The sequence below is a fragment of the Nicotiana tomentosiformis genome, chromosome 5 (genome assembly GCF_000390325.3).
Source record: "Nicotiana tomentosiformis chromosome 5, ASM39032v3, whole genome shotgun sequence".
NCBI classification, from domain to species: domain Eukaryota; kingdom Viridiplantae; phylum Streptophyta; class Magnoliopsida; order Solanales; family Solanaceae; genus Nicotiana; species Nicotiana tomentosiformis.
Window position 1 is genome coordinate 11,297,866 of NC_090816.1, and position 144,179 is coordinate 11,442,044.

General features: G+C 38.0%; 6 protein-coding genes and 2 non-coding genes across 11 annotated transcripts in view; 3 read left to right on the forward strand and 5 right to left on the reverse strand.

The window, feature by feature from the left end:
* Nucleotides 1-37,737: 37,737 nt before the first annotated feature.
* LOC104121223 (putative protein phosphatase 2C 53) lies at nt 37,738-40,865 on the forward strand. Its single transcript, XM_009633164.4, has 4 exons — nt 37,738-38,254; nt 39,125-39,463; nt 39,773-39,952; nt 40,279-40,865. Exons 1-4 carry the CDS (start codon nt 37,793-37,795, stop codon nt 40,441-40,443), a joined length of 1,146 nt encoding a protein of 381 aa, XP_009631459.1. The 5' UTR covers nt 37,738-37,792; the 3' UTR covers nt 40,444-40,865.
* Nucleotides 40,866-53,086: 12,221 nt separating this feature from the next.
* TRNAL-CAA (transfer RNA leucine (anticodon CAA)) lies at nt 53,087-53,170 on the reverse strand. Its single transcript has one exon. It is a non-coding gene; the product is annotated as a tRNA-Leu (tRNA).
* Nucleotides 53,171-53,786: 616 nt separating this feature from the next.
* LOC104121222 (clathrin heavy chain 1) lies at nt 53,787-68,099 on the forward strand. The gene is made up of 30 exons (XM_009633163.4): nt 53,787-53,995; nt 56,945-57,149; nt 57,690-57,778; nt 57,894-57,972; nt 58,135-58,262; nt 58,849-58,947; nt 59,045-59,153; nt 59,281-59,360; nt 59,444-59,671; nt 59,792-59,857; nt 60,259-60,375; nt 60,519-60,716; nt 60,842-60,958; nt 61,100-61,159; nt 61,462-61,548; nt 61,667-61,750; nt 61,826-61,960; nt 62,044-62,106; nt 62,185-62,289; nt 62,421-62,533; nt 62,616-62,868; nt 62,953-63,089; nt 63,170-63,448; nt 63,525-64,527; nt 64,648-65,133; nt 65,241-65,411; nt 65,497-65,682; nt 66,594-66,716; nt 67,190-67,300; nt 67,475-68,099. The coding sequence occupies exons 1-30, from the start codon at nt 53,951-53,953 to the stop codon at nt 67,625-67,627; spliced, it is 5,109 nt and encodes a 1,702-aa protein (XP_009631458.1). The 5' UTR covers nt 53,787-53,950; the 3' UTR covers nt 67,628-68,099.
* A 1,102-nt stretch (nt 68,100-69,201) lies between these two features.
* On the reverse strand, nt 69,202-69,858 carry LOC138891924 (secreted RxLR effector protein 161-like). Its single transcript, XM_070175612.1, has one exon. The coding sequence runs from the start codon at nt 69,856-69,858 to the stop codon at nt 69,202-69,204; it is 657 nt and encodes a 218-aa protein (XP_070031713.1).
* A 5,141-nt stretch (nt 69,859-74,999) lies between these two features.
* LOC104121221 (non-classical arabinogalactan protein 30-like) lies at nt 75,000-75,497 on the reverse strand. The gene has a single exon (XM_009633162.4). The coding sequence runs from the start codon at nt 75,495-75,497 to the stop codon at nt 75,000-75,002; it is 498 nt and encodes a 165-aa protein (XP_009631457.1).
* Nucleotides 75,498-88,285: 12,788 nt separating this feature from the next.
* LOC104121220 (probable methyltransferase PMT23) lies at nt 88,286-93,448 on the reverse strand. The gene is made up of 8 exons (XM_009633160.4): nt 92,898-93,448; nt 91,588-91,737; nt 90,508-90,778; nt 90,325-90,435; nt 89,813-89,987; nt 89,457-89,711; nt 89,175-89,369; nt 88,286-88,790 (listed from the first exon to the last, which is right to left on the reverse strand). The coding sequence occupies exons 1-8, from the start codon at nt 93,345-93,347 to the stop codon at nt 88,589-88,591; spliced, it is 1,809 nt and encodes a 602-aa protein (XP_009631455.1). The 5' UTR covers nt 93,348-93,448; the 3' UTR covers nt 88,286-88,588.
* A 9,675-nt stretch (nt 93,449-103,123) lies between these two features.
* On the reverse strand, nt 103,124-103,196 carry TRNAK-CUU (transfer RNA lysine (anticodon CUU)). Its single transcript has one exon. It is a non-coding gene; the product is annotated as a tRNA-Lys (tRNA).
* A 39,160-nt stretch (nt 103,197-142,356) lies between these two features.
* LOC104085666 (probable apyrase 7) overlaps nt 142,357-144,179 on the forward strand; it is a 6,421-nt gene continuing 4,598 nt past the window's right edge. For 2 of the 4 annotated variants that reach the window (XM_009589758.4, XM_009589760.4), the window contains exon 1: nt 142,372-142,617. The gene's annotated coding sequence lies outside the window, so the exon portion shown is untranslated. Of the gene's footprint in view, nt 142,618-144,179 lie in introns of all 4 variants that reach the window. The other 2 variants (XM_009589759.4, XM_070201991.1) reach the window with 2 other exon arrangements.

Sequence of the window (144,179 nt, forward strand, 5' to 3'; positions counted from 1 at the left end):
TCGCAGATGCGCGTGTGACCGCAAAAGTGAGTCCGTAGAAGCGGGAATGTAACTGCAAAAGCGGAGGAAGGCCATCCTTGACAGGAACCGCATATGCGGTAGATTCTCTGCAAAAGCATAACCGCAAATGTGGTTAAGTGTCCGCAGGAGCAAAAGCACTGGACAGACTACAAAATAGAGAGGTTCCAATTTTGTCATTTTGGACCTTTCAAACACGGGTTGAGGCGAGTTTTGAGCGAGAATTCACGGGAAAACTTAAAGTAAGTCACTTGTGATCATTTTTACTCAATAATATTGAATTATCATTGAGTATTCTGACTATATTACGTGTTTTTGAGGTGTAATTCGAGATATTGGACTTAGGGATTTGAAAATATGATTTGAGATTTGGAGGTCGAGTTGATATCGTAATTTGATAAATTTGGTATGGTTGGACTCGTGGTTGAATGGGCGTTCATATTTTGGAACTTTTGTTGGGTTCCGATATATGGGACCCACTAACGATTTTTGAGTTGAATTTCAGATTTTGTTGGAAAATTAGTATTTTTATATGAAATTAATTCCTATAATTTGTGTTGACTGTATCAAATTAATTGTGACTAGATTCCAGGAATTTGGAGGTCGATTCGCGAGGCAAAGGTATATTGGAATAAAGAATTATACGGTTTGAGATAAGTAACACTTCTAAACTTGGTTCTGAGGGTATGAATCTCTAAATTACGTGTTATGTGAATTATTGGAGGTGACGTACATGCTAGGTGACGGACGTGTGGGCATACACCATAGAAATTGTGACTTAAATAAATCCTGTGGAGTTGTATAATTAAAGAATCATGTAATTATCCACATATCCTCCACGTGTTACAAGAAATTGAGTTGAGACTCATGTTGAAGATCATGTTTAGGCTACGTGCCGATATTTTGGGACCCACATGGTCGTGTTGCTGTTGAATTTTGTTTGAATTATAATTTTTGTACTCAGTCACATCCATCATTTGCATATAATATCTCAGTCTCTGTTGTCATTCATTGATACATCATATCATCATGTCGGGTTGATTTTCATGTCATTGAGAGGGAGAGACTGGAGATTTTGAGTGATATTTATGGGATCGGGTTGCACGTCGCAACATGTTTTACTTATTTATGCCTCGATCTGGCTATTATAGCGCTTGGGCTAAAAGAGCCCCTCCGGAGTATGCACTCCCCACAGTGAGCGCGATTGATTTTATATTGAGGGATGGATCTTCCCTGGACATGGATATTGCCCGAATCATTTATATTTAGGGGTGGATCTTCCCCTGGGCATAGATCTTGTCCGAGTCATTTATATTGAGTGATGGATCTTCTATGGACATGGATCTTGTTCGAATTATTTATATTTGGGGATGGATCTTCCCCTGGGCTGGATTGGCCTTATACAGTACTAAGTGACTGAGTGTCACTTGATGTATATATATATGGGATGGATCTTCCCTGGGCTGGATTAGCCATATACAGTACTGAGTGATTGAGTATTTTGAGATTGTGAGTGCACGAGGTTTTCCACAGAGGTGTATCACATACAGCATGTGCATTGTCATGAAGATACATAGGTGTCATATTCCTCACATCATTCAGAATTGATCTATTTTATTTGTACCGAGTTTAACTGTGAACTTGAAAGCATGCCTATGTTTTCTGTTGTTATTTCTATATTGGACTATACTTGTTGAGCTCGTCACTACTTTTAGCCCAAAGGTTAGTCTTGTTACTTATTGAGTACATGGGGTCAGTTGTACTCATACTATACTCTGCACTTCGTGTGCAGATCCAAGTACGTCTGGATACGGAGGCTGCTAGATTTCGGAGTATTATCTATTGAAGACTATCGAGGTAGTTGCTTGGCATCCGCGGACCTAGTCTCTCTTTCCTTTCAGTTGTTTGTACTGTTATATATTTTCAGACAGTGTTTTATCAGTCAGACTATGTTATCATTTAGATGCTCATGTACTCAGTGACACCGGATTTTGGGAGTGTATTTATATCAGTATTTGTGGGATTTTTTATTAAATTTAAATGTTATATTTTTAAACTTAAAAGAAATTATGATTTATTGAAGTTGTCGGCTTGCCTAGTATTGAGATAGGCGTCATCACGACATGTGGATTTTGGGTCGTGACAGTATTCTAAATAATTTGTCACGAAGTCTACTTAATTAATATTTTATCATCCACTCGACTTAAACAACTTGAAGACTTCCGTCCCATTTGATGCCAAAGTATTACCTCTCTAAAGACATACTTATAACTATTATTGTCGCAAGTATAGAACCAGATATCCCATTTTTTGGAATCCACCTTCCGTTGCTTAAGAAGGTTCATTCCCATCTCTCATATTTGCACTACGAAAGTAACCCTAAATCAACCTAACATAATTGTGTATCTCATAAACAAGATTGCCCCAAGACCATAAAAGGTAACAACTCCCTTGCAGTTTAGCACCTTCCCCTCTCCCACGCTCATACTAGAAATGAAGAAGCTAAATGGTCCCTTCTCCCATGGAAACTAAACATTTGGAGTGTAAAACAACATAAAGAGAACCATGAATGAGAATAGATCATACTAAAGAGACCCTAACAACAAGACTCACATGCATACCGGCTGACTTAAAAGTTAATACGTATATTGTTTCTCCAAATTTTAGTTGATTTTGCACATTTTTATCAAAAATCTTTGTATACGGGTAAAACCGAGCTCGATATTCGATCGAGCTTCCGAACTCCTTGATTAGGCCAGGGCCGAAATATCTGTGAACGGGTGAAGTCGAGCTCAAAGATCGATCTGACGACTAACACCACTAACCAAGATCGGCACATGGTAATTATGATCGAACCTAAAGCACTATCAAAATTAGCCATCAAAACCATCAGATTTTCCCTCGAGTTTGCCAAAGGCATGACCGGCCATGTTTCTAACAGTCTCGAAGAAGGCTTTGCCAACTCATCTGACAGGGGTCCGTAATTCTCGCCATTAACTAATCATTATGGAGAAAATCACGGAACGACTCAAAAAGGGAACCAACGTTCAGCAAATCAAGTACTTTTGCCTTTTATAGAATAATAAAATAATATCTCAAAAGGTAGATCTCCCCTAATATATAAGAGGGACTTGATAATTCATAAGAGACATTGTAACTTATATCAAAAGGCTATATACTATTTTTGTTTACTATCTTTGTCATAGTTCGTTGCATCGCAACATCAAAAAATATTATCAATTATATTATTTCTAGCTCGGGGAAGATTAATCTCACAAGGCTAGGATTGCTCAAACTTGCGTGGTTTGCATTTACCTTTTTATCTTTTATTTTCGTAACTGATCTGATTTATCACTCTATATCAAATCATATCACTTATTCTTAAAATCACGTACAAATTCAATTGTTATCTGATTTTTAGCCAACGGTGGGGCTAAGAATAATAGTGGTTATTTGATACAAATCTCCATAACACACACTACTTTACGCTTGATATTTGAAGTGTTTTTTGATTTCAGGCCAAAAATGTCAAACTCTTAATTAGCATCCCTACATATCGATAACGAGTCCGGTCATCAGGGTGAGAATAACAATGTGGCGCCCGGTAATGTAGGGCCACCTATTGGTCCCGTTGGGATTTCGATCGCAGATCCGATTGATGTCAATTCACATGTGGCCATCGACGCAAACCTGCCTATCGACCCCGATAAATAGTGTCCGTGGTGGGACCCGATCGGCAGTTCGAAACACACTAAACAATGAAGAATAAGGAATTAGCCTACAAATGATCTTCTAAATGCTGCAAGCTCAACATGTGGCGATAGCTCAGTTGCAGAGCCAAAGCCAAGCGCCGAGCAGGGTTGAACCTAATCCTTCCCCTGAAGTCACCCGCAAAAATGAACTGGTCATAGTAAGGACAAATAAGCAAGAATCAGGTACTAACCCCGAGATTATAAAGATGTTCGATGAGCTGACAAAACAGATAGAACTAGGGGAGAAGAAAATCGAAGCGAACAACAAAAATATGGAAACCTACAATTCCAGGGTAGATCAAATCCCAGGATCACCTTCGATACTGAAAGGACTGGATTCTAGGAAGTTCGTGCAGAAACCTTTTCCTCCAAGTGCGGCTCCGAAGCCAATCCCCAAGAAGTTCCGTATGCCCGAAATATCTAAGTATAACGGAAAGACCGATCCAAATGAGCATGAAAAATCTTACACATGCGCCATCAAAGGGAACGACTTGGAAGACGACGAGATCGAGTCGATTCTACTGAAAAAATTTGGGGAGACCCTGTCAAAAGGAGCTATGACATGGTATCACAACTTACCTCCTAATTATATTGATTCATTTGCTATGCTTGCAGACTCCTTCGTGAAAGCACATGTTGGTGCCATCAAGGTTGAAACCAGGAAATCGGGCCTTTTCAAAGTTAAACAGAAGGATAACGAGATGCTCAGAGAATTCGTGTCCCTTTTCCAAATGGAACAAATGGATCTGCCGCCAGTCGCTGATGATTGGGTTGTTCAAGCTTTCACTCAGGGAATCAATATTCGAAGCTCGGTGGCTTCACACCAACTGAAGTAGAATCTGATAAAATACCCTGTCGTTACCTGGGCCGATGTACATAACCGGTATCAATCAAAAATCAGAGTCAAAGATGACCAACTCGGGCCCCTCTCGGAGTCTGTATATCCTGTAAGAACCCTCGACAGAGTCGATAGAGACATCGATCGTGAACCAAGATCAAACAAGGATCTATATCTACCATATAATGGAGACCGGAGGAGCAGTGGGTCCAGGCGGAACCTCATAATAAACAAAAGGAGAAATGATCATGGTCGAAGCAACTAGGGGCTCATGACGAAAAACAACTTCGACAGGTCCATCGGGCCTAAAGAAGCGCCGAGGTTATCGGAATACAACTGTAATGCCAATGCTGCCGCCATCGTATCAGCTATCGGGTGCATCAATGATACCAAATGGCCTCAACCTCTACAATCCGATCCAGCTCAAAGGGACCCCAACCAGATGTGCAAATATCATGGCACTCACGGTCATAGAACAGAAGATTTCCGACACTTGAGAGAGGAAGTAACCCGTTTATTCAACAATGGTCAGCTTCGAGAATTCTTGAGCGGCCGAGCCAACTACTATAGGAACAGGGATTGTAACAAACAGAGAGAATAAGAAGATACTGAACCTCAACACGTCATAAATATGATCATCGGTGGAGTCGATATCCCGCAAGGGCCGATAATGAAACGCACCAAAGTATCCATTACTAGGGAGAAACGAACTCGAGACTACGTACCAGAAGCAAATTTATCTTTCAGCGACGAGGATACGGAAGGGATCATACGCCTCACAATGATGCACTGGTAATATATGTACTCATAAATAAAACTCGAATTAAATGTGTGTTGATTGATCCAGGTAGCTCAGCCAACATCATTCGGTCGAGGGTCGTGGAACAGCTCGGTCTACAAGACAAAATCATGCCTGCAGTCCGAATTCTAAATGGATTCAACATGGCATGTGAAACCGCTAAGGGGGAGATAACGCTACTGGTCAATATCACCAGAACCATACGAGAAGCCACGTTTTATGTGATCGAAGGAGACATGAGGTACAACGCCTTTCTTAGAAGGCCATGGATCCACGACATGAGGACAGCGCCCTCAACTCTTCACCAAGTGTTAAAATTCCCAACTCTGGAAGGGATTAAGACAATATATGGGGAACAACCGACTGCAAAAGATATGTTTGCAGTCGAAGAATTGGTTCCAATATCAATACTCGCAACATCAAAGGAACCAAATTTGGATGCAAACCAAGAGGCCAAATAGCAGTTACCGACACCGGCCATGCCCCAATCAGATAAGAAGGGGACTTATGAAGACGACGATTATGGGGTTCCCCAATCTTTTATAATCCCTGATGACTCTGACACAACCAAATAGGCGGTTGAAGAGCTGGAACAAGTTATATTGGCCGAGCATCTACCCGATAGGAAGGTATACCTGGGTACGGGGTTAACTCCCAAGCTCAGGAAAAAACTTAGTCAATTTCTTGTAACTAATATAGATTGTTTCGCTTGGTCTCACTTGATATGATAGGGATCCCACCAGAGATAATCACTCACAAACTAAGCCTAGACCCGAAAATCAATCCGGTCAAACAGAAGAGGAGGCCCCAGTCCGAGGTCAAACATGTTTTCATCAAGGACGAGGTATCTAAACGCCTTAAAATAGGGTCCATTCGGGAGGTAAAATACCCCAATTGGTTAGCAAACATAGTGGTAGTCCCTAAAAAGGGAATAAACTAAGAATGTGTGTAGATTAAAAATATTTGAATAAAGCATGCCCCAAAGACTCTTTTCCTTTGTCCAACATCGACTGTATGATCGATGCCATGGCCGGCCACTAAATCCCTAGTTTGGATGCCTATTCCGGGTACAACCAAACACGGATAGACCCAAGCGATAAAAAAAACCTTCTTCATCACTACATAGGACACATACTGTTATTACGTGATGCCGTTTGGATTAAAAAATGCGGTGCCACATACCAACGCTTAGTAAATCGGATTTTCGAAGAACAAATAGGTAAATTGATAAAGGTTTACATTAACGATATATTGGTTAAGTCCATGCATGTAACGACCCGGCTTGTCGTTCCTAGAGTTGTAGTCCCGTTTTCCCCATTTCTTCTTATTTATGTGTTGTTCAGTTGTGTTAAGTTGTATCGAGTTGGTAGGTTTGGGTTCGGAGTAGTTTTGGAGTGAAATGAGACACTTAGTCTCTTAGTTAGAAAGCTAAGTTAGAAAAGTCAACAGGAAGTTGACTTATGAGTAAACGAGTACGGACTTGAATTTTTATGATTCGGTTAGCTTCGTTGAGTGAGTTTAGACTTAGGAGTGTGTACGGAATGTAATTTGGAGGTTCGTGGTAAAATTAGGCTTGAATTGGCAAAGGTTAGAAATTTGGCGATTTTGGTCTACAATGGAAAATTAGGTATCGGGGTCGGAATGGAATTCTGGAAGTTGGAGTAGGTTCGTAGTGTCATTTGTGACGTGTGTGCAAAATTTGAGTTAATTCCGAGTTGATTTGATATGTTTCGGCGCGAGTTTTTGGAAGTCGAAAGTTTGAAAGTTCATTTAGTTTGATTTGAGGCGCGTTTCATCGTTTAAATGTTGTTATGCATGATTCGAGGCCTTGAGTTGGTCTGTGTTATATTATGGGACTTGTTAGTATGTTCGTACGGGGTCCCGAGGAGCTCGGGTAAGTTTCGGATAGGTTTGGGCTACGTTGCGCTCGTTTTTCTTATGTTTCGACGTCGTTTCTTCAAGCATAAATGGTACCACATTAAGCAAATGAGCTCCGCTTTCTGTTTTGATTGAAGTATTAGAGCTGTATCGTAATTACGGAGCCATAGAAAAAAGAATCGTCGAATTTGGGCATCGTATGAGTAATTTATGGTCATTTTACAAAAACAATTGGGTTCTGTTCATTCGGTCATATTTTGAGTGGAAGAGCTCGGATTGGGGCGATTTTGGAGGCGATTTTCACCATAGGGATTGGGGTAAGTGTTCTCTACTCAGTTTTGGTTATATTTCATGAATCCATCTTCGTTTTTGGGAGTTGATTGATGATTTCAAAGTGAAATTGAGGGAGTTAGGGCTTGAGTTTTAGAGAGTTTTAGGTAGGGATTTGAGGGACCAAACGGAGTCCGATTTTGATAAATTTTATATGGTTAGACTCGGGGGAGGACGAGAGTTTTGATTCTTCCATTGTTGACTTGGTTCTGAGACGTGGTCTCGGGGGGCGGGTTTTGGCCGGTTTCGGATTTTTGGCATATTTTATAGTTTTTATTGTGGAATTCGATTCGTTAGCCTATGTTGATGGTATTAATCTGATTATGGTTAGATTTGGAGCTTTTGGAGACCGAGTCCAGAGACGAGGGCATCTCGGAGTAGGACTTTATGCTATTAAGGTAAGTAACAGTTTTAACTCTGGCTTTGAGGGTATAAACCCGGAGAATTTGATATCGTCTGACTGTTTGGAGGTGATACCCACGCTAGGTGACGGGCGTGTGGGTGTATACCTCAAGGGATTAAGACTTGATCCGTCCTGTTAGGCCTCATGGACATCATCTGTGTTTACGTAGTTACTTGTTGTTGAACTTGTCTGCATTCATGTTAGAGATCATGCTTAGGCTTTATTAATGCTCACATTATTTGTACTCAGTCATAGAAATTATTGTACATGTTTACCTCAGTCTCTATTATTTGCTAATATGCTGTGATACTTGATGTGGGTTGTGTTTCCTTATTTGTTGATGATGGTGAGGCTAGTGAGATACATTATTGAGTGAGGCTGAGGGCCTGGTTGTGAGGATATTAATACCATAGCGCGTGAGTTATCCGCGTAGCACGTGATTTGACCGTGCGAGTCCAGGTATTGATACCATAGCGCGTGAGTTATCCGCGTAGCGCGTGAGTTGACCGTGTGGATCCAGGTATTGATATGATGGCACGTGAGTTGTCCCTGCTTAGCGTTTGGGCTTTGGGAGCCCCTCCGGAATCTGTACACACCCCCAGTGAGCGCAGAGTGTTGAGCGTTGAGTGCTGAGTGCGAGTGCTGAGTGATGGAGTGACATTGCTGTGAAGTTGCATTTACTTTTGATGTTGCTGCATTTACCTGTTAATTTTTCTTGTAGTCTTACTGATTTATGAAATTACCTGTCTACTCATGTTTGCACTTAGTTGTGGAAATAATAATTGGATTATTCTGCTTAGCTCGTCACTACTGCTCAGTTCCTTAGTTATTTCTGTTACTACTGAGTCGGTTGTACTCATACTACACCCTGCACTTTATGTGCATATCCAGGTGAGTTAGAAGGCGGCGATCGTTGAGTTTAGGCTGGCTATCTTTGGAAACTGCAAGGTAGTTGTTAGCATCCATAGGACCTTGTTACTCCTCTTGTCATTTCTTCTTTTGGACAGTTAGACAGCCTATACATCTTAGTTCATAGTTTTAGATGCTCATGACTTAGTGACACCCCGATGTTTGGGACTCGTTTCCATATTTTCTATATTATATTTAGAGTTGATTTAGTTTATGAGAAATTCAAATGTTAGTATTGTTTTATTAAATTCTTATAATCGATTTAGTAGTAATATTTTGTGAAATAGGCTTGCCTTGTAACGCGATAGGCATCATCACGACTATGGTTAGATTTTGGGTCGTGACACTGCAAACAGATGACCATTTAAAACATTTACAGGAAACCTTCAACATATTGAAGAAATACAATATGAAGCTGAACATGGAAAAATGTGCGTTCGGAGTTAGATCGGGTAAATTCCTCGGGTTCATGGTATCCAACCAAGGAATCGTGATCAACCCCGACAAGATCAAAGCAATAGAAGGTATCACAATCATGGACAACGTAAAGGCCGTGCAGAGGTTAACCGGACGCATAACCGCCCTGAGGCGATTTATTTCAAGGTCGTCTGATAAGGGCCATCGATTCTTCGCTCTGTTAAGGAAAAAGAAAAATTTCTCATGGACCCCAGAATGCCAACGTGCTTTGGAAGAACTCAAAAGATACTTATCGATCCCCCCGCTTATTCACACACCAAAGATAGATAAATGATTATACTTGTACCTGGCGGTATCGAAAATAGCGGTAAGTGGAGTTCTAGTTCGGGGGGAGCAAGGTACACAATTTACAATTTACAATGTTAGTATAACCTTAGGTGAGGCCGAAACTAGGTACCCTCACCTAAAAAACTGGCGCTCGTTTTGGTAAGCGCCTCTAGAAAGCTAAAACCGTACTTCCAATGTCACCCCATATGTGTCATAACTACTTACCCTTTGAGGAACGTTATGCAAAAACCCGAACTTTCGGGCCGATTTGCCAAATGGGTTGTAGAAGTAAGTGGACACGATATAGAGTACCGACCTCGGACCGCCATCAAGTCTCATGTTTTGGCAGACTTTATAGCTGACTTTTTGCCGGCACTAATACCCTAGGTCGAAAAAAAGTTATTAATTAACTCGGGGACTTCCTTAGGAATATGGACCCTCTTTACGAATGGCGCCTCAAACGCAAAAGGGTTCGGGCTTGGCATTCTACTAAAACCGCGAACAGGTAATATAATTAGGCAATCTATTAAGACTGTGAAATTGACTAACAACGAGGCCGGATATGAGGCCATGATTGCAGGCCTTGAACTAGCCAAGAGCTTGGGGCTAGAGGTGATCGAAGCCAAGAGCAACTCCCTCCTTGTGATAAACCAAGTTAATGGGACATTCGAGGTTAGAGAAAAACAAATGCAGAGATACTTGGACAAGTTACAGTTGACATTGCATCGGATCAAAGAATGTACTTTGCAACATGTGCCTCGGGATCAAAACAACGAGGTTGACGCCCTCGCTAACTTGAGATCGTCGATCGAAGACAACGAGATCAACTCGGGAGAAGTCGTACAGCTTATGGGATCGGTAGTTGAAGAGGGCCACGCCGAGATTAACTTGACAAGCCTAACTTAGGACTGGAGTAATAAGTACGTGGAATACCTCAGGACCGGAAAACTACCTTCGAACCCAAAAGAATCGAGAGACATGCGTACGAAGGCAGCCCGATTTAGCGTGTCCAAAGACGGAACCCTGTTCAGAAGGACGTTCGATGGACCACTTGCAATATGTCTAGGGCTGGGGGATACTGAGTACGTTCTGAGGGAAATCCACAAAGGTACTTGTGGAAATCATTTGGGCGCCGAATCACTGGTTCAAAAAATAATCAGAGTCGGTTACTATTGCATCGATATGGAAAAATATGCAAAGGAGTTCGTTCGAAATGTGATGAATGTCAAAGGCACGCTCTGATGATCCATCGACTTGGGGAGCCGCTACTTTCGGTTTTTTCACCATGGCCTTTCATGAAATGGGGGATGGACATCGTCGACCCCCTCCCTCGAGCGCCCGATAAGGCTTAGTTTATTTTATTTATGACTGACTATTTCTCTAAATGGTTGGAAGCACAGGCATATGAGAAGGTCAGGTAAAAAGAAGTCATCGATTTTATTTGGGACCACATCATATGTCGGTTCGGAATATTGGCCGAGATCGTGTGCGACAATGGGAAATAATTTATTGGCGGCAAAGTAAGTAAGTTTCTCGAAGACCATAAGATCAAAGGATCTTATCCACTCCCTATCACCCTAGTGGGAATGGACAAGCTGAATCTACCAACAAAACCATACTCCAAAGCTTTAAAAAGAGGTTAACCGACGCAAAAGGAAAATGGAAGGAAATGCTACCTGAGGTCCTATGGGCGTACCGTACGACCACGAAGTCCAGTACCGGGGCCACCCCATTTTCTTTGGTTTATGGCACTGAAGCTTTGATACCAATCGAGATCGGAGAACCAAGCATCAGACTCCGATATGCAACGAAGGAATCAAACGACGAAGCTTTGAGTACGAACCTGGAACTATTAGATGAAAGGCGACAAGTCGCCCTTGTCCAGTTGGCCGCACAAAAATAGCGGATCGAGAGATATTATAATCGAAGGGCCAACCTTTGATATTTCAATATTGGGGACTTGGTACTAAGAAAGGTCACACTAAGCACCTGAGACCCGAACGAAGGAAAATTGGGTCGAATTGGGAAGGACCGTACCGAGTTATCGAGATCACCGGGAAAGGATCCTACAAGCTCGGAACAATGAGCGACGAGCAATTACCAAACAACTCGAATATAACTCACTTAAAGCGATATTACTCTTAAGGTGTGATCCCATTCTTTCTTTTATTTACGATTAAAACTAACACTTACAGGTAACCAACAAAGGATGATTCGAGACCCTGGGTCTGAAAGCGCGTGTTGCACTTTTTTTCCCTTGAACCGACTTTTTCCCAAATGGGTTTTCCGGCAAGGTTTTTAACGAGGCAACAAGTAATCGTGCTAACTTATAATCGAATGACGGTTACAAACCGGTGACAATGATCACAACAACGTTCAAGGCCTCTCTTTGGTCAAACTCGAACACTGGGGACAATAGCCTCGGATATCGGATTTAACAAGGCATTTCGACTTCGTGATTGAAGGGACTCGATCAACAGGATTTATTGTAAGGGCCAAACGGTCAAATGAATTGTGCCCGCTCAAATCACTCGAGCCCTGGCACAAAACATGTATACATGTACAACAATTTTATACACAAGAATAAAAAAAGAAGACTTCTTTGCATATAAACATCTCCTCCTCAAAAAACGTTTCATGCATTTCTCAAGGAATATGTGTGTCACTTTATCTTTGTTAGTGTCGTCTGCCTATAATGATATGAATTTCCTACACCTGATCCCCTAAAGATATCGAGCCCAAGGGCTACCTTAATCCGAGTTCGAACATTCACTTCACTAGAGGAGTGTATGCAATTCCCGAATTAAAAGGCTAAGGCCATTCCAAGTTAATAAAACTCGAGGGCATGAAGCTTATTAGGCATTTCCCGAATTAAAAGGCTAAGGCCGTTCCGAGTTAACAAAATCCGAGGTTGCAAAAGCTTACGAAAACCTAAACAAAATTCACTCTCGGTGAGTCATATCCTAAAAAATATGAGTATTCGGGGAGAGTTCCCGGACATACCAGATCCTACGATGCTCTAGAGATAATAAAATCAAAGGCAAAGCCTGTTCGAACATGACTATTTAATGCTAAGGCATTTCAATCTTTGCAAAAATGTAAAGTGAAAAGCAAAGGAAGAACTCAAGAAATTATCAAAAATAGAGAATTTATATTTATGAAGTGTTGTATTAACAAAGGCCGAGCAACCTCGACACAAAATACTAATTACAAAAAGAAACAAAATCAAACAGAGGTCGCCTGATCTTGGCCGGAGCCCGCCTCGTCATCTGGATTCCTGGGGTCTTCTCCATCCTCGGATCCGCTTGATTCCTCAGAATCCTCCTCCTCGAGATAAGCCAGCTTCCTGGCCTCGGCTTCGAGCACTTTTGCATCCTTGATCTCAACCGATAAGTCAAACCCTCGAGCGTGAATTTCCTCTAGGGCCTGCCTTCGAGATTGCCACTTCGTATGCTCGGCTATATTTTTTGATTGGTCTTAAGCAGCTTCGGTATCAGCCTTGTACTGGGCCACCATTTCAGCGGCTTCAGACTTGGCCACGACAATCTTCGACTTGTCCATTTTGAGCTCCTTAACCATATTATCTCGATCTGAGACGGGCGAACCGAGCCGAGATTGAAGCTCATCAACCCTTTTTGTCTGAATCTCGGCCCTTTCTTTTGCCGCTCTTAGCTGAATTTTGACCGAAGATAGATGTGCCCAAAAATCCTCTTTTTCCAAGGCCAAGCGATCCATTTTTGCCTCTCTATTCATCGGTCTCGACTTTAATTATGTCCATTTAAGCTCGAAGCTGAGCAATCCGATCGAGTTTTTTGCTGGACCTACGGATTTTGACCATCAGTCACCAAATCAAATTCATCATCACTTACTTCAAAAACTTTTACCTGCTTGACCAAGTCAGCATGATCCTTCCGGTCCACTTCCAGCTCGGCACGGAGGTTCTTAGTCTCCCCTTCGAGCTGCTCACTAAGAAGTTTAAAGGCGTCTCTCTTCTTGGTAAGCTCTCGAACTTCGGCTTTGAGTTGCTTCAGGTTATCCCGGTACCTCAAAAAAGCCTCGTGATGAATCACTGAATCCTATGAGCAAGAAGGGAAACACTAAAACATCTGCGAAATAATCTAAGTATAAGCAAAAAATTCACTTGGAAAACGAGAAGTTACTCGATTCAGGACTGTTGTGCTTCATTAAAAGGGCAGGCTGAGTCCACCTCATTCATCTTAAGCTTGATCATCCTCGGTCACCAAGCATCGAAGATAGCTACCTACCCCTACGGGGGAGGAGAGAACCCGGGCATCCTCCGAAAGTGAAAAAATAATGGTGCGCTTCCGATCAGGATATGCACTCGGAGCAGGGAATTAATCAACCAATTTCGGGCTGAAGGAAGGCCCGCTTGCTTCTGAGGGAGAGCTCTTCCTGGTATCTCTAGATCGCCAAAATCAATGGCGTCCTCCGTAGCCGTCGAATCCACATCGTCAAAAAAACCACGGAAAGGATCATTCAATCTATGGACCCCCTCGAGGGGGCGTTCTTTTGCAACCTAGGCCTTGTTAAACATCGACTCTATGAACGAGGGTAAGTTGATAATCTCTATCGGGCCGAGTGCTTCCTGTAGGGCTTTGCCAAAATCTCGGGGAGCCTCAACTCCTGCCTCTACCTCGATCTCCCTGACGTGATGAAATTCGGCCTCGCCTCTCCCCGGTTCGGAGGCCCCTTGCCCTTCGATCTACGACGCCATACTGTCCACAAGATCAAAAGCCTTACCTTCCCCCTAGGATTCATCCCTCAGTCGATGGAGTGAATCCGGGGACAATGCTCGACCACTGGTGCTTCCCTTGGGTTTACGAGCCAATCTTTTCTTTGGCCTTTTCTTCTCAGGGTCCGGGAAACTCAGAGCCTTTTTCCTTTTCTTCTCTTTATCCTGCTTTAGAGTAGGGGGATCGGCGTATATATCGTCATCGGCTGATGGGGCCCTCATTTCGACATCTTTTGGTAAACCTGCAAAAAAGAAAGTAAAACGATTTAAAGATCGATGATGTGAAAGTAAGATCAAATATAACTTAGTAGAAAAATTCTCACCATGGTTACGGGCCCCCCATCAGCCCTTCGAGAGCTCACGCCATAAGCGCTCGAAATAAGGTCTCTATGTCACAATGCCCTCGACCCACTGCTTGAGTCGAGGAACGACATCCGACATCAGGGCAACAACTGCATCATCACATAACATCAATAAGAAGGGAGGAAAAAGAAAAGTAATAAAAGAAATCTTGAAGGCAAAATTACACTTACGTTTCATAATCCATTTCTCAGAAAATGGCATATCCGCAGCCGGGATTAAGTCCGAGGTCCTCACTCAAACAAATCGGCCCAACCAGTCCCGGTCCCGATCCTCGTCGATGCTCGAGAATAAGGCCTTAGTGGCTCGACGAGCAAACTTGATTAATCCCCCTCGGTAAAGTCGAGGACTATAGAGGCGAATGAGGTGGTCGAGGGTAAATGGACACCCCTTGAGCTTGCGCACAAAGAAATGAAGCAGAATGACGATCCTCCAAAATGAAAGATGGATTTTTCCGAGCGTCATCTCATACCTTTTGCAAAAACTACGATAACTGGGTCTAAAGGACCCAGCGTGAAAGTGTAAGTGTAAACACTTAAAAAAACTCCATGTAGGTGGTGATCGATTCCTCGGGGGTAGGGACCACTACGAGTTTATCTTCCCAGTTGTAGTCCTTTTTTAACTTTATCGAGGATGTCAGTTGTAATAGTATATATGTACCTCGAGACCGGATCGCACCGACCCAGTACCAAGGAGGTTTGCTCGATCTTGAAGTCGACCCCGGTTGGGTTCCGGTGTTGGTTCCTCAGTAGCAGTAGATGAAACATTTTCCGATGGCTTCGAGGAAGAAAGGGTTTCTTTTTTAGGAACAGATTTTGAAGTCTTTGTCATTTCTTCTAAATAGAGGAGAGAAGAAGATGTTAGTAAAGGAGGAGTTGTAACTAGCAAGTAACTTATGAAGAAATTTCAAAAATCTCACAGGAAGGAAGTTCTTAAGTTTAAAATCAGAAAACCAGAAGGCGAGGATGATGAAATTCTCTTAAGAACGCAAAAGCAAGAGTTGGAATGGAAAAGGTTCTAATGAATGGGTTGAAGGGTATTTATAGTGTTCCCAAACGTCGGTTCACATCACGACGGTTCATATCCCAAGATGGCCGACCATTGACTGACACACATTTAATGCCTTGAAGATTGGACCGACGGGATGTTTCCACTATTCTTATCACTTACGTCATGAATTCATCATCGTGTTTTATCGAAGTAAGAATCAAAAGCTCGAATCATTTCCCATCATTTGCTCTCCGAAAAATAAGGGGATTTTGACGTCATATTTTTGTCACTTGCATCATGATATATCGAAGTGAGAATCTGAGGCTCATATCGTTTCTCGTCATCTACTCTCCGAAAAACGAGGGGACTATCTGTATATGGGTAAAATCGAGCTCGATATTCGATCGAGCTTCCGAACTCCTTGATTAGACCAGGGCCGAAATATCTGTGATCGGGTGAGGTCGAGCTCAAAGATTGATCTGACGACTAACACCACTAACCAAGATCGGCACATGGTAATTATGATCGAACCCAAAGCACTATCAAAATTAGTCACCGAGACCATCAAATTTGCCCTCGAGTTTGCCGAAGGCGTGACCGGTCATGTTTCTAACGGTCTCGAAGAAGGCTTTGCCAACTCATCCGACAGGGGTCCGTAATTCTCGCCATTAACCAATCATTGTGGCGTAAATTATGGAACGACTCAAAAAGGGAACCAACGGTCAACAAATCAAGGACTTTTTCCTTTTATAGAACAATAAAATAATATCTTAAAAGGTAGATCCCCCATAATATATAAGGGAAACTTGATAATTCATAAGAGACATTGTAACTTATATCAAAAGGCTATATATTCTATCTTTGTCATAGTTCGTTGCACTGCAACATCAATAACATTATCAATTATATTATTTCTAGCTCGGGGAAGATTAATCTCAAAGGCTAGGATTGCTCAAACGTGCGTGGTTTACATTTACCTTTTTATCTTTTATTTCCGTAACTGATCCGATTTATCACTCTATATCAAATCATATCACGTATCCTTAAAATCACGTACAAATTCAATTGTTATCCGATTTTCGATTTTTAGGGTAAACAATCTTTATGTGAGACAATCTTCCTTCGTTTCATCTCTATTTTTTTCTTTTCTTTTTTAATCGAAAAACAAAATATATACCCGCTCATTCAGAAAACCCTAACTTTAAATCCAAGTCAGACTCCTTGTTCGTGTCTCCAATTACCAGCATATTCTAACCATGAACATACTTCCCACCCCTTCACCGCCATTCAAGAGCTAAGCAAAGGCGAACGTAAAGCAGCGAGCAAATTCATCTGAACTCGATACTTTCAACATAAAACATACATCTATGCACAAAAATTTATTAAATTGCTATAAATGATAAATTTAAACTCATAATTTTAAGCTTACAACGAGTTCAATATTTAAAAACTTAAAAAATTTAGTACATAAAGTTTAAATTCAGAATTTGGCTACGGAGCTAAGTATGTACAGCGTGCCGAGAAATGACCATACAGACTCCTGTATTTTTCAAGCTCCGTCATAGCTAAAAGCCTAAAACACATGATAACATTCAACTCGAGAGCCACATAAACATACCAGACGTAAAAAAACAAGAAGTTGTTATGACATATATCCACTCAACCCCAAACCGTAAACTGAAACTATTAGCTACACATTCTTCGTACACTACAAACGAAACAAGCTAGAACAACACCTCTTTACATATTAACCTAAGTTAGAAGACTAGCACTGAAATATTAGTATCATCATCAACTTCAAGTTCAGGTTTTGGTTTTGTACATGGACTCGTCAATTGGGATGCCTTCCTCCTGAGCGCGCTCTCCACCTGAGGCGCCGCTTGAGCTGAAGCCTCCCTTGCGTCCCATCTCTTGGTACCCTTCCTCCCCAATCTGCTCCTTCCTCGTTTGTACATTATAACACTAGGTTCCACACTTGGTGATAAACGAAGTCTTTTCTCGGTCCTCCGGGTTCATTTGAATTTGATTGTACCCGAAATAGGCATCGAGAAAAGTAAGGATCTCGTGGTCGGTCGTGGCATCGATCATGCGATCGATGTTAGGTAGTGGAAAAGAATATTTGGGGCACGCCTTGTTTAAATTCTTGTAATATACACACATTCTAACTTTGTTCCCTTTTTTAGGGACTACAACTACATTGGCTAACCATTCGGGATATTTCACTTTCCGGATGGACCCTATTTTGAGAAGTTTAGTTACCTCGTTCTTTATTAATGCGTGTTTTACCTCGGACTGGGTCTTCTTTTTTACTTCACCGGTTTGAACCTAGGGTCCAAGCTTAGCCGATGCGTCGTTATATCCGGTGGGATCCCTGTTATGTCTAAATGGGACCAAGCAAAATAATCCATGTTATCAACAAGAAATTGAATTAGCTTTTTCTGAGTTCGGAGGTTAATCCTGATCCCAGGTATACCTTTCGTTCGGGCAGATATTTGACTAGTACAACTTGCTCTAGTTCTTCAATCGTTGATTGGGTAGCGTCGGAATCATCGAGGACCACGAAAGATCGAGGGATCCCTTACTCATCATCTTCGTCAATCTTCTGATCTTCTAGTTGGGTCGAAGCTGACGTCTGTGATTGCTATCTGGCATCTCGTTTCCCTTTTGAGTCTGACCCTTTTGTTGATGAATGTGAGGATATCAGAATTGCTTCTTCGACGGCAAACATTTCTCTTGCAGCCGGTTGTTCTCCGTACACTGTTTTGACTCCCTCCGATGTTGGGAATTTAAGAACTTGGTGAGGGTCAAAGATACAGCTCTCATTTTGTGGATCCATGGCCTTCCAAAAAGGGCGTTGTACCTCATGTCGCCTTCGATTACATGGAAATTTGTTTCCTGGATGGTCTCGGCCACGTTTATCAGTAGAATTATCTCGCCTTTGTTGGTTTCACATGCCATGTTGAATCCGTTTAGAACCATGGTTGCGGGTACGACCTGGTCCTGTAGACCGAGTTGTTCTACAACCTTCGATCTAATAATGATGGCCGAGCTATCTGGATCAATTAACACACGCTTAACTTTAGTTTTATTCATAAGTACGGATATTATCAGTGCATCGTTGTGAGGTTGCATGATTACTTTTGCATCTTTATCATCAAAGGACAAGGTTCCTATGGGTGCGTAATCATGAGTTCGAGGTCGCTTTTCTCGTATAACCGATGTCTTAGTGCGTTTAAAAACCGGCCCTTAAGAGGTATCGATGCCACCGATGATCATGTGGATGATGTGTTGTGGTTATTCTTGTTCGTTTTGTTTACCGAAATCCCTATTTTTGAAATGATTTTTGGCCATGTCGCTTAAAAATTCTCGAAGGTGCCCTTTATTGAATAACCGGGTTACCTCCTTTCTTAGTTGCCTGCAATCTTCCATTCTTTGGCCATGGGTGCCATGATATTCGCACATTTGATTAGGGTTCCTCTAAGCAGGATCGGTCTGCATGGGTCGAGGCCATTTAGTGTCTTTGATGTCTCCGATAGCCGATACGATGGCGGATGCATTGATGCTGAAGTTATACTCCGATAATCGTGGTGCTTCCTTAAGGCCGATAGACCTGTCGAACCCATTTCTGTTCATCAGACCCCGAGACCCTTGACCTCGATCACTCATTTTATTGCCTTGTCCGGGGTTACGTCTCGATTCATTGATCCTGTGGTTTCTACCATATGGTCGGTATCGGTCCCTGATCGGAACTTGTTCTCGATTGATGTCCCTTCTAGCAGCGGGTTCAGAACCCAACTGATCGTCTTCGACTCTAATTTTTGACTGGTACCGATTATGCACGTCGGCCCAAGTAATAGCTGGGTACTCGATCAGGTTATGCTTCAACCGTCGTGAAGCCGTTGAACTTCGTTCGTTCAAACCTTGAGTGAAAGCCTGAATAACCCAATCGTCTGTGACTGGTGGCAGATCCATTCGTTCCATTTGAAAACGAGATACGAACTCCCTTAGCATCTCGTTATTCTTTTATCTTACCTTGAGCATGTATGACTTCCTGGTCTCAACCTTTATGGCCCCGGTGTGTGCTTTTACGAAGGAATCTGCAAGCATAGCAAATGAATCTATATAATTAGATGGTAAATTATGATACCATATCATTGCTCTCTTTGACAAGGTTTCATCGAATTTCTTCAATAATACGGATTCGATTTCATCGTCCTCCAGGTCGTTTCCTTTAATGGCACATGTGTAAGAGGTGACATGTTCGTTGGGGACGGTAGTTCCGTTATATTTAGGAATCTCGGGCATGCGGAATTTCTTTGGGATCGATTTAGGAGCTGCGCTTGGGGGGAAGGGCTTTTGTACGAATTTTTTGGAATCTAAGTGCTTCAATATCGGTGGTGCCCCTGGGATCTGATCAACCATGGAGTTATATGTTTTCACCTTTTGTCGTTTGCTTCGATCCTCCTTTCTTCTGATTCTATTCGTTTGGTCAGTTCTTCGAACATCTTAGCAATTTCGAGATTAGTCCCCGACTCTTGCTCATTTGACTTTACTATAGTTGGTTCCGTTATGTGGGTGATTTCTCAGGATAGACTGGGCTCCGACCTGCTCGGTATCTGGGTTTGACTTTGCAACTAAGCTATCGCTGCCTGTTGAGCTTGCAACATTTCGAAAATCATATGCAAGCTGACACCGTTTTCCTCGACGTTATGGGTATCTCGAGCTGTAGATCGAGTGCCACCATGAATGCTATTTTCAGGTTCAGAATGTAGGTTTACCTCAATTGACACATGCAAATTAACGTCTAATGGTACTTCGACTCGAGCTCCAACGGCGTCGACAAGCGGCATTCCTGCCTTGGGAGTCAAGTTGTTGTTCTCACCTTGAAGGTCAGCTTCGTTGTCGATATGTAAGGCCATTTAATTTGAGAGGTCGTCGTTGCTAATCCGAAATCAAAGGTACTTCCCAAAATAAGCGTAAAATGGTGTGTTTTTGCAGATTCGTATCAAATAATCATTATTATCCTTATCCCCACGGTGCCCCACGGTGGGCGCCAAACTGTTTATCCGAAAAATAAATAGAGTTAAATTTATACGTAGTTCTAAGGGCATGTGGTATAACTTGACACAAATCGTAAGAATGAATAAAAATATTGATTTATTAAAGATGTGAATTAATCCATGATATATGGTATTGTTGCAGTTGCAATGGCATGGGAATGCTGGATCTGTTTTGATAAATGGAACAGAGTATCCTCTACAGCAAGCTCACTGGCACTCTCCTTCAGAGCATACTGTTAACGGCAGAAAGTAGGAGAATATATTCCTTTATTTTTCTGTCCCTCTACTTTGTCAGCTTTACGCGTAATTCCTAATTTATTAATATAATGTTATATATTTTGGGACAGGTATGCCATGGAAATGCATATGGTTCACTTAAACGAAAATGCGACAAATAAGATAGCTGTGATTGGAGTCCTTTACAAGTTTGGCAAACCCGACAAATTTCTCTCCAAGGTAAACCTCGTCTCTATATATAATACTCCACATTTTAGTTTCATATTTTAGTTTGACCGAGAACGAAGTTTACCGTTTTAAACTAAAGATATATATAGTGAACCAAAATATTTTGAATCTTACCTTCTTAAACGTGTCATCAGTATGTTAGAAGAAAAATGATATATTTTTGGAACAGATTGAAAATAAAGAAGGTAAAGACACATAAATTGCAACATAGAGTATGTCTTAAGATAGATATTTGTATAAGTCCATACTCTTAAGTGACAAAGATGTAGTGAATGCATAGATATTCAACATTATCAGTTTTAAATTCCGATTCTCCTTGTTGTGCTTACTCATCACAGGAAATTCTTTAGATTTTGGTAAAAGACAGATTTTCTCCTCTGATTGAGCCCCTCTATTACTGATCAGAACTAGTTGAAAATGATATTTAAACAACTTATTGAATGAAAGCAGAAACGGAGGGAGGAAAGCAGTTTTCGCAGGGTTAACATATCTAAACTTGTCGATGGTTGACATTGGATATATGTTTTACTTCAAGTGGAAGAATAAATTAAACTTATTAACTCTTTCTTGTAACCACTAATCAAATTATTCAGGAAGTTAAGAGAGGAAATCCGTTCTTGGATTCTTGCATGGTTAATCAAATTATTCAGGAAGTTAAGAGAGGAAATCAGTTCTTGGATTCTTGCATGGTTAATATATCTAAACTAGTCAATGTTAACATTGGATATTTTTACTCAAGTGGAAGAGTAGATTAAACATACCAAATCTTTCACGCAACTACTAATCAAATTATTTAAACATAAACGTACCTACTCTTTCTTGCATGCAGTTATCAAATTTTTTAACCTAACCCCAATTTAACTTCTCACTTTTTGAAAGCTGAAAGTGTGCTATTTTCTAACGCAAGTGGTACCATTAATTTTGTTGGCAGTTGATAAGAAATATATCATCTATGATTGACAAAAAGGACGAAGTGAAAAATGCGGGCATGATTAATCCCAGAGAAATGAAGATTGGTAGCAGAAAATGGAACACTGTCTCTCCTTCCCTTGCCCTCCGGTCTAGTTCTGCTCTTTCCTGCTCCGTTGCCATTTCTTCTCCCCCCCCCCCGGTTCTATGATCTTTGGCTGTTCATTTATAGAGGGACCTTGAGAAAGGATTATTATGTATATCCAAATTGACACGTGGATATTGAGAGAATTTGCAGTTAACACATCAGCAGTTGGAATGACACGTGGATGTAAGGTGACAATTTGCTTCCACGTTGTCACATAGAAACTTAGCAAAATCATAGATTTTTGTCATCGGACCTCAAAAATCTTACTTTAGAACTCAATAACATAAAAATGACTAGATTCTCGATCCTAATAACATTAAATTCCTGACTCCGCCTCGATAGTTGGAAACACAATTGTGATATAAGAAAGGCAAAGGACGAGAAAAAGGAGGTTATGGTTAATGTTAACAAGAAGAGATCTAAAAAAAGAAAAAGAAAAGCTGAATATATAGACAAATGTGCTGAGTGTAATAATCAACACATATATCAAAATCATGGTGAAATTTTTTTCTCCAAATTGTGAAATCTTTTACTTAAAGAAAAACAGAAACAAAAAAATTGAAAAGGACAGAAAAAAAATATATACCCCACAGCAAATTCAACATAACATTGAGTAGGAGCAATAGATTAGTACTCAGTTCAGCATGGTCATATTGGACAAATTACATAATAGCGAGTCAAGACACGTTAATATAAAACTATAGGAACACTATGTAAGCTCTAGTGATGAGAATCTTAGACTGAAATTATAATTAATAATACTGGCTTGAAATTTTTCCAAATAATAAAGTCTAGGTTGAAGCCACAAATCACATGGTAGGTTTAAATTTATTTCTATCGATATATAAAATGCTCAGACGATGTAGAAACCAGCACGTCCCTGTTCTTCCCAATTAAACTTAATAAGATTAATAAACTTCAATTTATATAAACTTTGGTCAACCATATTGCACATGTATATATCTTACACTTAATCACAGTTGTAATGCCTTCGTCCTTAACAACCATGTGAATTTAGAAATCTCTACCAAATTATCACGTTACTTCTCCTTCTTTTCGTTTCTCTTTTTTTTTTTTTCCCACCGTCTTAGTTTACTCTGAAAATAAACAATTTTTGAGCTCCTTAGGCATAATTAAAGGCATTGTAATATTACTTCTTTCTCAAATTAGATATATAATATCTTTAGAATGGAATGGTAATTCAGGGGGAAAACCATTAAGTATACGTACTTGTATTGAAGTTATTAGTTGTAGAAGTGTTCAAAATAATTATTGAAAAGTATAAATGTTTACCCGAAAAATCGAAAAACGTTGAATTTAAGTGTGGTTCTGAAGATACGTAAATTCCTTATGATACAAAAATGACAATACCAGTATTTTGCTATAAAATGGGAATAATCAATGGGAAGGCTCAATGAGCAACATGAACTCTTAATGTATCTTGGGGAGCCTGAGTCTATTGCAGTCTATGCCCTCTTTATATAATAGAGGGTCACTACTTTATCTATAACAACATAATAAAATAATGCATATAGTGGAGGACCCATGATGGTTTGTCTCTTCCTTGATTCCTGCCAAGATTCTCTCCCATGGTGCGGTTATGATGGCTTTTGTCGGCGGGCTCGGCACTGGCTCGAGCTTGGTGTTAGGTCGAACCCTCGGTCTTGGTCCGAGCCCGTTCTGCCTTGGGCATCGATATTCGGGGCCTGTGTCGGTCGGAGTTGCCTCGTAATTCGATTCGGATACGGGCTCGATAATGATACGGAGTTTTGCCGTCGATCGGTCTTATAGCTCGAAACTCGACATCCTTACTCCGGAATTCGTCCGAGCTCGATATGTGGATACCCTTCGATCGAGACGTCGTTGTTTTGACCGTACACAGATAGTCCCCTCGTTTCTCGGAAAGGATGTGGCGAGAAGCGATATGATTTCTCTACGGCTCGATCAAATTCATGTCGACGTACCTATCGACCCCGATCATGATGTATGCGATAACCGTCCCATCGGTTCGGTATTACCGAGGCTTTTAATGTGTGTCAGACGGTGGTCGACCACCGCTAATACCGAATCGTCATGCCTTAGCCTATAAATAATCTTTCCAAACAACTTTTACCACTTCTCTTCTTCCAAATTCTCTTATTTATCCTCTCTATTTCGCGGCTTCAGGGCCGCTTATACCAGAGTTTTGGTGTTGTCCCTTCTTTCACCTTCCTTCGCATTCTTTCCTAACATATCAATGGCGAAAACTTCCAAAATCGTACCTCGGAAGGAGAAAGCTTCATCCTCACGGCCGTTTGATGATAAGGCACCGACGGAGTCGTCCGTTTATGACTATGTTCCTGGCCCGTGTATCTTGAAGACCGATTTTAGGGTGGAGAATCCTTCGTCTGTTCCGGGTCGATGTGAGCATGTATCGATGTATATGTGCTCTATAACGGAGGATCATCTCGAGGCCGTCAGAAAAGATTGCAACTGGGGTCCCGAGGTTGTGTTGCAAATTCCATCCTCCGACGAGAGCGTCACTACTTATGTGGAGGGGTTTTTAAGTGTTTATACTTATCCCTTCACATTGGGACCCGTTGACCCGGTGATTATCGATTTTTGCAAAAGATACCAAGTCACTCTTGGCCAAATTCATCCCTCTTTATGGCGTATAGTGATCTTTTTGCGCTTCTTTTCTATCAAAGCCGGGGGTGGATTTTTCTCTGAACCACCTCATACGACTGTACCGGCCTCAGATTTTCTGAGGACTAATTAGACCTCATCGTCGAGCATCGAAGGCCTTGATGTCGAGCATCGATGAAGGCAAAGATTGAGGTTGGATGGATCGATATATTCGAGTGAGGACCGGTGATATTATTCCGGAGAAGAAGATGTCGTTCCTTGAAGAATGGAATTTTGATCGTAAGTGATTCTTGTTTTATCTTTCATGTCTTTTTTCAGATTTTTTTCTGATGCCCTTCCCTGATGTTCAGCTGCCCCTAGGATGTCACAAGTCGTGCTTGACCTTGAGGACTGGGTTCGGAAGTTAGCCTCGAGCTCCTCTTATACCGAATGCGCTTGGCGTGATTTGGCCAAAGGCAGATGGGAAGCCAAGAGTCATGGTGAGGTTTGCTACCTATTTTCTTCGAAGTGTTCTGCGCGTTCTTTTTGTTACCGGTTTTCTTCGTGCAGGCGTAACCAGGGATGCCGCTCTGAGACCTTTGAGCGGTGAAGAAGGAAACAAGTCCCTGGCTCTTAAACAGGGGAAAGATAAGAAGCGAAGAGCTTCCTCTCGGTCAGAGGACCCGAAACCCAAAACTCGAAGGGTGAGGAAATAAGCAATCGCCCTTTCGATGGACTCGGTCCAACGACTGAGAGAAGAAGGAGAAGAAGATAGCTTTTCGGCTTTGGTAATTCGATCTACAGAGGCCATCGAGGTTGCTAGAGCTCCCGAGCCGATGGCGGCTGTGCCTGTCGGGGTTGGTTCCGAAGACCTGAGTCTCGACCGAAGTGCTCCGAATGATTTGTTCGGGGCTATGACAATGGGTCATTCGCCTTCTCTTCCATCTTTTTCCGAGGAGGTGTTAAAGGAAGCTCGAGAGTTGAAGACTCCCGATATCGGTGCTGGCTCTGGTGCAGGGGATCCTTTTAGGGATTATTTTACTGGGGTCGACGATGGTTCCGATATCGGTGATGTTTCTCTTTTATTAGAAGAGGCTCAGCGTTTCATTACTCGGGTAATGATTCTTCCACACCTGATTTCTTTGTTCTTTTCCATATTTGACTCATGTTTCTTACTGTGCAGGCTATTAATAGGTTTCGAGTCAATCTTAGCCAGTGTGAGACCGAGCTCCGGAAGGTCTCAGGTGAGAGAGATGCCCTGCGGCTTCTTTGCGGCCAAAAGGACGAGGCTATAAAGGATCTCCAAGTGGATTTGGCTAAGGTCCGTGAAGAAGGGGTCGAGCTCGATAAACAGGTGAGCCTCTTTCTGTTAAAGTATGGGTCTGCCTCGACTGTGGAAGTTAATCCTTCATTGTCTCAGTTGTAGCAAAAGATAGAAAAGATCGGGTTGCTTCGAGAAGAAGTCGATCAAATCCATGTTGAATGCAATCGCTGGAAGGAGACCATCGATCACCTCGCAGCGGAAAAAGAAACCATCTTAACACAATTATTATCGACCGACGTTCAACTTCGAAGTGTCAAGCAAAAGGGGTTGGTTCAAGCTAAGAAGATCGATGAGCTTGAAACACGACTTGCTGAGGCTAAGGCGGAGGTTGAGTCGTCGAGAATCTTGGCGGATAAGTCCATTGCCATATATCGGGCTGATGCCGAAGCTGCTCAGATGGAGGCCTGGGAAGCGGCAAAGACTGCCGATGCTCGAGCTCATTGGGTTGCCGAACTTTCCAAGTGTAGGTCTTGGAGGGAGACCCTCGAGGAGATACACGCTCGAGGTTTTCGACCTTACCGATGAGATAAAAACGGCAAAAGAACTCGAAGCGGAAGCTGAAGCCTTGGCTTCTGATGATGATGATGATGATGATGGTAGCAAAAGCGGATCCGAGGATGGGGAAGAGCTCAACTAAGAAGCTTAGTTTCTAGTTCTTCATGTTTGTAATTTAATTGTGTAGGCAATTTTGTACACATACATATATATATAACAAGGAAATTTTAACCCTATAGTCTATGATCGATCAAATTTGTAGCCCCTAGGTTTGCTTGTTGAGTTGATGATTCAAACTCTGAAGGAATGTACTCCGCAGGTGTAGTGTAACGGTTGAGTTAATGTAAACTCAGAATAAAATTAGCTTATCAGCCATCGAGTGAATGTTTTTAAACTTGAAATAAAGGTAGCCCGTGGGCTTAATAGTCGAGTGAGTGTTTCGAACTCGAGATAAAGGTAGCCCGTAGGCTTAATGGTCGAGTCAATGTATCAAACTCGAGATAATGTGGCCCGTGGGCTTAATAGTCGAGTGTGTGTTTCGGACTCAAAATAAAGGTAGCCCGTAGGCTTAATGGTCGAGTGAATGTATCGAACTCGAGATAAAGGTAGCTCGTAGGCTTAATGGTCGAGTGAATGTATCGAACTCGAGATAGTGTAGCCTGTGGGCTTAATAGTCGAGTGAGTGTGTCAAACTCGAGATAAAGGTATCCCGTAGGCTTAATGGTCGAGTGAATGTATCGAACTCGAGATAATGTAGCCCGTAGGCTTAATAGTCGAGTGAATCTTAATTCTGGCTGCACAATAAATCTCAAGTCATTGTATATGTGTTCATATTTTGCGCCTATGTTTGGGCCAATCTACATGAGCATGGTTCGTTTTGACCATTTTGGCTCTTATAATATTTCCTCTTGGAACCCTATTATTGTGAAATGACTTTTCATGTATCTGAATTTGATGTATTTGAGGCCCTGATGCCCCCCCGGTATTCGAAGTCGATTGGATAGAGGCCTCGGATACTGTTTAAAAGTGCACCACGATCGATGGCTGCCTCATTAAAAACCTTGCCGAAAAACCCATTTGGGATGAAAACCGGTCTAAGGAAAAAGGAGTGCAACACGTGCTTTTAAGCGAAAGATCCATCTCAGCTTTGTGGTGTGGGTTCAAAAGCTCTGGATGGTTTAGCGATCGACTCCACATAGCAACATTTAGCTTTTATCCGGACTTTCTGCAGGAGTTAGTTAAATGAATATTGGAAGTTCATACCTTAGCAGTAGTACCGTTTTAGATGTGATACATTCCAACTGCTTGATAGTTGTTTGCCGTTTATGATGCCGAGCCTGTATGATCCTTTTCCGACGCCTTCGAGCACCTGATATGGTCCCTCCCAATTCGGTCCTAATTTTCCTTCGTTTGGATTCCGGGTATTGATGGTGACTTTCCTCAATACTAAGTCCCCGGATTTGAAATGGCGAAGCTTAGTTCTTCGATTATAATACCTTTCGATTCGTTGCTTTTGGGCGGCCAATTAGATGAGGGCAGCTTCTCGTCCTTCGTCCGATAATTCAAGGCTGGTGTTCATGGCCTCGTTATTTGATTTTTCCGTCATGAATCGAAATCTGGGACTAGGTTCACCGACTTCGACCGATATTAATGCTTCGGAACCATACACTAAGGAGAATGGGGTTGCCCCCGTGCTGGATTTTGACGTTGTCCGGTATGCCCAAAGGACTTCGGGCAGGATTTCTCTCCATTTTCCCTTGGCGTCGTTCAACCTCTTCTTTGGGTTTTGAAGAATAGTCTTGTTCGTTGATTCGGCCTGTCCGTTCCCACTGGGGTGGTATGGCGTTGATAGTATCCTTTTTATTTTGTGATCTTCGAAGAATTTTGTGACTTTGCTGCCAATAAATTGCTTCCCATTATCATATACTATTTCAGTGGGTATCCCGAATTGGCATATGATATGATCCCAAATAAAGTCTATAACTTTCTTCTCTCTTATTTTCTCGAACGCCTGCACTTCAACCCATTTAGAAAAATAGTCAGTCATAAATAAAATGAATTTGGCTTTACCTGGAGTCGATGGCAGAGGGCCGACGATGTCCATTCCCCATTTCATGAACGGCCATGGGGATAGGACCAAGTGAAGCTGCTCTCTGGGTTGATGGATCATTGGCGCAAACCTTTGACATTTATCACATTTACAAACAAATTCTTTCGCATCTTTGCTCGTATTAATCCAATAGTATCCTGCTCTGATCATTTTTCGAACTAATGTGTCGGCGCCGGAGTGATTCCCACAAGTGCCCTCGTGTACTTCCCGGAGGATGTAATTGGTATCTCCCGGACCTAATCATACTGCCATTAGTCCATCGTAGGTCCTTCGATATAGTGTTCCGTTAGTGGCCAACGTAAATCGAGCAGCTTTTGTTCGTAGGGTCCTGGAATCTTTACGGTCTGACGGGAGCTTTCCATTTTTTAAGTATTCAATATACTTGTTTCTCCAATCCCAGGTTAAGATAGTAGAATTTACTTTGGCGTGCCCATCTTCGATTACCGATTTTGAAAGTTGAACGACAGTCCCCGAGCTCAACTCATCTACCTCGACCGACGATCCCAAATTCGCAAGAGCATCGGCCTCATTATTATGTTCTCGTGGAATATGCCGTAGAGTCCATTGTTTGAAATGGTGCAAAGTGATAAGCAGTCTGTCCAAATACCTTTGCATTCTACTTTCTCGGACTTCGAAGGTTTTGTTTACTTGACTCACCACTAGTAAAGAGTCACAATACGCCTCGATGACTTCTGCTCCCAAGTTTCTAGCTAGTTCGAGACCTGCAATCATGGCTTCATATTCAGCCTCGTTGTTAATTAACCTGATAGTTTTAATAGCTTTCCTAATAATGTTGCCCGTGAGGGGTTTCAAAACTATGCCTAGCCCGGACCCCTTTACGTTCGAATCCCCGTCTGTAAAAAGTGTCCATACCCCTGACGATATACTTGATTTCAGAAGGAGTTCTATTTCGATTTCGGGTACGAGGGTTGGCGCGAATTCGGCCATAAAGTCTGCTAAAATTTGAGACTTGATGTCCGTACGGGGTTGATATTCGATATCGTACCCGCTGAGTTCGATGGCCCATTTGGTCAATCGGCCTGACAATTCGGGCCTATGTAAAATATGACAGAATGGATAGGTTGTTAATACGCTTATGGGGTGACATTGAAAGTACGGCCTTAACTTTCTGGAGGCGCTTACTAGCGCAAGTGCCAATTTCTCTAAGTGCGGATACCTAGTTTCAGCTTCTCCTAAGGTCCGACTTACGTAATAAACAAGAAATTACGTACCTTGCTCCTTTCGAACTAAGACACTGCTAACGGCGACTTCCGATACCGCCAAGTATAAGTATAGTTTTTTGCCTGTTTTTGGAGTGTGAAGCAGTGGTGGGCTCGATAGATATCGTTTTAATTCCTGCAACGCTTGCTGGCATTCTGGTGTCCAGGCGAAGTCGTTCTTCTTTTTAAGTAGGGAGAAAAATTTGTGACTTCGATCTGATGATTTTGAAATGAACCGGCCTAAGGTTGCAATTCTTCCCGTTAACCTTTGTACAGCTTTCACGATGTCCACGATGGTAATATCTTTGATGGCCTTGATTTTGTTGGGGTTAATCTTGATTCCCCGATTTGACACCATGAAATCAAGGAACTTGCCCGAACTGACCCCTTAAAGCACATTTCTCGAGGTTGAGCTTCATGTTGTATTTCCTCAGAATCTCGAACGTTTCCTGCAAATGGGTCAAATGGTCCTCTGCACGCAGGGATTTAACTAGCATGTCATCAATATAGACTTCCATTGATTTACCTATTTGTTCCTCGAACATTTTATTTACTAGGCGTTGATAAGTAGCTCCTGCATTTTTTAGTCCGAAGGGCATTACGTTGTAGCAATATGTTCCATATTGGGTCATAAATGAAGTCTTTTCCCGATCGTCCGGGTCCATCTGAATTTGATTATACCCGGAATAGGCGTCGAGAAAAGTGAGGATCTCGTGGCCAGCCGTGGCATCGATCATGCGATCGATGTTGGGCAGTGGAAAGGAATCTTTGGGGCATGCCTTGTTCAAATCTTTATATTCCACACACATTCTAAGTTTGTCCCCCTTTTTAGGCACTACAACCACATTGGCTAACCATTCGGGGTATTTTACCTCCCGAATGGACCCTATTTTGAGAAGTTTGGTTACCTCATCCTTTATGAATGCGTGCTTCCCTCGGACTGAGGTCTTCTTTTTTGCTTCACCGGTCTGAACCTAGGGTCCAAGCTTAGCTGGTGCGTCGTTATGTCCGACGGGATCCCTGTTATATCTAGATAGGACCATGCAAAATAGTCGATGTTATCAATAAGAAATCGAATAAGTTTCTTCCTGAGTTCGGGGCTCAAACCCGTCCCCAGGTATACCTTTCACTCGGGCCAGCGTTCGATCGGTATGATTTGCTCCAGTTCCTCAATCGTTGATTTGGTGGCATCGGAATCATCGGGGGTTACGAAGGATCGAGGGATCCATCGATCATCATCTTCTTCAATGTTCCGCTTACCTGATTGGGTCGAAGCCAATGTCTGTGATTGCTATTTGGCATTCTGTTCTTCGATTGTATCTCCTTCTGAACCCGTTCCTTTTATCGGTGAAGATGAAGATATTGATTTTGTTTCCTCGACGGCGAACATTTTCTTTGCGGACGGTTGCTCTTCGTACACTATTTTGACACCTCCCGATGTAGGGAATTTGAGGACCTGGTGTAGGGTCGAAGGTACAGCTCTTATGTTGTGGATCCATGGCCTTCCAAAAAAGGCGTTATATCTCATATCGCCTTCGATCACGTGAAACTTTGTTTCCTGGATGGTTCCGGCTACGTTTATCGGTAGGGTTATCTCGCCTTTGGTGGTTTCACATGCCATATTGAATCCGTTTAGAACCAGAGTTGCGGGTAAGACCTGGTTCTGCAGGCCGAGCTGTTCTATGACCCTCGATCTGATGATATTGGCCGAGCTACCTGGATCAATTAACACACGCTTAATTTTAGTTTTATTCATGAGTACGGATATTACCAGTACATCGTTATGGGGTTGGATGATTCCCTCTGCATCTTCATCATTGAAAGACAAAGTCCATATGGTTGTGTAATCTTGAGTTCGAGATAGCTTTTTCCTCACAATCGATGTTTTAGTGCGTTTAAGCACTGGTCCCTGAGGGGTATCGACGCCGCCGACGATCATGTGAATGACATGTTGCGGTTCTTCTAGCTCGTTTTGCTTGCCGAAGTCCTTGTTCTTGAACTGATTCTTCTCCCTATCACTTAGAAATTCTAGAAGGTGCCTTCTGTTAAATAAGCGGGCTACTTCCTCTCTTAATTGCCTGCAATCTTCCGTTCTGTGGCCATGGGTGCCATGATATTCGCACATTTGATTGGGATTCCTTTGGGCAGGATCAGTCTGCATGGGTCGAGGCCACCTGGTGTCTTTGATGCGTCCGATGGCCGATACGATGGCGGATGTATCGATGCTGAAGTTATATTCCTATAATCGAGGAACTTTTATAGGATCGACATATTTATCAAAGCCTCTCTTACTCATAAGTCCCCGAGAATTTTGCCCCCGATCAGTCCTTCGGTTGTTCCGAATCGTATCACGTGTTGAACCGTTATCCATCCGATCTGTGACGTATGGTTGGTATCGGTCTCTGTTCAATCTTTGTTCTTTGTTGATTTCCCTCTGATTTTTAGTGGCAGTGCGGTTCTGATGCGCGGGTCCGTACGAGGCTCCCAATTGATCATCTTCGACCCTGATTTTTGATTGTTACTGGTTGTGTACATCTGCCCAGGTTATTGTTGGGTACTCGATCAAATTTTATTTCAGCCGACGTGATGTTGTCGAACTTAACCCATTCAACCCTTGAGTGAAAACTTGTACGGCCCAATCGTCTGTGACCGGCGGCAAATCCATACGTTCCATTTGGAATCGGGATACGAATTCCCTCAGCATTTCGTTACCCCTCTGTTTTACTTTGAAGAGGTCTGATTTCCTTGTTGCGACCTTTACGGCACCAGCATGTGCTTTCATGAACGAATCTGCTAACATGGCAAAAGAATCAATGGAATTTGGCGACAAATTGTGGTACCAGATCATTGCTCCCTTTGCGAGGGTTTCTCCGAATATTTTCAACAACACGGATTCGATTTCACTGTCCTCCAAATCGTTGCCTTTGATGGCACATGTGTAGGAGGTGACATGTTCGTTAGGATCGGTTGTACCATTATATTTGGGAATTTCGGGCATACGAAATTTTTTGGAGATTGGTTTTGGGGCCGCGCTCGAGGGAAAAGGTTTTTGTATGAATTTTTTCGAATCAAGCCCTTTTATCATCGGCGGAGCACCCGGGATTTGATCGACCCTAGCATTATATGTTTCCATTTTTTTGTCGTTGGCTTCGACTCATTTCATGAGTTCCTCGAGTAATTTAGCAATTTCAGGGGTGACTTCTCGAAGAGGTGGATTGAAGTTCGGCCAGCTTTGCATATGAGTTTGGCTCTGTAACTGAGCTATCGCTACTTGTTGGGCTTGTAGCATTTCGAAAATCATACGCAAGCTGACCCCGATTTCCCCCGTGTTATGGGTGTCTTGGGCTGTGGGTCGAGCACCGCCCTGAACGCTTCTTTTCGATTCAGAACATTGATTCGCTTCTAGAGCTATTTGTGAATTGATATCCAATGGTACTTCGGCTCGAATTTCGAGTTCTTCGATCGGAGCCTCGTTGCCGTTGTCAGGTAGCCTTCCGGCCCCGGGCGTCAAGTTATTGGTTTCATCTTGAAGGCCGGCTTCGAGGTCGATAGGTAGAGCCATTGCTGATTTGAGGTTGTAAGCTGGAGTGTACTATAGATTTATATCAAACAATCACTGTTACCCTTAGCCCCACTGTGGGCGCCAAATTATTTACCCGAAAAATCGAAAAACGTTGAATTTAGGTGTGGTTCTAAGGATACGTAAATTCCTTATGATACAAAAATGACAATACCAGTATTTTGCTATAAAATGGGAATAATCAATGGGAAGGCTCAATGAGCAACATGAACTCTTAATGTATCTTGGGGAGCCTGAGTCTATTGCAGTCTATGCCCTCTTTATATAATAGAGGGTCACTACCTTATCTATAACAACATAATAAAATAATGCATATAGTGGAGGACCCATGATGGTTTGTCTCTTCCTTGATTCCTGCCAAGATTCTCTCCCTTGGTGCGGTTATGATGGCTTTAGTCGGCGGGCTCGGCACTGGCTCGAGCTTGGTGTTAGATCGAACAACCCGGTCTTGGTCCGAGCCCGTTCTGCCTTGGGCATCGATATTCGGGGCCTGTGTCGGTCGGAGTTGCCTCGTAATTCGATTCGGATACGGGCTCGATAATGAAACCGAGTTTTGCCGTCGATCGGTCTTATAGCTCGAAACTCGATGTCCTTACTCCGAAATTCGTCCGAGCTCGATATGTGGATACCCTTCGATCGAGACGTCGTTGTCTTGGCCAGTCTTCAAAATCGAGAATCGGTTTTGACCGTACACAAGAAAAAAGAAAAAGAAAGAGATTAATAGCACACCAAGATCAAAATGATACAATATCAGCAACTTTAATTCTTACTTGAAAGAAATCGATCCCCTGGGTGTCAATGGATATTTAAAAACCGACTAAACCGACCGATCTGTACCGTACCGAACCGATTGTTAGGTTTATTTTAATAAAATCGTAGGTTTTTATGTAAATCTATAATTGTACCAATAATTAGGATATGTTTTTTATTTTATGAAAATAAATCAAAAAAATACCGAACCGTATCGAATAAATTTACATGTTAAAACTATATTTATATTAAGTTTAAAAATAATAAAGCATTAAATTTTCCTTGGGTCTTGGAATTATGAAAATAGTTACAAGCCAACAAGTAATTAAACACAAAATCCTAATTCCCAAACCTATTATGCTACTCCTATAAAAATTAAATTATTTCCAGCATATTCACTAGCAAGACACAAGGTATTTGTAGCGATTATGAGTAGCAAACAACAATGTAATATGTTTTCTTTCATTTGATTTAGATTTATCTTTTTAAATATTTAATCTTCTATAGACTTTATTCTTGAGTGTCGGTCCCAACTTGGTTAATATCTTTCCACTCGTGTGATTTATATTTTCTTTGTATTAATTTGCTTAGTTTTTTTGAAGTTGCTGTAGAATATTGATGGATCTATACTCTAGCCATCTTTCATATTTTCTTAATTCATCACCCTTTAAAATATAAAAATGTCTAAAGAGTTTTGCTAAGTCATATAAAAGTACGTATGTTACTGTATTCTACTTCTTCTAGTGACTTTTACATGACATTTTTAAAAAATCGAAAATTAATCGAACCGTACCAATACCGAAGAGAAACCGATATGGTTGGGACGGTTTCGAAAAGTCTAATTTTGATTATACATAATAGAATAACCAAAAAATTGGTATGGTACAAAATTTACAAAATAATCGATCCAACCGTACCATTGGCACCCTACGTATTAGTGAAGAGAGCCAAAGACTTTAATATTAAGTGTTCAAAATAACAATTGAACATACCAATCAGTCAAAGTAAATAGATACTACGTAGTAAATATAATGGTTCATTAGAATGTATATGCAATGCATGGCCGCGGCCAATCCTTCTTGAATCTCATCCTCCCCTTAACCGGCGCGGGCAATAATTTTCGTAAACGATATCAATAGCTGAAAAAGTAAACAAATAAATAAATTATTATAACGACAAACGATATTATTTTTTATATTTTGTACCCAATATATTAATTTTATTTATTTTTTATAAGTACATATTATGAAAAACATTTTGACGAAACAGTAATCACCCTCGCGCACACAAAAACAAAACCCCAAGAAAAAGTAAATAAAACAAAAAGGAAAGAAAGACAAAAGTAGCGGCAGTTGAGACTATTTCCTCAATTAAGAGCAAATAGAATTTGTCGTTAAAATTTGAATGAAGATTTTGAATCCATCTATATATGCAGAAAAGTTCATGATTGGACAAAGTATTTGTTAATTGCATGTAGAAGCCCCACATATTTGAAACTTTATTACTGAAAGGTGTTGTACTATGACTAATTAGCTCAGGCGAAAGAAAAGAAAAAGGAATTTTTCCTCCTTAGATGATTATTTTTTACAACTCCTAAATTTGACCACCATCATACCCATCCAAAAAATGAATGACTGACCAGATCTAGTCACATAAAGTCTAATAAGCAAGGCCTTTATTTAGGTTTCATATTTTATATATCTACCTTTATTACTTTTTGCTGTATATATATGGTAAAAAAATATGAGCATCTACTTCAAAATGATAAAATATGGGTAAGTACACTAAATATCCTGTAATATAACTCATTTATGAAGGGAGTCTTGCACCGGACCCATCGTATAACGGAAGCTTAGTCCATCGGGCCGTCTTTTAATCTTGGAGCAACGGTAAAATTGTCTTAGTGTGATCTATAGGTCACGAGTTCGAGCCGTAAAAACAGCCAATAAAGTTTGTATTAGGGTAAGCTGCCAACATCAACATTCCTTAGGATACGGCTTTCCCATCCTGCATGAATACGGATTGTCCTTTAATATAACTCATTTATATATGCATTCCTTATATTTTAAAATTAAACACTCTTATACTATGGAAACTTAGAAAATATAATGACCAAGTTACAAACGTACCCTTTTAATAGGGGAGGTTGGGAATAATTGGATGGTGTGAAATATCAACATGAAGTCGGCTAAAGGAGAAGAAGCGAAGACCAAGTCTTACGACTAAGCGCCAGTTCACTACTAACTACACACTTAAGCAGAAGTAAGAATTTTGAGTTTAATAAATGCTTAAGAAAACAATTGAAAATAGAAAGCAGCCAGCCAGTCATCCACTGCCAAGAAAATTAAACGTGTTTGACCATTTAATATCATTTGGTCTTACTAACGCATTTTTAAATGGAGGACCAGCTTGTGGCGAATATGACATTTCTCCACTCTCACTCCAACTGCGTCTAAGCCAATCCCTACTTAATTGAGTCATTCTCCTTTTTATCGAGAAATTAATTGATTCCAAAAATAACAGTATATATATATATATGTATTATATACATATAATATTATATTTTTATTAATTTAATTTTTAGTTACTAAATTCAATTAATTTTTGTTGATCGACCAATTTTATATTTTGGCCCTTTCATTTCCATGTTATTTTTATCTTTATCTCCAAACAAAAGTTAGCACAATTATTGAGGGTGTGTTCTATAGTATGACAAGGATCACTAGTGAATGTTCTTACAATTTTAGTATTCCTTTGATTTTATTCTATATGATACTATTGTCTTTTTATTTATTTATTTTACTAGAAAATGACATTGGTTATATTAAGAAATAATTTATTTTTTAACCTTTTAATTTTGCTCGGAATCATATGATTTTATAATTATACAGATCTCATGACATATTTAAAAATTATTAGTTTCAAAAAAAATCTTTCTTGTCTTCTTTCCGTGCAGGCAACGAGAGTAAGTCGTTTTCTTTCGTTGTTACGACAGGTTGAGAGCACTGCGCTTCCATGAAAAAGAATTTTTTAGAAAAGATAAAAAATATAAATTTTTTTATCTTTCTTAAATTTTATGGATAATTAAACGGTTCATATAAAATAAAACGGATGAGTAATATTACAAAAATATTTACTCAAGAATAACATTTCTTGATACTGCATGTTATGTCTAAAAACAAAGTTTTGTCTTCGTTTTCCACCGCCACTTGCATGGCGCGTTGGCGACTTATTCTTTCAAACAAGAACCAAGGTAGCTAAGTAACGTCAATATAAATATCACACTGCTCCCAAATTTACGTACCAAAACTATAATCTACAAATCAAAGCCAAATTAAAGAAAGAAAGCAAAAATGCCTTGTGCAATAGCATTAACAAACTCTCCAATCTTCTCACCATCACAACAAACACCAAAACTACTTTCACCATATTTCTGTAAACCATCGTCTGTATCATCACCAGCAAATCACAAGTCCTTTTATGTGTCATCATCTTTATTATCTCCTTCACCAAAATCACCTCTATCGCCGTTGACTTACAACAGAAATCTCAGAGAAGAGGAGGAGAAGGAGGAGGCGGTGTGTTCCACGTCATCATCGTCGACGATTTTGAAGAGGAAAAGACCGGCGAGGATCACGATTCCGATTGGCTCGTTGAGTTTAGAACACGCGCCGAGGCAAGAGAGTGGTCAAATGGATGAAGTGGAAGTTGAAGAAGAAGGGTACTCTGTTTTTTGTAAGAGAGGGAAGAAGAGGGGTGATATGGAGGATCGCTATTCGGCCGTAATTGATCATGCTAAGGATGGCTCTAAACAGGTATTTATTTGCAAGAAATGTTTGTTTGACTCTATAGTATTTCTTTATTTGCACTTCATAATTTTAGACCTTTGTAGAAGGATTTTAGCACTATCAATCGATTTTATCTTGTTATCAGTACGATAGTATGTTAGTTACTATTTGTTTTATTGAATTACTTCGTATATGACTTGCATGCGAGATGATTCGTTTTTTTTTAGATATGACTTGTGTATTTGTTTAATATATAAGTGTATAAAATTTAAACTTTTTGAAGAATAATTTATGGCTATTAGTGTTGATGGGTATAGCAATCTTGAGTTGAGTATTCCAAAATCAGGGGATGAGCTAGCATAGAGGTTACGGGTTCGGTTGAACCCAATAACTTTTGTTCATATTCTATATTTGTCTAAAAAATTAATTAAAATATATAAATTATTAATTTAGAACTCAGTAAGTCAGTAGTTTAAAAAGATTAAAATCCAAAACCCATTAGATTCAAATCTTTACTTCGTCTCTATCCAAAATTGGGTAGTGAATTTTGCCTATATATATGGATACATGGTATTTTGTAAATATTGATAGCTTGATTGAAATGAAACAGCTCCAAATGGAGCTGAACTGATATTGCGAAAACTTGGCCCAAAGTTTGTCATTTATAAGATTGAATTGTTAAACAACTTGATTCAAATGAATAAATAGAAGTTCAACTCCATTAAACAAATCAACGCAATTTCTGCCTTATAGCATATAATAAGCATAGATAAAGAAAGTTTAATGAACTGGTGTAATGACTTACAGAAAGCAATTTGCCTACTGAGTTAGATAGATAGATACATTTATTTCATGTGATATATTCTTATGCCGAATGTTATTTTACCCTTATTTCAGGCCATTTTTGGTGTATTTGATGGGCATGGAGGAGCAAAAGCTGCCGAGTTCGCAGCAAAGAATTTGGGCAGGAACATTATAAATGAAGTAGCGTTAAGGAGTGAAGACGGACTTGAAGAGGCAGTGAGAGAGGGTTACCTTTCTACAGAGACAGACTTCCTAAAGCTAAATACAAATGGAGGGAGTTGTTGTGTTACAGCACTGATACAAAATGGACAACTTATTGTATCAAATGCCGGCGATTGTCGCGCTGTAATGAGCAGAGGAGGCGTAGCAGAGGCGCTCACAGTCGATCACCGGCCTTCTAGGCAAGATGAAATGGAAAGAATTCAGAGTCTGGTAAGAAACAATGACTATTTTTCAAGAACATTGATTGTGGAAATGCGCTTCAATTTTCTTGTTATCTTGCTGTTGTTGGTACTATGTCGTGTTACGTTTTCTTTCCATAGTTTGTGCACTATTATTTTCTTTTCAAAAAGTGATGTGACTATGCTTCACCCGAGCCGAAGGACATACTATCATTCTCAGACCTTACTTGTGGATTACACTGAATTTGTTGTTGTATTGATTGTGAAAATGCCGTAAGAAAAATCATTCGAAACCATCTATGTTTTGTACTTATGGTTTTTTGAAAAACTTAATTTGCAGGGTGGTTATGTAGATTGTTGCCGGGGTGTGTGGAGAATTCAAGGATCTCTAGCTGTATCAAGAGGAATAGGAGATTCTCATCTTAAAAGATGGGTAATAGCTGAACCGGAGACAAAAATATTGACTATTGAACCAGAATGTGAATTCTTGATCCTTGCCTCTGATGGACTTTGGGAAAAGGTATAACTGCTGAAAAAAGTCTGTTAATTTGAAAGGTAGTACTAGAATGTATCGGCGGAGCTAGCCTTTCGATTGCCGGCTGTTCTAGTGAACCTAGTAGCATTAGTCCAAATACCGTATTTATCTTAAGAAATCTATTAAATTTTATACAAATTATTAATTTAGAACCAGTAGTTTAGAAAAATTATAATTCCGATAAGCTTCAAATAATCTTGGCTCCTCCTATGTATCTTTTGAAGCGGTGAATAAATCCAAATACTCAAGTTTATATTGTGTAAAGAAATTGGGAAATTGGGGTGCTAAATTTTCTTTGAATATTTTTTCAGGTTACTAATCAGGAGGCGGTGGAGGTAGCGCGACCTTTGTGCATAGGTGTTGATAACGTACAACGATTATCTGCTTGTAAAAAGCTTATTGATTTGGCAGTAATGAGAGGATCCTCTGATGATATAAGCGCAATGATCATTCAACTAAGTCAATTTGTTCAATAAACCAATGCTAGGAAGAATTAATCTGCTTAAATGATGAACTTGTTGGTGTTCAGATTTTGGTCACTTGCGCAAAATGGAAGTTCACAGGCTAAATCATTAGGGGTTTTCAGTCTTAATCAAGCTTAACAGGACAATTATTAGTGTCATATGTAATTTACTGGATAACTACAAGTGTGAAGGTGTTAGAATTGCAGGGCAATTCTTGATGTTCATATGTGTGTTATCTAAATTTCTTGGATCACTCATAGCCAAATTCAATTTGGATAGGTTTAACATGTTACTTTTAAGACATTTTATTTTTTGTAAGCAAATTATTTAGGCTATAGAAGGCATGATTTTCCTGTATACTCTTCCCCATTTGGGATGACTTGTAAACCTTAATCATCGAATTTAGATATGAAATATTAGAATTTAATGACTTATGACCTTGTTTACCCGAAAAACGGATAGAATTAAATTTGTAAGTAGTTCTAAGGGCATGTGAGAAGATGATGTATAGATTAAGCAAGATGAATCAATCTATGAAGCTAAAAAGGATAACTCTTCAATATAGGAGTGTATGATATCTTAGTTACAATGTATGCAAAAATTTGGTCCTTACAAAAATAATAACCATCTCATTTATAGTGGAGAAATCCTACTTTAGATATAATTAAAAATACATAGTGGGAGACCCATGATAAATCAGTTTTTCCATAATTCCTGCTAGGATTCTCTCCTCTAGTGCGATTGCAACAGCTCTTGTCTAGAAGCTCGATATTGACTCGAGCTTGATATCGACTCGAGCTCTCGATCTTGACTCGAGCTCGATTCTGACTCGGATCCTTATATTGATTCGGAGTCAGTGTTGGTCGGTCTCTACCTCATAAGCTCGATAACTTCATTTTGCATCATAGTTCGATTTGGATTCGAGCTCGATAATGATATCAAGCTCGACATTGATCGGTCTCTAGGGCTCGAAGCTTGGTGACCTCACTTCGGACCTCAACCTGATATTATGAAGACGCTCTTCGATCCAATGCATTACCATTTCGACCAGTTCGTACGAAGGACTAATCGGTTTTAACCGTATACAGATAGTCCCCTCGTTTCTCGGGAAGGATGTAGCGAGAAACGACATGATTTCCCAACGGCTCGATCAGATATAAGCTGGCGTTTACATTGGGCTCGATCATGACGCACGTGATAGATGTCCCGTCGGTTTAGTTTTTCAAGGCATTTAATGCGTGTCGGGTGGTGATCGGCCACTGCTGATGTTGAACTGCCATTGCTCAATCTATAAATAGCCCCTCCTTTTACCATTTATCACTTTTACATCTCCAAAATTTCCAAGTTCTTCTTCTGAGTTCATCTATAAATCCGTGACTTTTTACTGCAAAATCTTTCTTCAAAAACACCACATCTTTGTTACCTCCTTCTATTTTCAATCTTTAAATCCAAAATGGCTAAAACATCAAAAACTATTCCTCATAAAGAAAAAGCTTCTTCTTCACAACCGACCGCCGACAAAACACCAATGGCACGGCCTGAGGAGTGCGTTCCTGGGGCGTGCGTTCTTACCTCCGATTTTAAGGTCGATAAAGGCCTGTCAGTTCTCGGCCGATGTGAGCCAGTATTGAGGTATATGTGTTCGATAACCGAGGGGCACCTCGAGCAGCTAAAGAAAGATTACAATTGGGAGAACAAAGAAATAGTAATCCCGTCTTCTGAAGAAGATATCACCACTTACGTGAAAGGGTTTTTAAGTGTGTATACTTATCATTTCACGTTAGGTCCCCTCGACCCTGTTATTATTGATTTCTGTCGTCAATACCAAATAACCCTAGGCCAGATCCATCCTTCTTTTTGGCGGATCGTTATTTTGATCTGTTTCTTCATGAACAAAATCGAGTGGATGCCTTTCACCCTCGACCATCTTATTCGATTGTATTGCCCTCGCCTCTTTCGAGGCGGGTTAATAAAACTTCAGCGCCGGGCTACCAAGGTTCTGTTCTCGAGCATAGACGAGGACATGGATCGAGGCTGGATGGGCAGGTTCGTTCGAGTGAAGACTTCGGACCTGATTTCGACTAAAAAGATGCCATTTTCCGAGGAGTGGAACATGAACCGTAAGTGTAATTCTGTTGTTATCTCATACTATTTTGCCCCCTTTATTTCTTTTCTCACCGATATCCCATTTTTGTGATGCAGCGGTTCCTTGGATGCCCGGTGCAGTTTTTGACCTCAAGAACTGGGTACGGGATCTAGCTTCAACCTCTACATATGTTGAGCGCTCATGGCGCGATTTTGTCAAAGGGCCGATGGGAGGCCAAAAATCATGGTAAGCCTCTTTCTCGTATCTTTGGTAATTCCAACGAGATGCTTTTTGTGTACTTAAATCAATTTTCCTGTATGTAGGTGTGGGCAAAGATGCGGTTCTGAGGCCCTCGCCCGGCGAAAGAGAGGCTTCGATCTTTGTTCCAAAACCAATGAAGGATAATAAGAGGAAAAGGGCCTCTGCTTCCGAAGATCCAAAACCGAAGATGAAGATGGCTCGCAAGCCGAGGAAGAATACCATCTTTTTAACCATGGAATCAGTTCTGCATCTAAGGGATGAAGACGAGGAAGAAGAAGAAAATGATGGGTCTGTGTTGGTGGTCCGAATGAAGAAAACCATCGATGCCCCAAAGGCAGCTGCGTCGATGGTGATTTATAAAGCTCCGCCTCGGACTGAGGAGATATCGGAGGAAGGTTCGAGCAGAATCACCGAACCGTTAGAGATCGAGGATGCTTCCCACCGAAATCAACAAACTGTGGGTATATCAGAAGAGGCTGATCCTGAGGCTCTCCGAACTAAGGAGAATGCCCCAAAAAAGTCGCTTGGGGCAATAGTAATCGGAGACTCGCCCAATCTCCCTGCCTTTTCTGAAGGGGCGATTCGGGAAGCCCAAGCTTTGGGGGCCCTCGAGATAAACCGACCTCCCCTTCATGTGATTTGTTTACTGGTGTCGAGGATGTTGCTGGCCCTAGTGATGTGTCGGGCCTTTTCTGTAAAGTGCAACAAGCTCTAAATTGGGTAAGCTCTAACTCTCTTCGTTGATACCACTTTCATGTTTGCTATTCTTTCTTTAACTTCTTTTCTTCTTTCTTCGTAAGCCGCAGCAGTTCATCGAGAAGCATGTTCTCGATCTCGATCCGAGTTGCGTTGATATGAGGTCGACCTGCAACGGGTCATGGAGGAGAGGAACGCCCCTTAAACTCCTCTTAGGGCAAAGGGGAGAGGAAATCAAAGACCTCCGAGCTGAGTTGGCCAAGGCTCACCAAGATCAGACCGATCTATCCGAGCAGGTAATGATACTATTAAAAGTTTATGGGCTCGATATCAGAATGATGGCTAATTTTTCGGTCTCATAGCTGCAGCAGAAACTTGAGATGATCGGGAAACTCCGTGAGGAGGTTGATGTGATAAAGGCGGAGTCCTTGAAGTGGAAAGAAAGTATGGACTGCTTTGCTGCAGAGAAAGAGGCTGCTCAAGCCCAATTATCATCAGTCGAAACCTAACTTCAAAGCATGAAGGAGAAAATTTCGGTTCAATCAAGAAGAATAGAGGAGCTCGAGGCTCGGTGGGCCTCCGAACATGCCAAGTCAAATCTGACGCCGAAAAGGAAAAGGCCGATGCAGATGCATTCGTAGCCGTCTATCAGGCCGATGCTGAAGCTATTCAGGTACAAGCAAGAGAGGCAGCCAAGATCGCAATCATTCGAGCACATTGGGTTGCTGAACTTGCTAAGTGTCGATCTCGGAGGGAGACCCTCGAGGAGATCCATGCTCGAGGTTTAGATCTCACCGAAAAGATAAAAAAAGGCTAAAGAGCTCGAAGCCGATGCTGAAGCCTTGGCTTCCGATAGTGATGATGCTGATACTGATGATGATGATGGGAGGAAGAGTGGGTCCGAGAGCAGAGAGGAGCCCAATGGAGAAGAGACTGCCCCCGTAGATAACCAAGGAACTTAGCCCTTAGTTTTTATTTTGGTTTTTTGTGTAGGGTCATGTTCGGACATTGTATACATTCTTGTATATTTATAAAGATCTTTTCTTTTCCCGACTTTCCTCTGTTTTATTCTCTGCCTCGTGAAGATTTTATTTCATTCATGCCTTATGAAGGTTTTCATAAGGCTTTAGGCAATTTTGATCGAACTTGGACCTTGTTGCCTTTATAACCGAGTGAGTGCTTGCTCAAACTCGAAATAAGGTAGCTCGTAGGCTTAGTAGTCGAGTTGAGTTATTGCTTCGAACTTGAAGTAATGTAGCCCGTAGGCTTATTAGTCGAGTGAGTGATTGTTCGAACTCCAAATAAGAATAGCCCGTATGCTTAGTAGTCGAGTGAGTGCTTGCTCGAACTCGAAGTGATGTAGCCCGTAGGCTTATTGGTCGAGTGAGTGGTTCGAACTCGAGGTAATGTAGCTCATAGGCGTAATGATCGAGTGAGTGATTGCTCGAACTCGAAGTAAGAGTAGCCTATAGACTTAGTAGTCGAGTGAGTGGTTCAAACTCAAAGTAATGTAGCCTGTAGGCTTAATGGTCGAGTGAGTGATTGCTCGAAATAAGAGTAGCCAGTAGGCTTAGTAGTTTAGTGAGTGCTTGCTCGAACTCGAAGTGATATAGTCCGTAGGCTTAATAGTCGAGTGAGTGATTTGAACTCGAGGTAATGTAGCATGTAGGCTTAGTAGTCGAGTGAGTGGTTCGAACTCGAAGTAATGTAGCCCGTAAGCTTAATGGTCGAGTGAGTGATTGCTCGAACTCGAAATAAGAGTATCCCGTAGGCTTAGTAGTCGAGTGAGTGCTTGCTCGAACTCGAAGTGATATAGACCATAGGCTTAGTAGTCGAGTGAATGATTCGAACTCGGGGTAATGTAGCTCGTAGGCTTAATGGTCGAGTGAGTGATTGCTCGAACTCGAAGTAAGAGTAGCCCGTAGGCTTAGTAGTCGAGCGAGTGCTTCAAACTCGAAGTAATGTAGCCCGTAGGCTTAATAGTCGAGTGAGTGCTTGATCGAACTCGAAGTAATGGTCGGCCCTTGAGCATGTTTGCATAATAGATCATGAAATAGATGATGGGTTGTGAGATATGAGATATGGGCAAAGAAGTTTCTTTTCATGTCGTTATACATGTGTTTATATTTTGTACCAGGAATCGAGCAATCTATACGAGCATGGTTCGTTTTGACCATTTGGCTCTTACAATTTTTCCTATCAGAACCCTGTTGTTATAAAGTAACTTTCTTACATCGAACTTGATATATTTAAGGGTAATTCCCCACCAGTATTCGAGGTTGATTGTAAAGAGGCCTCGGATACTGTTAAATCGTTCTAACTTAGCACGATCAATGGTTGCCTCGTTATAAACTTTGTCGAAAAACACATTTGAGATAAAACCGGTCTAAGGGAAAAAGAGTGCAACGCGTGCTTTCAGACCTAAGGCTTCGTGTTGAATGATCCATCCTTGTTATTTGATTGAACTCCTGCAACGGTTAGTTTCGAAATATAAACGAACATGGGAAGGTCGTACCTTAGCAGTAGTATCGTTTTAGGTATGACACGTTCCAATTGCTTAGTAGTTGTTTGCCGTTTATAATACCGAGTTTGTAGGATCCTTTACCGACGTTTTCGAGTACTTGATACGGTCTTTCCCAGTTCGGACCCAGTTTTCCTTCGTTCGGATTTCGGGTGCTGAGGGTGACTTTTCTTAGCACTAAGTCCCCGATTTTAAAATGGCGAAGATTGGTTCTTCGATTATAGTATCTTTTGATCCACTGCTTTTGGGCGGCCAATTGGATGAGAGCGACTTCTCGTTTTTCATCCAATAGTTCGAGGCTAGTATTCATAGCCTCGTGATTTGACTCTTCTGTTGTATATCGATACCCGGCACTGGGTTCCCCGACTTCGATGGGAATCAAGGCTTCAGAGCCATATACTAAGGAGAACGGGGTTGCCCCCGTACTGGATTTTGATGTTGTTCGATATGCCCAAAGAACTTCGGATAGGATTTCTCTCCATTTTTCCTTAGCGTCGTTCAACCTTTTCTTTAGGTTTTGAATGATAGTCTTGTTCGTTGATTCGGCCTGTCCGTTCCCACTAGGGTGATACGGTGTCGATAATATCCTTTTTATTTTGTGGTCTTCAAGAAATTTCGTCACTTTGCTGCCGATAAATTGTTTTCCATTGTCACACACTATTTCGGCGGGTATCCCAAATCGACATACGATATGATCCCAGATGAAGTCTATAACCTCTTTCTCTCTTAATTTCTCGAACGCATGTGCTTCAACCCATTTAGAGAAATAGTCAGTCATAAATAAAATGAATTTATCTTTACTTGGGGACGATGGCAGAGTGCCGGCGATATCCATTCCCCATTTCATGAATGCCCATGGGGATATGACTGAGTGAAGTTGCTCTCCGAGCTGATGGATCATCGGTGCAAACCTTTGACATTTGTCACATTTTAGAAAAAACTCCTTTGCATCTTTGTCCATATCGATCCAATAATATACTGCTTTGATTATTTTTCGAACTAATGAATCGGCACCGGAATGATTTCCACAAGTACCCTCGTGAATCTCACGTAGGATGTAGTCGGTGTCTCATGGACCTAAACATACTGCTAATGGTCTATCGAATGTCCTTCGGTATAATGTTTCATCTGCAGTCAATGTGAATCGAGCAGCTTTGGTTCGCATGGCCCTCGAATTTTTAGGGTCCGATGGGAGTTTTCCGTTCTCCAAGTATTCAATATACTTATTTCTCCAATCCCAGGTTAAGCTTGTAGAATTTATCTCGGCATGACCTTCTTCTATCACGGACCTCGAGAGTTGAATGACAGTCCCCGAGCTGATCTCATCTTCCTCGACCGATGATCCCAAATTTGCAAGTGCATCGGCCTCACTGTTTTGTTCTCGAGGTATATGCTGTAAAGTCCATTCTTTAAAACGGTGCAAAGTTATCTGTAGTTTGTCCAAATACCTTTGCATTCTATCCTCTCGAACTTCGAATGTTTTGTTTACTTGATTTACCACCGGTAAAGAGTCACACTTGGCTTTAATAGCTACTGCTCCCAAGCTTTTAGCTAACTCAAGCCCTACAATCATGACTTCATACTCAGCCTCGTTGTTAGTCAACCTAGTAGTTTTGATAGATTGCCTAATAGTGCTACCCGTAGGCGGCTTTAAAACGATGCCTAGCCCGGACCCTTTTAGGTTCGAAGTCCCGTCTGTGAAAAGTGTCCATACCCCCGATGATGTACCCGATTTCAACAAGAGTTCTTTTTCGACTTTGGGTACGAGGGTTGGCGTGAAATCGACCACAAAGTACGCTAAAATTTGAGATTTGATGGCCGTCTAGGGTTGATATTTGATATCGTACCCACTGAGTTCGACGGTCCATTTGGCCAATCGGCCCGATAGTTCGGGCTTGTGTAAAATATTACGAAGTGGGTAAGTGGTTAATACGCATATGTGGTGACATTGAAAGTATGGTCTTAACTTTCTAGAGACGCTTATCAGTGCTAGTGCCAATTTCTCTAAGTGTGGATATCTAGTTTCTGCTTCCCCTAAGGTTCGACTTACATAATAAACGGGAAATTACGTACCTTGCTCTTCTCGAACTAGGACACCACTTACCGCGATTTTCGATACTGCCAAGTACAAGCAAAGTTTCTCGTCTGCCTTTGGAGTGTGCAGCAGTGGTGGGCTCGATAAGTATCGTTTCAATTCCTCCAATGCCTGTTGGCATTCCGGGGTCTAGGCGAAATCGTTCTTCTTTTTGAGTAGAGAGAAAAATTTGTGACTCGATCTGACGACCTTGAAATGAATCAGCCTAAGGCAGTAAACCGTCCCGTCAGCCTCTGCGTGGCTTATACACTGTCCACGACGGTGATGTCTTCGATGACCTTGATTTAATCGGGGTTGATCTAGATCCCCCGATTCGATACCATGAAGCCAAGAAACTTGCCTGAACCGACCCCGAAAGCACATTTCTCGGGTTTGAGCTTCATGTTGTATTTCTTTAAAATCCCGAATGTTTCCTGCAAATGAGCCAAATGGTCCTCTGCGTGCAGGAACTTAACTAGCATATCATCAATATAAACCTCAATTGATTTACCTATTTGTTCCTCGAACATTTTATTTACTAGGCGTTGGTAAGTAGCTCCTGCATTTTTTAGCCCGAAGGGCATTACATTATAACAATAGGTTCCACACTTGGTGATAAACGAAGTCTTTTCTCGGTCCTACGGGTTCATTTGAATTTGATTATACCCGGAATAGGCATCGAGAAAAGTAAGGATCTCATGGTCGGTCGTGGCATCGATCATGCGATCGGTGTTAGGTAGTGGAAAAGAATATTTGGGGCACGCCTTGTTTAAATCCTTGTAATCTACACACATTCTAAGTTTGTTCCATTTTTTAGGGACTACAACTACATTGGCTAACCATTCGGGATATTTCACTTCCCGGATGGACCCTATTTTGAGAAGTTTATTTACCTCGTTCTTTATGAATGCGTGTTTTACCTAGGACTGGGGTCTTCTCTTTTGCTTCACCGGTTTGAACCTAGGGTCCAGGCTTAGCCGATGTGTCGTTATATCCGGTGGGATCCCTGTTATGTCTAAATGGGACCAAGCAAAACAATCCATGTTATCAACAAGAAATCGAATTAGCTTTTTCCCGAGTTCGGGGGTTAATCTCGTTCCCAGGTATACCTTTCGTTCGGGAAGATATTCGACTAGTACGACTTGCTCCAGTTCTTCGATCGTTGATTGGGTAGCGTCGGAATCATCGAGGACCACGAAAGATCGAGGGATCCCTTGCTCATCATCTTCGTCAATCTTCTGATCTTTTAGTTGGGTCGAAGCTGACGTCTGTGATTGCTATCTGGCATCTCGTTTCCCTTTTGAGTCCGACCCTTTTGTTGACGAATGTGAGGATATCAGAATTGCTTCTTCGACGACAAATATTTCTTTTGCAGCCGGTTGTTCTCCGTACACTATTTTGACTCCCTCCGATGTTGGGAATTTAAGAACTTAGTGGAGGGTCGAAGGTACAACTCTCATATTATGGATCCATGGCCTTCCAAAAAGGGTGTTGTACCTCATGTCGCCTTCGATTACATGGAACTTCATTTCCTGGATGGCCCCGGCCACATTTATCGGTTGAATTATCTCGCCTTTGGTGGTTTCACATGCCATGTTGAATCCGTTTAGAACCATGGTTGCGGGTACGACCTGGTCCTGTAGACCGAGTTGTTCTACAACCTTCGATCTAATAATGTTGGCCGAGCTATCTGGATCAATTAACACATGCTTAACTTTAGTTTTATTTATAAGTACGGATATTACCAGTGCATCGTTGTGAGGTTGCATGATTCCTTTTGCATCTTCATCATCAAAGGACAAGGTTCCTATGGGTGCGTAATCCTGAGTTCGAGGTCGCTTTTCTCGTATAACCGATGTCTTAGTGCGTTTAAGCACCGGACCTTAAGGGGTATTGATGCCATCGATGATCATGTGGATGATGTGCTGTGGTTCTTCCTATTCGTTTTGTTTACCGAAATCCCTATTTTTGAAATGGTTTTTGGCCATGTCGCTTAAAAATTCTTGAAGGTGCCCTTTATTGAATAACCGGGCTATCTCCTCTCTTAGTTGCCTGCAATCTTCCATTATGTGGCCATGGGTGCCATGATATTCACACATTTGATTGGGGTTCCTCTGGGCAGGATCGGTCTGCATGGGTCGAGGCCATTTAGTGTCTTTGATGCCTCCGATAGCAGATACGATGGCGGATGCATCGATGCTGAAGTTATACTCCGATAATCGTGGTGCTTCCTTAGGTCCGATAAACCTGTCGAACCCATTTCTGTTCATCATACCCCGAGACCTTTGACCTCGATCACTCCTTTTATTACCTTGTCCAGGGTTACGTCTCGATTCATTGATCCTGTGGTTTCCACCATATGGTCGGTATCGGTCCCTGATCGGACCTTGTTCTGGATTGATGTCCCTTCTAGCAGCGGGTTCAGAACCCACTGATCGTCTTCGACTCTAATTTTTGACTGGTACCGATTATGCACGTCGGCCCAAGTAATAGCTGGGTACTCGATCAGGTTATGCTTCAACCGCCGTGAAGCCATCGAACTTCATTCGTTCAAACCTTGAGTGAAAGCCTAAACAACCCAATCGTCTGTGACTGGTGGCAGATCCATTCATTCCATTTGAAAACGAGATACGAACTCCCTTAGCATCTCGTTATCCTTTTGTCTTACCTTGAGCATGTATGACTTCCTGATCTCAACCTTTATGGCCCCGGTGTGTGCTTTTACGAAGGAATCTGCAAGCATAGCAAATGAATCTATATAGTTAGATGGTAAATTATGATACCATATCATTGCTCCCTTTGATAAGGTTTCACCGAATTTCTTCAATAATACGGATTCGATTTCATTGTCCTCTAGGTCGTTTCCTTTAATGGTACATGTGTAAGAGGTGACATGTTCGTTGGGGTTAGTAGTTCCGTTATATTTAGGAATCTCGGGCATGCGGAATTTCTTTGGGATCGATTTAGGAGCTGCGCTTGGGGGGAAAGGCTTTTATACGAATTTTTTGGAATCTAAGTGCTTCAATATCGGTGGTGCCCTCGGGATCTGATCAACCATGGAGTTATATGTTTTCACCTTTTTGTCGTTTGCTTCGATCCTCTTTTCTCCTGATTCTATCCGTTTGGTCAGTTCTTCGAACATCTTAGCAATTTCGGGATTAGTCCCCGACTCTTGCTCATTTGACTTTACTATAGCTGGTTCCGTTATGTGGGTGATTTCTCGGGATAGACTGAGCTCCGGCCTGCTCGGTATCTGGGTTTGACTTTGCAACCGAGCTATTGCTGCCTGTTGAGCTTACAACATTTCGAAAATTATATGCAAGCTGACACTGTTTTCCTCGACGTTATGGGTATCTCGAGCTGCAGATCGAGTGCCACCATGAATGCTATTTTCAGGTTCAGAATGTAGGTTTGCCCCAATGGACACATGCGGATTAACGTCTAATGGTACTTCGACTCGAGCTCCAACGGCGTCGACAAGCGGCATTCCTGCCTTGGGCATCAAGTTGTTGTTCTCACCTTGAAGGCCAGCTTCGTTGTCGATAAGTAAGGCCATTTAATTTGAGAGGTCGTCGTTGCTAATCTGAAATCAAAGGTACTTCCGAAAATAAGCGTAGAATGGTGTGTTTTTGCAGATTCGTATCAAATAATCACTATTATCCTTAGCCCCACGGTGGGCGCCAAACTGTTTATCCGAAAAACAGATAGAGTTAAATTTTTACGTAGTTCTAAGGGCATGTGGTATAACTTGACACAAATCGTAAGAATGAATAGAAATATCGAGTGTTGACTGTAGAAAATGAAAAATAAGCAAAGTTGGGAAGAAGACGATTTATAGATTAAGCAAGATGAATCAATCTATGAAGCTAAAAAAGGATAACTCTTCAATATAAGAGTGTATGATATCTTAGTTACAATGTATGCAAAAACTTGGTCCTTACAGAAATAATAACCATCCCCTTTATAGCGGAGAGATCCTACTTTAGATATAATTAAAAATACATAGTGGAAGACCCATGATAAATTATTTTTTCCATAATTCCTGTCAGGATTCTCTCCTCTAGTACGATTGCAACGACTCTTGTCTATGAGCTCGATATTAACTCGAGCTTGATATCGACTCGAGCTCGATATCGACTCGAGCTCTCGATCTTGACTCGAACTCGATTCTGACTCGGATCCTTGTATTGATTCGGGGTCAGTGTTGGTCGGTTTCAACCTCATAAGCTCGATAACTTCACTTTGCATCATAGTTCGATTTGGATTCGAGCTCGATAATGGTATCGAGCTCGACATTGATCGGTCCCTAGGGCTCGAAGCTTGGTGACCTGACTTCGGACCTCAACATGATATTATGAAGACGCTCTTCGATCCAATGCATTACCATTTCGACCAGTTCGTACGAAGGACTAACCGGTTTTGACCGTATATAAATCTTTTTGCTTTATTTTATTAATGTTTAAAGTCCCATTTTGAATGAGTTTATTTTTAAGACGCGCTTATGAAAAATATTACCGTGAAAAAGTTCCATGTTTGTGAGAAGTAAAAAGTTCACTATATAATTAGGTGCAAAAGCAAAACTAGAGGAAAATAAACAATAAGGAGAACAACACCAACTCCAACTGAATTTGCTGAGATTTTGTTCATAAGATGTTTCATCGAATCCTCTGCCAAAGGAGATTAATTGAATGTTAAAAAGAAAAGGGAAAAACAAAGATTTATAAGTGCGTAAAATTTATGAACGATAAAACAATGTAACGAGAAACATAACAAAAAAAAATGTAAACCAAATATGAACCGAAAAAATCGCAAGATTATTTTGTCCGTAGTGAGATTTGAATTTGCTGAAATTTTGTTCACAAGATGTTTCATCGAATCTAAAGGGGATCAATTGCATCTTAAAACAAGAAAAGAAAAAGAACTTGTTAAGTGCATAGATTTTGTGAACGATAAGACAGTAATTAGAAATAGAAGAAAGCAATGAAATTATATGAATGGGAAAAAACAACAAAATCAATGTCAGAAGTGGGATTTGAACCCACGCCCTCTTACGAAGACCAGAACTTGAGTCTGGCGCCTTAGACCACTCGGCCATCCTGACTGATTGTTGAGCCCCTTCAAATACTATTAAACATTGAGTTAGAAAATATAATAAAGAATTGTTATTGGGTATAATTTCGTCACACTAACAAGTTTAACTTTATAAAGTCATTTAAAGGTAATCAAATGTATGTACAACATATTCACTTTGTCTCAATTTATATATTAGTATTATTTGACTGAACACATAGTTTAAAAAAGAAAAAAAATACTTTTGAATCTTGTTTAAAAATAAGCTATAAGCTATAGATATTAATAGTAAAGGATAACTAACTATTCATAATAGTAAAATTAATAACATAAAAAATAATATAAATAATCTAATACGAAATGTCAAACTACACTTGTGTGTAAAATTTATTTACTCATTTATATAAGATAAATCCATTAAAAATTTGCCTTAGTTTGATAAGTTTAATAAGTTTAATAAGTAGCAAGTATTTTCAGCTATAGGTATCTTTTTTCCTTTAATTCGTTCTTTCAGATCCCATTATCTCATTTCATTAACTTTAATCTTTTTTAACAAAAAATAACTTTAATCTCAATATTTTATTTTTGACACAGACAAACTAGAGAATTCAAATCAATCCTCTTTCCATTATTTTTTTCCCAAAGCCAAAATTCCATTTTCACCATCGTCGTATATTATCACTTCCCCACTCCTTCTCTCTCTTCAAAAGAACCCCTTTCTCTCTCTAGATCTCTTTCCTCTCGGAGGATTCCGAGGGTTTTTTCTTCATCGGAGATCTTCCATTCGCAACCTCCTGCAGATCTCGCCGTCATGGCGGCCGCTAATGCTCCGATCACTATGAAAGAAGCCCTAACGGTAGACTATTATTCATCTTTAACTTTATTTCCAACGATTTATTGCAATTTCATATCGACAGTTTAAAATTGATTGATTTTCCTACTCTTACTAGTGTTTCACGTGTGAATTGTTGCTTAGCACTGTGATTTGAGTTTGATTGAAGATCTGAAACCCTAGGCTATGATATTGCCTTAAATATTTGAACTTTAGTTTCTATCTGATACTAGAATCTGGATTTAAATTTGTATTTTAATACGTCAGAAATGTAGCTCAGAACTTTGATATTAGTTCATTGCCAGATCTGAATCCAAGGTTATGATATCATTTTGGATTGAGAACTTTATGTTTTTATTGTGAATTTAAAATCCAGATTGAATTTAGTATTCTTATTAGTATTTCTGGCAACTTGGCACAAGCTAAATGTAGCTTAGAACTGTGATTATTTTGTTACGAGATCTGAGGCCTGGGTCATGATATTATTTTGGATTGATAACTTTAGTTTATATTTGAATTTTAAATCTAGATTGAATTAGGTATTTTAATACGTCTGAAATGTGTCTTAGAACTGTGATATTAGTTCATTATTAGATCTGTGACCTCAGTTATGTCTGTGAATTTAAAATCTGGATTGATTTCGTATTCTTATTAGTGATTTGGTAGCTTAGCATGTGTGAATTGTGTCTTTGAATTGTGATATTACTTCATAACCAGATCTGTGATCTATGTTAGGATATCATTTTGGACTGAGAAGTTAAGTTTTTATGTGAATTTAAAATCTGGCTAGAATTTCATATCTTTATTAGTGTTTTATGCAATATATCATGTGTGAAATGGGGCTTAGAACTGTGATAAGTCATTACCAGATGTGTGACCCAGGGTATGATTTCTTTTTGGACTGAGAACTTAAGTTTCTACATGATTTTTAAATCTGGACTGAATTTCGTATTATGTAACTTTTTCTGTGAACATAGTATGTGTTAAATGTGGTGTGAAACTACTTCATTACAGATCTGCAACCTAGGTTATGGTATTGTTTTGAATCTAGAGAGCAAGAGTATATGCGAAATTAAATATATGACTGAAATTTCGTATTCTTGTTAGTTTTTCTGGCAACTTAGCACGTGAGAAATGTGGCTTAGTTCATTACCAGATCTGCGCCTAGGTTATAATATTCTCTTGATTTGAGAACTTAAGTTCAATTTGAATTTAATGTCTGGAATTTTGTTTTCTTATTAGTGTTTCTGGAAACATAGCACGTACGAAATGTGGCTTAGAACTGTGATTTTAGTTTATTCCCTGATCTATGACTTAGGTTATGATATTATCGGGAATTGAGAACTACATTTTCTATGTGAATTTAAAATCTGGATTGGATTTCATATTCTTATTTGTTATTCTGGCTGCTTAGTACGTGTGAAATGTGGCTTTGAACTGTGATATTCATTTCATTACTGGCTATAGGTTATGATATTATTTTGCATTAAGAACTTAAGTTTCTGTGCGCCCAAGCCCTAGTGGTCAATGTAGTGGGAGGAAAACCACGAGTGTCTTAGAGCCTGTTTGGCCAAGCTGCTAAAAACTGCTAATTTTGAAAAGTACTTTTGTTCAAAAGTGATTTTCGAAAAACTATCTTTGGAGAAAAACAAGTTGTGTTTGTTCAATTCATTTGAGAGGTGCTTTTTTGCAAAATTTGATAAGCAAATTGTGTTTGACCAATCTTTTCAAAAAGTACTTTTTAGCATCAAATTACAGAAAAGGACAGTTTACTTTACAATCAATACTATGTAAAACATATTATTTATTATAAAATAATTTAATTAGTTTTTATTTTTATTCAGTTAAAATATAAAGTAGAATATATATTAAAGATTTTAAACAATATAGTTATCCAAAATAATAATATTGGGTATCTAATATTATTACTTATTGTTTAAATGATGAATTAAATATATCAAAATACATCATTAATTCAGTATACATTAAAAATTTACTCCATAATTCACTATCTAAATGTAAAAGAAAGATTTATTTATAATAGAGAGACTGTTCCAATGAGGAATAGGAGAAGGAAAAAGAAGTACGATTGAAATAAGAAAGAGAAGAGAGGGATGATAGAAACAAAAAGGAAAAGGAAAAAGTTAAATTAATGAGGGATTTTATGGTGAGCATATTTTTGTCTTGAAAAAATTAATTTTCTGCTTCTGCTTCCACGAAGAAGGTAGAATTTGTAGCTTCCTCCCAAAAGCAGAAAAATTGCTTCTGCTACTGCTCAAAAGTAGTGTCTTGGCCAAACACCTTAAATTTTCGAAAAAGTGCTTTTCTGACAAAAAAGGTACATTTGGCCTACTAGAAGAAGCTTGGCCAAACAGGCTCTTACATTCAAATCTCAGCGGAGGCAAAAGACCACTAGGGCGATTTCCTTCCATCTGCCTAGCTTTTGGTGGGCAGAATAACCCAATATCGGTGAAGTAGTTGAGGTGCGTGCAAGCTAGCATCGCCACCATTGCCATCCAAAACAAAGAACTTAAGTTTCTATACGAACTTAAAATCTCTTCGTATTCTTAGTAGTGTTTTTGACAACTTGGCACATCTGAAATGCGGCTTCGAACTTTGATATCAGTACACTACCAGATCTGTGACCCACGTAGGGATATCATTTTGGACTGAGATTTTAAGTTTCTTTATGAATTATATAGCTGGATTGGATTTCGTATTCTTATGAGTGCTTTGGCTTCTTATCACATGTGAGATGTGGCTTAGAACTGTGATAGTTCGTTGCCGGACTGCGAGCTAGGCATTGAGAACCTTTATTTTTTATTCAAATATAAAATTTGAATCGAGTTTTGTGTTCTAATTAATTTTTTTGGCAATTTAACGCTTGTGGAGTGTGGCTTAGAACTATGATATTAGTTCATTCCCAGATTTAAAATATGGATTGAATTTTTCTTGTGTCTGTCGGTGTTGCAGTTGCAAAGTATAGGGGTTAATCCGCAGTTCATCACGTTCACCAATGTTACCATGGAATCAGATAAGTATATATGTGTTCGGGAGACTGCACCACAAAATAGTGTGGTGATTATTGATATGAACATGCCCATGCAGCCATTGAGGCGTCCAATTACGGCAGACTCTGCTCTTATGAATCCTAATTCCAGAATTTTGGCTCTCAAAGGTATTTGATATTTGCTAAGAATTTTTAATTGTTGTATTATTAGCTCAAGTTATTGTTTCATATAAAGTTGCGGGGACAATTTCAGACATGCTAGTGCTATTTATTATTTGCTGACTTGTTAGGTTTGTTGGCTTATTCAAACTTTCTAGTGAAAAAGCTTTCCTTCCCCTTCTTATTCATCATCTTGATATGCAAAAGAACTTGCAACTAGGCAAAAGATGACAGGAATGACAGCAAACGTCCTTTTGGTTATCAAATTAATAAATAAGGGACACTTTGAGGTACTTATCTAAAGAATAAAAAAAAAGATACATTAAAGTTGATTAGGATTTGACTTTGTTGTGTTAGTGATTTCCTTCTTAAGGAGGATTTGAGGTGGATATCACCTTGGTAAATGAGAGTGACAGAAGTAGTATGCGCAAGTCATCGTTCTTCACTTTTAGGGAAATGGTGAAAGGACTGCTCTGCCATTGCTGATTTCTTATTCTGTCCTTTTATGTTTGCTGACGAAGCAATCGTCTCTCCTCTTTCCACTTGAAGCTCAAGTCCCAGGAACTACTCAAGATCACTTGCAAATTTTCAATATTGAGGCAAAGCAGAAAATTAAATCACATCAGATGCCCGAGCAGGTAATAGCTCTTTTATTTGATTTGTTTACTAAATTCTTTTAGCTGCAGTAGTTCTTGACATCTGATCCTTTAGTGTGCATTATTTCATATAACTTTCAATCTGTTGTATGTTCAGGTTGTTTTCTGGAAGTGGATTACGCCAAAGATGTTAGGTCTTGTCACACAATCCTCTGTGTACCACTGGTCAATTGAAGGTAAGGTTTTCTTTTTGCTCTTTCGTCTTCACTCTTAACATTGCTGGCTTTTCTTCCTCCTGTTTGCCTGGAGAAGCTCTGTTTTTTCCACTTATTACTGTTTTCACAATTTTTTAATGGTTGACTGTCTGCCCTTAAGAATCCCTAATTCTCTTTGTACAGGTGATTCTGAGCCTGTGAAGATGTTTGATAGAACAGCCAATCTAGCTAACAACCAAATTATCAACTATCGATGTGATCCTTCAGAGAAATGGTTGGTTTTGATCGGTATTGCCCCTGGTTCACCTGAGGTGTGTACTGTTGTTAGCTATGTCGCTAATGGAAATCTTTGTTTTGATGTATACTTTGTGTACCAGATTTTGCTTCTCGCACCAACATTGTCATTGATGTCGTTAGGAAAGGGGGAAACTGGGAAAAGTCATGTAGTGTTGAATGGCTTCTTACCTTTTGTAATTCATGTGATTCTTACATGTGTGCGTTGCATCATCGCCCCTCCATTTGTTGTAACATACATAATGGCCAATTTGGCCGCATTCAACTATCATGCTGCAAGAGTTTTCTTCATCTCTATTTTTGGGGGGGTGGGGCATTACTGGACTGTTGGATGTTTCCAGCTGCAGCAAGTCAAAATGACCATCTTTAGTTTTGAAAATTCTTTTGACAATAGGGCTGGGATTTGGGTATTAACAAGGTTATTTCCACTACCAAAAATGGACCAAAAGAACTTTAAGCTCAATAATATGTGGTCGTTTGAACTCTGTTATAGATATGTTTAATCATGATATTTGTTCTTGTTCTGGTGATTTCTCATAATTTTAATATTCAATGAAGATTTACTATTATCATTTGGCTTTCCATTTTGATTGGTACTGTTAGAGGCCCCAACTGGTCAAAGGGAATATGCAATTGTTTTCGGTGGATCAACAACGCAGTCAAGCTCTTGAGGCTCATGCTGCATCATTTGCTTCATTAAGAGTAAGAAAAGCTCCTCCAAACAATTTCCCCATTCCCAATTTTTCTGGTGGCCTTGCTTCCACGTTTTCCTGCTCTGACTGTTGTATGCTTTAATCAGGTACCTGGAAATGATAAGGATTCCATACTAATTTCTTTTGCCTCGAAGACCTCAAATGCTGGACAGGTTACATCAAAGTTGCATGTCATTGAGCTAGGCGCTCAGCCAGGTGAGTACCTCCTTTTTTTCCCTTCTCTTTTCATGATTAGTTTAAGTTGAACATTGTTTTACTGACTTTCTGCAGAGAACAAGTCTGATATGACTGGTCGTTTTTCTAATGAGTTGAAAATTTGCAGGGAAACCCTCTTTTTCAAAGAAACAGGCAGATCTTTTCTTTCCTCCAGATTTTGCTGATGATTTCCCAGTTGCCATGCAGGTTTGTTTTCTGTGCTTTGTCTTTTCTTTTTATACTAAAAGAATTCAGCTTCTTGTAACACAGTTCCTCTGTTACCTCTGCAGATATCTCATAAGTATGGTTTAATTTATGTCATCACAAAGCTTGGGCTTCTGTTTGTCTATGACTTGGAAACAGCTACTGCAGTGTACAGAAATAGGATCAGCCCAGATCCTATTTTTCTGACTTCAGAAGCTTCATCTATTGGTGGTTTCTATGCCATCAACAGACGAGGCCAAGTGTTGCTAGCCACAGTAAATGAAGCAACAATTGTTCCTTTTGTCAGTGGCCAAGTACGTATGCTTTTGTATCTTTCTGGTATCATGTATATTTCTGTAGATGCATTTCCAGTACTGTAAAATTTGGTAATCTATGACCATGAAAGACAAAATTTTGTATAAATTTTGTTGCAGTTGAATAATCTTGAGCTTGCTGTCAATCTTGCCAAAAAAGGAAACCTTCCTGGTGCCGAGAATTTGGTAAGTTAAAATCCTGTTTCTCAAGGCACTATCTTTTGAATTGATTTCTTGATTGGATGGAGATTGGAGTGTCAAATGATGGGATCTCTTGGCTCTGAACACTTTTCATACTTCTAACTAGTACGTGCTACAAATCATGGTTTTTGCTCTTCAACATGCATCTCCTTTTTCTAGATCAAATGTGGACTTAGTTAATTGGTTGTATTGATATCATCTTCTAGAACAATATTTGACAAGGCTAATGACTTTACATTACCTGAACTCTCTTACTTTGATTGGTGTGGTTAGCAGTTGGTAAATTTATTAAAAGCAGTGGTTCTGATGGATTCAGCATGTTGAGAGTTTGTTGCTGTCTGCTATTTACAATGATCTCATATCTTATTAATTTTGTATTGCATCAGGTTGTCCAGCGCTTCCAAGAGTTGTTTGCTCAAACCAAGTACAAAGAGGCTGCTGAGCTTGCTGCAGAATCCCCACAAGGCATACTCCGTACGCCAGATACTGTAGCTAAATTTCAGGTATTGGCTGTGTTACCAAGTCCATGTTGTTCCCTATCAGATTTATTGCTCTTCAAGGTCGCCGAGAGTCCCAAAATCAATTTAATATGTGTCTTAGTTGCTTATCTTGTGAAAAGTAATGTGTTATGTTATCTTATTTGCAGAGTGTGCCCGTTCAAGCAGGGCAAACACCTCCTCTGTTGCAGTACTTTGGTACACTTTTAACAAGAGGGAAGCTCAATGCTTTTGAGTCTTTGGAACTTTCACGACTTGTTGTCAATCAGAATAAGAAGAACCTCTTGGAGAACTGGTTGGCTGAGGATAAGCTAGAGTGTAGTGAGGAACTTGGCGACCTTGTGAAGGTTAATTACAGGACTTGGCGTCGATTGATTCATTTTTTCTGCTGTCTACTACTTTTAGTTGGTTTCTTTTTCTGCAAGTAGTCCGTTGTTTAAGGTACTGACCACAGTAAGCTGTTTTGTTGTAGACTGTTGATAATGACCTTGCCTTGAAGATATACATCAAAGCAAGAGCAACACCAAAAGTTGTTGCTGCTTTCGCTGAGCGCCGGGAGTTTGACAAGATTCTGATATACTCAAAGCAGGTTAGTGATGCATTTTTTGCTGTGGTCATTACTGACTACTTTTTATTTGTCTGAGCTTTAATCCAGTTTTAGACTGCGTCATATCCTTCTTATATAAGAACATTCAGAGATTTGATAACTCATTGTTTTTTCTTGATACAGGTTGGATATACGCCTGACTATTTGTTCCTCCTTCAAACAATTCTTCGATCTGATCCTCAGGTATGCTGGGAATGGTTTTACAAGTCATATGTTTATCAGGTCGTCTTTCTCCACAGGCTTCATGCAGTCAATTTAACGGGATTAAGTCATCGTTTCAATATCAAATTGTCTTTGACATGGTGCAAAATTTTGCATGCGTTTTTTTCTTTGAGGGTGTATCTCTTATTCAATGCTATCACTTATGAAATATTGTTCGTACATTGGAAACGTTGCATCTTCTTTCTTAAACTAAGTGAAAACACAGTAATGGGACATGGTGCTTAGTCGAGGATGAAGTCAAATAAGTTTGTCTTTATGCGCAGGGTGCTGTTAATTTTGCGCTCATGATGTCCCAAATGGAGGGAGGGTGTCCTGTTGATTACAATACAATTACTGACCTATTTCTTCAGGTTAATTTACTATTTAATGATGTTTAATGCACTGATTGCAGTTTAGAAGCCTTTTACAATTTTTATGAGGTGTAATATTCCACCTGATGATGATTCTCTCTTTCTTTTTTGACATCAGAGGAACCTGATCCGTGAGGCAACAGCATTTTTGTTGGATGTTTTGAAACCTGACCTTCCAGAGCATAGTTTTCTGCAGACTAAGGTTTATCTCGCTTCTCATTAAGAGACATCTTTCTGCTCATACATTTGGCTCAGGCTGTAACGTTCTTCTATACAGGTCTTGGAAATCAATCTTGTGACTTTCCCAAATGTTGCTGATGCTATATTAGCCAATGGAATGTTCAGTCATTATGATCGACCACGAATTGGTCAACTTTGTGAAAAAGCTGGTCTTTACATTCGGGCATTGCAGGTTGACTGGTTTTCAACATTTTTGACTTTTAACTTCCCCTAAGATATGACTAGCAAGTTGGCTGATTTTGTATGTTTCTGCAGCACTACTCTGAACTACCTGATATCAAGCGTGTTATTGTTAATACACATGCTATTGAGCCTCAGGTGGGTATGCTCCAGTGATCGTATTGACTCCCTCTTGATGGTTGTTGGGTGTTTATTTAGCTATATTGTTTGTTTCAGGCTCTGGTTGAGTTCTTTGGGACTCTCTCACAAGAATGGGCGCTTGAGTGCATGAAGGACCTTCTGGTGATCAATATCAAAGGCAACCTTCAAATAATAGTTCAGGTATTCATATGGTGTTATCATATATTATTTGTGAAGTGTGCTAGAAATATGCACCAATGATGCATTATTGTTCTTTGGGAATTGTGACGTACTCGTAACAGCATACCTGATTGTGCTTGTGTTTATATCAGGTTGCTAAAGAGTATTGTGAGCAGTTGGGTATTGATGCCTGCATTAAGCTTTTTGAGCAATTCAAGTCTTATGATGGGTTATACTTCTTCTTGGGATCGTATCTGAGTTCCAGGTGTGTACTGATGTGACAGGACATTTTGGATGGGCTATTTTTAAGTGTTAGTCAATAAATGATTTTTTTGGGCCTTGTGCAGTGAGGATCCTGATATCCACTTTAAGTATATTGAGGCAGCTGCCAGGACTGGACAAATCAAGGAGGTTGAGCGCGTGACTAGAGAATCTAACTTCTATGACCCCGAAAAGACAAAGAACTTCTTGATGGAAGCCAAACTTCCTGATGCCCGACCTCTGATTAATGTTTGCGACCGCTTTGGTTTTGTTCCTGATCTCACACACTACCTGTACACTAGCAATATGCTACGATATATTGAGGGTTATGTTCAAAAGGTTGGTATGACTTCTGTGTAGTGCTTGCTTAATTGAAGTGTTTCCTAACATGTGAATTACAAGTTTTCGTCCTCTATGGAACAGGTCAATCCGGGAAATGCTCCTTTAGTTGTGGGGCAGCTTCTAGATGACGAGTGTCCTGAAGATTTTATTAAAGGCTTGATCCTTTCTGTTCGTTCTCTGCTTCCTGTTGAGCCCCTTGTGGCTGAATGTGAAAAAAGGTTTATGTTTATCCCTGTCACAACAATTTTAAGATTGTCATGTTAAATCTCTGTATTAAGCTTATCCTGTTGGTTGTCAGGAACCGGCTCCGACTGCTTACACAGTTTTTGGAGCATCTTGTCAGTGAGGGAAGCCAAGATGTGCATGTACACAATGCTCTTGGTAAGATCATCATAGATAGCAATAACAACCCGGAGCATTTCCTCACGACCAACCCATATTATGACTCACGTGTTGTGGGTAAATATTGTGAGAAGCGCGATCCGACCCTTGCCGTTGTTGCCTATAGGAGAGGGCAATGTGATGAAGAACTTATTAATGTAACAAATAAGAACTCTCTGTTCAAACTGCAAGCCAGGTTTGTTTTTATTAGTCTCCAACTGTTGGTTTATTTTTTTGAAGATGAACAAACCATATTATTATGATGTTTTTAGGTATGTTGTTGAGAGGATGGATGGTGATCTTTGGGAGAAAGTTCTTACACCTGAGAACGAGTTTAGAAGGCAGCTTATAGATCAAGTTGTGTCCACTGCTCTGCCTGAAAGCAAGAGTCCGGAACAAGTATCTGCAGCTGTTAAAGCTTTCATGACTGCTGATCTTCCCCATGAACTGATTGAGCTTCTTGAAAAGATTGTGCTCCAAAACTCGGCATTTAGTGGGAACTTTAATCTGCAGAATTTGCTTATCTTGACAGCCATTAAAGCTGATCCATCTAGAGTTATGGACTATATCAATAGACTTGATAATTTTGATGGTCCTGCGGTCGGGGAGGTTGCTGTTGAAGCCCAACTCTATGAAGAAGCTTTTGCAATCTTCAAGAAGTTCAACTTGAATGTTCAAGCAGTCAATGTTCTGCTTGACAACATCCGCGATATAAATCGAGCTGTGGAGTTTGCGTTCCGAGTTGAAGAAGATGCTGTTTGGAGCCAGGTGGCTAAAGCTCAACTCAGAGAGGGATTAGTGAGTGATGCTATTGAATCATTTATTCGTGCAGATGATGTCACCCATTTCTTGGATGTCATTCATGCTGCAGAGGGTGCAGATGTTTATCATGACTTAGTGAAGTATCTGCTGATGGTAAGGCAAAAGACTAAGGAGCCCAAGGTTGATAGTGAACTCATTTATGCTTATGCTAAGATTGATCGATTGGGTGACATTGAAGAATTTATTCTGATGCCAAATGTAGCTAACCTACCAAATGTTGGTGATCGCTTGTATGACGGAGCCTTATATGAGGCTGCAAAGATCATATTTGCTTTTATTTCAAACTGGGCTAAGTTGGCAAGCACCCTTCTAAAGTTGAATCAATTCCAAGGTGCTGTTGATGCAGCACGTAAAGCAAACAGTGCAAAGACTTGGAAAGAAGTCTGTTTCGCTTGTGTTGATGCTGAGGAGTTCCGCTTAGCTCAAATTTGTGGGCTTAACATTATAGTTCAGGTACCTTTTGCATTTCTTTTTTATTGTGCTTGTCAGTATTTCTGATAAACTTGCTCATTTAAATTGTGAAGGAGATCTTCTGGATTACTGGTGATAGGCAGTCTGTTTTTGATTTTGCAGGTAGATGATTTGGAGGAAGTGAGTGAATACTACCAAAACAGAGGATGTTTCAATGAATTAATCTCTCTTATGGAGAGTGGGCTCGGTTTGGAGCGCGCCCATATGGGTATCTTCACAGAACTTGGTGTCCTTTACGCCAGATACCGTTATGAGAAGCTCATGGAACACATTAAATTATTCTCCACCCGTCTTAACATTCCTAAGCTTATTCGTGCCTGTGATGAGCAGCAACACTGGAAGGAACTCACATATTTGTATATCCAATATGATGAATTTGATAACGCTGCCACTACTGTTATGAATCATTCTCCAGATGCTTGGGATCATATGCAGTTCAAAGATATTGTTGTGAAAGTTGCTAATGTGGAGCTTTATTACAAGGCCGTCCACTTCTATTTGCAAGAGCATCCCGATCTCATCAATGATCTTTTAAATGTTCTAGCACTTAGGGTGGACCATACACGTGTAGTGGATATAATGAGAAAGGTCTGACTTATCATTGAAACCCTTTACTAACTAGGATTGTTTGGATTACACTCTTGATATATATTCTTATTAACCCTTTCTTTTCTTTTTCGTATGATTGATACCAGGCGGGTCACCTTCGCCTAGTGAAGCCGTATATGATTGCCGTACAAAGCAACAATGTTTCTGCTGTGAATGAGGCCCTTAACGAGATATATGTTGAGGAAGAAGATTACGATAGACTACGCGAATCAATTGAATTGCATGATAACTTTGATCAGATTGGGCTTGCACAGAAGGTGATGGCTGGTTGCACTAAATTGTCTTTCTCCGTAATTAGCATATGCCTGATAATAGTTCCACTTTTGTGTTCCACTTGAGCAGATAGAGAAACATGAACTTCTTGAGATGAGGCGTGTCGCTGCTTCTATATATAAAAAGGCTGGTCGGTGGAAGCAATCCATTGCTCTGTCGAAGAAAGATAACCTTTACAAAGACGCAATGGAAACAGCCTCGCAATCTGGGGATCGTGAACTTGCTGAGGAGTTGCTTGCTTACTTCATTGAACAGGTACCAGTTGTTAGGATTTCAAGATTCACCCATGCATATCCTCCACATCTGCCCCCAACTACACCTCAATCCCAAAATAGTTGGACTTAGTCACATGAATCCTTGGTATCTGTTTAGCTCTATTTGGACCCGATTTTGATAATCAAGAATTTGTCTTCTGATAAAAAGTAGAGGTTATCTGACTACTGGTTCTCTCCATCTCATACATATTCTCAAAATTGCATATATATATATCTTTAAAAAACTAAAAAGACTTTTGGAAATTTCAAGAACTAATATAAGTGTGTCAACACGGGCTAAGCTTTCCCAACTAGTTGAGAAACAGGAGGGAAGAGATGAAAAGAGTCCACAGAGAATGAAAGTAATTTTTTTTGCATTGGTACCAGATGATTCTGGCATGTAATAACACATCAGTGTGTAGTAAGTGTTTATAAACCATGAATTCTTGCATAAGGTTTGATGTGGTTGTGGGGATAAATATTCTGGTACCCATGGAGATCTTGTTGATCATTTGTTATTTGGAAATTTTATTGCTAATGTATAGGTAACTTGGTTGGTTAATGAGTCTAGCTTGTAATCACTCAATCAATTATGCTTAATATCAAACTAGTTGGAATCGGCAATATGGATCCAACTAGACTTTATTCACATTTGCTGTAGACTTACTGGCTTACTGCAACCCTCTATGTATTTATGCTTTCTGAGGATCACATAGCAGAGTTCTCGTATTTATCATTTGGGAAAATTAAGGGAGAATGTATCATATTTTTCTTGGAAACGATATTGCTACTCCAGGAGTAGGGTAACTTGGATTGCAATAATTGTGCATTGGTTAATGCTCATCTAACCTGTAATAAAGAAGATCTAGATATCTAATTCACTCTTCTTAATTCTTTTTTGTGCTTTTGCAGGGAAAGAAAGAATGCTTTGCATCATGCCTATTTGTTTGTTATGATTTGATTCGCCCAGATGTTGCCCTTGAGCTAGCATGGATGAATAATATGATTGACTTCGCGTTCCCGTATCTATTACAGGTGCTCTCTGAAACCCTCCCCAGATCTGTCTGTTTGTTCGGTCGTGCATTTGCATGTTTGCTTATCTACTTTTAGGGAGAGCTGAAATCTGCATTTGTTGTGTCCTTTCCTCTGGTAAACATATTAATAGTATTTGTCACTGTTTTGACAAGTCTGTGTCCTAAACCCTTGATCTGCCTCTGCATTTCTTTTGAAGATAATAATTTTTTTAATCAGTAACTAGAACATGATAATTTTTTTCATCAACCTCTGTTATTGTGCTGTGTTCTTCCTCTTTTACCTTGTCATTATTATGTTTGAGGGGAAGTACCTGAAACTTTGCATGTTTTTCATAGCTCTCTAATTTGTAACTTCTGCGTTCTCTTTTTATTCCCCATCATAGTTTTGCTGTCTGCCTCAGTTTTTTTAATTATCAGTAGTCTGTTGTTATCTGCATCCGCATTTTAACTTGGGTCTCTCTCTCTCTGGCACAGTTTATCCGTGAATACACTGGCAAGGTAGATGAGCTGATAAAAGATAAGATTGAGGCTCAAAAGGAAGCAAAAGCCAAAGAGAGTGAAGAAAAGGATGTTATTAAGCAGCAGGTAATTACACATTTTCCTTGCTTTTAGCCTGGAGGTGACCAAAGTTGCACAGTATTTTAATAATGTTTTGAGAAGTGCCACATCACATGCATATCTGTGTTAAATTGACCGTCTCTTTTGCGCTATTACAGTCTCAAAGTTGCCTTGCTAATCCTATTCATTCTTTTGGTGCAGAATATGTATGCACAGCTGCTGCCTCTGGCTTTGCCTGCTCCGCCGATGCCAGGTATGGGTGGAGGTTTCGCTCCACCCCAACCACCTCCAATGGGTGGAATGGGAATGCCTCCCATGCCTCCATTTGGCATGCCACCCATGGGTTCCTATTAATCTGATGGTGTTACCACAGTGGTGTAAACAAACTTCACAAAGAGGATACAATCTGGACTGTTTTTGGTTTCTTTTATTTACTCTTGCCCTTAGATTTTTATCTATTACCTTGCAGTTAGTTGCTGAAGTGCACAAGTGGAGGATAGATGAAATAATTGTTTCTGTTGTGTGTCATAGTGTGTTGATATTTCCTTGTAAGATTCTTTTTAGAAGAGGCATTTTTTGCAGTTAGGCAACAAATTGAGGATATTTTGTGTTCACAACCATGTAAAGATGCGCTATATTACCTCTACTGGTTTTCTGGGGTCAGCCAAGGTTCTTCAGTTCCCAAGTGTTGTAATTTTTCCAGGTATTCTTTTGGATAAATTCTTGTTGAATGTTTTTTTTTTTTGGTATGTTCACCCAGCCGCTGTAAATGAACACTTATTTACTTTTATTGCTTTCATTCTTAAAGACATCCTAGTTTGGGCAAGTCTATCTCATTTTTAACTATAGTTGTGTCGTGTACCATGCAAGGTTTTGTGGAGAAAATGACCTGAAAATTATCTGTTTCAAGGGACGTCTAAAAGGTGAGGCTAGTAAAGCCTTTGCTTTAGGCCCTAAAATTTGAGGCTACAAAAACTTTCGATAGTGCGTTTTAAGATTTTATTTTCGGTTATATGATGGAGTTTATGGAGAAAAAGAAAAGAAGATGGCGTACTTTGCGACTGAAAACGACTCCTAAGAAAACCGAGACATAAGGAAAGAAAAAACGTTGACGTTGAAAATGTTATTCGATTAGATCTAGTCTCCACTTCCCTCCAAAATTATTCATTTCCTCCTCCCTTACCACATAATAATCCATGAATTTCCTAAATTGCCACTTCTAGTATTCCATTAGGCACTAGTGAAACTTTCAAAGTGCTAACAAGATAATTCATTAATTTTAGCAGACATTAGAAACAAGCTCAGTAACTTTTCACAAGTGAGGTTTGGGGAGGTAAGATGTTCGAAACTTTACCTCTACCTTGGAAGGACATAGATGTTTTCGAAAGACCCTCGGTTGGGGAACGGAGGAAAAAAGTAATGGCAACAAGTAGGAATAACAACAAGATAAAAAAGATCAAAGCCAAGAAAGTAGTTAAATTCTAGGTAGTAATAGCAATCTTGAGCATATGAATGAATAGTAAATCGCCAACATCAATTCAAAAGGTGTGTAAACATATAGAAATTATGTGAAATCGGAAGAATGAAATTTAGGGTTCACGTTTTGGTTTGAGAGGAAACTTCGAGATATTTCTGTGTATCAGCCAGAGAAATGAAAAAATCATTTTGTACAAAAACTAGGCCTAATCTATTTATAAGACCTCGAAAGTAATTACCTCTAAACTGGGCTACCCAGATAAATTACAACAAATGGCCCAATATAACGGGTCTAACATTAGCCTATACCCATTGGGCCCATTCTAACAGCCCCCTCAAGTTGGAGGGTGACAAAACTCCTAACTTGCGAAGATGAAAATAGTGTGCAGGCCCAGACAAGGCTTTTGTGAGCAGATCAACAATCTGAGAAGAGCTGGAAACATGATGTAAACTCAGCAGGCCCTCACAAGCTTGTGTCTAACAAAATGACAATCAAGTTCAATATGTTTGTTCCGTTCATGAAATACATGATTGCGAGCAATATGCAGAGCTGCTTGATTATCACAGAACAGAGGAACAAGAGAAGAGCAAGAGACACCAAAATCTCCCAACAATCTGGAGATCCACGTAACCTCTGCAGCAGCCTTACTCATTGCTTTGTATTCAGCCTCAACAGATGAAAGGGAAATAATATGTTGCTTCTTGGACTTCCAACTGATAAGGCTCCCACCAAGGAAAATACAAAGCCCAGAAACAGATCTCCTACTATCAGCACAAGAAGCCCAATCACTACCATAAAATACTTGCAAGGACAAATCAGGAGAGGAATTGAAGAATATGCCATAATCAGAAGTGCCTTTCAAATATCTCAAAACATGAAGAGCAGCCTGCATATGGGGAACACAAGGAAACTGCAAAAAATGACTGAGATGCTGGACTGCAAAGTTGATATCAGGTCTGGTATGGGTTAAAAAATTCAGCTTCCCAATCAGGCATCTGTAATCTTCAGGCTTAGGTAGGGGGTCACCAACCTTGGCTTTCAGTTTGACATTCAACTCAAGGGGACAAGAAACAGGGATACAAGAAGAAGACTGAAATGATTCTAGCATGTTATGAATGAACTTCTTTTGATGTAAAAGAACTCCAGAATCAGAATAAGAAATCAATTCCAAGGAAATAGTTAAGAGACCCTAAATCCTTAATTCTGAACTGCTCATATAAGAACCCCTTTAAAGAAAAAAGTTCATGTAAATCATCCACTTTAAGGATGATATCATCCATATAAACAGCCAGAATCACCAAGGAAGCCCAAGAACCCCTAGTAAAAACAGAGTAATCATTCAAAGAATGAGAATAACCTCTAGAACACAATGCCTGGGACAATTTAGCATACCACTGCCTAGAGGCCTACCTTAGGCCATAAAAAGACTTCAGAAGTTTACAAACCAATGGGGCAGAAGTAGATGAAGTAGGAACAGAAAGCCCAGGAGGAAGCTTCATGAACACCTCTTCATCAAGATCACCATGAAGAAAGGCATTGTTAACATCAAGTTGAAACATTGGCCGTTGATGCTTAATATCTACATCAATCAAAGTTTTGACAATGGACATTTTAACAACATGGGAAAAGGTCTCATGAAAATCCACCCCCTCAACCTGTGGGTCTCCCCCTAACAACTAGCCTAGCCTTATATCTTTCTATGCTACCATCTGCTTTATACTTAACTTTGTACACCCACTTACATCCTATAGGCTTCTTACCAGGAGGAAGAGCGACAATATCCCAGGTCTTGTTGGCCTCCAATGCTTCAAATTCCCTCATGGCATCCTGCCACTCAGGTATGACTGCAGCCTCAGAATAGCAGGAAGGTTCAAGGATGTGAAGGAGACTAGAGATGACAGTGTTAGGAGCAGAAGCAGGATTGTGAATTATGGAAGAAATTGAGGTATTGCAGAGGTAGTCTTGAAGATAACTAGGAGGGTTGTGAGGCCTATCAGACCTCCTCAAAGGAACGGATGGAGAAGGAATGCGAGAATAAAGGGAAAAGGAAGGACTGGAATAAGAAGGGGAGGGAGAAGAAGGCAGACTATGAGATACATTAGGAGAGGGTAAAACAAGAATGGAGTCAGAAGAAGGAGAAGAAAAGGAGTAAGGAGTAGGAAAAGAAGGCAGGTCATCAAAGCATTAGAGTAAAGGGGAAAGAAAAGAAGGAGTAGAAGGAGAAGAGGACCTGAGAAAAGGAAAGACATGTTTATGAAACACTACATCTCTTGATACAAAGCAGACTTTAGTGGCTAAATTATAGAGCTTGTATCCCTTTTTATCAAAAGGATAACCTATAAAGACACAAAGAAAAGATCTAGAGTGGAACTTGTCTTTGTGTGGTTTGGTGATAGTAGAGTAACACAAACATTCAAAATCCCTGAGATGGGAGTAAAGGGGAGGCTTATTATACAGAAGTTCATAAGGACTGTTATAGTGAAGTAGAGGAGAAGGAAACCTATTAATAAGATAAGTGGCAGTAAGGAGACAATCCCCCTAAAAACTGAGGGAAAGACGGGATTGAAAGAGAAGAGCTCTTGCAGTTTCTAATAGATGTCTATGCTTTCTCTTCACTACTCCATTCTATTGAGGAGTGTGAGGACATGTAGTTTAATGTCCTATCCCTTTGGCAGAAAAGAATTGATGACCAGAAGAACTAGAACCCAATTCCAAAGCATTATCACTCCTAACTGTTTGGATTTTAGAGTTAAAGTGTGTTTCAACCATAGCAACAAAAGCTTTTAACATGTCAAAAACATTGCTTTTGAATCCTAACAAATGTGTCTAGGTTACCCTAGAGTAGTCATCAACTATTGTCAAAATAATACTTGGAGCTAGTGTAGGTTGGTGTAGGGTAGGGTCCCCAAGTATCAATATGTATAAGTTGGAAAGGGTGAGTAGTCTGAATAGAGCTATCAGGGAAAGGTAATTTGGCTTGTCTTGCTAGAGGACATACTGGGCAAGTAAAAGATTATTTAGGAGAAAATTTGCAAGTAATAGCAAAAATAAGTCTCAGTTTTGAAAAAGGAATGTGTCCAAGTCTATAATGCCACACAATTTCATCTTTATTCACTTTAGAAGAAACATCAATGGTATTTACAATTGTACTATCAACATTAACATCAGCAGAAACTGCAGGAACAGAAGAATAAGTGGAAAAGCAAGAATTAAAGGAAACATAACTAGTAAAAGGTTGAGAATTGGCTTATTGAAACAACTTGTAGAGGCCATTGTCCAATCTACCAAGAATCACTGGCTTCTTCACTGAAGGGCCCTGTAAAGTACAAGCATTCTTGGTAAATTGAACAACATCATCACAATGAGACAACATTTTGTAGACTGAGATGAGATTGTGTTGAAAACTAGGGATATAAAGAACATTGTAGAGAATTAGATTAGGAAATAAGGCTAAAGAACCAACATTAGTAACTTTGACCTTATATCTATTTGGTAAGGAAGCAAGATAAGGGACATGTAATGTTTGAATGTCAAAGAGTAGACTTTAACAGAAGTCATATGGTCTGTAGCTCCAGAATCAATTATCCAGACAATGCCATTTACTTTGGACAATATACAAGCCCCATAGGAAACCCATTTATAAGGTAAGAGCTTACCAACAAAATTGACAGAACCTATGAGTTCTTGAGATGTAGCAGCAGAGTTGGAAGCAGAAATTTGTGAGTGTTGAAGCATCATCATCAGTTGAGAATACTGTTCTTTGGTGAGTCCTGAGATGGCAGAGGACTGATCACCAGACATAGTACAAATATTAGTAACACCAAACCCATCAGTAGTACCAGAATCACAATGAGCAGATGAATTATTAGGTTTAGTAGTCTCAACATGAGCAGCAGTTCTACGAGGAGGAGGAGGAGGAGGAGGAGGAGGAGGTCCTTTGTTGAACTTGAAGTTGGGAGGAAAACCATGTAGTTTATAACACTTTTCTATGGTGTGTCTAGTTTTTTTATCAATACTTGCAAGTGACAATAGGTCTAGGAGTGTCAAAGGAAACCTTGGAAGGGAAAAGTGGCTTGGATGTGCCAGCATTGAAAGTTGCAGAAATAGTTGAAAAATGAGATATATAGGAGACTTGTCTCTGCTTTTCATCAGACAAAATGATGTTGTAGGTGTTTTCAATAGAAGGTAGAGGCTTCATCATTATTATGTTGCTCCTAATTTGCATATAAGTGTCATTGAGGCCCATAAGGAATTGATATACTTTATGTTCCTCATCTTCAGCAGCTTTACCTCCACAAGTACAAACCCTTACTCGATAAAATGCTATCTCATCCCACAATTGTTTAATTTTGTTAAAGTAAGATGCTATGTCTAATGAACCCTAGGAAATATGAGCTAGTTCCTTTTTAAGTTCAAATACCCTAGCACCATATGCCTTTCCATATCTCTCTTCCAATTCTGACCATATATCTTTAGCATATTCAGAATATTCTACACTTCGAGATATTTCTTTAGACAAAGAATTTGTCAACCATGAGACAACCAAATCATTACATCGTTGCTATTGTCTAACAAGAAGAGAACCATCTGGAGGTCACAAAGTTCCCATTGATAAAATCAAGTTTGTTCCTAATCGACAAGGTAACTAGGACATTCCTTCTCCAACTACCATAACCATTTCCATCAAACGGAGTAGAAACAAGAAAAGTACCTAACACATCTGTTGGATGAACATACAGAGGATGGCAAGGATGTGTATAGCCATCCTTGTGGAATATAGTGCGAGAAACAGGAGTAGAACATACAAAAGTTTCGTTTGGCATTTTAAGGCAAGTGAATGAAAATCAACAGAAAACAATAAGCATGGAAGAAGATTTGTGAAAATGAACGAGATTACTCCCTCTTTTGCAACCGAAAAGAGAACAACCTTCAAAATTGACCACAAATATACCAGTCGAAGCTTCGAGGAAATCCTAGGTGGACGGAAAACCCATAATTTGAGAAGAATCCACGAAATCTTCCAAAAATTAGTGTTTTGCTTCTCAGAAACAAACCACAGATAGCCTCAGTAGATAGAAATCGGAAGAAACACTCTGAATTTGGCAGAAACCCTAAAAATCGTAGATACAGGAATCACTGTCGTGATTGGAAAATGTCGACTAAAATCATCAAGGGTAGGATCGATCAAAAGCGGGGAGAGATACACACCAGAATCTACGCTCTGATACCATATAAACATATAGAAATTATGTGAAATCGGAAGAATGAAATTTAGGGTTCATGTTTTGGTTTAAGAGGAAACTTCGAGATATTTCTGTGTATCAGCCAGAGAAATGAAAAAATCGTTGTGTACAAAAATTGGGCCTAATCTATTTATAAGACCGGTAAGTAATTACCTCTAAACTGGGCTACCCAGATAAATTACAACAATTGGTCCAATATAATGGGTCTAACATTAGCCTATTCCCACCGGGCCCATTCTAACAAGGTGAATTCCCAGAATATGAAGTAAATCAATATTATACTGTCGAAATAAAGAGAGAGATGAGGCAACTGATAAGATCAAACTATTTATGTTCCCGAAAATTTGGAAACACATATATACGGTCATACAGATACCTGCTGTCAATTTTATTTGGACGGCGATCAAAGTTGCTCAAACTATATTTAAGGGACCATTTTGAACATATCCCAAACATAAGGGGCTATTTTTGTCATTTTATCCTAGTACTTCCATCTCTAGTTCTCTCCAACAAGTAGAGGCGGATTCAAGATTTAAATTTTATGGGTTCAATTTTCAAAGTTTTTAGCATTGAACCTATTATTATTTTAAAGTTATTGGTTCATATTTACTATTTTTGCAATTGTAATGAATTTTTATATATAAATTTTTACTCTGCGTTGAAAGCTATGAGTTCAATTGAACGCGTCGGTTGAACACTGCATTCGCCCTTGCTGCAACAAGTACTTATTGAGATTTATAGAATTGCACATCCTGGAATAGAGGTAATGGGAAGGAAGGCGCGGTAGAGAGACATTTCAGTAAATAATTATGAAGAACAAAATATAACAAAAAGTAAGAATATCATACAATTTAGTTTGTTTGGTACACAGGACAACAATATCTTACAGTTTAGGTTGTTCGGTACAAAGGACAAAATCATAGTACAAAATCTTGTAAAGACATTTGATTCTTGTAATAAGATCGAAACACAAAATTTGTGGTGGAAATCAAATTATAAGTTAAGTTTATTTAGGTGGGCAGTAAGTTGGTCGAAAAGCCAAAGGACCAGCAGTATAAATTACAGCTTTGTAATCACTTCTGTCAATTGTCTTGTCTTCAAATCTGAGTTTTGCACCATTGAGTCCATAGTTAATATTACTAAAAACATTGCAAGTTTCAAGAGGAGATGACACCAATTTCACACGACATGAATGTAGAGGATGGTCTAAATAAGAATGTCCCATTTCAAAACCTTGTAACTCTGCATAGAAATAACCATATGCATTTGTTTCAAATGCCTTGTAAAAGTTTACTCTTTTCTTGTAGTTTTTGCAAATAACACTCACTTTAGCTTTTGCGATTGGCTTAGCTTCTGATAATGACCATGATCCGTAGTTATCGCAACTTTGGCAATAAACCATACCCTCAATCACCACATTTACAGTAGTCTCCACTGGCTTGGCCGGGACATGAGCAAGAAGGAGGGAGAAGACGATTAGGATAACTTGGATTTTAATTGCCATTTTATAGGAAAGATGTGGAAGAGAATATTATGTGAGTTTTGGAATGTTTTTTTTTGGTAATGTTGAGGGAATTGAGATGATATATATATATATATATATATATATATATATATATATATATATATTGGCATATGGTATTAGTCTGTTTTTATTTTATTGTATCACTGACGTGAAGGCTACTAACTGTATTTGTTAAAGTTGGAACTTGGATTCATCCTAGATTGGTTGCTAACGTGATGACCATTTTCTGAAGTTTATAGTTTGATATAATAATTGATGAACTTAAAGGGGTTTGACTAATCTGTTTATTAATAGGATTTAAATTATATAAACCGGCAATGTAGAGATTATTTACATCATTAGTATAAAAGGCGGATCCAAGATTTAAATCCTATGGGTTCAGCTTTTAAAATTTTTAGTATTGAACCCATTACAATATTTTTAAAATTATGGGTTCATATTTACTATTTTTGCAATTTTAATAAATTTTTATATGTAAAAAGTTATGGGTTCAATTGAACCCGTCGGTAATATGCTAGGTCCGCTCCTGTTAGTATAGTTTAATATGCGGTAGTTAATTAGTAAGGACCAATTTTACCAATTATTGCCTATTAAATAGAGTTACATAGAATTACTTATTGCGCGACTTAATTTTATAAATATTTTTTACATCATAAATACATACAAATTAAACTCCGTTTGCCTGTTATGTTTTACGGATGTTTGTACAAGCATAGGCCCTATAGAAAGTTTCTTGTTCGTGCACCCCACTTCGACATAAGGCATTCCGTATTCACACAAGGCTAGGGGAAGTGCCATACACCAAAGGGTGTGATATAGACAGCCTAATCTAATGCAAGCATTAGTGGCTGCTTCCACGACTTGAACCGGTAACTTATAGGTCACACGAAAATAATTTTATCATTGCTCCATGTTCCCTTGGTCAATAGTAAATTAGAATTATCAATTTACTAAAAACTTTAATGAAAAGTCTCCGAGACTTGCACCAAAACAAAAAAGAAAAGTCTCTAAGACCATTGTATACCGTCGAAATCGGGCATATCCGATTTCGTTGGCAGGGGAATTGCCCGAGGGTAACCTCATAATAGATCGGGCTCGAGCTCGAAGATAGAACACCAAGCCTGGAGATCGAAGTGTTCATTGAGATCGAGGCCAGCAACAATTGAGATCAAACATGATTGACTTCGAGTAAGGCGTAATAACAGAATGGCGAGATATCAGTAACCGGTCGAAGATCATGACGGAAATCCCGGAACAAATCAAATCAAAGCAGTTATTAGTGCCAATCATGGGATCTACTTCCGTTATTAGAGTTGTACCTTATTTAGGATTCCTCTATTATATAAAGAGGGATTTCATTCACTTGTAAGCTGGAGAATGATTATTCACTGATAAGAATATACACATACGCTGCTTTCTTTGTTTTACATACTGTTCATTGTTGTTTGTTCCATCCTCTACTGTTTTTATTAACTAACCTCAAGACTATCTCGAATCGAGGTCGATACATTATTTGCAGACCAGTTTGATTTATTTTATTGTCCAATTTATCTATTTAATTTGTTGTTTATCAATTGGTACTGGGTTAAATCACATATCCTTAAAACCACAATATAAGTTTAATTGTTACTCAATTTTTAGGGTAAACAATCTGGTGCCCACCGTGGGAATAAGGATAATAGTGATTGTTCAGTACTGATTATGGTAAAATACACTATTTTACGCTTGTTCTTGTCAAGTACCTTTGCTTTCAGGTTAAAACATGTCAAACTCACCAAACGCATCCACACACGGTGACAATGGCCTCGGGCTCCACAGTGAAAATGAAAATGTGATTGCTCCAAGAGTCGAGGTGCCAAGGCTAATCTCGAGGGAGCACCGGTTGCCAACCCAGTCGATGTCAGTTCGCACGTTGCTCTAAATGCGGACCTAGGCGCAGATCTCGATGGGAGTGTACGCAGAGAAGGTCGATCTAGTGACCAAGGAACACAGGGCAGATGAGACGAAGGAGTCAGTCTCCAAGTGATATTCGATATGCTTCAGGCTCAGCAAGCCGTTATTGCTTAGTTACAAAATCAACATAGAGCTCCAAATAGGGTCGAGCCGTAAATTACTCGCCGTATCGAGCCAGTACCGAAAAGGCGAATGGTAACGAATCGGGGACTGATCCTGCGGTAATGAAAATGCTCGAGGAGCTCACCAAAAGAATTGAATCAGGGGAGAAGAGAATCGAAGCCAACGATAAAAAAAGTGGAGACATACAACTCTCGAGTTGATCAGATACCGGGGGCACCGTCAATCTTGAAAGGGATGGATTCGTAGAAGTTTGTACAAAAGTCGTTTCCTCTAAGTACGGCTCCGAACCCTATTCCAAAGAAGTTTCATATGCCCGACATACCCAAATATAATTGGACCACCGATCCCAACGAGCATGTTACTTCATATACATGCGCCATCAAAGGTAACGATTTAGAAGATGATGAAATCGAATCTGTGCTGTTGAAAAAATTCGGAAAGACCCTTTCGAAGGGAGCAATGATTTGGTATCACAACCTGCCACCAAATTCCATCAACTCATTTGCCATGTTAGCAGATTCTTTCATAAAGGCACACGCCGGGGCCATAAAGGCCGCAATGAGGAAATCAGACCTTTTCAAGGTAAGACAAAGGAATAATGAAATGCTGAGGGAGTTCGTGTCCCGATTTCAAATGGAACACATGGAGTTGCCACCGATCACAGATGATTGGGCCATTCAAGCTTTTACCCAAGGGTTGAACGAGCGGAGTTTGATAGCATCACCACGTCAGTTGAAACAAAATTTGATCGAGTATCCAGCTGTAACTTGGGCAGATGTGCACAATCGATATCAATCGAAAATTAGGGCCGAGGATGACCAATCAGGAGCCCCTTCTGGTGCAATACATCCAAAAAGGTCGGCAGTTAAAAACCAGAGGGACGTCGACAGAGAGCCAAGATCTAACAGAGACCGATATCAACCATATACCGCAGATCGAAGGAACAATGGTTCAGGATGCAATTCCGCCCGGAATGATCGAAGAAGTGATCAAGGACAGAATTCTCGGGGACTTATGAGCAAAAGTGGTTTTGACAAGTATGCCGATCCCACAGAGGCACCTCGGTTATCGGAATATAACTTTAGCATCGATACATCGGGCATTGTATCGGCAATCGGAAGGATCAAAGATACTAGGTGGCCCAGACCCATACAAACCGATCCTTCCCAAAGAAATCCAAATTTGATGTGCAAGTATCATAGCACGCATGGTCACAAGACCGAGGATTGCATACAATTAAGGGAGGAGGTAGCCCGTCTATTCAATGAGGGCCACCTTTGAAAGTTCCTCAGCGATCGAGACAAGAATCATTTCAGAGAAAGGGACGCCAACAGGAAAAATGAACAGGAGGAACCCCAACATGTCATTCATATGATCGTCGGTGGGGTCGACATTCCACAGAGACCAATATTCAAACGCACTAAGGTATCAATCACTAGGGAAAAATGAACCCGTTTTATGTGCCCGAAGGCACTTTATCATTCAACGATGAAGAAGCAGAAGGCATTTCTCAGCCCCACAACGACGCTCTGGTAATTTCTATCTTATTAAATAAAGTTCAAGTAAAGAGTGTTTTAGTGGATCCAGGTAGCTCGACGAATATTATCCGATCGAGGGTCGTGGAGCATCTCGGCCTACAAAATCAAATTGTGCCCACATCTCGGGTCTTAAACGGCTTCAATATGGCCAGTGAAACAACTAAAGGGGAGATTATTCTACCGGTGAACGTGGCTGGAACTATTCAAGATACCAAGTTCCACGTAATCGAGGGCGACATAAGGTACAATGACCTACTCGGAAGGCTTTGGATCCATAATATGAGGGAAGTCCATTTGACTCTCCACCAAATGATGAAATTCCCGACGTCGTATGGTGTAAAAACAGTATACGGGGAGCAGCATGCTACAAAGGAAATATTTGTCATCGATGAGGTAACGCCGATATCGACACTATCAACCTCGAAAAGGTCGAGCATCAAAGGTAAACATGAAGTCAAATAGCAATCACAGCCACCAGCCTCGACCGAATCGGGGAAGCAGGAGATAGAAGAAGAAGAGGAGGATTTTCTGACCCCTCGAACTTTTATTGTTGCTGAAGATTCTGACGCCACCAAATCAATGGTCGAAGAGCTGGAACAGTTTATATTGATCGAGTACCTGCCCGAGCGAAAGGTATACCTGGGAACGTGATTAACTTCCAAACTCAGGAAAAAGCTTATTCAATTTCTTATTGATAACATAGATTATTTTGCTTGGTCCCCTTTAGACATGACAGGGATCCCACCGGAGATAATGACGCATCGGCTAGGCCTGGACCCTAGGTTCAAGCCGGTGAAGCAAAAGAGAAGACCCCAGTCCGAGATAAGGTGCGCATTCATAAATGACGAGGTAACTAAACTTCTCAAAATAGGGTCCATTCGAGAAGTGAAATATCCCGAATGGTTAGCCAATGTAGTTGTAGTCCCTAAAAAAGGGAACAAACTTAGAATGTGTGTAGATTATAAGGATTTAAACAAGGCGTGCCTCAAAGATTCTTTCCCACTGCCTAACATCGATCGCATGATCGATGCCACGGCCGGCCACGAGATCCTTACTTTTCTCGATGCCTATTCCGGGTACAATCAAATCCAAATGAACCTAGAAGACAAAGAAAAGACTTCATTTATCACTAAGTATGGAACATATTGTTATAATTTAATGCCCTTCGGGCTAAAAAATGCAGGAGCTACTTACCAACTCCTAGTAAATAAAATGTTCGAAGAACAAATAGGTAAATCAATGGAAGTTTATATTGATGACATGCTAGTTAAGTCCCTGCACGCAGAGGACCATTTGTCTCATTTGCAGGAAACGTTCTAGATTTTAAGGAAATACAACATGAAGCTTAACCCCGAGAAATGTGCTTTCGGTGTCGGTTCGGGCAAGTTCCTTAGCTTCATGGTATCGAATCGGGGGATCGAGATCAACCCCGATAAAATCAAGGCCATCAAAGACATCACCGTCGTGGACAATGTAAAATCCATGCAGAGGCTAACTGGACGGATAGCTGCCTTAGGCTGATTCATTTCGAGGTCGTCGTATCGAAGCCACAGATTTTTCTCTCTACTCAAAAAGAAGAACGATTTCGCCTGGACCCCGAAATGCCAACAGGCGTTGGAGGAATTAAAGCGATACCTATCGAGCCCACCACTGCTTCACACTCCAAAGGCAGATGAGAAACTTTATTTGTACTTGGAAGTATCAAAAATCGCGGTAAGTGGTGTCCTAGTTCGAGAAAAGCAAGGTACGCAATTTTTCATTTATTATGTAAGTCGAACCTTAGGAGAAGCAAAAACTAGATATCCACACTTAGAGAAATTGGCACTTGCACTGATAAGCGCCTCTAGAAAGTTAAGACCATACTTTCAATGTCACCCCATATGCGTGTTAACCACTTACCCACTTCGTAATATTTTGCACAAGCCTGTACTATCGGGCCGATTGGCCAAATAGGCCGTCGAACTCAGTGGGTACAATATCGAATATCAACCCCGGACGACCATCAAGTCTCAAATTTTAGCGGATTTCGTGGCCGATTTCACGCCAATCCTCGTACCCAAAGTTGAAAAGGAACTCTTGTTAAAATCGGGTACATCATCGGGGGTATGGACCCTTTTCACAGACGGTGATTCGAATGTGAAGGGTTCCGGACTAGGCATCATTTTGAAGCCGTCCACGGGTAGCACTATTAGGCAATCTATCAAAACTTCTAGGTTGACTAACAATGAGGCCGAGTACGAGGCCATGATTATAGGTCTCGAGCTAGCAAAAATCTTGGGAGCAGAAGTCATTGAAGCCAAGTGTGACTCTTTACTTGTGGTAAACCAAGTAAACAAAACCTTCGAAGTCCGAGAGGATAGAATGCAAAGGTATTTGGACAAGCTACAGGTAACCTTGCGCCGTTTCAAGGAATGAACTTTACAGTATGTACCTCAAGAACAAAACAGTGAGGTCGATGCACCTGCAAATTTGGGGTCATCAGTCGAGGAAGATAAGATCAGCTCGGGGACTGTCGTTCAACTCTCGAGATCCGTGATCAAGGAAGGTCATGCCGAGATAAAATCTACAAGCTTAACCTAGGATTGGAGGAATAAATATATTGAATACTTGAAGAACGGAAAGCTCCCATCGGACCCTAAAGAGTCGAGGGCCCTACGAACCAAAGCTGATCGATTCACATTGGTTGAAGATGGAACATTATATAGAAGTACATTCGATAGACCATTGGCAGTATGCTTAGGACCAGGAGAAACCAATTATGTTTTATGAGAGGTCCATGAAGTTACTTGTGGGAACCACTCCGGCGCCGAATCACTGATTCATAAAATCATTAGAGCAGGATACTACTGGGATAGCATGGAAAAAGACACTAAGGAGTTTGTTCTAAAATGTGATAAATATCAAAGGTTTGCACCGATGATCCATCATCCCGGAGAACAACTTCATTCAGTCCTATCCCCATGGCCATTCATGAAATGGGGGATGGATATCGTTGGCCCTCTGCCATCGGCCCCAGGTAAAGCTAAGTTCATTTTATTTATGACTGACTATTTTTCTAAATGGGTTGAAGCATAGACGTTCGAGAAAGTGAGAGAGAAAGAGGTTATAAACTTCATTTGGGATCACATCGTATGTTGATTGGGGATACCTGCCGAAATAGTGTGTGACAATAGAAAATAGTTTATAGGCAGCAAAGTGACGAAATTCCTCGAAGACCACAAAATAAAAAGGATATTATCAACGTTGTATCACCCTAGTGGGAACGGACAGGCCGAATCGACGAACAAGACTATCATTCAAAACCTAAAGAAAAGGTTGAACGACGCTAAGGGGAAATTGAGAGAAATTCTACCCGAAGTCCTTTTGGCATATCGAACAACATCAAAGTCCAGTACGGGGGCAACCCCATTCTCTTTAGTATATGGCTCTGAAGCCTTGACTCCAGTCGAATTCGGGGAACCCAGTGCCAGGTTTCGACATACAACAGAAGAATCAAATCACGAGGCTATGAATACTAGCCTCGAATTATTAGATGAAAAATGAGAAGCCGCACTCGTTCGAATGGCTACACAAAAGCAACGAACGAAAGATACTATAATAGGAGAACCAACCTTCTCCACTTTAGAGTTGGGGACTTAGTCCTGAGGAAAGTCACCATCAATACTCGAGATCCTAATGAATGGAATCTTGGCCCAAATTAGGAGGGACCCTACCAAGTCCTTGACATCGTCGGAAAGGGATCTTATAAGCTCGACACGATGGACGGCGAACAACTGCCAAATAATTGGAACATATCGCTTCTCAAACGGTATTATTGCTAAGACATCGATATCTCAGGTTTTAAAGCATGCGTTGCACTTTTTTCCCCTTAGATCGGTTTTTTCCCAAGTGGGTTTTTTTGGTGAGGTTTTTAACGAGGAAACAATTATGTGCTACCTGAGAACAATTCAACAGTATCCAAGGATTCTTTACAATCAACCTCGAATACTGGGGGGCATCACCCTCGGATGCTACACTTTCGAGGAAAACACTTCAGTCGAATGAACCGTGTCCATATAGATTAGTCGAGCCTCGATGGCAAAACATGTACGCATGCATAAATTATACAAAGAAGCATTCTTTCTATATCAAACATCTTGTGTCTCAAAGAAAATTTTCTACTATACAAGCTCCATACTTATGATTTTGTGAGAAATGGCTCAAGGGCCAAGTGCAAATATACCTCGTACACTCGGGGACTGCCGTCGACGATCGATATATTCGAGTAATCTAAACTCAAATTCATAAGACCTCAAAGAGGCACCTCTAGATCTATAGGACAAGGCCATAATTCTTGGGGACTAACACTTCGAAAAAGTTTGAAGTGTTATTGGGAAATAAGCCCAAGAGGCATACCCAAAGGCTACGTCCAAATTAAGGCGGCTCAGAGACGTCCGAATCCCGCAATAAAAATAGGCCTTCGAATTCTTTGAAAAATCGGTTAAAAAAGGCTACCCTCGGCAAGTAATCAAAAGGGTTTCGATAAAATCAGCCCTCGAAAAACCTTAAGAGGTATCCAATTATCTTAACACAAACATGCTAAGGCACAAAAAGCAAAGAGGTTTCAATCGACATCGAACCCTCAAAAAATCCAATGGATAAAGAATACGTGTTAAGGCATAAAGAAATTTTTTACTAAGTCTTAAAAGGGAAAAAATAGCCATTTTTTAGAGGCCATATCGGCCCAATCTAAAGAGCCTAAGGGCCAATACACTTAGAGTTCGAGATTTTGTTCTCACTCAATTCGGACCTAAGGGTTCCACTATTCCGAGCTCAAATAAAACTAACTTGAATACAGCTCGAGGATTCATCATTATTTGATATAAAACCTTAAGGGGTCTATTACTGTGAGTTCGAAACTTACTCGAACTCGGCTATATTACGGCTTCGATCAAGCCATCCGAAATCAAAATCCCTAACATATTATTGAGCTCGGGGACTCGCCCTCGCTTAACTAAAAAACCTAAGGGTTTGTTCTACTCTGAGTTCGAGCTATTTCTCGCTCGATTATAGAGGTTGCAACAACCCTATTGCAACAAAGTTTTCACAAGGCAAAGGCAAAACAGAATTTATCATAAATCAGAAATCGGAGACGAAACAGAAAGAAAAGGAATCTTTCATATATGCAAAGTATTTACAAAGAACACACATGGTCTTACACAAAAAACGATGGGAGAATGAATCCTAAGTGCCTAGTCTGCCACGGGAGCCGCATCTTCGGGAGCTTCATCTTCATCTCCTCCGCTCTCGGATCCACTCACAGAGTCTTCATCATCGGAAAGCAAAGCTCCGACCTCATCCTCCAAAACCTTCGCACTCTCGATATCAGTCGTGAGGTCGAAGCCACGAGCATGTACCTCCTCAAGAGTCTCTCTTCGAGATCGGCGCCTAGCATGCTCGGTAACACGGGAAAATCTAACCTCAGCAGCGTCAGATATTTCCTTTGTCCAAGTGTTAGCGGCTTCAACATCGGCTCGGTAGGAGGCCACGAGCGCATCTGCCTCGGATGTGGCCCTTGCAAGCTCAGCGGCCAACCGAGTCTCGAGCTCTTCAACCTTCTGGGCTCGGTCCAAGTTGGTCCTCCTCCACACTTTGGAGTTGATGCTCAACCGAAGACAGTTGGGCCTGAACCGCATCTTTCTCTGAGGCGAGACGGTCCATATTCTGCTTCCACCCCAAAGTCTCTGCCTCTTTTATCTTGGCCTCCTCACGAAGCTGCACAACCAATTCGGCCTTCTACTGAACCAACAGGATCAAAGTGTTAGTCGCCAATATCAAGTACATAACAAGCTCCCAAAAATTTACATTACCCGTTCAATGAGCTCGGTCTGATCTTGATGAGCTCTTGTCAGCTCGGCTCGAATACTTATGATCTCCTCTTCTTTTTTCACATAGAGGAGTTTGAGGGCGTCTCTCTCCTCCGTAAGCTTTTTGAGATCGGCCTCACATCGGGCTAGCTCAGCCCGGTATTTGGAGGATGCTTCTCGATGGAGCACCGTAGCCTGTACAGAAAGGAAGGAAATCAGACTTAGAGAAATAAGAACAAACACAAACATGGTAACATGGGCTAAAACTCACTTGGTTCAAAAGCCGCTGAGCATCATAAAAAATGAGTGATGCGTCCAGGTCGGGAACATCATCGACCCCCACGAAGCAGCCGCGAAATATATCATCCCCTTCGGGGGGCCGTCCCCACATTGGGGGTCCCCATAGACCGGGCAGCCCAAAACTGCCCCTCAGAGAACGTGGGGTCGGGCGGCGAATCATCAATGATAATTGCCCCGAGCGAGTCACTTGGGGCATTATCTTCTCTTTGAAGGGCCCCAGAACTAGACCCTTCGGGCACACCCGCCGGTTGCTCATCACGGCAGGAGTCATCATCATCACCCGATGACTCAGGGACTCTTCTCGGACCTTCCTCCGAGATCACCTCGGTCTGCGGCTGAACCTCCTCGACCGTTACCGGCTCAGCAGTTCTCGAAGCTTCGATGCCTCCCTTCTTTCGAGCCACCAGAAGGCAGTCGACACATTCTCCCTCCTCGTCTTCATCTCGTAGTGTTTGGACTACATCGGCAGACAGAACGGCGGGGTCAGTCTTCGACTTTCGAGCCCTGCTTTTCCTGGGCTTTAGGGTATCTAGGGGCAAGGCCCTTCTCCTTTTCTTGTCTTTGGTCGACTTCGGGACCTCCTCTTCCCCGGGGGGAGGCGGCCTCATGACGACATTGTCTCCAAGACCTGTATGAGAAGAAATCAAGTTAAAAAGAAGTATTTCACAGGAAAGCATCAAACATGAACAGAGGAACTTACCATGATTTTTGGCCTCCCATCGACCCTTGGCCAAATCGCGCCACGAGTGCTCGGCATACGAAGAGGTTGAAAATAGTTGTCGAACCTAACCTGCAAGGTCCGAGACTGCACCAGGAAACCAGGGGGAAGCTGCACCATAAAGAAGAATATAGATGAGAAGAGGTAAAGAAAACATAACAAGTAATTAAACGTTATCGGTGAGGTTCTACTTGCGTTTCATGTTCCATTCTTCGGGGAATGGCATCTTCTCGACGTGTATTAAGTAGGAGGTCCTGACTCGGACAAACCGGCCCATCCATCCTCGGTCCTTGTCCTTGTCTATGCTCGAGAACAGCACCTTCGTGGTCCGGCATTGAAGCCTTATTAGTCCGCCCCGATAAAGACAGGGGCTGTATAACCTAATGAAATGATCGAGGGTGAAAGACATCCCTTCGACCTTGCTCGAGAAGAATCTGAGCAAAATGACAATGCGCCAAAAAGAGGGGTAGATCTGGCCGAGGGTTACCCGGTATTGGCGGCAGAAGTCGATTATGACAGGATCGACGGAACCCAGTGTGAAAGGGTAAGTATACACACTTAAGAACCCTTTCACATGAGTGGTGATGTCTTCCTCGGGGGTAGGAATCACCACCTCTTTATTCTCACAGTGGCAGTCTTTTTTTACCTGCTCGAGATCGCCTTCGGATATCGAACAGATGTATCTAGACATGGGCTTGCATCGGCCAAGAACCGAAGAGGGTTTTTCGACCTTAAAGTCAGAAGTAAGTTCACATAGCCCGTGGATGCACTCTTCGATACGTGGCTCCACCGGTGTTTTGTCACCGGCCGGCCGCGATGAGGAGGCCTTTTCTTCTTGAGGAATGGTCTTTGATATTTTTGCCATTGCTATATGAGGTTTAAGGAAGAAAAAGGCGGAATTTGTGTTTTAATAAGAGATTGGCAAACGGAAATCGGCAAAGTTGATGAACTTGAAGAGAATAGAAGAGCTTTTGAAGATTAGAAGAAGTTTGAAAGTAAAGTTTGAGAAGATTATGAAGGTGGTCTATTTATAATAGCCACTTTGATGGTTTGAAAGCACTGGTGGCCGACCATCAACTGGCGTTAATTAATGACCTTGGGAACTGTGCAGACACGACACTTCAATTGCTTATGTCGCTTACATCACGATGTTGGCGTAATAATTGATCGAGGCATTAAATCGAAGTCTCAAATTCATTTCTTCTCGTTACACTCCAAAAAACGAGGGGACTATCTGTATACGATCGAAATCGGGCATATCCGATTTCGTTGGCAGGGGAGTTGCCCTGAGGGTAACCTCATAATAGATCGGGCTCGAGCTCGAGCTCGAAGATAGAACATCAAGCCTGGAGATCGAAGTGTTCATTGAGATCGAGGCCAGCAACAATCGAGATCAAGCATGATTGAATTCGAGTAAGGCGTAATAACAGAATAGCGAGATATCGATAACCGGTCGAAGATCATGACGGAAATCCCGGAACAGATCAAATCAAAGCAGTTATTAGTGCCAATCATGGGATCTACTTCCGTTATTAGAGTTGTACCTTATTTAGGATTCCTCTATTATATAAAGAGGGATCTCATTTACTTGTAAGCTGGAGAATGATTATTCACTGATAAGAATATACACATATGCTGCTTTCTTTATTTTACATACTGTTCATTGTTGTTTGTTCCATCCTCTACTGTTCTTATTAACTAACCTCAAGACTATCTCGAATCGAGGTCGATACATTGTTTGCAGACCAGTTTGATTTATTTTATTGTCCAATTTATCTATTTAATTCGTTGTTTATCAATTAGTACTTGGTTAAATCACATATCCTTAAAACCACAATATACGTTTAATTGTTACTCAATTTTTAGGGTAAACAACCATTTTTTAGGATGCTATCCTCGTTTAGTATTATTAGTTTGGTAATAATGTATCCGTGGAAATTATACACCGAGGACATAACAAATTAAATATTCTTGTCAAAATTTTCTGTTGTTATTAAAAAATAAGTATAAAATTATGATTTGTTCATTGAATAAAGAAGGATGTGTTGATACAAGAAGTGATCTTTTTCTGCTCGTTTGTGTCATTACTATTCCAGTTACCATAGAAAAACAAATTCGTTTTGGTTAATTTTTAAAATAGCGTTTACTTGAGAATTTTAATCCTAGAGTTCATATAATACGAAAAATTACATAAAACTCAGTCGTACTCTTATTTATATATCTTTTTCCTTAATTTAATTATTTAAAGCACAAGTGATAAATATGTAACCGCACATATTGCTCAACAAATAGTAATAAACAACTTTCATTTTCAAATCTTTTCATCATTTCTTGATTTGGGACATGAACTCTCAATTGATTCTGTCCTGTCCTCTGCACCAATATAATATTTTCAAAAACACGGTTACAACTCATCTCGAGACTTTAATAAGTCTTCGTTTCTAAATTTGGATAGTTCCTTGAGGTAAAGAATGAATTCTAGTGATACATTACAACAAAATTTGGTTCAAATTGAGAACTATGTTCTTTTTCCTTTTGTAGGCATAAAAGAGATAAATAGGTGCATATACAAAGGTAAAATAGCTATGTGTTTCATATTCCAACTTTGTCATTTGGACGCCAAAAGCCTTTCTTACCAACAAGAAACTGCTCTTGATGCAGAGTTACTGACCAATGGAGCGAACGTAAAATCGAGCTAAGCTTGTTAAGCATCTGCATTGTGTCCTGAACTAAAAGAAATCCACCTGGTCTCAGTATTCTATCCATCTCCACAACTACTTCCGCCATGTCACATCTGCGAAAGAGAAAAACCAAAAAGATCGCCTCGTGAAAAAATTTAGGATATTTGTAGAGACAGATTCATAATTTAAACTTAATTCGTTCAACCTTTAAGGTTCTTAGTACTGAACTTATTATACTTTCAGAATTACGAGTTCGATATTTAATATTTGTTGAAATTTTAGTTGTTTTTCATAGTTTTTCACTATATATTTATATTTTCTGTTGAAAATAATGGTTCAGTTGAACTCATAATATATACGCTCAATCCGCTTCTAGATACATGTAATGGAATGGGGATACTTAAAAAAGCAAGCAAGCTAAAGGAATGAAACTACAATAGCTGCATTGTTCATAATAAAGAAGATCAATAAGAGAAATGAGAAGGTGTTTATTGAACCTTTGAGTTAAATTTCCGAAGAGGAAGCTGGAATGTAGAAGATCATATGTCCGAGGATAGGTATTAAAGGACTCGCACCAGTCGTGGTACATACCAATCAGCCCTCTATCAAAGATAACGGAGAGAGTATCTGGCCCACTGATGGGAACGACATTCATTACCCATAGGGGTCGATCAATAATTGCCGAAGCAAACCTGTAATTACAATGAAAAGTCACCAAACAATCAACAGAGAAAAGGAAGCACAAAAGATAAAGCAATTCCAACATATAACTCCCTTACCCTCCATAACCGGCATTCATGTCCATCACGTTCCTCACACTTGACCAATTTATTGCAAGGCCGCCTATGTAAACATCAGAAACCAATGCTGTCCAGTGTTTTGTGTCCTCGTCGAAAACCTCTTCAGCATCCGCTTTTAGGGAGAGGCGTTGAGGTTTACTGTTGAGCCTCTGGGGCCAGGGTGAAGGCCACTCATATGTATTACCAATGCTGCTCGTGGGGAGTGGTACAAGACAATTATCAAGAGGCGCATACCTGCACATAAGACATAAGAAAAGATGATTAAGGTGGAACGATGACAACGTGATCAAAGTTAAGGATATAGTGATTATGATACTCAATGTGTATCAGCATACCATGAACTATTTGGTCTATTGTTCTGGTCACATAGAGGTGGATTATTTTCTTTGCGGTTATCATAACAGGAAGATGTAACTGGCTTTTGATATATAACTAGCCCAACTCCAGCCGAGTCAAAGAAGGTCTTCTTCACCACTTTCCAGCATATTGCTTCAGTCAGTGCAACCATAGCTGCAACGAGAAAGAAAGTAAAGTGCCACTTAGCATAACTAACCAGGACAAAAACGGCAGCCCGGTGCACAAGGCATCCCGCGTCATGCAGGGTCTGGGAAAGGGGCGCACCCAAGGGGTGTGATGCAGATAGCCTACCCTAATGCAAGCATTAGTGGCTGCTTCCACGGCTCGAACCCGTGACCTATAGGTCACACAGAGACAACTTTTAACTAACCAGAACAAAGGTATAAAATGCCAGCACTACGGCCTAATCAACATTCAAATTGAAGCTGATCATTAAACAAAGAACTTGTAAGAATGTTACTTCAGAGGAAGAGTATTTATTCGTAAGAACCTTTCCAGACTTTCTGATCCCTTTCATCGTCCCGATAAACTGGCGTTGCTGACCACACGAAAAAACCTCCAGGCCTGAGAATTCTGTTTAGTTCCATCAATGGTTTTCCTCCTGCGATTAGAAATCGATTACCAAGTAAAACAATATAAATTATGTGTTTGGTAATTTGGAAGTAGTGATTACCATCTCCATCCCAATGAACCCTGCATCTTGCACAATGAATCATATCGTAAGCATTATCGGGAAATGCCAGCTTTTGAGTTCCAATGACTGAGAGAGTAGCGGGAATCCCACGCTCGAGTGCGAACTGTATTTGAGCCTCGTGTTCATCCTTTGGTGCAAATGACATAGTAATGACATTTTTATCCAGCAAATAGCCACCAAAGCTAGCAACACCACAGCCAACGTCTAAAATGACCCTTATATGCTTTCCCCATTCAATTTCCGGCAAAGTCTGAATTACAAAATAAGATAGATCTCAGCTAAAAATACAATTAGCACAATTGGACTGCACAGACCATCACCAGTTCCCAGCATAATGACTGTACGACCAATAAAAGATAAACAAACTACCCTCCCTTCCCTCTTCATGTACAAGAAAACAATCGAAAAAGGAAAAGAAAGAACAAAGATAAAGAACATGAGAATAAACGAAATAGTACTACTACTTCTTCAGTACTTGCTGCACACTGAATACATAGTCAACATACATGCAATATGATGTCCATTAAAGTGGACGCGGTCTTAACTTTGTCACTAGAAAATGGCTTATACTGAAAATCTATCCCTTTGAAGTGGTCACACAACAATGCATAAAAACAACAACATACCCGGTGTAATCCCACAAGTAGCGTCTGTGAAGGGTAGTGTGTATGCATACCTAACCCCTATCTTGAAGGGTAGAGAGGTTGTTTCCAATACACCCTCGGCTCAAGGAAAGCAAAATCACAGCAATTTAAAAAGAAATATGATAGCGAAGAAGACATGGAAAAAGAAGCGGTAACAACAAAAAGATAATAATAAGAAAACCAAAGCAGACAACAATGCATAGAGATTATCAAAAATGATTATGCATTAAAGCTTCTGACATCTTCCAAGCGGTCACATTTCACATAAAAGGTATGGTCAGAATAATTTCATTCAATTGACAAACGCAATGAACTTGGACAAGAATGAAATCCAACACAATGTAACAGCAGTAAACATATACTGTATACGATTGTAGCGAAGAAGAACAATAAGTATGTAAAGTAGGCACACTACCTTCTCAATGGATTCAATATAGTTAGTTACTCCATCCTTGAACTGTGTTCCACCACCAGGAAAAACAAGATAATCACCAGTTTTGACCACCCAATTCTGGTCCTTCTTATATTCCACAAGCTTAGGATGAGGAACGTTGTTGTACCATATCTATCCAAAGTTAAATATAAATGACGAAACAGTTAAGTCGTGGTTATTTTCTGACAAGCAGAACAAAATACATGACTAGATTGAACATGATGCTTTTGGATAAAAACACACATCAATTTCATCAGAGGATTGCAACATGTAAATACAGAGGAAATCAATCCGTATTTGAACCTATAATTCTCACTAAAGTCGAACTCGAACAATACGAAACTAGTAACTGGATCCACAATGATCCGTATTCGGACCAATAATTGGCAAAAAGTTAATTGGAAAGCCATTAAACTCCAGCAGATATTGCACATATTTCAAAAATGCCATCACCCAAGGAATAGTAAGATGGTTGTTTCTAAGAACTATGGTGTCCGTAAACACTCTGGGCAATAGCTTAATTCCATATCATCTTGTGTTCAGTAGTGTTTCAGCTCTGTCTGTGCCATTCACAATTCAAGAGAACAGTAAATCGGAAAAGAAAAAAGAAAAATATTGCTTGTGAATGATTGCACAACTGGTCCAATTTCTTTCCCAATAAAAGCCCGGTAAGGAGAGTCCCAAGCAATGATAGATTTAGAGCAGTTCTACGAGTTCAGTTGAATCTGCATATTGCCTTAGGCTCAAATTGTATATATACATATGCAAAAATATATTTAAATGTATGGAAAGTATATAATAAGATCATTTTGCCAATTAAAGCCCCAACACTACTAAGGACACTCGTCTACAACCACCAAATAAAGACACTGGTAACAGGACAGTCAATACTTAGCAAGAGCTATACTTCTCAGATCTCAATGACAATATGTACTATGCCAACAAAATCTAACTGCTACAACCCTATGACTCACTGTATTAAGGGCAGCCCTGTGCACTAAGGGCCCGCTATACGCGAGTTCCGAGGAAGGGTAGGACCACAAGAGTGTACGAAGTATTTTTGTAAGAGTCTGATTCTACGGCTCGAATTACGTCTAGGCTCCCTTCGCTCAGTGTACTATAAGAATAAAATCTAGTAGCTATAACCACTTTAAGATCCAGTCTCCACTAAACTTAAAATTTACTTCTAAAGTCATTAAACCAAGCAACAACAAAAAGAACATACCAATCCACAGTTAAAACAAAATTAGAAAACAAATTAAATCTTACCAACAAAAACCTATCAATCTCACCATATCCCTACTCTTAGGCCATGGAACTGGCAACTTATACCCATCAGGCAATGGAATCAAACACTTTGGACTTGGCTTAGGACAATGTCTTTCCCTATGCTCCATATGTCTTCTTGATTTTAATGCTTTTATTGCCTCCAAATTATCAAGACAAGGTATATAATCAACTGCAACTGAACCTTTACATAACTTCCAATCAAAATTATCCATTTCAAAATCATCATTTCTTGTATCATTTGAAAGAACATTATCATTCTTGAAATTTTGTAAAGATGGGGTTGGATTAATACTATGATTTAATTGGGGTTGAGTAATGTCGGTGACAAGATAAATAGGGGATTTTTGAGAGTTGGAAATGAGGATAAAAGTGACAAAGATTAATAAAAGAAAAAAGGTGAATAAGAATGGGATTTTGCGTTCTTTGAAAAGGTTTTGCATGGCTATGGCCATTTCTTGGATTGAGCTTAGTTTTTGGAAAAACAAATGGAGATCCAATGAAGATCTAGAGAGAAAAAAAGAGGGATAATTAAAGATGTAAAGGGGTCAAGGGAAGGAGTCAGTCAAAAGCTTGATAATACTCGTATATTTTCACTATTCACTATTCTCTTTTCCTTGTCCAATTTGTAAAATTATTTAAATATTTATTTAATGATCGTAAGTCAAAAATTTAAATTTAACTATTAATACTCTAATAAGTTCAGAAAATATCTATTTAATGATAAGTACTTCCTCTTATTCATATTAGTTGTTATGTTTGTTTATTACACATACTTTAAGAAACTATTAATAAGAAGCGCTTTTTGACTATTATATGCTTATTTACTCTTTAAATGTTTAGATTTTTTATGCTATGTAATCAATAATCTTTATTTTCAAGAACAATTATATGTTAATTTTCTAACAACAAACTGGAATAAAAATAATTAACTACATCTTGATTTTCTAAAATAAAAAGTATTTTGAATTTGTTACTGTATTTTTAGTAACCACGATAACTATAATGAACTCGAGGGAGTATAAAATTAGTTCTATCTTGAGATACTAAAAAGAATAAGTAATAAAATTTATTTTTTATATACCCGACAACAACACTAATAATAACATATTGTGTATAATTTTACAAGTGGATCTAAAAACATATTTAGTGTACGTTGTCGGTAGTCTTGCTTCGATCTTGTTCTACATGTATAAAGACTGTTTTTAATAAATTTTCGGTTCAAAAAAAGCATGAATATACTATAAAAAAAAAACATGAATAATGTTATTGAAATATCATTTAAGGGGAGAAGACAAAAGAGGCAAGAACCCCACGGGGAAATAAATCTACTGACATGAGAATCTATTGGAGAATACGTGACTGTTTCTATCATTATCTTATGTACTTAAATTTCCTTTTACTGGTTGTGGTTGAATGTTTTTTGACACAGTAAAATAGCGAAGCCACTTGCTTTTGTTTTTATGAAGCACATGGATTGCTGGATTTCATACGTACGTGTAAGGCAGAGAGCTCCGAATCCAATGAACTTTTTTGGTTGCACCGCCACTCATGGGCGGAGCCACAGTATTACAGGGTCGACCAAATTCAGTAATTTTGGTTCAAATACCTATATTTGTTATAAGAAATTTATTGAATATCTATAATTTTTTAATTTAGAACCCAATAACTTAAAAGAACTAGAATTTCGAATCCAGTAACTTCAAATTCTAGCTCCGCCTCTGCCGCCACTCTCTTCTCAAATTTTGGTTTTTAAATAAATGTCTTTTTACATAATAAAAAAATAAATTAACTTTAATTATTTAAATTTGTCCTTATTTACATATTACAATGTGTCAAGTTAAGTACAGACAGACCTCTACAAAATCCTTATATAACAGTCATTCGTTATAAAAGTCAAGTTTTACTCATAATCGATTTCTTAGTTATATTTTATATTTCTATAACAATACCTATAACAGTAACGACCATATTTATAGAAGAATGCTCTTTGTAAAATTAATCCTCTATAACAACCATATATAATCATTAAGATTATTAATAATAGTTTTAAAAATATGCACACAATCTTTTCCATTAAAAAAGTTTCTATCTTGCATAAGATATAAGATCTGAAGATTTGCACATGATATCTTTTTCCATTGGACAAATTCCAAAAATTATTTAGATAGAAAATTTAATTGTTAAGCTCTTAGATTGTCTCCGAATGAAAGCTATTGGATACCTTTTTGCTGAAAACTTGGACACGAATTTTTGCTAATTCAAGCGTTATATCGCTAGTAAGAGAATAATTCAACAAAACAAGCCACAATTACAAAGTTCTTCCATCAATTTTGAATGGATTTATTTTTTTAGGTAGTTTAAAAATGTCTGCCTTAGAGTTTAAATCTTTATACGTTTAGTTATGAATTTATTAATAATGTATTAGCTTTCTTCAATATTTAACTAGCGAAATATGCATATCTTTTGAGATTTTAAATTTGAATAATTTTCCTATCTTTTATATATAGCATTAAAAAAGAAAAAATAATTGATATTTTAATAATTTTTATCTATAATAGCAAAAAATATTTAAACATCAATTGTTGTTATAGGTGTATAACAGTCATTTACTGTAAAAGCCAAAAAAATCTGAACAAACGAGGTTGTTATAGAGGGGGTTGACTGTATATGTAAATTTTAACTAAGGGTAATTTAGTCAATTTTTTTAGGAGTTAGTATTTTTTCTAAGGTGTGTGCCAAATGACAAAAGGTCACTTATTGTGGATCGGAGAAAGTATAATTTATAAATTTTTTAGTGTTGAGTTTGTTGTAACTTCTAAATTATAAATTTGAAATTTAATGCTAGCACTTTTTGCGTTTTAATTTATGTGACAATGTTTGATTAGGTACGAAATTTAAGAAAGAAAAAAAAAATATTGGAACTTGTAATGTAAAACAAGTTATAAATATTATTCGGCTATAAATTACTTATACAGCCTTTTAAACTTACCCGATTTTTACATTTAGAAAATACTGGATCGTATACTAAGTAGTAATAAACTAGATTTAATTTGAAGAGGGGTGAGGTATTCTCATTTAATAGCCTGGTTGGCCAAGTTTCTAAAATATGCTTATTTTGAGAAGTGCTTTTCAAAAAAGTACTTTTGATAAGAATTAGTTTGTGTTTGACTAATTAATTTAAAAAACACTTTTGAGCGATAATTAGTGTTTTACCAAATTTTTGAAAACTGCTTATAAGTGTATTTTTCTCAAAAGTGCTTCTTAGAAAAATATTTTTAGAGAGAAGCTACATTTTTCTGCTTCTCAAAATCTGCGTCTGCTTCTCCTCAAACTGGGTATAAGAATCTTAGGTTTTCTATTAGTAATACATAAAAAGGCATACATGTCAAGAATTACAGAGAAATGTCTCATGATTCCGGAATCTAATGACTATGTTTTTGAATAACAAGTTGCTGGTAATTGACCCAATTAACTATGATTATTAATTCGAGTATTTTAACCCAAGGCATAATTTAATAAAAAATAGTTGAAGATTCTCACCATGGTATATAAGATGGGATGATCAAGGGGCGTCCACTCCTGCAGAAGTTGAAATATTTTAAGTCCTTTTTATAAACTGACCACTTTATGCATTTTGTACATATATACAGCAATGAAAAGAATACAGAAGTCCAAATATCACATGCAATAATTGTTATCATTAGATAACAACACAAATATTAGCGTAGCCAGAATATTAGCAGCGATTAGTGAAGTGATTGAGGATAAACTTTTTTTTTTATAATTACATAGGACCAAAATCAAGGTGACCTTAGTGTTAGGCTAAAAAAATCATATTCCTAATAAAGTGTGGTATTGTCCGCTTTGAGTCAAATATGTATGGGATTTTTTCCAAAAACGTTATACCATTAGGAGTATTCAACACTTTATAAGTAACTCTTTTTTCTTTTCTACTATACTCTCCAACATTAATAATTCTTGTGAATAACAGAGTAGCACTAGAGATATCAATAGCATTTTGCAGTCTATCCATTAAATTGTGACAACCCTTTTGTTTATACTATATGTTCCTTCTATAATTTTTTTAGTCTAAGTTCAATGCACTAACAGCGTATATTAAGTGAACTCACAATAGTAAATAACTTTTCGTATCAAGCTTAATATGGTGATCTGAAAAATATTGTAATAATTTGATATATGTTATAAAATATAACTCAAAGTAACAATATGGAACAAGAAAAAACAAGCTAAGAGATATATAGAGAAAGAGAGAAGATATTCTTATTTCTTCTTCAATTGTGTGTATTTTCTTATCTATTACAAGGCCTTTATATAGGCATAAAAAGTGAAGAAAATATGTCATTGAACATGTCATTAAACATAGAAAATATGTCATTGAATATGTCATTAAACATTTGAGATGAATATCATGGAGGCAGAGTAGACATCCACCATAATTTGATATTTCTTATAACACTCCCCCTTTGATGTCCATAGATAATGTGCATCATTAAAACTTTATTAGAGAAAAAAAATCATAGTGAAGGAAAAAGAGTACACATGTTTAGAAATACGCTTTTTGGTTGCCTCATTAAAAACCTTGCAAGGAAAACCCAGTGGGACAAAACCTTGTAAGGGAAAAAGAGTACACCGCGTATTAACTCCCCCTGATGAGAGTATCAATTCACATCCTTGAGCCTTCGCATCCCAATCTTGTACACTAGTTTCTTGAAGGTTGACGTCGGTAGAGATTTGGTGAACAAATCAGCCATATTATCACTTGAACGGATCTGTTGCACACTGATATCACCATTCTTTTGAAGATTATGTGTGAAAAATAACTTTGGTGAAATGTGCTTTGTTCTATCTACTTTTAAGAATCCTCCCTTCAATTGAGCTATGCATGCTGCATTGTCTTCATACAAAATTGTGGGTAGTTTGTCACACTTCAAACCACATTTGTCTCGAATAAGGTGTATTACAGACCTCAACCATACATATTCTCGACTTGCTTCATGAATAGCAATTATCTCAGCATGATTAGATGAAGTAGCCACGATTGATTGCTTAGTCGATCGCCAAGATATTGTAGTGCCTCCACATGTAAATACATAGCCTGTTTGAGATCGAGCCTTGTGTGAGTCAGATAAATACCCAGCATCGGCATAACCAACAAGATCGGGACTGCAATCATTTTCATAAAATAAGCCCATATCGGTAGTCCCTTTTAGATACCGCAATATGTATTTGATTCCATTCCAATGTCTCCTTATAGGAGCAGAGCTATATCTTGCTAAGACATTAATTAAAAAAGTTATGTCAGGCCTTGTAGTGTTAGAAAGATACATTAGTTCACCAATTGCACTAAGATATGGTACTTTAGGACCAAGAAGCTCTTCATTCTTTTCTTGAGGTCGAAACGGGTCCTTATTCACATCAAGTAATCGAAAAACCATCGGAGTACTTAATGGATGTGCTCCATCCATGTAAAACCGTTTCAATACATTTTCTATGTAGGCAGATTGATGAACAAAAATCCCGTTTGCCAAATGTTCAATTTGCAAATCGAGATATAATTTTGTCTTTCCAAGATCTTTCATCTCGAATTCGTTCTCTAAATAATCAATTGTCTTTTGGAGTTCTGTAGGAGTTCCAATAAGGTTTATGTCATCAACATATACGGCAAGTACAACAAACTCCGATGTTGTTTTCTTTATAAAAATACATGGACAAATGGAATCATTTATATAACCTTCCTTTAATAAATATTCACTAAGGCGGTTATACCACATTCTTCCTGATTGCTTTAGATCATACAAAGATCTTTGCAATTTGATTGAAACCATTTCCCTGGACTTTGAATTTTGTACGTCAGGCATTTTAAATCCCTCAGAATTTTTCATGTATATCTCATTATCAAGTGAGCCGTAAAGGTAGGTTGTAACCACATCCATTAAATGCATGTCAAGCTTATCATGGACAACAAGACTAATGAGATAACAGAACGTTATAGCATCCATAACAGGAGAATACGTCTCTTCATAATCGATGCCAGGCCTTTGTGAAAATCCTTGTGCAACAAAGCGTGCCTTATATCTTTGTACCTCATTTTTCTCATTTCTTTTACGTACAAATACCCATTTATAGCCAATCGGCTTAACACCATTAGATGTTTGGACTACAGGTCCAAAAACTTCACGTTTCGCAAGTGAATCCAACTCAAATTGGATTGCTTCTTGCCATTTTGGCCAATCATGTCTTTGTCAACATTCTCCAACAGATTGAGGTTCAAGATCCTCTTTATCTTGCATAATGCTAGATGCAATATTGTATGCAAAGACATAATCTACCATTATATTCAATCAATTCAAATCTGTCTCAATATCGATTGGGTTTATTGATAGTTCCTTATTTTCTTGAGTCTCGGTCTCATTGATTTCCTCATGAATCTCAGGATTGATTAAATCATGGGTTTCTTTATGAGACTTATTCGTAGTGTCATCTTGATCATTTATTTTCCTTTTTCTAGGATTTCGATCCTTAGAACCCAATGGTCTGTCACGCTTTAGGCGTGCTTATAACTCATTAGCTATGACACTAGAAGATTGTCCAATGGGGATATCAATACGGATTGGAACATTCTCTACAAGGATATATGATTTCGTTATCCTTTTCAGATCTGTAAATGCATCTAGCATTTGATTTGCTATTTTCTGCAAATGGATAATCTTCTGCACCTCTTTTTCACAAATAGAGGCACGTAGATCAAGATGAGACAATGATGTATTTTTTCACAAAATTTTTCGTTTGAGTTCACCAATTTCTCCCCCTAATTTTGGGGAAATGCCTCATCGAATCGACAATCTACAAATCGAGCAGTGACAAATCTCCCGTTAATATTTCGAGGTAGCGAATAATGGAGGGCGATTCAAACCCAACATATATTCCTAACCTTCTTTGGGGACCCATCTTGGTGCGATATGGCGGTGCTACAGGCACATATACGTCGCATCCAAAAATTCTTAGATGGGATATATTAGGTTCATGACCCAAAACTAATTGCAACGGGGAATATTTATGATAATTTGTTTGTCTGAGATGAATTAGCATTGCTGCATGCAAAATGGCATGACCCCAAACAGAAGTGGGTAATTTCGTTTTCATGAGTAACGGTCTTTCTATCAATTGCAAACATTTAATCAAAGACTCTGCAATGCCATTTTGAGTGTGAATATGAGCTACATGATGTTCCACTTTTATCCCAATTGATAAGCAATAATCATTAAATGCTTGGGATGAAAACTCAGCAACATTATCAAGTCGAATAGACTTAATTGGATTATCGGGAAACTGTGTCCGTAATCGAATTATTTGTGCCATTAATTTTGCAAACGCCAGGTTGCGAGATGACAATAGGCACACATGAGACCATCTAAAAGATGCATCTATTAAGACCATAAAATAACTAAACAACCTACTAGGTGGGTGAATAGGTCCACAAATATCCCTTTGTATATGTTCCAAAAATGCAGGGGACTCAATCCCAACCTTTGTTGGTGATGGTCTAATAATCAACTTGCCTTGATAACAAGAAGTGCAAGAAAACTCATTATTTAAAAGAATCTTTAAATTCTTTAATGGATGCCTATTTGAGTTCTCTGTAATTCGTCTCATCATAATTGATCCGGGATGTCCCAATCGATCATGCCAAAGTACAAAAGTATTGGAATTAGAAACCTTTTGATTTAAGATAGAATGTGCCTCAATTGCACTAATTCTTGTCCAATACAGGCCACAAGATAAAGATGAGAACTTCTCAATAACCCTTTTCTGGCCAGAGACATTCTTGGTAACGATGAGATATTCGAGATTATTCTCATCTATTGTCTCAATATGAAATCTATTTCGACGGATATCTTTAAAACTCAACAAGTTCCTCTTGGACTTGGAGGAGAACATTGTATTCTCTATGATAAGTATTGTTCCCTTAGGCAGAGTTATATTAGCTCTTTCAGACCCTTCAATTAGATTTTGTACTACCATATATTCATCAAAATCTATATGGTGAATATCTCTTTTAAAGAGAAAGTTATACCATTATGGTCATGGTCAAAATTAGATACAAGATCTGTTTCTTGCATTATTGTTGTCATTTAATAATAACATTGCCAAAATATTTTGGCGTACAATAGATACGACCATTCATGCTATAATAATGATATTATTTTCTTATTTCATCCCAAACCCCCTTCTTGAGGTGAGTGTGGTATATTTACTACTACTAGCACGTTCATATTTTTGCAAGAATGAATATGTATTCATAATGATTATCACATTATTTTCACATTCACTTCAGGAATGGAACATAATAATCCATGCGTGCTTTATAAAATCTCATGCCATATCAATGGCAAACATCACTTTCACAAAGTGAAGGATTATTTTGAGAGTCATTATTGTTCTCATTACCATAATGATGACAATTATAATTTCGTCCATTACCACGTCCACATCCATTCATACCTCCACGGTAACATCATGTCTTATTTTAGACTTATGGGACGGGTTTTCACTATTAGTGGTGATTGAATTTAATTTGCATATGCGAACTTTCATTAATTGAACTCAATCAAATAAAAAGTATCAAGCAAATATAGAAAAACACATAATCAATTAAAATCTACGTGTCCTTTGTGATAATTATCCCACTTTAAGATGGAAGAGATATGTGATAAAATAGGAACGAAAAATATGTGCTCTCTCAAAAGTCTTCTCTTCGTGTTTCTTAATATTAACATATAGGAACATAATACTTGTTATAGGAAAAATATTTATCGTTCTTTACACCAAAAATCCTTATATGATTTGATGAACTTTCAAGAAAAACTTTTCCGTAAAGCAAGTTTGTTCATGTATGGAAACATAAATAGCAAAGTGTAAAGAAACTTAAAAACTAATTAGAAAAGGCTAACCGTGATGGCCGAATATATGTTGGCGTTATACACCTTATACTGTCATCGTTCTTACCATATTATTAATATTAAATGACGCTACCAACACTGGCCGTATCATAACAACTCAATTGGCTAGAACTTTGTGCTGATAACGTGTTATAAAATATAACTCAAAGTAACAATATGGAACAAGAAAAAACATGCTAAGAGATATATAGAGAAAGAGAGAAGATATTCTTATTTCTTCTTCAATTGTGTGTGTTTTACTATCTATTACAAGGCCTTTATATAGGCATAAAAAGTGAAGAAAATATGTCATTGAATATGTCATTAATCATTTAAAATGAATATCATGGAGGAAGAGTAGACATCCACCATAATTTGATATTTCTTATAACAATATAACACTTAAATCTCATTTCTTTTTCAACTTTCCACTTGTGTGAGGATTGGTGATTTAGGTGGACAGGTTGAGTAATTGCAATGGAGCATGGCAGGCCCAGCCCATTCCCACAGCAGCAGTCTTTCACTCTTGTTAATGCTCCATACAACCTTGCCCCATTATTTTAGATTTTTTCTCTCTCTCTTTGCCATATGAATAAATTTTTTTTTCTATTGCTTTTTTATCATCATTAATTCTTTTGTTATATTTTATCGTAATATCATCAATCTAGACTTGACTCGAGAATCTATCAGAAATAATTTCTTTACTCACACAAGGTAAGGTAAAAACTACGTACACACGATCTTCTCATACCTTACTTGTGATTACACCGGGTATGTTATTGGTGTAATATCATCGATATAGAATATTTATTTTCTTTAGATATGTTATTACTTATTACCATCCTTTTCAACTTGGAAAATAAGAAGTCCCATTAGCTTCACACTTCAATAATTTTCATTATATAGGAACTTCGAATCCTCACAAGGTAGGGTAAGGTCTGCGTACACACTATCTTTCTCAGACTTCACGGTATAGAATAATACTGAGTATGCTGTTATTGTAGGAATTTCGAATCTAGGGACCTCGATGTGAGTTGTGACCTCTTGCTTTGATAAGATCAATGTGATCCTTTATGTGATATGAAATGGTGAATCAATTTACTTAGAATATGCCAAAAAAAGGTATTAAATGCCGTACTCCAATGACAGGGCAAGGCCAAGTGCATATTTGCAGATCTTCCCTCCCAAAAAGAGTGCAAATATTTATTTTTCTTCCATATACTGCAAATCTCATTAAAGCTTAGTATTAAAATTTTAAAAAATAATATCGCCCACCGTGGGGCTCGAACCCACGACCACAAGGTTAAGAGCCTTGCGCTCTACCAACTGAGCTAGACGGGCTTCTTGTTTGATTCTGCTAATTATTTATAATTATATTAATTGAAGGTACTGCCCAAAAAAATGGTCTTTTCTCGCAACTTATGAAGACAATCAAACTGCTTGCTTCTTGTTGTTGACAACCATTATCAATTAAAATACTATATATAGCACACTATTATTTGGCTTCAATCAATCCAAAATCTATTTTAACTTAGTTGTAAATACTTAACAATGAGTGATTTTACGGTGTGCCTCACACAACTGACATTAGTTGTGTGAGACTTCTTTTTATCTCACATATTTGTGGACCCATATCTTAAATACCACAAAATTGTGAGACAAAAAAAAAAAGTCTCTTACAACTAGTAACTAGTGTTAGTTGTACTCTAGGTTGTTTCCTTTTCAATTGTCTTTTCTATTAGGATAATCTACATGGTCTACCCATTAAAAACACAAGTTAACTCCATATACTTTTAAAATATTTATTTTACATTCTATACCTATTGTATAAAACTTTATTTACTTCTTAAATTTTTAATAACATTATATGCCATTAAACATATCTCACATTTTAAGGGATTAGATTATCTCCCCCAGATTCTTTTAGAATATCTTCAATCAATATTTAATTGGGATAAAATACTGTATCTTTCTCAATATTCTATTAAGCATCGTATATCCAGTACTGAGTTTTTCACTAATCACACAATCTTCTTTCAAGATTTTTCTCTCAAGCAATTATCAATCAAAAAGTAGAGGAAAGGGTGAAGAAAAAATTACCTTTCCATAGCACTGAAAAAATACTCGAAAAATGCGATAATGTTTCTTTTCCCATTGAAATTCAATCGGGAGAAGTGAAATTATTGGAAGAAACTCCACATGCAATCTATGAATCGACTTCTAAAAGGGATGATAATGTTAGATTTGCGAAAATACGATCTCAAAATTCTAAAGTTCGAGCATCCAAAAAGGATGATGGCATTAATGTTAGTAGGAAAAAATAGGAAAATAGAGCATTTATTTTGTACAAGACAATACCTCTTTACCATTTATTTGTTAGATTAAGTGTTTCATCTTTTTTTGTTTTTCTCTTACATCTATGTAATCAAAAGAAAAGTTAAAATAAGGTAAAAATATTTTAATTTGGGATACAATAGCTAAACTACAGAAGTATTAGAATATACTATTCAAACAAATACACCACAATATTCTAATTAAAATTATAATATTCAAATCAAACACGCCACACTATTCTAATTTGGAATACAATATTCAAACCAAACATACCAAAATATTTTAGTGTGCGATACAATATCCAAACCAAACATACCAAATTACAATTGATTAATGAAGAATATAGTATTCAAACCAACACGCTATAATATTCTAATAAAGAATACAATATTCAAAACCAAATATATCGTAATATTCTAATTGGGAATATAGTATTCAAATCAAATATACCATAATATTCTAATTTGGAATATAGTATTCAAACCAAACATACCACAATATTCTAATTTGAAATACAATATTCAAATCAAACACTTTTATTTATATTTATTGTGTATATATTATTTTACTTGGAATATTAACATTTTTTAATAGTATACAATGATTTGTTTACTGTATTTTTTTATTGTATAGAGGAAGATGAACTTCTATAACGACAAAGGTTCCCATAGTAAAAAAAAAAATTGTTTAATAGATAATCTTTTTTTATTCTTTAATTTTGGTCCAAGTTTGAAACGGATGAAATAAGATTTTGAGTAGATTTGCTTTGTGTATATAGCTTCCTTTAATTTAGGGGACATATTTATTAGGTAGTTATTGTCCTTAAACTATATAGGTATGTGGGGTAATTAATTGATATGTACTACATGTAATTTTATAATTGAAGTATAGTGTGTTAAGGATTCTTTAAAGGGGTACACGGTGTAACTTCCCCTTTCTATTATGACAACCCTAAGCTATTTTTCTTTTCTTTTTTTCTTTCACTAATCTGAATTAACTTGTGCTAATAACAAGTTTTTGTTCCTCTAACTTTTCTTTGGCTTGAGTCTCATTAACTACAAGGACTTTTGCAACTAACCACTATTGCTAGGACCTTTTTTTTTTTTTTTTAATTGAGGCATTTGATTCAGAGAGGAGTACAATTAAAAGACATTTGCTATTGGATTAATAACAATTTCACAACTTCCCTTTACATGGAAATTCTTGTGATGATTTCTTAACTTACAGTATATGCTACTGTTGTGCCATGGTCTAAGACTAGCCTGAACATGAACTCGTGAGAGGTTTAGAAGTTTGCCTCTTTTTCTAAGGTCACTTAAGGGTAGTTGGGGTGGGGTGGGGGGACAAATAAAAAAGGAAACAAAGTTCTAGTTTCACTTACAATGGTTTTTGTTTTCTTGTTCAAACACGTTTGTTTGCTTTTAACAACAACAACAACAACAACCCAGTATAATTCCACTAGTGGAGTCTGGGGAGGGTAGTGTGTACGCAGACCTTACCCCTACCCTGGGGTAGAGAGGTTGTTTCCAAATGACCCTCAGCATCCTTCCCTCCAATAACTCCCCACCTTGCTCTTGGGGTGACTCGAACTCACAACCTCTTGATTCAAACACGTTTGTTTACTTTTAAAAAATGTAAAAATATAAACAAAACAAACTATCTTAGAATAATCTCAAAATCAATTCTCCCAAACTCAAATTCAAACACTCATAAAAAAAAAATAAGAACATAACACAAGTAAAACCATTTTCTAGTCATAACGCCACAAAAAAAGACATCACCAAGTTTATCAAACTGGTATAATATGCTAAACCTTTTCTACATTGCACTAGAAGGGGGACAAAGTCAATTTACTGGGTCTAGTACTGAAGTAGAACAAAACTAAACTCCCATTGTGCAATTAAAAATGGTCTTTAGCTCTTAAATTGCGAGTATCTTATAATTAAAAATCGTCTTTATATTGTTCTTAATTGCGAGTATCTTATTAGAAAGTGAACGACTGAGTATAAAGGGGCGAAGAGAGTGGAAAGTGGAAACAAATTATTTTAAAATTATAAAACTTTGGATTGGATCAGAAAGCTGAATTGGTCTTTTTTTTTTTAATTGACCATAGTTAAATGATAAGTATTTTTGTGTAAACACATGTTGCACTTTTTTGTTTTTTTGGGGGGTGTAAACACATGTTGCGGTTTCTAACGTAAACATTTCTCCCGTAAATGGTTTCCTTAATTACACTGAAAATTCGCTAAAGAATAAAATCCACTTTACCCCCTTAATCTTTAAGGGTTGAGAAATAATACCTTCCTTATATTTTGAATGGGAAAGGAAACCCCCTTATGCAATATTGTTTTGGTGCGAGTTTCATTTTTTAACATAAAGATTTTCTTTTCTTTCTTTATCCTTTCAAAGGTGAAGTATAATATTTTGCATCCAAACCAGCACTTGAATTTCGTCTTTCTTGCTTGTAAAATTTAAGAAAAATTTCTATTATATTGAGGCCGTGGTTAAACTTTTTGCAAATAAAGAAAAAGATCTTGCATACAAAATTCAAGAAATATGATGAACGCACATTCACCATGGATGCTGTAGCATTTCACTTTGAAGGGAAAAAATATATTGAGATAATCAATTCTCTTACATATATATTAGATGAAAGAATAGCTTCTATTAGTATAATTTATTTATGTATTTTTTGTATATTAAAATTATTATACTAAAACAATTATTAAACTTTACTTATTTTAAAAATATCTTTATTGAACAGAAATTATAGTTGATAATGTCATATTTAAAAATTAATTATGGTGATGTTTTTGCATTACATCACATCTTAAATTATGCAAGAAGAAGGCTAAACGGGAACTCCATAAATTATATAAGTAGATCCTAATTGTTTTTCATATCTTGAGCTTTTGGCTATAATAAATTACATTCTAAAAATTATCTATTCAAACATTTTGAAAAGATTTAAAAAAAAACATTATTTCACCAAAAACTATTGCACAATGGGGTTTTCTTTCCCATTCAAAACTTGAGGAGATTATTGTTCACAACCCTTAAAAGTTAAGGGGTAAAAGAGGATTTTACTCCATTCTTTTGGTTAAACATTAATTTATTTTGGGAAAGAATAATCATGACTAATTTTGACAGAGACTTGGAATTTAAAAACCCGGTTTGTTTGACTTCTTGCAAAAAAAATCAATTTCTTTTGAAGTTTTTCTAATCTCTCAGAAATCCAAATCCAAATCCAAATCCAAATCCAAATCCTAATCCTAATCCGAAACTGTAGCCGAAGCCGAGCCGAGCGAGCGACGACGACGGCGGCGCGAGGCTTGCTTTCTTCTTAACTCTTTAAGAGCTACAAGAAGAGCAATTATATATATACCCACCAAAAATCGTTTCCTCTTCCAATATGGGACAATGTCTCATTGTCAAGAGGGAAAAACTTAAAATTTTACTCAAAAATTTCATTTTCCCTCCATTTCCCATTCACCTTCATTTTAAGACTATTTCATCTTAAATAACAAAACCTTCAACAATCCCCCACATGAATGGGGAATGGCTATATCACGGAAGTATGCATTGAAAAACTGTGTGATTTGCAAGCAAGGATTAATCGCATCTGGATAAGTAGGTTTCCCTTTGAACTTTCCGTAGTGAACTTATGTCGGATATACTCGGTCAATCAGTAGATTTGATATCTTTGAACCGTCGATCTTTGGTGTATACCTAGACAACCATAAGTCACACAATCAACCCTTAACCGTCTTTGGTTCTCATTGTTGTGTTAGTTTCAACCATGAACACCGTCTGGTTTCATAAGTGCGTAGAGAACTGGCCTTACAAAGTTCTCCTTGAAGCGGCTAATACTTCACACTTACATAGGTGATTCCTAAACGTGTCATCCTGTAGATACACTATTTGATATACCCCGTATCAAATTTAGAAATCATTAAAAAGCCTTAATGTTTTATCCTTGGTACTGAACATTGTCTCATCACGAGAACGCACTAAAATTTTATTTGACAATGTTGAACCGTCATTAATGACTTTGTTTGATCTCCTTGAACCTAGATTTTGGGATCTCCAGTCTTTTAGGTAGAGTTACCGCCACAATAACTTGTTCTCGGCCATAGCCCCATTCCCCTTGATGATTTCTCAACTACCTCTCTAGTTAGGCCTTTTGTAAGTGGATCCGACACATTATCACTTGACTTTACATAGTCAATCGTGATAATTCCTCTAGAGAGTAATTGCCTAACGGTTTTATGTCTTCGTCGTATATGATGAGATTTACCATTATACATAACGTTCCCAGCCCTTCCAATTGCCGCTTGACTATCATAATGTATGCATATTAGTGCCAACGGTTTGGGCCAAAATGGAATGTCTTCCAAGAAATTCTGGAGCCATTTAACTTCTTCACCGGCTTTATCTAAGGCTATGAATTCAGCCTCCATTGTAGAGCGGGCAATACATGTTTGTTTGGACGACTTCCAAGATACCGCTCCTCCACCAATAGTGAATACATATCCACTTGTGGACTTAGAATCAGTTGAACCGGTGATCCAATTTGCATCACAGTATCCCTCAATCACCGCAGGGAAATTACTGTAGTGCAATTCAAAGTTTTGGGTATGTTCTAAATATCCCAAAACTCGTTTCATTGCCATCCAATGAGATTGGCCTGGATTGCTCGTATATCGACTCAGTTTACTTATAGCACAAGCTATATCTGGTCGTGTACAATTCATGATATACATTAAGCATCCCAACACACGAGCATAATCCAATTGTGATATGCTTTGGCCTTTATTCTTTGCTAATGCAAGATTCACGTCAATTGGAGTCTTTGCAACTTTAAAGCCCAAGTGCTTGAATTTTTCAAGTACTGTCTTAATATATTGAGATTGTGACAATGCCAGACCTTGAGGAGTCTTATGGATCTTAATTCCCAGAATTAAATCAGCAACTCCCAAGTCTTTCATATCAAACTTGCTATTGAGCATACGCTTAGTAGCATTTATGTTGGCAATGTCATTACTTATTATCAGTATATAATCCACATATAGGCAAACAATGACTATGTGATTTGGAACATTTTTAATGTACACACATTTATCACATTTATTTATCTTAAAATCATTTGACAACATTGTTTGGTCAAATTTCGCATGCCATTATTTGGGTGCTTGTTTTAGTCCGTAAAGAGACTTAACAAGTCTACATACCTTCTTTTCTTTACCTGGAACCACAAACCCTTCAGGTTGTTCCATGTAAATTTCTTCCTCCAACTCTCCATTTAAGAAGGCCGTCTTAACATCCATTTGATGAATTTCAAGACCATACACTGCAGCTAATGCTACTAACATCCGTATGGACGTAATTCTTGTAACTGGAGAGTATGTATCAAAGTAGTCTAGACCTTCTCGTTGTCTATACCCTTTGACTACGAGTCTTGCCTTGAATTTATCAATAGTGCCATCATCTTTGATTTTTCTCTTAAAAATCCATTTAGAACCCAAAGGTTTATTTCCAGGAGGAAGATCAACCAATTCCCATGTATGGTTGTTTAATATGGATTCTATTTCACTATTGACTGCCTCTTTCCAAAACAATGATTCCGAAGAAGTCATAGCTTCTTTAAATGTTTGAGGCTCATTTTTCAATAAGAAAGTCACAAAATCTGGTTCAAATGAAGTAGACGTTCTTTGACGTTTACTACGTCTTGGATCCTCCTGATTACATATACTTTCTTTTGTTTCTTCCCGAGGTCGTTTAGATCCTTCACAAACGACTCACATTCCTTTTTATACGGATATATATTTTCAAAGAACTCAGCATTATCTGATTCTATAACCGTATTATTATGAATGTCGGGATTTTCTGATTTATGAACCAGAAATCGATATGCTTTACTATTTGTCGCATATCCTATAAAAACACAATCAACGGTTTTCGGTCCTATTTTTACCCTTTTGGGTTTAGGAACTTGGCACTTTTGCCAAACACCCCCATACTTTAAAATAATTCAAGTTGGGCTTCCTTCCTTTCCATTTTTCATATGGAATGGATTGTGTTTTGCTATAGGGCACTCGATTTAATATTCGATTAGCCGTAAGAATGGCTTCCCCCACAAGTTCTGTGGCAAACCAGAACTTATCAACAACGCATTCATCATCTCCTTTAATGTGCGATTCTTTCTTTCCGCAATCCCATTAGATTGGGGCGTGTAAGGGCTGTTGTTTGATGAATAATTCCATATTCTAAACATATTTCTTCAAAAGGAGATTCATATTCACCACCCCTATCACTTCTTATCATTTTTACTTTCTTGTTAAGTTGCGTTTCAACTTCATTTTTGTATTGCCTGAATGCGTCTATTACTTCATCTTTACTATTCAGTAAGTAAACATAGCAATATCGAGTACCATCGTCAATAAAAGTTATGAAATACTTCTTTCCACCGCGAGATGGTATTGACTTCATGTCACAAATATCTGTGTGAATTAAGTCTAAAGGATTTGAATTCCTTTCAACTGACTTATAAGGATGTTTAACATACTTAGATTCCACACATGTTTGACATTTTGATTTTTCGCATTCAAACTTAGGCAGTACTTCCAAGTTAATCATTTTTCGCAAGGTTTTATAATTGACATGACCCAAACGTACATGCCATAAATCATTTGACTCAAGTAAGTAAGAAGAAGCTGAAATATTATTATTGTTTTCCAAAACCATTACATTCAGATTGAAAAGGCCCTCGGTGAGGTAACCTTTTCCTAGAAATATTTCATTCTTACTTATGACAACCTTGTTGGACACAAAAATGCACTTAAAACCATGCTTAACAAAAAGTCCAGTAGAGACTAAATTCTTTCTCATTTCGGGAACATGAAGGACATTGTTCAAAGTCATGACCTTGCCAAAAGTCATTTTCAGAAATATCTTCCCATATCCTTCAACTTTTGCTGTTGAAGCATTTCCCATATAAACTGTCTCTCCGGGTCCAGCAGGAGCATAAGTAGCAAAAGCTTCTCTAACTACACAAACATGGCGAGTGGCTCCTGAATCAAACCATCACAGTTTAGGATTTTCCACCAAGTTACATTCAGAAAGCATGGCACACAAGTTATCAACATCATCATGGTTTACTACTATGTTTGCTTGACCCCTTTTTTTGTCTTTCTTCGGAGCACGACACTCCGTAGATTTGTGTACGATTTTCCCACAGTTGTAGCAGTTTCCACTGAACCGCTTCTTGCTTGGGTTGTATTTCGGACCAGAAGCCTTCTTCCTCTTTTTGTTATCTTCAACAATATTTGCTCCCATTATTGTTGAATTTCCACGGCCTCTCCTTTCAGCAGCTTTATTGTCCTCTTCGATTCTCAACCGAACAATGAGATCTTCAAGGGACATTTCCTTTCGTTTGTGTTTCAAATAATTTTTGAAGTCCTTCCACAACGGAGGCAACTTCTCAATCATTGCTGCTACTTGGAATGCTTCATTGATGACAAGACCTTCAGCAAGTAGATCATGAATAATCACTTGCAATTCCTGGACTTGGGTAATAACAGACTTGCTATCTACCATTTTGTAGTCCAAAAATTTTGCGGCAACGAATTTCTTCATCCCGGCATCTTCAGTTTTATATTTCTTTTCAAGCGCATTCCACAATTCTTTTGACGTCTCCACGCTACTGTATACATTATACAGATTATCATCCAGTCCGCTAAGAATATAATTCTTGCATAAAAAATCAGAATGCTTCCACGCTTCAATCACGATAAAGCGTTCATTCTCTGGAGTTTTATCTGGCAGATCAGGAACATCTTCCTTGATGAACTTCTGTAGACATAACGTAGTTAAGTAGATGAACATCTTCTGCTGCTAGCGCTTGAAATCAATCCCGAAAAATTTTTCGGGTTTTTCTGCCGGTGCCAACGCCGGTGTTCGGCTTGTCGATGTGTTAGCAGTCACCATCGGAACAGCTTAGTTTTCGCTTTCAGGCGTCATTTTTTCTGGAAAAAAAAAATGACACAAACAAACCTTTAATACACGTTTCCAACAAAACGCCACAAAGGCTTTACTCTCCAAAATGGGAGTACACAAAACTACAAAGGTTTTAGTTTGCAGAATAATAAGAATAACACAAATACAGAAATAAATATTAAATTCCTTAAGTTTGTTAGTCCTGCCAATATTGCTGTATTTATAAATAATAATTCTGAAAAATATAAGTTATCATAATGAAACAATAATAAATTCGAGCCCACTGAATTCACAGTGTTTTCTTAAGGAATTTAATCCCCTCCTAGTACCCAAGGTTATGGATTATTTCCTCCCAGGATAGAACGAATAACACACTGGTGTAGTGGTACTTCAAACCCCAGTGTTTCAGCGAACACAAAGTTCGGTAGCAAATCACACTTACAGTTGCTTTGTTTGAAGTTAAAACAATGCAGAACGAAGGAGTAGAAACTCAAAAAATCATATGGAAATGCTGAGAGGAAGGAATGCAATGTATAGCCAAATCTGTTGAGCGTTTTCAGTTTTGTGTCTTGTGTATTGTGTGTGTCTTTCTTCAACAGCTGCTGCACATATATATAGCAGCCAGTGTTGAAGAAGAACGACCGTCCACCCTCCATGGTAGAGCATGCATTAGCTTGTTTGTGGAGCAAGCACTTAGCCATGGTGGGAAGAGCATTAGGCGGCTTGTTGTCGCAGCTGGTGGTCAGTACAAGGATTGAAACATATCTGTTACAAATGCGGATAATCTTACGTTAATATTTACTATTAACAAATAAATTTGGTCCAAAAAATTAATCAATCAATCATTTGACCAAATCCGAATCCGAATCCGAATCCGAAGCCGAAGCCGAAGCCGAAGCCGAAGCCGAAGCCGAAGCCGAAGCCGAAGCCTGAATCCGAAGCCGAGCCGAGCGAGCGAGCGACGACGACGGCGCGAGGCTTGCTTTCTTCTTAACTCTTTAAGAGCTACAAGAAGAGCAATTATATATATACCCACCAAAAATCTTTTCCTCTTCCAATATGGGACAATGTCTCATTGTCAAGAGGGAAAAACTTAAAATTTACTCAAAAATTTTATTTTTCCTCCATTTTCCATTCACCCTCATTTTAAGACTATTTTATCTTAAATAACAAAACCTTCAACACTTACCCAAGAGATTGTTCATGACATTGGCAAACCTATGAGGGGTGGTAATGTGGTTATCAAATTGGACATGACTAAAGCTTATGACAGAGTATCTTGGGCCTTTTTGTGTTTTATACTGAGGCAATTAGGTTTTGCCGAAAGTTGGATTGATCTCATCCATAGATATATTTCAAATAATTGGTACACTCTTATTGTGAATGGTAGCAGACATGGTCTCTTCAAGTCTGGAAGGGGCTTAAGGCAAGGAGACCCTCTTTCCCCCTCTCTCTTTGTCCTTAGTGCTGAATTATTGTCTAGAATGCTTAATGCTATACAAGAAAACAGAAATTACAAGAACTTCTCAATGAGCAGGCATGGTCCTATCATTAATCACCTTGCATTTGCTGATGATACAATCATTTTTAGTAGTGGGAACAAAGCCTCTCTACATCTGATCCTTAACACTCTTGAAGCCTATGAAAGAATCTATGGTCAATTGATTAACATAAGCAAAAGTAGCTACACTATGGCCCCCAATGTTACTCAAAGATTTATCACAAGGGTAGGTAGAATATTGGGGATGAGATGTGAAAGGTTGCCTATGAAATACCTTGGTTGCCCTATCTACTCAGGAAGAAAGAAGCTTTGTTTTTTCTCTACAATGGTAAGGTTATCAACAAAGTCAAAAGGTGGCATTTGAAGTTTTTATCTGCCGGTGGAAGAGAAGTCCTCATAAGTCATTTACTACAAGCTCTTAATATTCACACTTTAGCAGTTGTTCACCCTCAGAAGGGTACTCTTGAGCAAATTCAAAAATATATAGCTAGATTTTTCTGGTCAGGTAATGACACTGGTGATAAACACCACTGAGTTTCCTGGAAGAATCTTTGTTATCCATATGAAGAAGGAGGCTCTAAGTTGATTCAGCAAAATATTCAAGTTAATGAGGTGTATAGGGGTGGACAATGGGACTGGTCCAAACTCATACCACACCCTCCTAATTTTATCGAAGAGATGGTATGCAATACCACCTTGAATGTATTCCAACAAGTAGATGATACACCAATCTGGACTTGCGCAGAGAATGGAAACTTCTCTAATGTTTTTGCCTGGAACCTTTTTAGATAAAAAAGACATATATCCTAATTTGACAAAAGAATATGGCATAAGGATGTTCCATATAAGATGGCCTTTATTACATGGAAAGCATCCCATGGCAGAATCAAGATGAAAAGGTTGTTGCGGAAGCCAAATGTATATAGTGTGAATGAGTCACAACTATTATACCAAAAATTATGACAACCACTAAATAATAAACAAGACAATAAGACAACAATAAAAGAACACCAGAATTTACGAGGTTCGGCCAATTTTGCCTACTTCCTCGGACACAATCAATATTTTATTCCACTCCAAAATTACAAGTGAAATAATACTAAAGAGAGAAGATACAAATGCCTTAAGAAGATAAAAGGCAAATGAGAGGTGTATTTAAATCCTAAACATTAGGCCTCCTTTTATAGGGTGAAATTCTCATTCAAAATTGTCATCCACCGATGTGGTACTTTTGCCAATTTCAACAAATCTCCACCTTGGCAAAATTCCACATCTTCAATTTTCTCTCAATAACAAATTTTGGTTGTGTCTTCATCTTCAATCTTTAGTGTTCAACAATGTTGATCAAATCCAAACAATGTTGAAACTTGACCGCAGTCACCACTTTTGTCAGCATATCAGCAGGGTTCTCCGTAGTATGAATTTTCTTCACCGTGACTCCACCTTCTTCTATGATTTCTCGTACGAAATGATACCGAACATCAATGTGCTTCGTCCTTGCATGATAAACTTGGTTCTTCGCTAATTGAATAGCACTTTGACTATCACAAAAAATTGTAATATTTTTTTGTTCAATACCAAGCTCCTTTAGCAACCCCTGAAGCCAAATTGCCTCCTTCACAGCCTCCGTAATAGCCATGTACTCTGCCTCTGTTGTAGACAAAGCAACTGTTGACTGCAAAGTAGACTTCCAACTAACTGGTGCCTTTGCAAAAGTAAACACATAACCAGTAGTTGACCTTCGTTTGTCCAGATCACCCGCAAAATCTGAGTCACAATATCCAACTACAGACCGATTGCCTTCCTGCTCAAAAACTAACCCAACATCTACAGTACTATGAATATACCGTAGAATCCATTTCACAGCTTGCCAATGCTCCTTTCCTGGATTATGCATATATCTGCTAATAACTCCAACGGCTTGTGAAATGTCAGGTCTCGTACAAACCATTGCATACATCAAGCTACCAACAACATTTGCGTATGGTACCCTTGACATATACTCCTGTTCAGTTTCATCCTTTGGCGACATAGTAGTACTTAGCTTAAAATGGGGAGCAAGTGGCGTACTAATTGGCTTAGTCTTCTTATCTATGCCAAAACGCTGTAGTACTCTATTCAAATATTCTTTCTGAGATAAACAGAGTTTCTTTGAACGTCTATCTCTTATTATCTCCATGCCAAGAATTTTCTTTGCCTCACCCAGATCCTTCATCTCGAACTCCTCCTTCAGTTGAATCTTCAACTTATCAATTTCTTCCGAATTCTTGGAAGTTATCAACATATCATCAACATATAGGAGAAGATATACAAAGGAACCATCATTAAGTTTGCACAAATACACACAATGATCGTATTTGCTTCTCTTATACCCTTGCCGCAACATAAACTTGTCAAATCGCTTATACCATTGTCTAGAAGATTGTTTCAATCCGTACAACGATTTTTCAAGTTTGCATACCATATTTTCTTTTCCAGCAACTTTGAATCCTTCTGGCTGATTCATGTAGATTTCCTCCTCCAAGTTTCCATGTAAAAACGCAGTTTTTATATCCATCTGAACTAGTTCCAAATCCAACTGTGCTACCAAAGCCAACATAATTCTAATGGAGGAATATTTTACAACTAGAGAAAATACTTCATTGTAATAAATTTCCTCCTTCTGAGCATATCCTTTGGCCACCAATCTTGCTTTGTAGCGATCTTCTTGGTTAGGAAATCCTTCTTTCTTTGCAAATACCCATTTGCACCCAATTATTTTCTTTCCCTTCGGGAGATTGGCCAATTTCCATGTATGATTCTGATGAAGGGACTGCATTTCTTCATTCATGGCAATCCTCCACTTATCTTCTTCTGAACTTTGGATTGCGTCTTTATAAGTGGTAGGAACACCATCAGCTACAATTGAGGTTGCGCAAGCAACAGTCTCTATGAGACGAACATGTTTCGTTATTGTCCTTTTTGGCATGCTGGTTGCTATTGATTCAAGTTGTTGTCGAGGTTCCTGAGTTGGAATCTCCCTCTCTACTGGCTCTTCTTCCAGAGGGTAATCTTCATGAGTTTCCTCCTCTGCTTCTTGTGTAGGAAAAATAAATTTTCCCTCAAACTCCACCTGCTTTGATGCACCACCAGTTTGTTTGACATCTTCAACTGTCACCTTATCTGTTATGGCAGATTCATCAAAGGTAACATCTCTGCTGAATATAATATTCCTTGTCTCTGGACACCATAAGCGGTATCCTTTGACTCCAGAAGTAATCCCCATAAATATAGCCTTCTTTGCTCTCGGATCCAATTTTGACTCTTTCACATGATAGTATGCAATTGAGCCAAACACGTGCAAAGATTCATAATCTACATCAGGTTTTTCATATCATTTTTCAAATGGTGTCTTGCCATCAATAGCAGCAGATGGTAGATGATTAATGAGGTGGCATGCATATGTAATTGCCTCAGCCCAAAATTCTTTTTCCAAGCCAGCATTGGACAACATACACTGTACCTTCCTCAGTAAAGTCCGGTTCATACGTTCTGCCACTCCATTCTGTTGTGGTGTATGTCTGACAGTGAAGTGTCGGACGATGCCATCATTTTCACAGACCTTATTGAAATGATCATTTTTGTATTCACCTCCATTGTCTGTGCGAATACACTTGATCCTCCTGCCTGTTTGATTCTCCACCATCGTCTTCCATTTGAGAAAAATTCCCAACACTTCATCTTTCCTCTTCATTGTATACACCCACACTCTTCGGGAAAAATCATCAACAAAGGTTACAAAATAGTGCTTCCCACCCAATGAAGGTGTTTTGGAAGAACCCCAAACATCATAGTGTACATAATACAAAATACCTTTAGTATTATGGATCGCTGTACCAAATTTAACCCTTGTCTGTTTCCCTTTGACACAATGCTCGCAAAACTCCAAGTTGCAAGTCTTTACGCCTTTTAACAATCCTTGATTAGATAGAGCTTTCAAGGATTTCCCTCCAGCATGTCCCAAGCGCATGTGCCATAGCCTGGTTGCTTCTGCCTCTTTTTCATCACTGGATGTCACTGTTGCTGTCCCAATAACTGTACTACCACGATAGCGGTACATGTTATTGTTCTTCCGATTGGCCTTCATTACCACTAGTGCACCGGAGCATATTCTCATCACTCCATTTTCTGCAATGATTTTGAACCCTTTTGATTCTAGGGCTCCCACAGAGATGAGATTCTTCTTCAAACCCGGTACATATCGAACATCTGTTAATGTTCTGATCATTCCATCATGGCTCCTTAATCTTATTGAACCAATGCCATATGAGGTAAGAGGGCTGTTATCCGCTGTGTGGATGACTCCATATTCTCCTTCTTGAAAATTCACGAACCAGTCCTTGTTGGGACACATATGGTAGCTACAAGCCGAGTCCATCAACCATATGTCTGATGATGTTGATAACTCTGTTGTAACTAATGAGAAGTCTGAATCATCACAATCAGCTACATTTGAATCCATAATGGCCTTTCCATTGTTATGTCTGGCCTTATTCTTCAACTTCGGACAGTCTTTCTTCCAGTGCCCCTTTTCTCGACAAAAGGCACATTCATCTTTGCTGGGTCTAGATCTCGACTTGGATCTTCCCTTCTTAGTCCTCGTTTGATTTTGAGGACGACCCCTCACAATTAGTGCTTCTCCTTCTCCGCCCTTCTGTTTTTCTCCCTTTCTTTGTTCATAGCTGTACAAAGCCGAACAAACTTCTCTGAGAGAAATTTCGTCATTTCCATGGAGTAGAGTAGTTTCAAGGTGCTCGTACTCATTAGGAAGTGACCCCAACAACATCAAGGCCAAGTCACCATCATCAAAAGTTGCATCCATATTTTGCAAATCTGTGACCAACTTATTGAAACTGGTGATATGTTCATTCATTGTGGTACCAGGAACATAGGTGAAGCGAAACAGTCTCTTCTTCATGTACAATTTATTTTGACTGTTTTTCTTCAAAAATTTATCCTCCAGTGCTTTCCATAATTTACTTGCAGAAGTTTCCTTTGTGTATGGATATTTCTGCTCTCTAGCAAGGTAGGATCGAATGGTACCGCAAGCAACACGATTGATAATTTTCCAATCTTCTTCTCCAATAACATCTGGCTTCTTTTCTTCAATGGCAAGATCTAGCCCTTGTTGAAAAAGAACATCTAGAACCTCGCCTTGCCACATCCCAAAATGTCCTGACCCGTCAAAAATTTCTACCGCAAATTTCGCATTTGACACAATTCTTGTCATAAGCGAAGATGCCAACGATGACGTATTATTGACACTTGATGTAGATTCTTCTTGTTTATTGTCTACCATTTTGACACAAATATTATTTAGTAGCTGACGACACAAATCAAGATTATTTCCTTTCTGGTGTGGAAGAACAGACTAAGCTGCAACCACAGAGCATACTCAGACAGAACCTTGACTCAGTTACCAAGATAGATCTTTTCTGATGTGGAAGATCAGACTATGCTGCAACCACAGAGCATACTTAGACAGTACCTTGGCTCTGATACCAATTATTGCGGAAGCCAAATATATATAGTGTGAATGAGTCACAAATACTATACCAAAAATTATGACAACTAATAAATAATAAACAAGACAAAAATACAACAATAAAAGAACACCAGAATTTACGAGGTTCGGCCAATTTTGCCTACTTTTTCGGACACAATCAATATTTTATTTCACTCCAAAATTACAAGTGAAATAATACTAAAGAGAGAAGATACAAATGCCTTAAGAAGATAAAAAAAAGGCAAATGAGAGGTGTGTTTAATCCTAAACATTAGGCCTCCTTTTATAGGGTGAGATTCCCATTCAAAATTGTCATCCACCGATGTGAGACTTTTAACAATTTCAACAAAGGTTTCAAAATTTGATATTAATATTGTTTCTAAATGTTGTTGTATTGGTGCAGGTATGGTTCCTGAAGTGGAGACAGTTGAACACCTCTTTTCCAATGGCCGATATGCTCAACAAATATGGGGCTTCTTTGCAAGCAGGATTGGTATCCCATACAAAAGCACATCCCTCAGAACTTTGTTGTTAAATTGTTGGAATTTCAGAACCAATAACTCCATCGCCTCTTATGTCACTAAAATTATGCCTCCAATTATTCTATGGGAGTTGTGGAGATCCAGATGCAGCTCAAAGTATGAATTAGAAAATCCAGCACTCAATAGATCCATATCATTGATTACTTCCAACATTAGCAGCCTTGTTAAATCATGCTTTCAAAAAATTAAAGTACCAGATGATTGGGATAACTTGTGCAAACTATTGGAGCACCGATTTTCTGAAACCTCAACTATTCTTGTAAATTGGATCAAGCCTCCACCCCTATATGTGAAACTTAATACTGATGGATCGTGTATTCATGGTACATGTGGAGGAGGAGGAGTTGTTAGAGATGCACTAGGCAGATTTATTATGGCCTTCACTATGCCGTTGCGACAAGGTACCAGTAATAGTGCTGAAGCTTCCTTATTTCTGTTTGGACTAGAATGGTGCATAAGGATGGGGTACAATCTAGTCATTGGAGAGACTGAATCAATGCTCCTTCAAAATTGCATCAACAATACAGTTTCTATACCATGGATATTGGAAGAGACGGTGAAGAATATTAAGAAAATTATGGAAGATCATGGTGTCCAAACTAGACAGTGTTTTACACAAGCCAATCAAGTTGCTGATAGATTGGCCTCTCTAAGTCACACCACTTATGAAGTACATATATACACTCATTTTAATAGCTTACCAAGAGATATTAGAGGTTTTTTGAACACTGATAGATGGCAACTACCATCCTTTCGAGTTAAGAAGAGAAAGCCCGGTGGACTCATTTACGAGCCACCTTGAAGTACCAGCTTTATTGTCACTTCTTTTTTGCCTTTTTGGAAACATGAACTTTGTTCATAGTTCATTAACCTGGTTTCCCCAGGTTAACATTGTTATAATGAAGGCCAGGCCTAGCCCTCATTCAAAAACTGCAATCTATCTTCAAGTGGTAATAAAATCGTGACTCGATTTGATTTAAAAAAAGGTTACCACTAGTCAATAATAGTAATTAGTAGCAAATTTCACAGGATTACTATTATAAATTAAATATTTCATTGGCTTCAAATGAAATCTTCATCTTTTTGTCTTTTTATTATAAGTAATATACTGTTTATTCTCCAAGAAGAAAGTGATATACACAATAAACATTACTCAGAAGAAGCTTATTTGACTGGTAATTAATTATAGTGAAAATAGTACGGGCTAGCCAGTTTTCGGACTGGTAATTGAAAAATAGTCAGCGTTTGCAAAGTCATTGAAAAATAGCCACTATTTTGCTCCAACACGGAAAGTTCCAGCATAATATATTGGAGATTGGTGTACCTGTATATGAACTTCCAGCATATTATGCACGGAAAGTTCCAACATAATATATTGGAGATTGGTGTACCTATATATGAACTTCCAGCATATTATGCTGGAACTCCAGCACACGAAAAGTTCCAGCATAATATAATGGAGATTGAAGCACTTATGTATGAACTTCCAACATATTCTGCTGGACAATATATTATGTTGGAACTCCAGTATATTATGATGGAGTTCCAGTATATTTCTGGAACTTCAGTATATTATGCTGAAAATTCACATGTAAAAAATTCGAATTCCACTATATTATGCAGGAATATTTTTCGGATTTTGATCAGTGTTTTCATTTAGATTTATCTTTACATGAAAAGTGGCTAAATTTCGATTACTTTTGAAACTGTAACTATTTTTCAATTACCACTTGTAAATATGACTATTTTTGAATTTCTCCCTTAATTATATAGAAAGAGCTTAATTCTCAGTAAACTCAGAATCCGTTATAACCCGAGGCCTGATCCCTTCTAAAGATTTGCTAAGAACAACTTTTCCTTTTTTTATCTTAGACAAATTACTCGGTTATTTCCACATTGAATATGATATTTTATTCTTTTAGACTGAGAAAATTCTGTAGAATATTTTAATATTTTTTGAACTCTAAAACTACAATGATTTAGCATCTTTCAAAACTTGTAATTTGTTTTTCTTGTTTTTCAGGCAAATGGAAAACCAAGATGAAAAAAGAAGCAAGAGTAACTTGTATTTTGATGTGCTGTCAACTAATATCAAATGGTACACTCTGTGCGGATTTAGGCGCTGAAGGTTCACCCGAACCATCTTCGTCAAAATATTACACTATATATAAGACAAAATACAGTTTGTAGATCTATATTTTATTTTTTAAATACAGCACTGCCCAAAATCATAGCTTAGTGGCTAAGGGGTTCAAAACCTCAATAAGGTTGTTGGTTCAATTCCCACTAACCACAATCTCTTTCAATGTTTTTTCTTTTTTTTTTTTAACTTCCTTAGCAAAAATCTTACCTCCGACAATGATATGTATATCCTTTTAACAAACTTGTAGGTCGACCGATGAGCCCTGCAACTAAAGCGGTGTCCTCAAAGATACTAAAAAAAAGGAAAAGTGAAGTATAGAGGAAGAGAGAGCAACAAAGAGGAACAATGGTTAGGGTCGATTTTTCACCCGATGTTCTTGTCACAATCCAAAACCATGTGACCAACACTCGACACACTATCTGACCCGAGTGAACCAAACCATATGATGCACCCAAATCATATGCATGAAAATATTTAGCTGCGAAAACGCCTTGAAAATCATATACATTTTCAAATTAAATGCTAAAATATTTTTCAATTCAAAATCACACATGACGCCTTTTATCATAATAACAATGAGATTAAGTAAAATAAATATATATTTATGTATGTCGTGTACAACCCCGTTACTACAACCTTTCACAACTATCTATGAAGCATATATACCAAATAGTATAATTAAACATTTGGGCTAATACCTCACTAGCATAAGTTAAGAAAACAATATGATAGTTACCACGAAATATGAGTGGTGCCACGTATCATACCTTATCCTGGAACATGTAAAATAAGCGGGACCCTAAGTGTTGAGTACATCACATCGGTACTCAATAAGTGTCATAGGTTCTATCTAACTTAAGTTCTTGGAATAAACTTTATAAAAATAATGCACCAATATTTGATATAAAAAAATAAGAAATTTTATCAATCCATGATCCGTGTTATTTTAAATAAAAAGCAAATGAAATGTAACTCATAATATAAACTTTTAAAATATTTATATCAACCCAAGATTTTGGATAAAATTATACAAAATCATTCCATTTGCTTTAAGTCGTTGAAATCACTTTCGGCTCCTTAGGCCTAAACATAAGAAAATCATCCTTATCTTTCATTGAGAGTACTATATCATCACGGACACAAGAAGGTCTACTAGGTTATGTACCTAGCGGCAAGTATCATATACCCTACTTGCTCAGGCCGTCTCATCGTAGTGCCATACGAATCGACTCATCCTTAGGCCTAAACATGGTTTGTTCTTGTCACGATCCAAAACTATGTGACCGACACTCGGCACACTATCTGACCCGAGCGAACCAAACCATATAATGCACCCAAATCATATGCATGAAAACTAATTTAACTGCGGAATCGCCTTGAAAATCATATATATTTTCAAATTAAATGCTAAAATATTTTTCAATTCAAAATCACACATTACGCCTTTCATGATAATAACAACGAGACTAAGTAAAATAAATATATTTTTATGTATGTCGTGTACAACCCCGTTACTACAATCTTTCACAACTATCTATGGAGCATCTATACCAAAGAATATAATTAAACATTTGGGCTAATACCCCACTAGCATAAGTTAAGAAAACAATATGATAGTTACCACGAAATAGGAGTGGTGCCATGTATCATACCTCATCCTGGAATATGTAAAATAAGCGGGGCCCTAAGTGCTGAGTACAGCACATCGATACTCAATAAGTGTCATAAGTTCTATCTAACTTAAGTTCTTGGAATAAACTTTATAAAAATAATGCACAAATATTTGATATAAAACAATAAGAAATTTTATCAATTCATGATCCATGTTATTTTAAATAAAAATCAAGTGAAATGTAACCCACAATATAAACTTTTAAAACATTTATATCAACCCAAAATTTTGGATAAAATTATACAAAATCATTCCATTTGCTATAAGTCATTGAAATCACTTTAGGCTCCTTAGGCCTAAATATAAGAAAATCATCCTTATCTTTCATTGGGAGTACTATATCATCACGGATATAAGAAGGTCAACTAGGTTATGTACCTAGCGGCAAGTATCATATACCCTACTTGCTCAGGTCGTCTCATCGTAGTGCCATACGAATCGACTCATCCTTAGGCCTAAACATGGTTTGTTCTTGTCACGATCCAAAACCATGTGACCGACACTCGGCACACTATCTGACCCGAGCGAACCAAACCATATGATGCACCCAAATCATATGCATGAAAACTAATTTAACTGCGGAAGCGCCTTGAAAATCATATGCATTTTCAAATTAAATGCTAAAATATTTTCCAACTCAAAATCACACATTACGCCTTTCATGATAATAACAACGAGACTAAGTAAAATAAATATATTTTTATGTATGTCGTGTACAACCTCGTTACTACAATCTTTCACAACTGTCTATGGAGCATCTATACCAAAGAATATAATTAAACATTTGTGCTAACACCCCACTAGCATAAGTTAAGAAAACAATATGATAGCTACCATGAAATAGGAGTGGTGCCACGTATCATACCTCATCCTGGAACATGTAAAATAAGCGGGGCCCTAAGTGCTGAGTACAGCACATCGATACTCAATAAGTGTCATAAGTTCTATCTAACTTAAGTTCTTGGAATAAACTTTATAAAACTAATGCACCAATATTTGATATAAAATAATAAGAAATTGTATCAATTCATGATCCATGTTATTTTAAATAAAAATCAAGTGAATGTAACCCACAATATAAACTTTTAAAACATTTATATCAACCCAAAATTTTGGATAAAATTATTCAAAATCATTCCATTTGCTTTAAGTCGTTGAAATCACTTTCGGCTTCTTAGGCCTAAACATAAAAAAAAAATCATCCTTACCTTTCACTGGGAGTACTATATCATCACCGACACAAGAAGGTCAACTAGGTTATGTATCTAGCGGCAAGTATCATATACCCTACTTGTTCAGGTCGTCTCATCGTAGTGCCATACGAATCGACTCAGCCATGCTAATAATAGCACATAATAGTACCCTCTCAATGGAGAGCACTATGTCGTAGTCTATACCACAAATTGGCCATCTACGCCTACACCTACACGTGTAATTTCATGACGATGAACAAAATATATCCGAAGTCAATATCGGTGAACACAAGTAATTTCCAAAATATTTGATACTTAAAAAATTGATTCATAGTATAATAGCCTCAAAGGATATATTTTTATCAAATTATAGCATTAATAAAAAATCTAAACCATTTGAACAAAAATTAAATAAATAACTTTTTTACATGTTAAAGCCTTTAGCAATTTAACATCAATCTTTAAAAGATACAACAAATGTTATTCTACTCATCAATTTTCAAAAGAAATACATTCCATGAAAACTTATCTTTAGCACTCAAATATGTATACTCTTATCAATACGTAGGTTTTGATAAAAACTTATAACATTTACCTTGAGTATCATTTTGCCAACAAGATTCAAAATAAAATTTTATAAAACAACATGACACTACATATGCAACATAATATTTTAGTACATGGAAACATCCGTACTTGTTTGTTCCCACAAGCACGACAACACATTTGCAAACAACTTAAGCATTAACTCGAAACATGCTTTTAGAGAAAATCCCTCATCACCAAGATTACTATTCATCATCTCTCTTATTTTCTAAAAAGTACTATTCATGTCATAAACTAGAGTTTTATAATCCAATCTTTCAACAATTAAAACTTATAACAAAAGCTTCAAATACTTTTAACTACTCATAATAAAAGAGTTTGAAGCATTGGAATTACCTCTAGTAGATAAATCTTGACAAATCACAACTTTGGTAATTTTTTTGTTCTTGAGGATTTGATGATGAAATCTTGTATTTGGATGCAAGAATGATATTAGAACTCATGTATATTGAGTAAGGATCAACCCAAAATATCATTAACAATTTACCTTAGTTGGTTGGACTTAATTTGAGCTTAAAATCTCCTCTTCACCTCAAGAACCTTAACCCCCAATACTCAAAATACTCTCCCCCCTCCCTCCCCCCCCCCCCGATTTTGTACCTATAGGACCAAATTTCTGGGTTTCGGACGCTACCCCGGACGCTTCATGTAATTTCCAACTTGACTTGGACTTAGGGCTCTCACATCATTTATAATATGCCCCGTACACTTATTATCATATCCAATTAATATCCATCATATTAATAGTCCTCGCCTGCATATAAAATAATATAATTAGTATACATTAACTTTTTTAATAGCGGTCAAAATTTTTTGGGGTGCTATATTCTCCCCCACTTAAGAACATTCGTGATCGAATGTTTTACAAGTCACTTCTGAGCATAAAGTTACCATCATTTTTTTTTATCTCCGATCATAATGCATATGCACTTATGACTGTATATGAGTCTTATACTTTCTTTTCAAAATCTCAACTTACTTATGGCCCTCAAAATTCGGCTATTTTTATAAATTCTTAAAATTTTGGCAGAGTTTTCTCTCTAATTGGGACTATCCAAAAATTCCAACCTATCAAGAATAATCTCTCACATGGGTACCAACAATAACATATCTCAACAACCAATAATTTACAACATAATGTACCATCTTGACCTCACTAGGCCGTGCATATACCACAAGTGCATCAAATGTGAAACCTTTAAACTTTTAATTAGTGACATATATGAATACCATTTAATATCAATAATAGCTACTATACATAGCTCCTATATCACTATTATACATGCCTGCATTTTCTTTAGTCATGCATACGTCAAGTTGTACCTAAAAGTATCTTCAAATAAATCAAAAATCTCTCTGTGATTAGACTTCCTTATTAATTTTTTTCTTGAGATAAAGAATAACTGATTTTCATGCTCCGTTAATTTCTTAGCTTTATCAAGAAAATATCTCATAGCTCATGAGATCGAAGTTATATTGCCCACTTGATATCTGCAAAACTTGTTCATTCCAACTCGTAGTCTTGAATTATTTTTTTCATAAATAATACTTTCAAATAAATCTTTTGCCTTTCACGATTCTTGTTTCCATACATGATTTTTCCCACTTAAGATTCTTGGTGTCCTATAATTGTTAAAATTATTTCTGGAATGTTCTCTTGTTCCTTTCAAAGACTAATAAGATATTTGTCCTAGATTATCCATCATATAACAATTAATACCCCGACTTTCACTTGTGACTTTAGAGTTACCGAAGATCCCAACTTGATAACTATTATTGCTTACCAGTTTGCTCTATGGAAAAAAAAATTCATCTCAGTTTCATCCATTTTACGATACTACTTTGCCATCCATTCTCGAATACCAGGGTTCAAGTTTTCATTTCTTAACTTTAACCAACTTCTTAACTCTATTGAGTTCCTTATGATGGTTCTCTAACAAAAACTTGAGATTTTATCTATTTTTGGGTACACCATAGATATACTACCATAGCCTGTAAGCTTACAACACTCGCGTATCAATGCTATCACGATGACACTTACACCTTTTAATATTAGAGCTCTTTCTTAAACCCAAGATTTTTACTTGCATACTTCATTTTGGTATACATAAGTCATATTACAATTTAAGAATATGCATTGCATTATCCCTTTTTGTTTATTCTGTACGAGGTGTGCACATATTAAAAGTACTCCCTTATTCTATAAAATTCCATGTATAATTCAAAGTACTCCCTTGTTTTTCGCCAACACTTGAATTTAATTCAAATCACATATGCCTCTAAGTTGTAAGAATACATTTGAGTTTCCCATTAAATAAGTGAATAACCAGACATAATTTTTTAATATTCCTGATGTAAAACATCATGATTGTTGCTTGTAATGAGTATTTGATTCCCTACAAACACTTTATGGTAACTGTACTCATTTCATCATGAAGTTACCGAAGTTTTTTTCTTCATCTTGACTCGTAAATAAGAAATCTTATTTCCAAAACCATCACCTTTAAGGTGAGATCTTAATGTTCTGATGCTCTCCCACTTAAGAGTAAACCCACTTCAAACTCTTACCTGTCACTCGAAGTCTTTATTAAACTGTCATCTCACAGAAAACTTCCCATTGATCATCTACATGTCCACCCACTACTATAGGATCCTTATTCCACGACTAGAAATCTTTATTTTACTTCTTCAATATTTCATCGTACCTTGAATTTTATTTCATCATTACGCTGATATGCTCATTATTCTGACAATAGGATAGATTGGTTATACTCATAGGAACTTTCTTTGTTCATTTTCGTATCCAAGTATCACGTCGCTACTAGGTGCAACATATGTTGCTAATTAAGTGTCTTTATTTCCCGCCCTTACAACATCATTATAGTTAGCACTTCACTCTTTCATGTTCACTCTACCGTTGAAATTTCTTCTAACATTTCACCCTTCAATCCATGCTCTAATACAATTCTAGCAAGTACGACTACCTTGCGCCTCTCATCTCATGCTTAAATAAGTTGAACACGTGTGAATCTCTTAGGCCAAATCCACATATCATTATATAACTTTTCACAACATATACCATCTTCACAATGCTAAATGTAAGAAATATGCAATCTATCTTTATGCCAACATCATATTCTCAAGCCGATTCCGTAGTATATTTCTCTGAAATTATATTTGTTGCTATTAAGTCCTTTCATAAAATTTTATTTTGATGGTATCCCACTGAGTAGGCTAATAATTATGATAAAGATGTCATGCATGTAGGGTCTTATCACCTCATATCTTCATCATAATCATAATGCGAACTGTTTTGGCCATAGCTACTATCACATATTTACATCGACATGTTTCATATAAAAAATATATACTTGCATGTTTTTCCATTCTTCATGGTATCATTGACCTCGTCCATACATATCATGTTAAGAAATTTGTGACACGGTATCATGTAGCCTTTGAATTCTTGTAACCTCTCAATCTCCAAATCCGTACCATAACCGTTTTCAATTTTTTTTTAGCCTTACGTCGTACACATTATATGTATAACTTTCCAACAACTTTAACTTAGCCCATGAATCATTTTAAAATTTATTCTTCTTAAATCATAAGGATCCGTTCACTCACAAGTTAACTGATCTTTCAATATTGGCCACATATAGAGTTTCTTTGAGATCATTCTTGGAAATTCTCAATTTCTCATCATTTCAACAGAATTAAATAAGACATACCTCGACTAGAAAACTCAAGATTATCATTCCACGTAATTTTTTTCCTTCTCTAACAACCTATATTGCTTCTTATAACCGCCAAGATTACGCCTTTTGTGTATCTCATGCCTTAATATTTTCACGCTTACTCATTTAAGTCCACATACTTTATCTTCGCATACCTTGGTATGCATCATTAGAGATTGACTTTTATTTGTTTTACATTTAGACTTTTATTTGTTTTACATTTATCATCTCGAGGAACTCAAGGTTGTCATGCCCATCTTTTACATATAGCATACTTCGTCTATCCTCAACTCGTACTTACATGTGGCACTTTATTTCTTATGTGTCACTTCTATTACGTATGACACAATCATGCCGATAACCCATCATGCTTAGGGGAAACCCGATCTCTAGTATAATTAAGGATCATCTCTCTCGTCTTGTAACATTCCCTTTTCGGATGATCAAGAAAGTCTTTTTCTTTTTCTTTTGGGAAAGTGTATTTGGTCATTATTGACATTGTCTTAACTATGCCATACTTCTTATGAGTCATACTATGTTTACCACAAACTTGACTGATTCACATTCACTTATCAATTAGATCCATATCACCTCTCTATATATCTTGTCATGATAATTCAAGATGCAACATCTTCATTTACAATATTTTTTTGTACCTTTGTTAAATTCGTTAATGGTGATTATCATAGTAAACGGTCGTTCCAATATATTGACCAACAATCTTGAATTGAAATCTAGGGTCTACCATAGGTGCCTTTATTCACATCCTTTAGTAAAATTATTTATAAGTCATGTCACCATCCTGACAATACTAGTTGACATCATCACCTTATTTCCTTCCATGATTTCTCAGTATTCGATTGATAATTCTTATTCACCAAAGTCATACGTGTTTGACTATATCAGTCCCAATATATTCTCAACTTATCTTTTAATTTTGAACAAATCTGACACTTTCTAGCTATTAGCTCAAACATCTTTTCTTATAACTTGAACCTTGAGCTTTATTCTCGTCATTTCTATATCTTCCACAACAGATAATCAATACGATTGAGAATACATACTCTCACTTCAGGCACAATCGCACGATCTAGAGTAAGATGAAAGTGAAACCCCCTATATGTCATTTTAGCCTCCCCGAGCCTCCCAGATATAAGTGTGGTCGGCAACACACTGATAAGAGGAACTCTATTTGACACAGCTCCATAGACTTTCTAGGACTACCCGACCAGAGTGAACCAAACCATATGATGTACTCAAATCATATGCATGGAAACCAATTTAATTGCGGAAGTTCCTTGAAAATCATATACATTATCAAATTAAATGATAAAATATTTTCTAATTCGAAATCACACATGATGCCTTTCACGATAATAACAATGAGACTAAGTAAAATAAATATATTTTCATGTATGTCGCGTACAACCCCGTTACTATAACGTTTCACAACTATCTATGGAGTTTCTATACCAATGAATAGAATTAAACACTTGGGCTAATACCCCACCAGCATAAATTAAGAAAAAAACATGATAGCTACCACGAAATATGAGTGATGCTTTACCATATACCTCAGAAAAAGAGTCATCATATCCCTGACCGCATGCCACGTATCATACCTTATCCTGAAACATGTAGAGTAAGCGGGGCCCTGGAGGGAGGGGGGCTAAGGACTGAGTATGCCACATCAATACTCAATAAGTGTCATACACTCTCTCTAACTTAAGTTCTTGGGACAAACTTTATAAAAATAATGCACCAACATTTGATATAAAACGAAAAGAAATTTATCTATTCATGATCCTTGTCATTTTAAATAAAATCCAAGTGAAATATAACCCACAATATAAACTTTTAAAATATTATATCAACCCATGGTTTTGGATAAAATCATACAAAATCATTCTATTTGCTTTAAGTCATTGAAATCAATTTCGGCTCCTTAGGCCTAAACATAAGAAAATCCTCCTCACCATTCACTGGGAGTACTATACCATCACCGACATAAGAAGGCCAACTAGATTATGTACCTAGAGGCAAGTATCATATACCCTACTTGCTCTGGTTGTATCATCATAGTATCGTACGAATCGACTCAACCATGCTAATAATAGTACAAAATAGTACTCTCTCGATGGAAAGCACTGTGTCGTAGTCTATACCACAAAGTGATTATCTAAGCCTACACTGACACGTGTAGTTTCATGACGACGAACATAATATATCTAAAGTCAATCTCGGTGAACACAAGTAATTCCAAAAATATTTGATACTTCAAAAATAGATTCATAGCATAATAGTCTCAAAGGATCTATTTTTATCAAATTATAGTATTAATAGAAAATCTAAAGCATTTGAACAAAAATTAAATAAACAACCTTTTACATGTTAAAGCCTTTAGCAATTTAACATCAATCTTTAAAAGATACCATAAGTGCTATTATACTCCTCAATTTTCAAAAGAAATATTTTTCATGAAAACTTATCTTTAGCATTCAAATATGTATACTCTTATCAATACGTATGATTTGATAAAAATTTATAACATTTATCTTGAGTTTATTTTGCCAACAAGATTCAAAACAAAATTTTATAAAACAACACGACACTACATATGCAACATAATATTTTAGTACATGGAGACATCCGTACTTGTTTGTCCCCACAAGCACGATAACACATTTGCAAACAACTTAAGCATTAACTCGAAACATGCTTTTAGAGAAAATCTCTCAAGAAGAGTAAGTATTAATCAACTTACTTTGCTTTCGCTTTATTAACATTCACAAGCTTTCAATCATCTTCCATCGTTCCAATATTGATTAAAATGCTCAAATATCACCAACCAGCAGATATCTACAATTAGATATCTTAATTACATCAAAATATGACTTAAAATATTTATCAATGTCCATTTATGGCTCATAAGTTGGCTATAAGCCTCCAATAACTCAAATCGACGAATAGAGTCACATGCTAGTCCATTCAACTTCATTCTTATATTTTAATACCATTCGAAGTCATTAATGATACTATATCAATTGTTCAATGCCATCAAGTTACTATTCATCGTCTTCCATAATTAACACTTGCAAAATATACAATTCGGGTAATTACTAGTTGATCACTTCCAACTTTTGCTAACAAATAATTCCATAGGTTCGTTGTATTCATCAATTTCATCGCCAAGATTACTATTCATCGCCTCTCTTATTTTCAAAAAAAATACTATTCATGCCATGAACTAGAGTTTTATAATCCAATCTTTCAACCATTAAAATTTGTAACAAAAGCTTCAAATACATCTAAATACTCATAATAAACGAGTTTGAAGCATTGGAATTAACTCTAGTAGATCATTCTTGACAAATCACAACTTTTGTAATTTTTGTGTTCTTAAGGATTTGATGATGAAATTTAGTATTTGGATACAAGAATGACATTAGAACTCATGTATATTGAGTAAGAATCAACCCAAAATATTATTAACAACTTACCCTAGTTGGTTGGACTGATTTGAGCTTAAAATCGCCTCTTCACCTCAAAAACCCTAACCCTCAATACTCAAAATACTCCCCCCCCCCTCGATTTTTTACTTATAGGTTTCGGACGCTACTCCGGATGCTTCGCATCCGTAGTTTACTCCTCCTCCAAGCTCGGATGCGGACCCGGACGCTATGGCAGTACTTCACTGCCAATCTTTGGTAATTTGATCATAACTTCTTGCAAGATTGTCCAAATGACGAACCGTTTGAAGCGTTAGAAACTAGACTCGAAGATCTTTCATTTGATAGGCTATCCACCACAATACGCCCTGTGTGTGTATATATATATATATATATATATATATATATATATATATATATATATATATATATATATATATATATATATATATATGATCATTCAAAGTTAGGTCTTGCGCGTACTCATTTGGAAGTTTAGTATATCATGTAATTTCCAACTTGACTTGGACTTAGGGCTCTCACATCATTTATAATATGTCTCGTACACTTATTATCATATCCAATTAATATTCATCATATTAATAGTCCTCGTCTGCACACAAAATAATGTAATTAGCACACATCAACTTTCCTAATATCGCTTAAGCACTTCGAATATTTTCGGGTGTGCTACAATTCTGTATTCGCTTTGAAATTCCATCTAATTTAGGTTCACGCAGTGTAAGGTCTATTAAAAGAGGAATCTAGCATTCTCTACCAAAAATAAATTATTTCCATAATTCGAACCCAAGACTTTGATTAAAGGTGAAGGGATCATATATCAACGGCGTAACCACACTATGCCAAGGGTGGTCAACCAAACATCCTTCACTGAAAAAATATACTGCTTATATAAGTCAAATACTATTTTATATTATTATATATTATATTTTGAACACTTTTAATATAGTAGAGTGAGACAGTTCAGTGGTTTAGGATATTAAAAGTAATAGATTGCTCACGCGTTTAAAGTTATCTACCCATTTTATTTGTCAAAACTAAATGAATACCATCGTGTGTAGTGTATTTGACGCAAATAATTTATACCATTCGTTGATAAAATATTTTTTGATTTATTTAAAATTTGAACACTTTTACCAGATTTTTTATCTACGCCACTGGCATCATATATCTATTCTATTACAGCTCTTCATAGTAGAACAGTGCCTAGGTGATTGTCGGTCCAATTAAAATCACGAACATCCAACATTTCAAATGTATTTCAATTTGTTCCACTTCTTTTTTAGGTAAATGGAAATTCACTTTGAGAAAAGTGGAGCTCACCAATTATTGTTATCAAGCCAAGCATTCACATCAAGCATATAGATAGTGATATATTTTTGTTTTTATATACCTTTCTATTACATGATAGCCAAATACATGATTTTATGTTTTTATATACCTTTCTATTACATACTCATGATTATTGTATATATTTTTGTTTCACTTGGCTATTTCTGAAGAATAATAGTTAAAGGACATGATACTACCATCTGGATCAAAAAAACCTACATGCTGATGCTTGCCCTTTCTTCCTCGTCCAGTGACGGATTTGCTCCCTCTCAAAATTAGCAAATTTCACATCTACAATATATTCTATTCATTTGATATCACAATCGCTAAACACTTTCGGTGGAGGAGTAGAAACGTTGGTCCCCTTCGGTCAACTTGTTTGTACCAAGTCAAATATCATGCGTAGTGATTGAGGAAAGATTTTCACTAGGGTTCAAAAAAGAAAAAGATAATTTTTTTTAAAAAAGATCATGGATCATGGAAGTAGTCACTAATGCTTGCATTAGGTTAGGCTGTCTACATCACACCTATTTGGGTGCGGCCCTTCCCGATAGAGGCGGATCTAGGATTTAAATCTTATGGGTTCCAGTATTTGGGCAAAAGTGATACTTTAAGCAAGTGGAAAAGTTTTTTAATGTTGGCGGGTCATTTTTTAAAAGAAAAAGAGAAACAAAAAGTGCCTATGGGTGCTGTTTGGTGAAAAAAAAAATAAAAGTGACATTAAGAAGTGTTCAAAGAATTCGAACCCCGCCAAATATTCAAGAACGTAGCTTAGACTAGTTCCTTCATTTGCCACTGGACCAACACCTGATTTTGCTTATGGGTTCCAAACTAAAAATACTTATATATTTATTAAATTTATCAATATAAATACAAGGCTCGGGTAAAAGTTACTAGGTTCCCGGGAACCCACACCCGACACAATGGATTCTCCCCTACTTTTCGAAACTCTGCGTGAACGCGAGATGCCTTGTGCACAAGGCTACCCTTTTACTATGAAAAATGAGAATTGAACTAGCGACCTTACAAATATTTTGAACTCCCTTGACCACATTGAGCTATGCTTTTGGACTGTGTCAAGGGATTCAAAATATAATGCTCTCCCATTTTAATTCATGTGAACCTATTTTCTTTTTAGTTTGTGCCAAAAAGAATGATCCCTTTTCATATTTGAAAATAATTTACCTTTATGTAATGATTTATAGTCACACAAAATATATGTGCCTTATTTTATATCACAAGTTCAAAAGTCTTTTTTTTTTCTTAGACTCCGTGCTCAGTCAAATAAGTTCATATAAGTTAAAACGGAGAAAGTATATAGATGCACAAAATAGACTTTCCTTATATATACAATGTAATTTTTCGCAGAATTCCTCCGGCCCCTTTAATCCGCCATGATCATACGTTCACTTCGTTTTTCGAAATCTAATATCGAGAAATCGTTACTATATAAGTATGTATACATTTTATTCTCCAGTTTTCTTTCCAGTGGCCAATGGACAACCGACAAACTGCTAACTGCCAATTCAAAACGCATGACTTATCTGTAAAAAGATGCCATGGATTTTATGCATTCAGAAACGACGTCGTTATTTTGACTCAAACAGCCTAACGGTAAAAATGCTGGCGGGATTTTTGGTCAATTACTTTAAACCTTTTCTTCATTCCCATTCCCATGTGACCGTGTCACCGAGTAACGCACGTTTGGTATTTCTTTTTATTTTTCGAGATTTTTAATTAAGAGAAATTTAATTAACATTATATTTATAATATTTTCATCAGTTAGATATGAGAAAATGAATTGATCAAATATGACTTAGCTTTTAAAGTTTGATCAAATAAATCCGCTAAACAAATTGAGATGAGAGTACATAGTTAACAACATTGAAGAGATTTGTTAGAACATGCGCAGCGGAAGCAATCATACAATTCAGACATCAAATACATGTAATCTAGACAATGATATAATTACGAGATTAAAAATCACTAACCTCTTGAAAACGTTACACATGTCCTCTTCAGAGTAAGAATCCAGGGCTGCAGTTTTCTGCTATGGTCCTAGTAAGACCTTGGACGAAATTGCTTTGAGTGGGCAAGAACAATATAATTCAAAAAGAAAAAAAGTTATTGGGTGAAAAATGTCTTCCTTATGTATACTCGTTTTTCACCAAAGAGGGCTCCAAAAAACGTGTAGGATTCTACGCACTCTAACTCTACAGGATGATTTTTCTCCCAAGTTTCTTTTTACCCAAGTCAGTCCAGGTTTTTACTAGGTATAGCAGAGACCACAGAAATAGTAAGAGGCTACCAATTATAGCATTTATTCGAAAATTTGGATGAATTAATTCCTACTATAATTAATTGCAGTTTATTCTACTAAAAAAGTGCAATTGAACTCCTCAATATGAATTTCGAAAATTCACTAACACTTATTTTAACTCCTCATGTTAAGATCACAAATACCAATTAATTAAATTAAATCACTGACAAAATAATTTAATCAACTAATTAAATCCTCTATAATTACGCTTAAACTATTTCATGTGACGGATATAAAATCCACCGCCCGGGTTTTCACATAAAAACTTATAAGCTTACATAAAAGGGTATCATCAAACTCAAAACCGAGTCATGGATTCTATCAACCAATTATTATTTCACAAATATTATTCGTTATTGTCCAATCTATTAGGCATACACTAACTCTGAATAGAGTTATGATAACGACAAGGTCGGAAATCCAAACTAGAGTAAGAATTTGAAAAGTAAATGCGGAAGCAATAACAATAAGAAATTGAGCAACTAGAACTAAATGGCAGAAAATAAAGGATATGAAAAAATTCAAGGAAAGAATTCCAAGAACTTCCAAGAACGCAAGTTCTATAGCCTTGACAAGATCAAAGCAACAACGTCTTGATTTATTGAAGAAATCAAACGCCTTTACTTAAAAGCAAATCAAAATAATAGATTTGGATCTTGTCCGCTTTACGAGTAACTTGAGACAACAATTAATAACTAGTATTAATCGCCTTCTAAGAATACCACAAAGGAATCAAAGATATCACAATAGAGAAGTAATCTTACTACCTTGAACTATGAACTAGTAAAGGTTGAAAGATAAATCTCAAAGCACAAGTAACAAAGGTTCAAAAGAACTCTCAAAGTATGATATACTTAATCAATAATGAAGTGTCTCAATGAATGAGAAGAACTCCTTATTTATAGGAGTACTAAGGCATAAAAAGTCATTACAATTAGGTAGAGGCTGCTAAGGGGTAACAAAGTCATCAAAATTAGGTAGGGTGGTTGCTAAGAAATAAGAAAAGTCACAAAATTAGGTAGGGGCGGCCAAATCCCTTTGGGGCAGATTTGGGCCTTAAAACTACTAGTTTGGGTCATTGGTTTGGACTCCAATTGGGCTCCATTTCAAACACCCCCATTTGGACCTCTTTTAAGCTCATTTTGGGCTCTTCTGGGTGCCCTTTCGCTAGATTTAAAGGGCCGAGTTCGGGACTCAATCTTCCTCCTCTTGGACTTCAATTTGGACCACCAAATAATTGTAAAACTTGTATAATTTATCTCCTTTGGTTTTGAGCCCATCCTCCATAATTAAAAGCTTCTTTAATTGCACTTGAAGTCTAATGGCCTTATTTTGCAACTCTTTAGCTTGACATATTGTTAAAGGCCATCTTTGAGATTCCAAAGCTTCATCCTTGTCCTTGAATAGAGTTGAGCTTCCTAGGATGCTATCATTCCCCTCTTCTTGAAGAAAATTCGTCCTCGAATTTCGACCTTGAGAAAAAGAAAACACGCCCTTGTAAATGTCATCCACTAATCTGAAAAACTAATAGGAATAAAATAAGATAGTAACCATGTGTCCATTTAACCCAATTAATCCTAATAGGTGTAAATAAAGCATATGGATATCAGCATCCCAACAAAATTTATGCCTACCTAGATCAATACAATAAAAACCTCTTGTAGATGCGCCATGCAATGGAACTTGCAATTCGATCTTGTTGGTAAGGTAGTCCATAGGTATACATGACAAAGAAATTATAAAAGATTGACCACACATCCATTTAATATAAGTATCTCTACCACATGTATCAAAGAAGATACTTTCATGATATAGCCAACTATCTACAATTACAAATCTCATGGATTCCTCTACATGAAAGAGTATTTGATCACAAGTGTTACAACAATTATGCATATCATCTTTACTAGTAACAAATACTTTTACAAGCTTACAATGAACATGACTTGAAGAATGACTCCCCATCACACAACAAAAATCACATTCTGGCAATTTATCACATGAAAACTCATTATCCACTTGAATAAGAGAAGAAGAAATATTTAACTCATTCACAAGCCTCTTCTCATAAATTTCATGCCTCTTTCCACCAAGTTGGAATACATAATCATCTATGTCAAACACAATTTCAAAAGGAAGCAAATTACTCTTGCACTTTAACTTAGATATTACAGTTAATGACTTAATATGCATCAAAATATCATCATCCACAAAAATTATAAAGTCACCAACATAAGAAATAAGAGTATAATTTATTACCTCCAAAAATACCTTAGGTGTTCTGGAAAGACCAAGAATGCAAATAAACCAATTATACATACCATACTTGGACTTATTTACCAATGGAACATCATCACCTTGTATTCTTTTATGCAATGGTTCCAACTTAGCAATGCTTTTAGGAAACTCCATGTCATAAAACTGTAAATAAGAATGAAAATAGTCAAAAGGTTCAATAACAAAGAATTTAACCAAGCTTTTATCTTCCACTATCCAACAAGAATAGATATCGCCAAATTCATGTTGGAATCCAATTGGATCTTTTGCCACCATCTCCTGCGCCTCACCACCCCTTTCAAAAGGTATTTCAACACGTGATTGCACAAAATCAAAAGAACTAAAATAAGAAAGAGTTAATGGGTTAGGAAGTAAAGAAACTTTTTTCTTGCTTACACTCTCTTTGGCTTTTATCACAAGACTAACGTTTTCCTCACCCTTAGCCTCTTTTCTATCACTAAAGAGTTTTTCTTTGCTTTTACTCAATCCCTCTTGCTTTTCTCTCTCTAACTCACAGACTTTGTTCATCTCATTACCTTCTCTCTTTTCTTTTCTTTCAATATCACTCTTTACCTCACTTGATATCCCACTCTTTTCACTCAAGACAACCTCTCCTTTTTCCTCTCTTGGAATGTCAACATGCACTCCCTTACTCCTCTCATTCTTTTCTCTCTCATATTTTTTTATATTCTCTTTAACAATCTTTTCATCTTCACAAATTTGTGAGGGAGTCAAAGGCCCAAGAATGAGTTTCTTCCCATTAATATCAAAAGAGTATCTATTTTTTTCAATACTATATGAGGCACTTCTATAGACATACCATGGCCATCCCAACAAGATATGAAAACTATTCATCGGAATGACATCACACCAAATCACATCCTCATACCTTCCAATAGAGAATGGCAAGAATACTCTTTTATCTACTTTTACCCCTTTCAACATTGTCTTCCTTCCATTCGGTATACTGTAAGTTCGACTTTTCAAGTTGTTGAGTCATAACTTTCCTCCTTCTACTGTAGCTACTTGTTTGAGACATCTTGACATAGATTAAGGAAAATATGTATCTCTCAAATTTGGCTTTTTTCCTATAATGCTCTCACCTCTCTTGCCTTTTTTTCCTCTCGAAATAACCTTTGAACAAAATACTTTATAGATTTATGGTTAAACCCAACTCATATAAAGTTCTTAGTAGTAAAATATAGATTTTTGGGGAACAAATGAAAGAAGAACCGAATCCTAGAACTATTAGGCTCGGTTGAAACAAGACACGAACAAAAAGGAATTGATTATATATTTAGATTAGAAAGAGTAAGAGAAATTAAATTTTTGTCTTATCTTTGAAATCTGGGATCCCCTCTTCTTGTTTCCTTTGATAGTTTTTGAAAACAAATTAGATACAAAAGAAAGTTCCTGGAGAGCAAGCAATTTTTTTAAAAAAAATTGATTTTCGTTTTTTTTGTTTTTCTTTTTAACTTGTTTTTTTTCTCTTAGTATTCAAGAAATCCCCAGAATTATCAATAACGAAACCTTGATAGAACCGCTCTGATACCACTTGATAACGACAAGGTCGGGAATCCAAACTAGAGTAAGAATTTAAAAAGTAAATACGGAAGCAATAACAATAAGGAATTGAGCAACTAGAACTAAATGGCAGAAAATAAAGGATATGGGAAAATTCAAGGAAAGAATTCCAAGAACTTCCAAGAACGCAAGTTCTATAGCCTTGACAAGATCAAAGCAACAACGTCTTGATTTATTGAAGAAATCAAATGCCTTTACTTAAAAGCAAATCAAAATAATAGATTCGGATCTTGACGCTTTACGAGTAACTTGATACAACAATTAATAACTAGTATTAATCGCCTTCTAAGAATACCACAAAGGAATCAAAGATATCACAATAGAGAAGTAATCTTACTACCTTGAACTATGAACTAGTAAAGGTTGAAAGATAAATCTCAAAGCACAAGTAACAAAGGTTCAAAAGAACTCTCAAAGTATGATATACTTAATCAATAATGAAGTGTCTCAATGAATGAGAAGAACTCCTTATTTATAGGAGTACTAAGACATAAAAAGTCATTACAATTAGGTAGGGGGCTGCTAAGGGGTAACAAAGTCATCAAAATTAAGTAGGGTGGTTGCTAAGAAATAAGAAAAGTCACAAAATTAGGTAGGGGCGGCCAAATCCCTTTGGGGCAGATTTTGGCCTTAAAACTACTAGTTTGGGTCATTGGTTTGGACTCCAATTGGGCTCCATTTCAAACACCCCCATTTAGACCTCTTTTAAGCTCATTTTGGGCTCTTCTGGGTGCCCTTTCGCTAGATTTCAAGGGTCGAGTTCGGGACTCAATCTTCCTCCTCTTGGACTTCAATTTGGACTACCAAATAATTGTAAAACTTGTATAATTTATCTCCTTTGGTTTTGAGCTCGTCTTCCATAATTAAAAGCTTCTTTAATTGCACTTGAAGTTTAATGGCCTTATTTTGTAACTCTTTAGCTTGACATATTGTTAAAGGCCATCTTTGAGATTCCAAAGCTTCATTCTTGTCCTTGAATAGAGTTGAGCTTCCTAGGATGCTATCAAGTTGTACCTTTTGATAAATCAAAACGATAAACAAATCACATTGATCATAATAATTATATCAATATTAGGAGTATAAGCTCATTTAATGAATTAGAGAAAATGTTATATATATATATATATATATATATTAAGTACAAAAATATATTTTCTCTACTTGGTCCGTTCAATATACACTAAGTATACTAGCACAAGAAGTCGGAGTAAAACTACTCCCATAATCAAGACAAATTATACTATATTCTTGTGCTACAATCATCAAGATATTTTACCCAATAACATCTTCGATTGTGAACATAATTTATTAATTATGAGAACTGACAATTTAATCTTCTGTGCATGAGCTAAGACTCCATATACTAAATTGTCTACTACATAACTAAATGATACACATGTAACAAATGATCTATTTAAAATAGTACTTTATTGAATTGAATAAATTAAATAAGCAATTGTTCAATAAAATATAAAACACAATACTATATCTAAACTGCATGGTTAATAATATATCCCAACAAGATTTTCCTTAACTAGTTATCTACACATAAATATTGAGAGTTGAATTCATAACAAATTAATCCAAAGCGGTTAAAATTATTGATGATATTTTAAAAATATTTATAGTATTATATCATTAAAAGTGAATTACAATCATTTTCATAGAGTAAACATAGACTGAAGAGTGGTTTGTTTCGAACAATAATAATATTTTAGTGTAAAACCTTTATTGCTGTCAATATATTTAAGTTAATCTTATTTTTAATAATAACCTCTTAAATACAAAGGCGTACGTTACTTTTTTCTTTTAATGCTCGAACATTTTCTATACAGTAATTTTAAAAGAAGTTATATGTACATATTAGCATATATTAAAAAGTAAAAATGATAAAATTTATTTATGTATTATTCAAAATTGCTTAGCTTTATTCATTGTTAAATTTTTTTGATCCTTTTATACCATTGAAATAAGAAAAGTATCTCATATTTGTCCTTTGCTATTAACATAGCTGGAGCTAGCTGAATTGAGTGAACTTCATATATCTAAATTTCTTGAGAAAAAATATAATCATAAATTTACTCCTTAACTTTTTGGCTATAATTTACAATTATTTTCTAAGTTAGAATCTCCTTATGGGTTAATGGCTAAATTAAGACCCCCCCCTCCTAATAATGGGGATGAGATTAAGAAAAGTAATTTCGAATATATTAGATAAAGTGCGCTATTTTCCGTATTAATTTAAATCAATTGGGAAAAATGTTTTGAACAGGCGTAATAAACAACGACCCTTTCAGTAGAACAGAAGGGGGCAGAAGAGGGTGGTGGAGTTATTCAACACGGAAAATACCTGTTTGGTTGGTAAATTTCTTCAGTTCTATTTATAAAGCAAATCTCCTTTTAGATCTGTTTCATTTTCAAAACCTTCTTCACGATCTCTCAAAACTGAGGGCAACAGCCAAACGAGTCACACTCCTTTCTACTCCATCAAACGATTTTTTTTACCGATCCGTAAGTAAATTTACCGATTTTCATATGCATTTTCACCAATTTATTTACTGTTTTAGAATCATTTTTAGGATTTGTATGATTTTATGAGATCTAGTTAATTAATGCTGAAATTTTGATCCTCAAATTCGGCCCAAAAATAATGGCATTTTAACTACAAAAGAAAGATTGTGGTTATCGTACTTTTATGTAGTGTTTAAATGTAGTTATTTTCTTTCGAAAAGATTAAGAAATAATGATATACGGATTCACACTGAAAATTGGATTTGCTGATTGAATTTTCCATTCTTTTTGAGTAATGATGAAGACGTACTTTACATATGCTACAAGAAGCTCGTGCATAAAGTGATTAGTGGTAAGTTTATGTTCAATTCAGTGGCGGATTAGTGTACACAAACCTTACCCCTACCTTGCGGAGGTATAGAGTCTGTTTCCGATAGACCCTCGGCTCAAGAAAAATGAAAAGAAACAGTATAAACAAGCAATATCAACAAACAGAGCCAGAAGATAATAACGACAAAGGAAACAACAACAACAAGCTATAACAACAAAAAAATACTAAGAAACTGAGGTGAAAGATAATGGGGAAACAACATGAACTACTAGCAATCTAAGACAAGAAACTACCAGGCTAACCCTAAAACCATCGATATGGAACAAAAGTACACTCGACTGTCTACTAATCTTTTATCCTAATCCTCGACCTCCACACCCTGCTATCGAGGGCTATGTCCTCGGTAAGCTGAAGCTGTGACAAGTCCTGCCTGATCACCTCCGGCCAAATATTTCTTAGATCTCCCTCTACCTCTACTCCTACCCATCAAAGCCAACCGCTCGCATCTGCTCACTGGGGCATCTGGGCTTCTCCTCTTTACATGTCCGAACCATCTCAGTCTCGCTTCTCGCATCTTGTCCTCCACGGGAGCCACTCCCACCTTCATCCGAATATTTCATTTCTAATTTTATCCAACCTGGTATGCCCACACATCCATCTTAACATCCTCAGTTCTGCTACTTTCATCTTCTGGATATGTAAATTCTTGACTGACATGCACTCTGCCTCATACAACATAGTCGGTCTAACCACCACTCTGTAGAACTTACCTTTGAATTTCGGTGGCACATTCTATCACACAAGACACGTGATGCTAGCCTCCACTTCATCCATCCGATTCCGATACGATGTGTGACATCTTCGTCAATTTTCCCATTCCATTGGATCACAGACCCAAGATACTTGTAACTTTCTCTCTTGGGGATGACTTGTGAATCCAACTATTTCCACCGGCCTCTCCCAAACCTTCATAGTATGACTAAGCAACTTGATGCCCCTATAGTTGTTGCAATTTTTGATATCACCTTTGTTCTTGTATAACTGAATCATCGTACTCCACTTCCATTCTTCAGGCATCTTCTTCGTCCTAAAAATAACGTTAATCAACCCAGCGAGCCACTCCAAGCTTGCCCTACCCACGTGCTTCTAAAATTCCACCGGAATTTCATCTGGCCCGTCGCTCTTCCCCTGCTCATCTTGCTCATAGCCCCCTCAACCTCCTCGATTTTTA

Excerpts from the sequence above, each read along its gene's own strand:
- LOC104121223 (XM_009633164.4), top strand. The coding sequence starts at position 37,793 with ATGCCTTGTGCAATAGCATTAACAAACTCTCCAATCTTCTCACCATCA. Across the intron at positions 39,464-39,772 it reads TGGAAAGAATTCAGAGTCTG|GGTGGTTATGTAGATTGTTG; the intron begins GTAAGAAACAAT and ends CTTAATTTGCAG. Across the intron at positions 39,953-40,278 it reads CTGATGGACTTTGGGAAAAG|GTTACTAATCAGGAGGCGGT; the intron begins GTATAACTGCTG and ends ATATTTTTTCAG.
- LOC104121222 (XM_009633163.4), top strand. The coding sequence starts at position 53,951 with ATGGCGGCCGCTAATGCTCCGATCACTATGAAAGAAGCCCTAACG. Across the intron at positions 59,672-59,791 it reads TTCCTTTTGTCAGTGGCCAA|TTGAATAATCTTGAGCTTGC; the intron begins GTACGTATGCTT and ends ATTTTGTTGCAG. Across the intron at positions 60,376-60,518 it reads ATACTGTAGCTAAATTTCAG|AGTGTGCCCGTTCAAGCAGG; the intron begins GTATTGGCTGTG and ends TCTTATTTGCAG.
- LOC138891924 (XM_070175612.1), bottom strand. The coding sequence starts at position 69,858 with ATGCTAGAATCATTTCAGTCTTCTTCTTGTATCCCTGTTTCTTGTCCC.
- LOC104121221 (XM_009633162.4), bottom strand. The coding sequence starts at position 75,497 with ATGGCAATTAAAATCCAAGTTATCCTAATCGTCTTCTCCCTCCTTCTT.
- LOC104121220 (XM_009633160.4), bottom strand. The coding sequence starts at position 93,347 with ATGGCCATAGCCATGCAAAACCTTTTCAAAGAACGCAAAATCCCATTC. Across the intron at positions 91,738-92,897 it reads GGCCTAAGAGTAGGGATATG|ATATGGTACAACAACGTTCC; the intron begins GTGAGATTGATA and ends AACTTTGGATAG. Across the intron at positions 89,370-89,456 it reads ATGAATGCCGGTTATGGAGG|GTTTGCTTCGGCAATTATTG; the intron begins GTAAGGGAGTTA and ends TTGTAATTACAG.